The sequence below is a fragment of the Gallinula chloropus genome (genome assembly GCF_964237585.1).
Source record: "Gallinula chloropus genome assembly, chromosome: 24".
In the NCBI taxonomy this organism is placed as follows: domain Eukaryota; kingdom Metazoa; phylum Chordata; class Aves; order Gruiformes; family Rallidae; genus Gallinula; species Gallinula chloropus.
Genome location: NC_140109.1, coordinates 2117052 through 2250462, shown reverse-complemented (window position 1 = coordinate 2250462; position 133411 = coordinate 2117052). Strand labels below are relative to the sequence as shown.

The following is a 133411-nucleotide window of genomic DNA, read 5'->3' as shown; positions in this document are numbered from 1 at the left end:
CCTCTTATGATTTTATTTCCTCTAGGAGGTTTTCTTCTGGCTCTTGCTCAGCGCTCTGGTGCAGTTTTAGTACATCTCTGGCTGGTGATGCTGCCATTTCATCGCAGTTTGAGCTGAAAAGGATTTGCAGGTGGGTGCTGAGGGAGATTTTTTGGGAGTATAGAGACACCCCATGAAATACTGGTTGGGGGGTTCAAAATTCTGGTTTTTCTTAGTAATGACATGGTAAGTAATTAGTAATTTTCTTAGTAATTACATGTGGAGGGTCAACATAAATGTTAGTATTTTTTAACAAGAAGTGGTTTTAAAAATACTTTTTAAACCAGCTGGAAATAAGAAATTAGCAGCTGTTGGTCCTAATGGGTGGGTGATGAGCTTCTCTTGCCTGCCTGGACAAATGGCACTTTCCATTGCTGAGCCCAAGCTCTGCCCAGGGAAACTGGGCCAGGGAGGGCTTGTGTGTGGGCTCTGGGAAGTGCAAGCTCTTTGCTTTTCCATGATGGTGTTTCCACGTGACTAGGAAATGCTGCCACTGTTAGTGCTAAGTAGATCCCTCTGGTGACGATGCCAGTACGTCAAGACCAGAACGAGTCAAGGGGCCCGCTCCTCGCAGCAGGGGGGGGTGTGTGTTGTGTTTTCCAAACCTAAGCAGAAGCATTTTGGCTTTGAGAGTAAAATAACACGCAGGAAAATCTATATGGTGCTGGAAATGTTCCTGCTTGCATTAGATCCTCCTTAGCAATCCAAGCCCGCGCTTGGAATTGTGCCCTGGATTCCCAGACTGGTGCTCAGCGCTGCTCCGTTTCATGCTTGATTCGAGTGTGAGGCATGGAATGCCTGTCGAGCTGGCTGATGGCTATTTTCACTGGAAAACACTAGATGAGCAGAGCATTGAGTCAGTAGCTATTTGTATACATAGTAATTGGCCAGTTGTTAAATGCAAATGACTTGATGCCCCAAGAAGGGAAAAAAGTATAGGAAGAGAAGGAGAAAAAAATATGAAGCATTCATTCTGAGATATCACCAGAGGAAAGGTGATTTGTTTTTTTTAAAACTGGATTCCTGCCAGTCTGGGACTGTCTAAAGTGGAAGACTTTGATTTGATCTCTGTCTACCAGCCTAGTGCTTGGGTCGTTCCCCCATCCCTCTGCAGTTATCAGCTGCCTCTTGCGAATGAGCGTAGTGCTGGTGCTAACCCTTTCATAGGGTCACAGAATGGTTTTGGTTGGAAAAGACCTTCAAGATCATTAAGTCCAACTGTGTCTCCAGTCCTGCTAGGTCTGACACTAGACCAACTTTCCAGCAGAAGAATGGCCCCCTGTACACCACACTTTCCTGTACCTGCCTTTCATGGTGTTTGCTGCTGCTTGTAGAGAACCATGAGGGAAGAGGACCTTGTGCTGTGCTGCTGTGGAGTCTGCCCTGAAGCTGCTGGTGAAATTATCTAGGTTAAGAGGGTGCTACCATTGCCAGCAGGCAAAGGCTTTCCAGCACTTTAAAGAACTAAAGTGCTTCCCATTTGTCTGTTGGCACCCACACGTTCCAAGAGCATGATGGAAGGTGGGGGAAAGAAGAGACTGTCTGTTGAGCTTTGCCTAGAAAGGGAAATGAGGAGAGGAGGTTCTGCTGCATGTGATGCGTAAGGGAAGGAGAAAGACTGATATGCTGCTAAACCAAACCCAGGCACGATCATGGGACAGCAATGAAGGTATGGGGGTCAGTGATGGGGCGGAGGCTGCCCCATCACTGTCATTCAAACAGGAAACGGGAAGTTAAGGGCCCTCACCTCAACCCCAGATTTAATCTGTGGCCTTGAGCCAATCGCTTCACCTTGACCTACCTCTTGCTCCCACTCTTCCTCTTGGGAGGGAGGTTTGACACCTCCTGGCTTCAGAGGTTAAAAGACTTGATGAGTTTCTGGATGAATACGTTCACAGTACCCACTGAAATCCCACCTGGGTGCAGAATTGACCCAACTTGTCTAAATCACCTTTGGAAATCTGCATCTATGGACCCCTTGGTAGTTGGAAAAAGAAAATCATCCTTAGTACCCTGTTTAGGGTCACTCTGGCATGTTAGAGAAAGCACATTTCTTTCTAAACTGAAACAAGCCTCCAGCTTTTGCTGAGGGTGAGTGAGATTTCATTGCTGCCTCAGAGGTAGCCCCACACCTTTGCCTTTGGTGCATCACGCTGGTGGGCTTTATTTCTTCATTTCAGAGAAACAGCCAGTGTCAGGCACCTGATCCGTGTGTTGTGGCTGTTAGAGGCTGGGAAAGGCTGGTAATGGCTGTGGTATGTGAGAGAAAAGAGTATTTAGAGAACAAACAGCTCCTTTGTTTGGAAGTGTCATTCCTGGTATGGTTTACATTAGAGATGACTGTAGGAGGAGGATGGGCCATTGTTAAAGCATGGGGAGTTGCCCTCTGTAGTGAGCAAACCCCACGGAGTGCCTTGCAGCGGGGCTGCCTGGAGTAGCTGGAGCAGGGAGAACAGTTCGGTGCAGGAGAGGAGACAATAATCCTCACCAGGCCAGGGGAGTACGTTTCTGTGCAGCTGACTGGATGTCTGTCAGGGATGAGGTTTATGGTGTGCAGCTTGGGGTTTAGCGTGACAAAAATCCTGGCATAAAGCTTGTGTAGTTTATAGAACACACTGGTTTTGCCTCTTCCCTCAAAGGCTTTGTCCAGAGGTGATTTTGACAAAAAATGGACAGCCCACCATTGTTTGCTCACCACACAGGAGGGTCCAGAGTGATCCCTGCTTCCCTCAGCCTCCCGGCTGTCATCCTGCTCATCCTGTAGAGAAGCCCATAGTCAGCCTTGTTAATATAAAACATCTTGGGGTTTTAGAGTGGGGATTGTACTTCCAGGAAGGTGTTTAATCAAGGGTTTGTTTCCGTTGCATGGAAAAAGTAGTAGCTGGCTGCTGTAGGTGTACTGTGAGCATCCCATTGGCATGAAGGGTCAGAAGGTAGTGACTCCCGTGCTGCTGGGGGCTGGTGGCCATGTGTCGTGCCCTTGGAATGGAAGCGATCATGCTGTGGCTCAGTGGGTCATGTAAGTAGCCTTTCACCTCATTCTTACAGCGCATTTGTGGCCATATAGGATGGCTTCTGACATAACCCCTTCTGTATAGAGAGACAAACATGTGTCTCTCTGTATTGGAATATTTGTGCGTAGTGTTCTTCACTCTCTCTGATGCGCTCAGCATGACTCCTGAAAAATCAGTTGTTCTCACTGGGTGATTGTACCTGGATAAGGATGCAGTGATGCATCTTCACAAACATGAAGAAGAAAGAGGTTAAAGTCCAAGTGGTTTCCTGATTTGTTTATTCAAATGTATTTTTAAGAATAGCAATAAGGAAAACTTCACGTAAGTTGCAGATAAAACTTGATTCTGTTCCAGAACATCAGGCTCCTCTCTCAAGTAGGAGTGATAATAAATACCTCTCCCTTTTTTAAATTATTTTTTCCTAGGAAGCAGTACTCATAACAGCCACCTTCTGGAAGCAACGTGCTGATGTTCTGCGTGTTGAGAGGGGCTGGGGAGTGTACCTCAGCGGTGTCATTTGTCCTTGAGTCGGGCAGCCCCATCTCTGATGCTGGAAAGGAAGCTGGTCCTGTTCCCGAAGTGAGTGCCACCCAAAAATTCGGGTTTGGTTTTGTTTAACGTTTGGGGGTGGGCAGGTAATACTGGCACCTGACCATTAGGACCAAGAATGGTCGTGAATTTGATTCTTCCTCCACGTGTTGCTGGCAGTTGCCACTGAGTTTTAGTCCTTGCCAAAACACAGGCTTGAGCTGCTGACCTAGTTTCAGCTGACCTTAAAAGAAGCAACTTATCTGACCTTCAAGCAATTACATGACTCGGGTAGCTGGCTATCCTGTCTGCTGGCTGCAGAGCTGAGGTGCTCTTGTTATGCTCTGTTCAAGGGCTGCTGGTGGAATTGACTTATTCCCCAGGCCTTCCAGGCTGGCCGATCTCACGGGCGTTATTTTCCTTTCTCATTATCTTATTTATCTTATAAACGAGCTGATACCTGAGCACACAGAGATCTGTACCTGATATCAGCAGTCATAGATCCATTCTTCATTCAGAGCATTGAGGATGTAATGACAGCCGGAGCCATTGTTTTATATTGTTTGTAGCTCCTTGTAAAGAGCAGTGACTCAGAGCAGTTGGTTATTGCCTGCAATAGAGTCTGGGTTGGTGCAGTGCTCTCCCTGCTTGGTGCAAGCCACCCCATCTTCAGCGACATCGTGGAGCCAAGCGCCCCACACCCAGGCAGCGCGGCGGGCCCGGGGCAGGTAAGGCTTGTGGAGGGTGGTACACGACTTGGCGAGGCAGAGGGGAAGCAGAGTGACAGGGAACGTCAGGGAGGAGCTGGGCAGGGTGAAGGCAGCCCAAGGCCAGAGCAGTGAGGGAAAGGGGGAAGGCAAAGTGAGTACATGAGCGGAGCTGGTACTGTGTGCCAGGGTTCAGTCCGGAGAGGAATTCCTGCATCCCCCTTGCTTGTCTCGTGTCACAGCAACCTCACTCTGAGGTCTGTGTGGAGACTGTGCATCACTCAAGTCCTTTATGGCCAGGAGCTCTCACAATTCCACAGGGACTGATGGAAGAGTTATCCCATTGCAGGGATTTTGTGGTTTTGCTAAGCCCAGGACTTGAGATATTTGGGGTGAAAGGGGAGTATTTGCACTTGGAGAGTATTGCAGCTGATTCAGTTACCACGTGTGACTCCGGTGTAGCTTTGCACCCTGTTTATTTCTGGGAGAAGTGATTTACTTCTGAAGAGTTTCATGGTAACTGGGAAAAAGATGTGAGTGGTGCTGGCACAAAATCTGTGTGTGGGGAAATTAAAGACAGTTTTCAGAGGGAAGTGACTGTAACCAGTTACTAGTTGGGACCCCAAAGAACTGGGGGTCAGTGAGCTTGTGTGTAGCCCAGCATTTGTAAAGCATCTGGTCTGTGATGTGGACTCCCTGAGCGAGTAATTTACAGTAAGGACATCAGATAACGAGCGGATGCCGCCGGAAGGATGAGGAGAACACAAAGGGTGATCTAAGAGCTGCGTTGCCTGAAAAATGTGTCTGGAGCTCAGCTTTCCCTCCGGTGATGCAGAGGGGACAGCGCTATCTGCCGGACCCACGGAACAGCGCTGTTGCCTGTCTGGCTTGCACGGCAGGATGGCGTGGCACCGGGCGTGTTGGATCTCCTGCCCGAAACACATGCTTACACACATAGGTACACACAGCACGCAGACGTGTGCTCCCCCTCCACTACCCCTCACCTTGGGATTCCTCCCTGTAGCCTCTCCTTCCCTGTACGGTACTGGGATGGAAACCTACAATTGCCCTAGATTTGTTTTGGGTTTCTTTCTGGTCAGTTGTTTGCTTAAGGCTTGTTAAAACAAATACAAAAAGTAAGCAAGTTGTAACAGAATACCTAGCAGGGGGAAAGTGACAGCTTAGACCCTGCAGCACTGGCAAGGAATTCCCTTTGGAAAACGGTGGCTTTGAGGGAGAAAGTGACTTTTTGCAGATTGAAAGCTCTGCATAACTTCTGCAGCTCTACACAGCACCTTTGAATTTGACCAGGGAGATGTTCTGTGCTGTGAGAAGACAAGAGACTTGTTCTCTCAGTTCTGTCGTGTTGAAGCTGAAAAGCTGTTACTCTCTTCTTCTGTGCCATGTCTAATGTATTACATACGTGCTTGTCATTTTTAGATGGAAGGTGATGAAAGTTGTGCTACTAGGAGCAGAAAGTTGGAAACCCACAGATGGAAGATGCACAGCGTAGCCAAAGACCACAGAAGTTTCTCTCTCACAATGGGGGACTCAGTTCCTCAAGATGCTCTCACCAAACAGCTCCAGCACTAAAACAAGTCTCTTGGAATCCGTTGTCTTTTCTGGACTCCTGTGAGAACAAACCTAAAAGTAGCCCAGAGATGTCTTCTAGGGGACTCCAAAATGAACTTGAAGCTGCGCGCGCCGTGTTTATTGACAGCTGTGAGGAGATTCAGCACTTCAGTCCAGCCAAGGTAAGACAGTCAGGCATTGGGTGTATTTTACTAGCAGTAAGAATTCAGAAATTAAATGAAGGAGTGTGAATGAATCTGTGTGTCAGCCTGATGTGCTAATGGATTTTTATCCGCCGCGAAGGCAAATGAGCTGAGGAGAGGCCCAGGAGCACGGCTCTTAGACTCTGGGTTGGTAAAACAGGGCTTCGGTTACAGCACACAAAGGATAACCTGTGTGCATGTGTGCAATTTGATTTTGTTGGCACCCACTCCCAGAAAACAATACCCCAAAAGTACCTGGACCAACACCAGGGCTTAGCGTTTCCAGGATGTGCACAGTAACACGCTGCTAAACACAGCCTGCGCTAAGGGCCTGGAAAAAGGGGTTTATTTAGTTGCTGACCACAGAGTGTTAGCAACGTGCTGGAATGTGGCTCGGTGCATTTCTTGGATGCAGAGGGGAGCCCTTTCAAGCCAGCCTGTAGAGAGCACCTGCTGCTCAAAGGGATCCCAGTCCCTGCCAGTGCTCTGTGCGCGCGCAGGCTCTGGCTTACACAAGACCACGCTGCGTTTGAGGGAGCATCCCTCTGGCAGGGAGCACCACCACGAGGAGTGGTACCGGTTCACAAACAGCTCAGGCAGTCTGCTTGCCACAGCACGTACTTCTTGTTCACAGAGGGGAGAACTCATTCCTAAGAATTCATGGAAATTCCTAAGAATTCATCCCTGAGACTGTAATACATACAATTCCTAAGAATTGTAGTTACAAGTACAAAGGTACTTTTACTGTGGTTTAGGGCTTGGTTTGGGGAGGGTTTTGTTGGGTTTTTTTTTTAGTGCAGAGAATGAATCACTCAAGTGCTGGACTTCAAGTGATTAACTTCATTGCACTGGCAAACCCAAACCATTCATGCAGCGCTGGGCTTTTAACTCATCCTAAGAACTTAAACTCATGTAACCAAAGTGCAGTTGTGTTCTTCACACTGTACATTTTGACTGGCTTGTGAAAAGAATGTACAAGTTGATGGCTCTTCCTGGCCGGTTCCCAAGATGACTGAGGAAAACATGATTTGCAACATATTTGGCCACAGCTTGACTCCGAGTGAGAAGACAGGTTTCTAAGAATTTTTTCCTATGAATTCTTTCCTAAGAATCATTTCCTAAGAAGGAGTTCTTGTCATTTACAGGCCTGAAAGGAAAACGGTCCTCAGAGCCAAGGATAGAGAGAGGCTTGTGTTGAAACAGCCTGTGTTTTCTCTGGGAGGCAAGGATGGCAAAGGGACTGTGCCTCGTGGTCCTCGGGGAAAGCAGAAACGGGAGAGCAGCTGGTACTACTGGGTCAGGATATTGCCCGTCCAGAAGAGGGACCTTGGAAATGGGGTGGCCTCTTCTGCAGGAAAGAAGCAAGCAAAGCCAAGCCCAGGTAGCAGCAGGAAATCACAACAGCACGCTTGACCTGTGTCCAGTGGCAAGAGGCCCTGCAGCGTGTGGGCGAGGGAGAAGAGGAGCGGTGCTGAGGTACGGCGCGTGGCTGTCGGGAACCAGAGGTGGGGGCTGTGCGGGGGAAGCCTGCTCCATTGCATGGCATGGGGAAACAGCTGGTGGAAAATGATGCAACGCCAATGTAGGCAGGTATTTGGATAGGGAGTGCATGTCAGATAGCACAGCTGCTCAGGCACTTGCATCTTAAAAGTGTTAATGGGGACTTGCCCTCTTGAATTGGGGTGGGGGGAGATGCGCAGCCAGGGCTGGGTGCAGCTGAATGCTGCAGACCTAGTCCCCAGAGCTGGGACTGTGCAGCAGCTGGGAGAGTGGGTCTACGGGTGCAGAGATGTGTAGAGAGTGGTGCTGGAGTCATCCAAAGTGTAGAGCACAGGATGGGAGCCAGGTGCTGGCAGGGCTGTGGAGAATCCATTTCAAACCTTGAGTGTGGAAATGAGAAAACCCAGTGAGCGTTCATCACCCTCCGGGCACCCTGCAAAGGCAGCTAGAGAACTCTTCCTTTGCTGTACGTTTCTGTAGGATGGTTTTTAAAGTGTGTGGGCAGGGATGCCTGCATCTATTAAATTCAGCATTGTTAAATTGGTGTGTGTTATCCTTTGTGGCTTCTCTGCAAACCGTTACTGGTTTCATACCAGTAGGCTGGAGGATGCTCTGTGGGAGCAGCGGTGAGCAAGAGGGAAGGGTCCTTTCTTCCTTTCCCTGTTCTCTCTCCCAGCACTTGCGCATCGGGGGATTGTGCTGCTGGTGTTTGGTTGTCACACAGCTTGGGGGGGCCTTGAGGTCGGAAGGGTTGTTGATCCCAGTGGTGGGAATGTGTTGGCTCCTGGCAGTCAGGAGCGGCTGTGCGAGGAACAAGCTTTGCCCATGTTCAGCTGCGCAGCAAAGAGGGCGTTTGCACTGGAGCGAGCTGATGTGATTGCAGATGGCAAAGGGGGCTGCTGAGATGGCTGTCAGAGGAGGCCAGGCACACAGATTTGTGTCCCCATGCCTGGAGCCTGGCTCGAGGGCCATAAGAGTGAGGGACCACCGGGCACAGGGCGCTGGCGTCTTTATCTCTTTGCCTTGCTGTGCCTGTGCAAAAGGCCCAGCCTTTTTTCCTCCTCTTTCTTTATTCCCCCTGCCCGTGAAGCTTTAACTGGGAGGGTTGCCATAGCAACCCCTGGATGATAAGTTGGGCTGCTTCTTGCAGCATTCAAGATTTCTCACTCTCGACATTCGGATCCCTTCACAGTTTTCCCCTGGAGTGCCAAAATGGCCGAGAGCTTTGTGATGCTGAGCATCCTGCATCCTTTATACCCATCCTCCAGCCTCTTTGCTGGGGCTGTTGGGGCTCTGTTAGGGCAGGAAGGGGCAGCTCTGCCTCCTTGCCTTGGGCGGGCTGTAAAGAATACATCTCTTCACAGCACATCAGGGCTGAAAATTGAAACAGACTTCTGATGCAGGCTGGGCAGTGGTCAGTGCCAGGTCAAAACAGGCACATGGAGATGTTGCTGTGGCTCCCAGATCACAGCAAGAATGAAAGTATCTTATCCTTTCATTCTGAAAACATTCAGTATCCCTGAGTAAGTCCTCTTTTTCTCTCTGTTTGGGTTGGTTTGGGTCTTTTTTAAACCCCCCACCTATTCTGGCAGTTCAATAAGCTGGACTGACTGCTAGTCATCATTTCAAATCACCTTTGGTTTTGTCTGTCATACGTGTAGCATGCTCATAGTGAAGAATAAACTCCTCCAGAGCTGGGAGGAGAGGGTGTGATCTGCATTTTCTTCCCTGGCTTGTGGCTTGTTGTGTGACAATTCTCCCATGTACAGTCTCACCAGAGTTGTTTTTCACCATCCAGACCCCACTGCCCTTCTTCAAGTAGCAGCTATAAAACCAGTCTGGCACAAAGTGTTTGAGGTCTGAGTGACAACTCATTCCTTGTTCAGGATGTTCCTTTGTCGCTGTAATTTACGTTGCTTGGCAGGAGTGTTCTGGGGTTGGAGGAGAAAAGAGCTTCTGTGTCTACCTGGGGCAGCACCAAGGCAGCTGGTGTTAGGAAGCATTGAAGGGTCACTCACTGGCTGCTGACCGAACCAGCCTTGCAGAGCTGCTGCATCCTCTTAATCCTCTCAGCCCCTCTCTCTCCTCCCTGGCAGGATGCTCCGTAATAGATGTAATTAGAGCAGCCGTAGCACAAACAGTACAGCTCTGCTGATCCCTGCTCTGCGTTTTCTGGCTCCCTGAGAACAGATGTGATTTCCACAGGACTTCATGAAACAGGTGGTTGTCAAATGAGATAGCTGGGGACATTGTTCCTGTGTCTATAAAAAACCCACCATGGATGCTCATTGTGGGATGGATTGTTCCAGGAGAGTCAGGAGCCTGTCCTGTGGCTTTGCCTGCCTGTTCTTTCCTTGGGTTGGGAACATAGCAAGGGGCAATGGGAGAAAAGCAAATGGCTTTAATATGGGAGACCGACTCCTTCCATGGTCTCTGGGTATCGTGGCTGCCATTTTGCCTTCCTGTGAGGGAAAGTCAGGTTTTGGCATTTGGATATTCGTGATGGATGGCTTCTGAGGGGGCAGGGGGAGCATGGGAAGTGTGCTGCTGGCATTGGCAGCCACTCATCTGCAAGCTGTTGGTCTCCACAGCCACGCCTGGCTCTGAGATCCGTTACATGGGTGGTTTCTTTGGTTGGTTTGCTGGTGGGGAATGCACAGTGACCCAAAGAGTCGAGGGAGCAGAGAGCGAAACATGCCTGCCAGCATATAGGGACTGCCATGGCTTTGGTTGTCGCTGCCGGAGCACTTCAGTGCTGCAGAGGCTTCAGAGGTCACAGCTGGATGTAGGCTGGAAGAGGGCAGAGTAACCTGTCCAGTCAGTAAAATGAAGCAGGAAAGGAATTGGGAAGATGTCCTTAGCTAGGATTTGCTTGGAGTTTTCACGATAGGCTGTACAGGGTGACATGGAGGCTGTTGCTCTGTGTGTGGTTATTGGCAGATGATGAATATGGCTTGCTGATGCAAACATGATTAGATGATGTCTAGGAAAAGTGCTGGCTGTCTCTCTTCTCTGCCTGCTTTGCTCAAACAGCATCGGGGCCGGGCTGTGTGTGTGTGTCGGGAGGCCCCAGAGCTGTGGTCAGATCGGTGCTGGCTGGGAGTCGGAGTGCAGCTGAAGGGCTGGAAGCTGATGCTTCCCCAGGGCTGTGGCTCTCTCTGGTTTAGATGGGTCTCGCCGTCTGCTGCGCTCTGAGCGTTGGCACTGCAGGCAGCTCACGTGTCCTTCTCTGGTGGGGCTGGGCAGGTTTAATTCAATATATTGTGCTGGTTGTTGAGCTGGCATCGGAGCGGATGCTTTAAAAAGAGGGAGTGCATTTAACCAGCGCTTCATTTGTCCCCTCTCTGTCCACTGTGACCTTCAGAGCTGGAGCAGCCCTTCAGGGCTCAGTGGCCCCGGTCCAAGCAGAGAAAGCCCAGCCTGGCTGCTGGCATTAAACTCCTGGGAATCAGACTGGAACATGAGGAGAGGGGATTTCCCAGTGCTTCCAATGGTGACCTTCAGAGCCGTGCAAACGCTAGTATTAAACTCGTTAAGCAGCGGAGGCCTTTGTGTGACCCCGCATGGATAACTCCCCACCCCACCCCCAGCTCCCCCTTGGCTTTATTTTGGAGACGGGACAAACGACGCTGCTGTCCCCACCTCCGGCTCCTCTCGCCCACCCACCGCGTCCGTGCAGCCGGGAAGGGAAGGTGCCCAAGCGCTGACACCCCCTTGCCCCCGGGGGCTGCCGGTTCGGTGGGTCCAGCATCCCCGGCGGGGACCGCCAGCATCCCCGCTGCCGGGAGGAGCCGGGGCCGGGGGAGGGAGCGAGGCGCCCGCGCATGCCTGCCGCGGGCCGTGCCCCCCGCCCGGGCTAGGCTGGGCTCCGCGCAGACGTTGCCGGCCGCGGCGGGCGGGGAAGCTGCGCCCCCGCGCAACGCTGCGCGGCCCTTCCCGCTCCCCTCCCCACTCCCGGACGGAGAACAAAGGGCCGCCGCCGCCTCCTCCCAGCGCCGGGCCGAGCCACCTCGCTCCCCGCAGCCACCTGCTGCTCCGCGACCCGGCACCGCCCGGCACCTCCCCTGCGCGGAGCGGCGGAGGCGGCGGCCGCGCCCGCCGCGTCGCGGGGAGCTGGGGAGCGGCTGCGGGCTCCGCGGAGCTGTCCGCGGCCGCGGCCCTGTCCGTGGTGCTGCCGGCGGGGAGCCCGGCGCGGAGCCCTCGGAGCCGAGTCAGCCCCCGGCTGCCGCCCGCCCCCGGCTTCCCCCCCGTCGCCGGCGAGAGGCGCGGCCGGCAGCCCGAGGCATCCTGTTGCGCCGGGCCGGCGGCTGGGAAGGGAGAAGCGGCGTTCTCGGAGAGAGCCTCTGCCCGGCGTGAGGCTCGCTCAGGGCTCGGAACAATGGCTGCGCTGCCAAGGCTGGTTTGTGCGTCTTCGGTGGTGTTGGTGGTCTGGGGTAGGTGCCTCCGTTGCGCGTCGTCTCCGTCCAGGTTCTCCGACAGACCTGGGGCTTTGCTTCCCCGCGGGATGCTTCCCTAAACACCCCTTTCCCTAGTAAGGCTCCTCTAACGCTGCCGCCGTGAGGACCAGCCTTGGAAGCGGCTTGTTTACGGGAGGAGAAGGAAGAGCAGCGTTGAGGCAGAGTTAGGGCGAACGCCAGCAGGGTAAACGTGAGCAGAGCAAAGGCGATCCCGCCCAGCAGCCCTGGGGCAGGGAACCCGGGCTTTGCTACACCTGCAAGTTCTGTGCCGTTCCCTGTGTGCTGCTGGCTTGAAATTTGCAGTGTAATTTGGCATTTGGTTGCCTTGGGGAGGATGTGCAAGCCCTGGAGCAGCACCCATCAGCCCTCGCTGTCCGTGCAGGCTGTGTAACCTGGAGTACATCCTTTCACAGCACTTAGGGTCTTTCCTCTGCCCCCCTCCCCCAGAAGGGCTCAGTTCATTCTGCCAGTCCAGCTGCCTTCGATGTGCACGTACACCCACAGCTCTGTGCGTGGGAGCAGATCAGCCTGTATGATTTTCATTTAGCTCGGAGTAAAGCGTGATCCAGGAGCTGCCTCCTTTTCTCCCAGAAAGCTGGTGCTACCCAGGGAGCTGGTAGTACAGGAGAGCTGGCATCTGGCTATTTCCAGGATAAGGCGAGCCGTCGAGAAGAGGGGGTTAACAGTATCTCAGAGGCTGAGGAAAGGGGGTGGGTGGGGGGGGGAGGGAGCAGCCAGCAAAGTCAGCATCTTCAGTGAGCTAGACTAGGCTTTGGAGACAGATTTGGACAGACAGAACCCAGTGTTGTTTAGCTTGGGGGAACAAATGTCAGCAGGGATTTAGTCCGAGATGTCATGCCGAAGAATTCCTTTTCTTGTCAAGTGTTTGGCTTCCCAGGCAACGATTCCTGCCTTGTTTGGGAGAGCAGTTGTGTTACCGTTGCCAGCCTAGGCACAGGGCTGATTGGAAGCGTTTTGGACAGGAATGCATGCACAATCAATAACTCCTCCTGCTGCCAGATTTACTCGAGCCCCTTGGTTCCCAGTGAGACCCAGGAACAGGAAGGGCAGCGAATCCTCCCGGGTTGCTTCCAAGTCGTTGCCATTTTAAACCCTCCAGACCTTTGCACAAAGAGTGAGCTGTTCCTCCCCACTTTCCTCCTCCTCCTGGGCTTTCCCTGGACCAGGCTGTGATTGCTGCTGGAGCAGGAGCGTGCTGGGGAGAGGATGCACAATGCCTCGAAAGTGGCGTTAATTACTATGGGGAAAATTAAAGTTGTGGCAAAGCAGCTGCTGGAGAAGGTGGATCTGCATGAAGTGATCAGCCACTTGTTAATTACCATGAATTATTTATATCTCAGAGAAGGAAGCTTTGGTAAAACTTGACATTTGAGACTTTTCTGTTGTCGGAGGGTGCTGGTGACCAATCTGGGTTTCCACTGGGGATGATGTGATGATAAATGCTGAGATGTGGGTAAGTGATGTCTCTCTAACTCTGGCTTATGTTTCTTCTCTGCTGCTCCTCTTCCCTAGCTGGGTTTTGTTCTGCAGTCTGTGTCGAAGTCCCATCAGAGACAGAGGCTGTCCAAGGAAAGCACATGAAGTTACTCTGCATCTCCTGCATGAAGAGGGAGGAGGTGACAGCCAGCACGGTGGTGGAATGGTTCTACAGACCGGAGGGTGGAAAGGATGAACCTGTATGTATGTTTGGTAGCTGAGCCCTTGTTTCTGTAGGTTTTACTGTGAAACACAGTCCAGGGAACTCATGTGGGAGAAGCCAAAAGGTATTGCTCAGAGTTTGTCCTGCAACAGGATCCCCGGGGAAGACCATGTATGGGAAAGGAGAGATGAACAAACCTGAAACCTTTCTTGCCTCGTTCTTAGCAGACAACTGTTCTCCTTCTGTCTGGCAACTAAAGGGAGGAATGGGATGGGAATTGACTTACAGTGACCTGAGCAATATAATTGCCAGTGGTGACCCAAAGGGTGCCACAGATGTGAGCTGGGGTGGGGAGTTTAAGGACGGGGACCGGAGTCAGGCAGAAGCCTGTGAGAGGTCAGGCCCATGAAAGGCACCCAAGCTCTCCTCTTCTGGTGTAGCCTTTCCACGCTGTCATACTTACCCTGCAGCACCCCCACATCAGCTGAATATCCTGGGGCTTATCAAAAATGACTGTCTTTGCTGTGCCTATTCTGTGGTGCCTTCTTACAACAAGCTTACGTGCCCTGACCGACAGGCAGGAATATCCTGCATGAAGACTGCAGGATCCCAGTTTTTAGCTCCATTGCTCATCTTCTGTGTCACTGTCAACATGTGTGTGTCTGTTTCTGCCTCTGTGATGGAGATAATTCACTTTTCCTGTCTTTTGTAGTCTGAGATTTTGAGGTAAAGGGTGATGGGGTATGAACTGCTGCTGTTCCTAAGTGGTAGCCTGGAATGTACGTGTGTTTGAGCAGAGGATGGTGATGTTCCTTGCATGTGCTGTGCTGCTGTCCGGGTCAGTGATTAACCAGAACACCCTTTTGCCCTTCCTCACACAGATCTACGAGTACAGGAAAACAAACCATGAATTCCCAAGCCGCTTCAGCGGCCGGTTACAGTGGAATGGGAGTAAGGACATGCAGGATGTGTCCATCACCGTGTTAAATGTCACCTTGAACGACTCGGGTATCTACACCTGTAACATCACCCGGGAGTTCGAGTTCGAGATTCACCGACCTCTCTTCACCAGCTCCAGGCTGATCCACCTCACCGTGGTGGAGGAGGGTACGGGGGGCTGGCAGGAAGCGCGTCGTGCCTTGAGTCGCCGTGGGTGTTGTCATCTGGGGACATGGTTTTTCACAGTGTTGCAGGAGAGGGGCGGCTGAGCTGCTGGGTAATTGTGTCTGCCTTGGCCAGCACCAGCTGCTGTGTGGGGTTTGGGAGGAAAGACGTGCGTTGTGCTGGCTGGCTGCTGGCTTTTTTTAGGCTCAGAGCCTTCGTCTGTGAATGTGGGAAGGTAAAACAAACTTGGGTGGGTGGGGGAACAGCTGGGCAGAGGTTTTCTGCTCCCCTCTGACCAGCCAGCTCTAGGATGCTGCAGCGCAGCCTTTGCCAGGGTACCCAGAGCTGCTGCTCCCTCCCAGTGTAGTGGCACCTGAGCATCTCCAGCAAGGTGGGTTAGGAAGGCTGGCAGTTGGAGCTGCTGTTCTCTGCTACCTGCGTGCGAATGATCCGACTGTGTCATTTTCTTAACAGCTGGAGAAGACTTCACCTCGGTCATCTCTGAAATTATGATGTATATTCTGCTGGTCTTCCTCACCTTGTGGCTCCTGATAGAAATGGTCTATTGCTACAGGAAAGTCTCGAAGGCAGAAGAGGCTGCCCAGGAAAACGCGTAAGTGGGAAATCTCTCCAGATGTGAGCTGTTCTGTGAGGGTTCTCCAGATGTCTCGGCCCTGATCAGACTCCAAGAAGAGTGGACTTTGCTATTGTTTGTTTCCATCTGGTGTTTTGCTATGGCTGGAATTGCTGCAGTGTTTGGGAGCACCAAAAGAGGCAGTGCCCTTGCCCAATGGCCCGGGTAGGGAGGGTCACCACAGTGCAGGGTGTTCCAAAGTGGCCTGGTTTGATGAGCTTTCAGAGCTCTCACAGATGGAGCAGCAGAGATGTTACCAAATTTTATACTAGCCCATTCCTACTTTTCTCCATACTTGGCTCAGATAAGGGCGCCCTTCGTACATGGTAGGAGGACTGTATATGTAGGATGTTACAGTAGGGAAGACTCAGTGTCTGCTCCTGACTATGCTGAGGGGAGTTTCCTACTAGGACCATCTTCTACTGGTGTTACTACTGTGTTACCCCAGAGATGCCCTTCAGGGCGCTCAGCATCTCTGAGAGAGTGAGTGGACCCGACCCGTGGTTTTGCTCTGTAGCACTTGAGGTGATGCTCTCCTCCTTCCCTCCAACTACAGGACAGACTATCTTGCGATCCCATCGGAAAACAAGGAAAACTGTGCCGTGCCTGTGGAGGAATAGCAGAGAGGAGCCAGCGGCACGAACGGCACCAAGGTAGGGGACAGGGAAACAGCTCATCACTGGGTATGTCTGTCAGCCTTACTACAGTGGGGGTGTGGGGCTGGAAAGAAGGTGGGCGGGAGACTCCTGGGACCTGGCTGTGCTCCTCTGGAGCTTCCCCAGTGACCTTACAAGCCATGTAGGTGTATCTTTACATGGTGGGTATATGACTTAAACCCCTAACCACACATACCTTCAGGTCACAATGTGATGAACTCCTCCATTGCCTGTTCCTGTGGAGCTGGGAATAGTCACTGTTCCCTGCAGATGGGGAGCTGTGCTCATGGGGGGGAATATCAGGGCACTGTCTCCAAAGGAAGCATCTGCTAGGAAGGACTTTGTGTGCAAGACCGAAATCCAGATTGTTTAACATCTTGTTCACGTCCTGTGCTAATTCTGACACGATCCCTGCTTCAGTGAGGTCAAACACCTCGGGCTCCACGAGGAATTCTGTCGCTTGCAGGGGCTCTGAAGACAGAAGGAGCGCGTGACGCCAGCCAGGTTTGAGGGGAGCTCTGCGCCGTCGGGAGGACACGCGGGGAAGTGTAAATTCTCTTCCATTTGCCTTGGACTCTGTACAGCCTTGACTTTGGCCTCATGACTCCATTCTGAGCTGCCAGCCCATTTGCTAAAGGACTCTTCTTTTGAAGCATGCTGAGCAAAGAGCACAGGGGTGTGGGCAGCACGGCTCCTTCCCTTCCAAGTTTCAGTCCCATCACCACGTTAATGGCTTTGTAAATGTTAAGTGTCATTTTTCAGCTGCTGTCACCACCACCTTTATTTGCTAAAAATGCTAGTTCTCCATTGCAGAGGCAAAGGGTATGTATGTCACATCACTCTGACCTGCGGGACTGGGAACAAGGTAATCTTAGTGTGGTGTTCCACCGTGCATTACAGCCTGAACAGTCTTAACCAGTGATAAATAGGCAGAATGTAATGATTTCATTGTTGCTCCGCACCTTGTGCTGCCCATGAGTGGGCAGAGTAGGATGAGGGCTGTGATGCACTAGAATCATTGAAGATGCGTAGCAGGCAGGATGGGTCCCTGTGCCGTGTTCACACTTGGTTCTGAAGCAGGGAGCTGAGAATAGAGATCCACAAGTACTCCTACTTTGGGAGGAAGTGTGACGTAAGTATAAGAATCCCCTGTCCCCATCCATCGTTCCCACCCCCCCTCTTTCCTTTAGCAAGCGTCAGATTCCTTCATCCCCACTTCCCTCCGGTTGCCTTGCACAGCGGGTTTGCTCCTCAAGCACACAGGGACACGGTGATAGGAATAACCTATGGGGCCACATCCTGCAACAGCGGGCCAGCCAGGGATGTCTCACCCTCCCCAAACCCCAAAGGCAGGCAGCTTGATGCGAGTAGGCAAGCAGAGGAAAAAGGATGTACAGCCCACTCCGGAAGAGGACAGGCAGCTTTGTAAAATGGGAGTACAGTTTGTACCTGCCCTGGCGCTGTAGTGTAGCACCATCTAGGGGGGTAGATAAGAAAACGTTTGTTTTTCCCCAATTGCTCCCTTGTGATGATGGCTTGGCTGGGTTAACAGTCAGCGTTTGCTATCAGTGGTCCCCAGCTGCACAGGAATCGTGCCCTAAGCTCATCATTTCTGATGCAAACTTACTGTTGTGATTGTGGAGGATCAAGCAGAGTGAAGTTTGGTTTCTGGTCTCAAACGTAGATCAGCTGAGCCCAACAATTAGGATTCAGAGGAGCAGAAAGGGCAGAAATGTTGGCTGGGGTGGAGCTGTACCTGAAGGCTGAACGGGGCAAGGTTTGGGGCTTGTTTCCCTATAGCAGGTGTTACATCCCTGCTGCAATGGAGCCTGTACCGCTTGCAACCGTTGATGAACTTTGCTACACTGACCGCTTCTAAGTAGTTACAACGTGCTTGTGAATCAAGGCATGCTTCCCCCCTACGGGATTTCCTCTGCTTTGTTCTGCTGCTTTTTATGTGTTGCTGTAATCACAGGAATTACCCCGTTCCCAAGTCAGGCCCAGGCCAGATTCTGAACTGGCAGATGTTCAAAGTTCCTTTTTTTAGAGTGGGTGTCACCCGTAGTGAAGTGCCACACAGCAGCCTCGCAGCAGGATCGCTCTCCAGCCCAGCACCAAGTCTGGGAACCCCAGCACCTTTTCCAGATGAGGCACGCTGTAGTCTGAGCACCTCTTCCTCACAGCCTAACACACAACAGGGGGAAAGCAGCTCCTCCTCTCACTCAGCTGGATGTCTTCGTTTTCCCTAGGGTGACTTGCCTGGCCTCGGGGCAAGTTTTGGGCATAACCCTAAATGTAAACTCACAGCAACAGAGCAGGGACTAGATCTGTGACTCCAGAGTTTCCATCACTGACCACGGCCTTGACACCCCGCGGGGATTTTTAGGTAAGATCATGGAACTGCTCCCCCCTGCTTCAACTCACCCCCCCATGAGGCAGCGATAACCTTCTGGTGGTGTTAAGTCAGAAAGGGAGTGAACTGAGGACTTCTTGTGAGCTACCTCAGGTGGTAAAGAAGGGACATCCTCTAGTGCTCCTGTACCTTCCTGTACCTTAGGTGCATCGTCTGGAGATGCTGATTTTTTTCCCCCCCGAACAGAGCTTTCACTTTTCCAGTTCCTGCAGACAGATGTCTGGCTGTTGGCCCTGTCGTATTCTAGGCAGGAGGATGGTGTCTAAATTTTGTTCAAGATTCATATAGCAAAAAAACCCCCAAACCCAATCAAAAAAAAAAGGGATTTTTCACAGATGGTGTTAAAGGCAGGCTGTGTCCTGGAAGAGACAGTCCTGGTTGGTCTCTGCAAAGACTCTCTCTGTACTTGGAAATGACAGAAGAGGCTTTAGAACAGGCAGGATAATAAAAAGAACAAAGCACTCACGAGTCACGCTGTTTGTTTGGTAGATTTTTTTAATTTATACCGTACTTCCATTGTACTAGCTACTTTACATGAAGTTTTGGCTGCACAGCCTTTACAGTTCTAGGTTCTAGCAGGTAAGTTTCAGTATCCTTTTACCGCGTGTTTGCGCACAGCGCAAAGTTTATGACAGTTAGACAACTCCTAAAACAAAACCACGGGTCCTCCCCCACCCCACCCCACCCCCAGAGTCCACGTTAGCGCTACAGGCCCATCGGCCTCAGCCAACAGCCCCTCTCCAGATGAAATCCAGGATGGATACCTGTTGGGTACCTGTACGGCACACATCCCGTTCCTTGCTGACGTGAGGGGATCCCCATTAATGTGCAGTTACACGCAGCAGTTGGGGTTGCAGGACCCAGGACCTCAGGTGGGAAGAACACAACGCAAACACGCTCCAGGTTTGTAGCAGCTTTATCCAGCCCTGGAGCACACCATGGGAGATGATGAGGATGGTCACGTCCCGGAGGTGCCACCGCCACACGATGCCAGTCCTGGGCGGTCGCAAGGCTGCGACAGCTCTGCTGCTCCTCCCTTCCCCTGACCTCGTCGGGCCAAGAGCCAGGTTAGTGCTTCCATCTCCATTAAGTGCTGTTGCAAGGGAGGTGGGCTTGCGACAGGGGGGTGAGGGGGGAACAACACACGTGCGGCACAGGCTCCATCCAGCTCTTTGCTGGATAAGGTTGCAGTTTGGCTGGAGCTGCTCTCCCCAATCCTAGTGGTGCCGGGGCGGTTCGGGCCGAAGCTGAGACACCACCGGCTGGCTCTAGAACCCGAGCTGCATGTTGCTGTTATTCCCTAACTTTCCTTGGGAGTTTGGGCTGGGGGAAGGTGGCCGTTCAACGTTAGCAATGGAATTGGCCTAAATGAGTGAGGTAACAGAAACGGCCAGCGGAGAGGTACCTCCCTGAGCCATGTGCAAATATAATTCCTTCAGCAGAAGGAAGTCCTTTTCCCTACTGAAAAAAAATAAACCACATTCACTTGAAGAGCATACAGACGGCGGCAAGGGAAGGCGAGCGGGGGCAGCACCAGGTCAGTCCATCTATGACATTGGGGGGGGTGTGATTGTCCGGCAGCCGAGGGGAGAGGGACAAGCCGTAGGGAGCAAGCACCGCGCGCCTGTGTGGGAGAGGAGCGTGGCGCACCACGCAGCCATGCTGGAGAGCAGCCCATGCTGTCTGGCTAGATGGGGGGGTGAGGGGGGAATCTCGACCGGCAGCTCGATCAAGACACGAGGGGGTTATTTGGCCGGTGTGCACATCTAGAAAAAGAGAGGGGTTATGGCACAGAGAGACACGTTGAGACTGCAGAGCAGAGAGACTGGAGCACACCAGGCAGGGGGAGTGGGACAGAGAGCCAGCACAGTCATGCCTGGGAGCTGACACTGACACCAGTGCTCCGTGGAGCCACTCACCTCAGCTGCTTTGCTTTGACAGTCTCTGTTCCCAGCGCTGCTTTAAGCGAGCCCCTGCCAGGTGTTCTAACCAGTGCTGAAACTGTCTGAAAAGGCCAACCCAGAGTGTGCCAGGAAAGCTATCAGCAGCAGCCAGGCTTGGCAAGAGATCCAGTTGGGAAGATCTCTTTGGAGCCTCGCAGGTAGCGCAGAATGTGCAGACCTGTCCAGAGCTGCCTTGACAAAGGGGACAACAACCACTCCCCCTGAGCCTAGTACTTTAAGCTGTTTGTCCTCTCCTACCTCTGAATTAGGAAGCGGCTCGCTCCCGTCCTGGTTGGGAAAAGCAAAAAGGTAAGGATGTTCTGTGGAGAAGAGGAATTCTCCGCCTGTTTGCCATTGGCTATGACTGAGTCACCAACAAAGCCTTTCCTAGGTCACTGCACCAGGCTAGAGAGCATGGGCACAGCCTCCATGGATCAGTTTTACATGGATGCATGCTTACATGGTTTAATGCTGGATGAACCTCAGGAAGAGTCCCGCATTTTCCCACTCTTGGTAAGTAGCACAGGGAGATCTTTGTCCCTAGGCAGGAGCAAGTCACTCCCCAAAACACCTGCACCAGCCCCCACGCTGCAGCTAATTCCACACAAGCACTGGGGACTGTCTCCACCACTGCTCTAGGGCTGGATGGCGTGGAGAGCCGCAGGCTGCCCTCTCTGTCCATCTCCTCCTTGGGTACCTTGGGATCGCTGAGAGGTGATGGAAATACACGTGTGAGAAGGCAAAGCTACCAGGAAAAGGGAGAGGGTTAAGGCCATGTGACATGCAAGTGCCGTGTTCCCCAAACCCTGTGTGTACACACCCCATGTACACACACATTAGTGCTTCTGGTGTGAGGCAATGTAAAGCATGAGGTTTGCAAGCGTGTCTGTTGCTCAGCCTCAGTGTGTACTGCAGGTGCCTTCCTGCCACACCTTTACATCATCACAGAAATGACCATAGAACATACCCAGAAGGTCCCGAGGACCCAGACCAAAAGTGTATCCAGCCACTATTTGGAAAACAAATGGTACCTCTTTGTGTACAGGTAGGGAAAAGCATGTAAGTAGGCTGCATGGCTTAGTGCTGAGGAGGACAAGTGGGCTACAGCACCTGTCCCCCATCCACACGGCTGCTGTAAGTAGCAGGGGCTCTGATATGAGCACAGATTAAGCATGAGGATACAGCAGATATTGCTGCAGAGGTGGGTTTGGGCTGGGGCTATCAATCCAGCAAAGCATCATGCTCTGACACCTCGCCTTTCAATGCACAATAGAGGCGGGGTGCAGGTCTCCTGGGTACCCCCTTTTATTAGGTGTAAAGCAGCAAGCAGGGTCAGCCTGGTACAGCAGCCCCTAAGCTGAGTGTGAACACATACTCTGTGGCAGCAGCGTAACAAAGGTACGTGCTGAGGGAGAGTGAGTAACCCATGGCTCTTCAGCCTTTGTAGACTTCACGTGCAGGTGCTGCACTAGATACATCTGGCATCCAGTTTATCAGTGTACAACTGCCCCCTGCTCCCCTTGGGCTCATCCCAGACACCGTAGCCCAAGCAGCCCTCTGAAGGGTGGAGATTGGACCAGGCCAGGGTTAGTGAGCATGTTCTGCATTACAAACAAGTCAGATACACCAACTGGCAAACCCAAGCCTGCCATCCCTGCTCCCCCCTCCTGCTGACAGGTAGCATCTTACTTGCCAACTGCTGGCATCTGTTTGCCGGTTTGGCTGGGAAATGCTTCTTGTAAACCTCTCTCTTGTAGCTGTCCAGACTCAGCAATGGAAACCCAGCTGCGTGGCACCTGTGGCACAGGTAAGCACGGCAAGCCAGTGCAGAAGAGAAACCCTGACAGTGGAAGCCAAGCCCTGGCTGCTCAGGGAACTACCACCCCCTGCAGCATCATCCAGGTGGTTCAGCCTGGCTCCTAGAAAGCATTGCTGTAATTCCTTCAGGAACTGTAAGCCTAAACTGATGGGTCCAGAATTGTCTCCAGCTGCAAAAGGAATTAATCTCTCAACTGGAACTGCAGTAAGTCATCTGGGTGATAACACACCGAGGTTGTTTAAGCTCTCACCTTTAGTGCCACTGTGGGTTTTCACCTTAAGAGAAGACGACCCTGCTGTTTTCTCTTTTCATTTACTACTGTGATAATTTAAGAGGCAATGAAAGATAACAAATTCTATCCAACTCCAAGCCAGGCTTGCTGCCAAGGGGCAAAAAGAAAGAAAGTAGCTAGAAATCCAAGAGAAAGAAACCCAAGGCCTCCAGGAGAAACCTCCCTGGGTCTGAGGGGCACTGCGTGCACGAGGTTCTGTTTGGGAACCACCACCCTTACGCTCTGTGTGGAAGGGTTTAACGTACCTGCGAGTCAGGATTTATAGATCAAAGATGGTAAAGTAAAAAGTAATGTGCAGGCAGACCAAGCATTAGCACTTGAGATGGTTCAGGCTGTCTCCACATGGTGGTGTATTAATTTAACAGAGCTTGTGTGATTCTATCTCTAGGGCTAAGCCTAAGGAAGTTGTGTCAGGGGCACATCCCAAACCTAACACGATGGCAGGCTGGAAGAATCCTGCAGCAGGAGGAGGTTTCACAGATGGGCGAATGGATTTCTGGCCTCTGTAACCAGCAAGAGACTGAAATTGGTAAGAAACCAACTCTGATGGCTAGTGTTTATTTTCCACCCTCTTGGACAGGTGGGTTTCTCTGCCTCTTGATGGGTTATGTCCATCTAGGTACAAAACCCTCCCAGGCAGGTGGCAGAGACCCCATGTTCCAGGCTGCTCTCAAAATGTGGCCTTTCACTTTCCTGGCATGGGCAAGGTGGCAAGCACAGGGCTTCCTCTCTGCCTCCTTCCTGGGTGCTTGCAATTAGATTCAAGAAAAGGGCAAGATGGGCAGTGGGGGATTTTTTTCCGAAGCTTAGAGATTGTGGGGGTGACTAATGGGAAAACAGGACTCTTGGCAGGTGTGGCAAGTGACAGACAGCAGGGAATTGGGTCTGCAGAACACCCTTCCCAGGCACTAGCACCTCAGTGTTATTGTACAGTAGCCATTTCAGTGGCCTCCCTGGAAAAAAGTCAAGGGGCAGTACAGTAGTCAGCAGCATTAAATAAAATAAATAGTCATAAATATATGTCACTCTCTAGTTGCCAAGGTGTTATTCCCAATTCTACCTTGCTTTCATACCCTTAAGTGCCTTTTTGACAACCTGTGTTCATCATGCTCCTTCCAATGTGAGTTGTCTTCTGCACGACACGTGTTTAGCACTTGGTCATGAGAAGGGTAGGCAGGTTGGGAGAAACTGGTGAGTTCCTTCTACATGTGGTACCTCCCCTAGCTGGAATGCACAAGACGGAGCCTGTGAGGGTTTTCTTGGACTCTGCTTCGTTACCAGCTGCACGGGTGAGGTTTCTGGTACAGAATACAAAGACTCAGCCTTATGCCCCCTGTTCTTTTCAGGGCCCTTCGGAGCTCGGGAGAAGGGATGAGCTACAACTGCACAGCCTGCACACGAACTCTGTGCTGCTGAATCCTCCTGCCACTCAGAAGGTGGAAAAATCCTGGTGTTGAACAAGGTGGAGGCCTCATGTGTCACCAGATTTCCCTGGCTGGGTAAGATGAGAAAGCTTCTATTACACATTCAAAGGAGCACCCTGTGCCCAGTGGCATTTGGTACACTGCACAGTGCATCTGTGCTGCTCCTCTTCCTCCTCTGGCTGCTAAGAAGGCTCTGGAATTAGCCCCCAGAACAGGCAAAAACGCATAGTGTCTCTTTAATGCAGCCCTCCTTGACCTGCTTATAGAGCAAATGCTTCACTTCTGAAGCTTATGAGAGACAGCAGTCAGACGCCTCACACCGTGGATGCCTCTCTGGATCTATCCCATCCCTGTTTCCTTTTCTGGTCCCCATGACCCTTCCTAACCTCTCCTGGACTTTCCAAGGCCTCACTGCTCTATAGATGCAGCCATGTCAATGTCCAGGCTGTTGCTACATCCATGCAGTCACATAAATATCCCAGGGGAGAAAGAAATTGTTCTTTCTCTCCCTAAGGTTTTCCCATGGGATTTCTAAGACAGGGCAAGGGCTGTACAAGCCAAATGCTCTGGCAGGTCAGGGGCAGGAGGGGAGTTTGCTGAGCAGGTAGCAGGAGCAAATAAATACTACTTTTGGTTTTGTTTTTAAGCTGGGGCACTCCTCCCATCGTGGGAAGTCCCATGGGTAGTAGCCCTTTCAGCACCAGTGTAGGTCTTCAGCACAGGGATGGCTTAACAGCAGGGGCCAAGCACACAGAAAGCAGAGAGCTACAGGAGGTGTGGAAGGGGACACTGTCAAAGCCATGGAGGTGTGCTTTGTCTGCACTGCAGCTCTCCTCCACACACACACCTTGTAGGCAGGCTACCCCCCTCCCCACCCTCTCCTTGGCTAGTAAGCAGCGTATCGGGAACAGGAGGCAGCAAACTAGTGTTTGGAGGAAGCACTTCAGCCCGTTTGCATTCTGTGCTTTGCTCTCTCAACCAGGCTGGCTGGCACGACAGCAAATGGTGTTTCTGCTCCCAGGAGTATGGATGGTGATTGCCAGGGAGGTCCGCGCTCTGCAGCCCTCCAGCTCCTCTCCACGTGTGGGTAATTTTGTAAGGGATTGCCGGTGACTGCCAAAACCTCTCTGCCCTGGAGCCAGCAAGGTAAGGAAGTTGACAGTGTCCCCTTTGCACATACAGATAAATACAGTCAATCGGTGACCTTCATGCGCAGGGAGGGGAGGGGAAGGGGCACTCACTCTGATGCTTCCCTTTGGAACAACAAAAACAAAACAGACAGACAAACAGCCAGGAATATTACAGAAGAGTGGTGCAAGGGCCTGGGGGAGCACACCCAGGTGCACCTCAGTGCTGGGAGAGCACAGCCCTCCCACACACGCACACACCACGCTCCACTGAGACGCTCCATTCCAGCCAGTGTTGGAGGTCAAGCCTTCCTCTCCATACATTAAGCTTTTTTTTTTTCTTCTCTTAAAATCTGTATATAATATATATATTTATATTCTGTATATATATATATTTATATATATATTTATATAGCCTATTTACACATATTGCACACCGTCCTCTGGCCTCCTGCATTCCTGCCTGTTAGTGGAAACGTTTCCGTTTCTCCTCTGGATCTGACCCGAAGTCCCGGGACCCGATGCCGTTCTGAAGATTTATTAGTGAATCCTTCATCTGCAAGACAAGAAATTTCTCCACTGTGATGCTACGCTAGAGGTAAGAGAGCACTGTGGGGTCTCCTTCCTCCACAGAAAGCCTCCGTTACCATAATCACCTGGGTCGTTTGGGAGTGGTGTGTTGGGGCTGGGATGTACAAACAGGCACTGACAGGAGCCCTTGAGCAACCGTTCTCCAAGAGAACAGGGAAGGGGTGAGCAGCTCCCCAGAGGGGAGAGCAGCTTGCATTTACACACTCAGTTCTAAGCACCCCAGGGTACAACCAGCATTTTGGGCAGCGGATACCGATCCCCCGGCTTTGTAATATTTAAGGGCCCAGGCAGAGTGCATCCCCTTCATCAACACAAACTACATGTGAGTCCAGGTCAAAAAAGCTTGCTCTCCAAACTGGGATGCCAGGGGCTAGATGCAAAGTGTCTAACAAAAGGCTTATGGCCCTGTAGAATTCTCTCCTTGGCCTGTGTGGGTGCTTGTATGAGGTGACACAGAAGCTGCAGCGTCCTGCAGACCCCCAGCCCTTGGGACCTGCTGCCCACCACCACGTCAGAAGACAGATCTACAGGAAGAGGGTAGTGGAGGCGACGCACCTGCTGGGCTACAGTGGAAGCAGGTAAGGCTGATGGATTGCAAGAGGGTGGCAGGGAGGACACGGTGACCCTCTAGTCACAGTGCTATCTGGCCATGGGGTCTCACCTGGTCTAGAAGCATCACTGAGGATTTGATGATCTCACGCCACTTCTGTAGCTCCGAGTCGTGATACTTCTGCTGCGACTCCAGTAACTGGGCCCACTCTGTCTGAGACTGGGGTAACCTGTCAGGCAGAACATGAGAGAGTGAATCATAGGAAGCCAAGGGGGGCCTGACTCCCCATGGGCAATAACCCTCATCTCTAATTAATAAATACCCCTGGTCTCTAATTAATAAACAGCCCTGGTCCTGCTAAAGACTGCTCTCCTGGTGGAAGTGGAGAGGCTCTCCTTGCACCACAGCGCACTTCCCTGGCTGTGCAGAGGAAACAGAGCACAAACTCTCCTCTGAGTACAGAGGGGTCTTTCCAAGCCGCTGCCTTCCATGCAGAGCCATCCGAGGAGGTGAGAACCTCATCCCCGAGACTGCAGAGCCTCACCAGCTTCAGCTAACTACCCACTTCACACAAGCAAAGGGGATGCCACCTACAGGTGAGCCCAGGGTTTTGAGAGAGCCTCTAAGGTCCACAGGTAACATGCAAGAAGAGGCAAAGCCAGGGGAGGTGTGACAGTACCTTTCCTGCAGCCGCAAGCCCTGCCACGCCGTGAGCGTCTGCGTAGTGTATTCCAACATCCAGAGTTTGTAGAACAGCATCATATTGAGAATGACCAGCAGCACCAGACTGGAAATAACACAGAAAACAGTGGGTTAACTAGGAGCCCTTCATAGCCCACTGCCTGCCAGCCACACCTGGGAGAACACCCAAGGCTCCGAGAAGGTGTCTGGGGCCCAGGTCCACGCTGTGTGTGAGCAGGAGTTCATTCTCAGGTAAGAGCTGGGTGATCAGAACCCAAAATTCCACCTCGTGGGAGAAATGTGTGAGCAAGGAGGATGGACAGAGAGAAAGACAGGGATTGAGGGGTCAGATAGAGCAAGTTGGATGAGCAGATGAGCTGAATGCAGAGAAAGGGAGGGAAGGGGGAGAGCAGAGAGGTAAAAAAAGAGAGAGACAATACCTGAAACAGATCCTAATGGGAGCAGGGAAGAGAAAAGACGGAGTAGCTGCAGGTTAGAAACAGACTACACGGAACAGGAGAAACTGGGCTGAGGAGAGAGGGCTCACGGACAGTGCAGAAGGTATATGGGGGGAGGGAAGAAAGGCACAATGGGAAGAGAGGCAAGAAAGACAAATACCTGCGTGCCTGCCAAGTAATGGTGGGATTCGCTCAGTTAAAGATGAGCTGTGAGTGGCTCCTGCAGCCGACCCCAAAGCTCACCGGCATGGGACACTGATGGACAATGCCTGGTGCTGCCTACATCTATTCAACCTTTACCCCCTTCTTCACAGGGAACAGCACAGACTGGTGCCTCCACCAGACACTGCAAGGCTCCTCTCACCCCCCAGCCCCACCCATGGGCACTTCCATACCTCCCACCAGCCACACTCCAGGGAACAGGCTCCAAACTAGCACGCTCGTGCCTGTCTCTGAACGGTGCAGCTCTGGGGTTGAAGAATGGCCCACTATCGCCCAGCTCAGTCAGGAGGATGGCAACCAGCCAGGAGAGAACTCTGAAAACACCACGGAGCCTCTCTGACCACTCCTAAGCCAGCCAGGAGAGAGGGTCCTAGAGTTTTTGGGCCTTCCTACCCTGTCTGGCTGCAGAAGATGGCAGGAGCCATCTTCTCATCACTAGGCTGCTTTACAGTGCCTTACCTGTCGTGACAGCACCCGGCTGTGCTGCTGTGAGCTGCTGCAGCCTGCCCATCCCCATTGGGAAAAGGCTGTGCAGGAAGGAGCTCAATTTGGACAGTGACTTCAGGCTGTAAATCTCTGCTTCTGCTCACCTCACTAACAGGTGGGTGGAGCTTAAGTAAAGAATAAGCCCAAATTCTGTGGTTCCTCAGGCTTAATCTTAGGCTTCTGTTTCCCTAAGTACCGGGATGCTCCCTCAGACTGTCCCACATCAGAGCACCTGCCTGGCAACCGTGGCAGCACTCACATCAAAGCTACTGTCAGCCCCAGAGGGTAAATACACCCAGGTTTAGGCAGAAAGGCCTAAGGGACACAAGGGGTCTGCACCCAGCTCGTGCTGAGCACACACACATCCAGCCAAGTCCCAGACCAGCAGCTGCCAGAAAAGGGGCCCAAACCGAAGGTGTTCCTTGCTGCTGACTAATGAAATCATGCCAATCCCTCTTGTTTCATGTGCTTCTACCCTTATTTTGCAGAAATCACCTCTAGACAGCCCAGTTCCCGCCCGAGAGGCTTTCCCTGGACAAAGCTGCCACCCAGGATCAGACCCAGATGGATTCTGCCAGCCCAGATGAAAGGAGCAGCAGACAGACTCCTCATCCTCCTGAGCACGTGATGGCACAGCAACAACCAGAGCCTTGCGTGGCCACCCTCCACGGTAACAGGAATCTGCCAGCAGATTACATGAAATTGCTTACTTTAATTTTAAAATAAGACAGTTTCCAGATGTCTTTGGAAATCTCTCAGCTGAGGAGTCCCCAGAATCAAAGAGATTCACTCTACTTGTGTGAATTTCTTCTGTTTTAAGCAGTGACTCCCCTCTGCTCACACAGCTGGCCCTGCCTGCCTCCCAGGCAGCAGAGCTGACCTGCATTTAGGACTCCCAGAACCACACAGGTCAGCAAAGCCCATGTTTGGTTAAAGCAAGGTCAGGACTGGAGGGAAGGGAGGGACTTTTGATAAAAGACAAGCCAGAACCTACAAGAGGCAGATGGGTGGCCAGCTAGACACTGGTAAAGCTGGGTTAAAGCCAGAGAAAACAGATAATTGGACACTTGGGGGAACTCTTAATTACTTTTCTACCTGTCATTGCTTTCCTCTCCCCTGTGCTGTGAGAAGTTTGGGACCAGAGCTGAATGTAAGGCAGGAAGAAACAGCACTGAAGAGCACGGAACACCAGAAAAAACAAAGGCCCAGAGTCGGTGAAGGGTGAAGGAAAGCAAAAAAAAACCCAATCACTTACACAAAACTGATGACAAGGAGCAGCTTGGAGACACTCTGCAGGTGGAAGCCGCTGGGGTTCTCCTCAGGGATGTGCCGTGTCTGAGTGGAACCTGAGAAGATGGGTGTGTTTAGGCAGGAAATGCTGCCCACTGGCAAATCATTTCTTAAACTCTTTAGAACACGTAGACCCATTATGTCAATTCTATGTGATAGAGACTGAACCAGCAGGCTGAGGAAGGTAATTCTGTCCCTCCTGTAATTCTTTAAAATGTTCAAAACAATCTTTCCTCTTTGAAAAATGGTCAAGGCATCTTGGAAAAGGGTAAACACAATTACTGTCTTCAAAATGGAAGACATAACGTTGAAGAATTATAAATCAGTCATCTTCAAATCAATCCAATGGGCAGTGTGGTAAACAGATTCCTCCTCCCCCCCCAAAAAAATCATGTTAAACCAGCATATTTTTCTTCTACAGCAGATAATAGGTCTTTTCAATTAAGAAAAATGTAATAGATTCATAATTTCTTTATTTGGTAACATCTTGTGTTATTTCTACAGCAAGGTTGGGAGGGAAAAGTAACATAGTACAATTGAAACTCATATATGGTTATTTTTAACCTATATGGTTATTATTTTTAATGACTGCAGTTCGCTACCAAAGTGGAAGAATGACACACAGAGCAGATCTACAAGCAGTTCCACCTAGGTGATGTATTAGGGAATAGTTTTAGTAAACCTGTAGAAGGTATAGACCTAAGAGGGACTGTAAATGCATTCAAGGGTTCATTTGGATGTCAGAATGATCTGGGTAAGCTTACGGAATGACTTAGACTAAAATTTTAAAATAAAACAACCTCAAAATGGTAAAGTTCAATATAGAAAAGGAGGCTTGTGTGAGAACATGACGATTCTGAACGCAGTATGGGGAACTGTTCCTTAGGAAGTGATTGTGTAGAAAAGAAGCAAATGGCCAACAGTATGAGTGGGAGCAAGGGAATAATACTGTTGTTAGAAAAATGAATTTCATAGGAGCACATAGGAAACCATTTACTAAGAATAAATACATTCTCTGGAATATTTTATATTTGCATTGAGAGATGATTTTTGGACAGATTAGACAAGAATAATCAGAGGTTTAGAAAACATGATCTATCAAAAGACTGAAATAAAAGTATGGTTGAACATAAAGGAAAACTAAAAAAGAATGTTAAGCATAGTTGAAGTATGTAAAAAACCGCTGCAGTAAGGAAAAGAACCCAAACAAAGAAAACAAAAACCAAAACACACCCCAAGAAAACCAAAAAAACCCCCCAAACAACCAAAAAAACAAACAACAGAAAAATCCAAAACAAAAAAAACCCAAACAAAACCCAAAAAATCCCAAACAAAAAACAACAACCCAAACAAAAATACCCAAACAGAAAAACTGCAAACAAAAAAAACGAAACCCAAAAAAAAACAAAACAGGAAAAAAACAAAAAAAAACGAACAACCCCCCAAAAAAACCAAACAAAAAAAAGCAAAAAAAGAAAAAAAAACCCGCTAAACGCAAAAAATGAAAAAAAAAAACAAAACCCGCTAAACGCAAAAATGAAAAACGAAAAACCCGCAAAAACGCAAAAAAACGAAAACCCGCTAAACGCAAAAAGAAAAGCCGCTAAACGCAAAAAATGAAAAAGGGAAACCGCTAAACGCAAAAACGAAAAAACCCGCTAAACGCAAAAAAGGGAAAAAACCGCTAAACGAAAAAAAAGAAAAAAACCCCGCTAAACGCAAAAAATAAAAATAAAAAAACCCGCTAAACGCAAAAACAAAAAACCGCTAAACGCAAAAAACGGGAAACCCGCTAAACGCAAAAAAACCGCCGCTAAATGCAAAAAAAAACCGAAAAAACCGCTAAACGCAAAAAAAAAATTAAAAAAAAAACCCGCTAAACGCAAAAAAATAAAAAAAAAAACCCGCTAAACGCAAAACGAAAAAACCCGCTAAACGTAAAAATGAAAAACCCGCTAAACGCAAAAACGAAAAACCCGCTAAATGCAAAAAAAAGAGAAAAACCGCTAAACGCAAAAACGAAAAACCGCTAAACGCAAAAACTAAAAAAAAAAACAAAAACCCGCTAAACGCAAAAAAGAAAAACAAAACCCTCAAAACGAAAACCCGCTAAACGCAAAAAAAATTGGAAAAACCGCTAAACGTAAAAAAGGAAAAAACCGCTAAACGCAAAAAAGGAAAAAAACCGCTAAATGCAAAAAAAAACACCCGCTAAACGGAAAAAATAAAAAGAAAAAACCGCTAAACGCAAAAACGAAAAACCCACAAAACGCAAAAATTAAGAAACCAAAAACCGCAAAGCGCAAAAAATCAAAAACCAAACAGAAAACCAAAAAAATCCCCAAAAAACAAAACCCAAACAACAAAAAAAAACCCAAAAACCCAAAACCAAAACAACAAGAAACAAAAAACTGAAACAAAAAAAAAAAAAACCGAAACAGAAAAAAAACAAAACCCAAAAAAAAGCCAAACAAAAACCTCCTGACAAAAAAAAACCAAAAAAAACCCCAAACAAAAGAACAAACAAACACAAAAAAACCCACCAAGCAATACAAAAAAAGCCCAAAACCCAGGCTGGGGAAGGGGCTGGAGGGCAAATAATCTGAGGAGCAGCTGAGGGAGCTGGGGGTGTTGAGCCTGGAGAAGAGGAGGCTGAGGGGAGACCTTCTCCCCACCTGCCCTGCCAGGAGGGTGCAGAGAGGTGGGCAATGGTCTCTTCAGCCAGGGGACAGGAGATGGGACAAGGGGCAATGGGCTCAAGCTGCACCAGGGCAGGGTCAGATGGGACTTTAGAAAAAAAATGTGTTACTGAAAGAGTTGTCAGGGCTGGATCAGGCTCCCCAGGGAGGGGCTGAGTCACCTTCCCTGGATGTGTTCAAAAAAAGGGTAGATGAGGTGCTTAGGGAGCTGGTTTAGCTCAGGATGGAATTGGTTGGACTCAATGATCTTCAAAGGTCTCTTCCAACCTTGTGATTCTGTGATTCTTGTGAGTGTCACCCCCTTCCCTTTTCTGCCCACCCCCCATCTCACACAGACAATGATCACGCACCCTCCCTGCCCCGGCAAGCCCCGGTCTCTCTTCCCATGAATCCTCCATGAGCTGGTTTTGCTCCAGAGGCACCCAGCTCTCCATCCCCCAGCACCAGGGGTCCTGCCAGTTCCTCACCTGCCACGTGCTTGATTCGATGTGCAACCTCCTCATCCGTGGGGGTGGTGACGGGACTCAGCACCTCCTCCAAGTGTGGCACCCGCAGGTGGGCATGGGCCCGTTTCCTGCGGCGCACGGTCGATTGCTTGCTCACCTTCTCTTTGGGGGATTGTCTGTGGACCTCAGCCAGGTACGTCCTCTCCGTTTTGGTCAGCTCACTCTCTGCACAGACAGCAAGGGAAAGCACTCAACAGAAACAGCACCGGCCTTGCAGCAATGTAGACTTAAGCCCACTAATGGCCCGGCTGCTGAGCCAAACAGGTCGGAGAGGCTCGTGCCAGAAGACACACTACACATCCCTTACACCTCTTGCCAAACTCTGACCCCAGCCTGCCCGTGCTCCTGCCAGAGAGCAGGCTTTGATGACCCGATTAATTCCAGCAGGGGCTGCCAACGCTGTGGGAGTAACTTTGGCTGCCCCCCTTTCGATGCCGCGCCAAGGTCTGAGCCCCAGGAGGCAGGCAGTGGGCATCACACTGTCATACAGCCCGCTTGTAGGGAGAGGCAGGCACAAACTACAGGTGGTGCTCCTGCTTGTGGGTCACTACCACAGCTCCAGCCATTGCCACTCTTACCCAAGTGACGGAAATAATCTTCCAGGCCGCTCCAAAAGTTCTTCTCAATGAAGGATTTCACCAGCCCCCACGGCTGTTTCCTGTAACGTAGCTCTGTGGAAACCCTACAAGAAGGAAAGAGAGTCACTCTCCCAGTTTTGCTTCCTGGAGGTGGTCAATCCACAGCCCTCTGTCAATGTAAACACGGGCCATGAGCATGCACACTGGTAATTCTGGAAAGGTCTCAGCCCTTGGTGCATCTCGAGGAGAAGCATTGCATGAAAAGCCCTTCCACAGGTAGAGGCAGGAAAGCCTCAAGAGAGCTTCCCCCCCTAGGAGGCTTCCCAAGTTCTTTGCACACATGGCAGACAGACATACAGATTACTAACCCATCAGACACAGAAGCCTATAGCTCTGCCTGGTGCCAAACTCCTCTGCTTGTCCCCCTTGGAGGCACAGTCTCTGGGAGCATGTCCTGTGGCTCATCCCACATCATTATGTGTGAGACACCCAGCCCTACAAACCACTGTCTCCCAAAAGGGAGCAAGAAGAGTCCACAAATCCACCCCCTGCACCAGGTCAGCTGTCTCCTCTGGGTCACCACCATAGGCAGCTGCCCCTACAGTCACTCATCAGGACAGCAGTGTTGGGGCTGAGTTCTCCCCAACACACCAACGAACACAGCTCCCACCCAAAGGTGACTTCTGGTTGTCAGTAAAGCTCTTCATCCCACAAGAAGTGTACCTGAGTCGGCTTTTGTTTCTGGCAACACGAGTCAACGTGTAGCGGTTAATGGTGTAGAAATAATCATGGTAGGGGACGTCGTGAGTTAGCACCTCTGCATCTATGACATAGCACTCGCTTTCTTGACTGGCTTTGTACATTGTCTGCATAAAAGACAGCATGCAAGGCAACTATTAGTGTGGTTAGAACACAGCTCTGACAGATCAGCACCTTCACTAGCAGTGAGAGAACGTGCCCGCGCCCAAGCCCCGGCTCTGCAGCCGTCCCATGAAGTGCTCCCCTCTCAAGGAAGGGGTACAGCAGGAAACCAGGCGTTTCACTCAGAGGCCTCCCAAGAGTGTATTTCAAAAGGGACATTCAGTTCCAGCAGCTCAGCCTCCATCTTTTTCTACCAAGAGCTGTAGCTGCATGCAGTGCCTCCTGAGGACCTGTTCTCTGGGTCCTGGGCCAGCGTTGCCTCTTCTCACTAAACTGCCATCTGGTTTGTCAGGGAGCAACACACCCTAAACTCAGGGGTGGCTCTGCTTCCAGCAGAGGTCCTTTCCAGCGTGAAGTCTGCTGCAATTCCCAGCCCCACCAGTTTGTGCTGCTCTCTCCACCCCAAAACAAACCTCACAAAGGGGACAGACAGACACACTGTTGCCTGAGCTCTCTGGCTCACCCTACAGACTATTTCCACTTACCTCTGCAGCAAAGACACAGCCAGCCTGCCTGGGTGGTTGGCCCCAAACTTGGAATAACACAGCCCGTGTTCTTGCTTGCCTGGAAACCTGCTATTCCTTTGCTCACTGCTTTCCTTCCCCCTGTGCAGACTTTGCTTCTGAGCAGCTCACTTCAACCCACCCTTACGAGACACATAATGCTCAGGCAACCCCATCTTTTCTTGGCTCCCTGTTTGGATTCCCTCAAGCTAACTCACAGTATTTACTGAGTATTTATATAGTAGTTAATCTCAGTATTTACTGGACACAGCAGGAGGCTCTTCCTCCCTCACTAGCTCCAGCACCTGGTAGGCACAGAGCTAGCCTGGCTCTCTCCAGGGCATTGCAGATGCTCCCATTTTTTTAACCTGTTTAAACAGGCCATCTAATTCTCCTTGCCAGTAATAAAAAAGCCTGGACATCTCCACCAAGCTGTGACAAGCACTGGCCAGACAGCATCTGACTTTCTCATGCCCTGCTCACAAGTAACACCTGCTGGCCTGACCACAGCTCAAACCCCACCAGCCTGGGTGACACAGTGGTAAGAACATGCTGGCTTCTCTACAGACTCATCTGCTTTTGCTGGGGGATGCGTGGTCCTTCCCTTGCCATGCAATCCAGCACGAGGGTCGGATTAGCTTTTCTTTCCCCACATTTGCAGTGATACTGGGTAGCAAGTTAATACATGGAAAATGTGTAAAGGAAAACAGACAGGGAGACTGCAAACATGCAAAGCAGCATGCCCAAGGCAAGAAAACTAATGGCAGGACTGCTGCTACGAAGCACCAAACCCCTGCTCCCCTTGTGCTTACCTGCGTCTCAGTGACGGTGGCAGTTTTGGGGGCCAGAGGGTTGGTGAGGGTAATGGTATAGAGGATCACTCTGGTCTGATTGCCATTTTCTTCCTTCTTCCAGGGATGGAAGATAATATCTGAAGGCACAAAATAATACTCCATTCAAATAACTGGAGAGGGATCACAGGCCAGTTCCCTAGGGAAAGGCACAGCCATATTACCGTGCTCAGGACAGTATTTCCTCCCCCTTGCAGAGCTTTGCTGAGCTAGAGCCCAACTGAGCCTGAAAGAAAGGTCTCCCATGCTAAATGTTAACAGTTTCCCCCTTCTTTCAAATGCAGGGAGGGGGAGAGGCCAGGGGCGTACCCCTTCCAGCAAACCTATGGTTACAGGGAGGGGAGGGCTATAGCCTGCCAAGGGCCCCTCTGCATTGTCAACTACGCAGTGTCCAGTGTGGGGCTGGAAGAGCTTTTTCCTCACACAGTTAAGCCTTCAACACAGGATCAGGCCTTAACTGGTGTTAAAAAAATAAGGGCCTGCAAGACCTGCTCAGAATATTGTATCTACTCAGAATAATCCCTCTATCACCGGGCAAAGTTACACCTCCAAGGCACATGCCATGGACCACAGCCTCCATCAGCAACCAGGCTTTGCCAGCAGCATCTTACCAGAGAACCGTCGCTGCTCCATGAAGTCCCTCTGGAACTGGGAGTCTGTGAAAAGCAAGTCATACAGCTTGTCCACGCTGAAGTTGAACACTTCATTCACGTACTGCCGACCATTCAGGTCCTCGTAGAAAGCCTGGACTTCCCCTGTGGGGAAACAGAGGCACAAGCCCCAGCTGTGATCCTTCATGCCAGTCTCAGAAACTTTGTCTTCACAGGACCTGGACTATTGGTTTTTGCTTTGTGAAGGAGGGGAACCCAAAGGAGGTGCTTCTAACCCTCTTCCTCCACCCATCCCAGGGCAATAGTCAGGAGGGGTACTTAACTACACCAGTTATTGTAGGGACATCTTCAGAATACCCCACACATTTGCCTTCTACAGCCTGGGATGGGAATTCTTTACATCTTCTGAACTCTTAGAGCCCAGAAAAGGAAGTCAGTATCTGTTGCTCCAGTCCCTCACTGGAAAGGACAGGAGAAGGCTGAAAACACCACCAGTGGACCTGCCCTTCCCTGCATACCTTCATCATGGGTCTCTGAGGAGTCACTGAGCTCAGTGGGAATGTCTTCGTTGTCATTGAAGTCTAGGGAAGGGGAATTCACGGGGCCGATGATCTCGATCTTCTCTCCCATGATATTTGCAATGCCAAGGTCTTTTTCCACGGGACTCTCCGCCACTGCCTCCTCCTCTTCTGGTAGCACTCCATCAAACTGCAGCAAGGGGAGAGCATAATGAGGGCAAGATCCATGCCTGGTAACTGGGAGCTGCCCCTGAGACCTTCACATCTGTGGGACAGTTCTCAAACCTTCAAACATCTGGCCTTGACAGGCACAGGAATTAAACAGCATGGAGAGGAGGGTGGTCACCATGAGGTGTTGGCAAAACACGTGACATACCAGATCACCCCCTCTTGAAGAACCACAGTTTAAGCTTGGGACATGCACACAGCTTCTTGTTTGTTCAGACAAGCTCACAAACAGTACCACTCCTGCTCCCCAACAAGCCCTATATAAGCTCGGGAAATCTGAGGTTGTATCTAAAGAGGGTCTGCTCTGCCATAATGCTGTTAAGACATGCACTGCTCCCTGGGGAACAGCTACAGGCAGAGAAGAAATTATAGCCCCTTTGTCTCCAACACTCCATTTCTTTTCATCTAAAAGTATAGCAAGGAGAACGCCCTGGCTGCTGAGAGTCCTGGTTCGCTGGCTTTCAGTACAGGCGTGCTTCACTCACTACTTCTTGGCCAAGCACTCAGAGACAGCACTGACTCCAGGACTGAGGTGGAAGTGGAGCCACAGGGCCAAGGGTTACCTGGCATAGTCACAGACTGTCACGGACAGTCACCAGATCCCTGAGAAAAGGGCTGCTGTGGGGGTGGAACACTTACTGAGGCTGGCACTTCACTGCTTCCCGTGGATGTCAGCGTGCTGGCAGTGACAGATTTCTTTGGCAGCTGAGGGCTAGCTTCTGGCTTGGCCTCCATGCTGCTTTTTGAGGAGCTGTCGTTGACTTCGTTCTCTTCCACGGGGATTTCTTCACAGTAGCTGAGACGCCACAGAGAACACAGGTTTTTATGTTTACCCCTCTCAGTACAGCTACAACTGGACACACAGAGCAAGTAAGAATACCTCCATGAAGTTTCCAGTCTGCCCGGAAGCAGAAATGGCCCAGTGCAGGGCAGAGCAAGCTTTTTAGATATTACATATTTAGGGGCAAACATCTGGCCAGACCCCAGGATCTCTCACCAGGGACAGCCAGCAGTTTGAGGCATGCAAGATATAGATATATATATGAGGACTGCTGCTCTCCTGAGGCCATCTTTTCTTCATCAAAGGCAGATTTTACTCCTCATCACTCACCCCATTGTGTTGAAGTCATCGTCAGGAGGCACATAGTCTTCATCATCACTGGTCAGACCCAGCTCGTTCCCATAACACTGGTGGACAAAGTGCCAGAGCTCCTTTGGACAGAGAGGCTAAAACAGGGAGCAGAGAACAGCACACGCTTGCACCCGAGGACACCAAAAGATAAGGAACTTTTGGAACTACTCTTGCCAGGACTAACACGTTCCCCCCACCCCAACCTGTGTAAATGAAAGCTGCCTAAAGAACTCCTACTGCAGGGAAGATGATGTAAAACAGTGACAAAGGAAACCATTTCCTGTTGTAGTTTGAAAATCAAAAAGCATTTGTCTCCCCAGATACCTTTGTGAAGAGCTTGTGTATATTTCCAGTTAAAAAGAGAAAACAAGTAACAGGGACTGCTCAGAAAAGCCCAGCTTTTTAGGGATCACTGTACCAGTGGGTTCCAAGGTTCTGAAGGCGTGGGGCAAGAGAACTTGGGGTTTAAGTTTGTGGTACAGGGATGAAAGGGAATGGATTGTTAGCCATGGGAAACACCAATGTCAGAGATTCCTTGGTATCGAGGGATAACAAATCTAGCAAGCTTTTTCCAAGTTGCTGGCTTGAGCTTATTCCCATGGGATAAGGCAGGTAATTTTTATTCTCATTCCCAAAAGTAGTGATCAAAAGCACAGGGAAAAACCCTCTAACTAGAAACTTCTATCCAGAAAAATGTCTTAACTCTGCTTCACAGTTTTCCCACACACAGTCTAACTCACATGTCTTGTCAGGAAAAATGGGTTGGGCTCTTCCCCCACCCCGCTCTGCTGCCAGACACAGATCCTACATTTGGAAGAGCAGCTCTGGAAGTGTTTCCTGCCCCTATCACTCCAGGTCTCGGTTCCCCTTTGCTCTGACCTTGGAACCAAGGGCACTTAAAAGTTGTTAGGAACTCCAAAAGGCCGATCAAATTACAGCAACACAAGCTGCCCGATGCAAAGCGATCCTTCTGAATACTAAATCCTGCCCTGATTTTCAGGACAGGGTATTCTGGGTGCTCGATCACTTAAGCCCCCCAGTATGGCAGGAACTCAACGCTGGCCCATCTCGAAATGCCAGTTCCACCAGTTCACGGGTCTTGGTCCCCCAGTGAGGCCAGAAATACTCAATGGACTGGATACTCGAATCAGACACAGGCTGTACAGGGCCTCTGGCACAGCAGGTGCACGTCCCTGCTCTATTTTTAAATCCAACCTCACCTAGTGCACCCACACCCACCACTGTCCTCCTTTGGTTCTGGCATGGCCAGAGCATGTATACACACACACACTTTCTGTGCTGTCTTGAACTCTACGCTCCAGAAGCACAGACTCACCAAGAGCTTTGCCTGTGCTGAGGGCTATTTCTGATGCATTTTAACTGCTTTCTTCTGGGCTGTTTGGTTTGAATTACAGACCTCAAAAAGCCTTCTTCCTGGGCAGAGCAGAATCCGCTGCATGTGAAAGACTTGTCCGTATGTGGACACGGTTTTGGGTGAAAAGAGAGAACTTCACCTGCAGTTCTGTACCTGCTCTGCCTGAACACATGTGCTTACCATCCCTACACCTTGCTGTGTGAGGCTTCTGCACTTATTCATCACCCCCCTTGCATCCCATCCCAAGGCTGAGGAGCTGTACCTTGTCAAGGAGAGCGTTCTGCCAGAGTCTGAACATCATCATGTACGTCCTGTCTCGAGCCCCAAAGGAAGTAAAAAAGTGCTGAATGGGAAGAGACAGAGAGGTAAGTCAGTTCAGAACAGGTCCACAAACAGGCAAGAAGAAGAATAGACGAGCCTGTTTGGATCACATTCCAGCTACAGGTCATTGAAGGACTGAGCAAGCCACCGAGCACAGCTCAGTCCCTGCGCACAGACTGAAGCTCAGGGCCCCCCAGAGAGGCTGAACACCTCTCACCCGAGGGAGCAGGTCTTGGCACAGCAACAGCTCTGTTAGAGCTGGGCTACTACTTAATCCAAACCTTCTACCCGCCCCCCAAACCCCAGTGACACATGTTCCAGACCCAGCTCAAGGGCAGGGTCCCTGGAAGCTCAGCACCCAGCCCTTGTCCCTCGGGTAGTCCCTCCTAGGCAGCACAAGCATAAAAATCCCACAACACACCTAAATTCTCCTGTCCCTCCCAGCCCCCCAGGCGGAGGCTTCGAGGCTGTACCTTTTCAGTGTCAGTGCAAACTTGGATGGCATTAGGAATGAGCCGTGCTGTTTTTTCCTTGGTCATCGAGCAGATGTCCTTCAAGCGAACAGTCAGCTACCACCAGAGCCACGCAGAAAGGGGAAGGGGGAAAAAGAACACAGGGAAAGAGAGACACTGATGAGCACGACAACGGAAAGGGCGCTTTTAAAGCGGTGCCAGCAAAGGTGCTGCCATAAAGCACACGCTCAGTGTGGCAGTCTGCAGCCTTACCAGTGTCTCCCATCGGAAGATGTTGCTGTAAAAGCAGATCCAGTTTTCAGAGAGGTAGAGGCGGCCCTGCAGGAGAATGTCTCTCTGTAGCGCACATGAGTAATCTGTGGGGAGACAACAACAGAGGGCAATTTAGGAGCACCAAAAACAGAAGACAGGACAGCCTAAAGGTGAGAGTATGCAGCAGCAGCGAGGGAAGCAGCCAGTCCACACAGTTCTGCAGAAGGGCAAAGGCAGAGCCAGAAGGAACGGAGCTGCAGCTGCTATTCTGCCCACTGGTTTAGGATTCCTCCCAAGGGCACGTCACAGACAATCTCTTCCTGACTGATGATCTCGCCTTATCAGCTGGTCATTCCGCAGCATCCTATGTACTATGTCCAGACTTTAATCTGTCTTTTTGCCTCCTTGTGCCATTGTTCATTTCTCTGCCAGTTTAAACATCCTAAACCATTTCTGTTCCTCTCCTAGGACGTGCATCTTCCACCAGTACGAGGCACGGCACGAGGTCCCAGTTATGTAAGATAAAAGAACAGATGCAGTGCACTGGGCAGTCACTAATCAGCCATGAGGCCAAAGCCTAAATGGGCACGGGAAGGGCAGTCGTGTGTGAGCAGGGAGCTCATGGGGGACGGCAGGAAAAAGGGCAGCTCGGTCGTGTGCACACTGAGACCCCTGGACCCCGTGGGGACCCCACGAGGAAAGAGCTCAACACCAACACGCTGCCAGGCTGGGGGAGCACAGTGGAGGAAAGAGTCCTCCCCAAACCACAAGGGGGCAAAGCTGTTGGGTCTCCCTGAAGCAAAACGAATGACACCCATCAGAAACAGCGAGGGGGGTTTCCAGCCATGCATGAGAAGGGCACAACGGGCGTGCTCCTTGGTGGCAATCCCTTTGAAAAAGACAAAGCCACACGTGCTTACACTGGATTTCCTCCCCAACCTAGGGGCCAGCGCTGTGTTGAGGGGCTGCCCTTACCTACGATGAGGCGCTCCGTGTCAGGAAGCTGCTTGAAGAGTTTCCTGAAATCTTCATTCCGTTGTTTGTACGTTGGACTCAACACCTGCAAATAACAGAGCGCCTGTTAAAGAGAGGGGCAGGCGTGAGTACAGAGAAACGGAGCAGGAAAACAGGAACACCTTGGTAAGGAGAAGGGGGGTCAGATGCACTTAAAGCACGAGGCCAGGAGCTCCCATCGCAGCAGACACGCAGATGGGAGGGTTTGGGATTCAGCACATTAGGTGAGAAGAAGAGGAGAACCTGACTTGGAAGAGCAAGTACAGAGTAGAAGGGCTACCCCTGTACCTGCCAGGTACCAAACCAGAACTGTGGCTGCAGAGGGAATCTCTCTTCCCTGCAACCCCAGTCTGCATGAGGTATGACACGCGCCCTGCTTGCAACGCATCCGTGAGCTGCCAACCCCCAGTTCTCCCAGTAACCACACAGCAACGCCAGAATAAAGGTGCTTTAGCACATCTGCAGCCCTGCCAGAGGGACTGGAACGACCCCCGTCACCAGGGGGTCAGGAGTAATGCTGAGCACACAGGTACAGCGAGAGCACGGCTGTGGGGCTCAGGAGAGGCTCTGGCAGGGACACAGCCACGATCTGTGCTTGCTCTGCAGGCCCCTGGCCTCACAGGAGGCGTTGGAGCAAACAGTGCTGCTGGCTGGAGGGAGACCAGGAGCTGCCTTCTCTCTGGAGCTTACTAAACTGTACCATGAGTCTGCCCACGCCAGGCCACCTCCTCCACACCAGCGCTGACAGCTGCTCCTAACAGACAGAACATCTTCTGAAGGCAGACCTGACAGCACAGGCAGGTGCAGGGTCAGGAGACCCCTATCTCCCACCTAACCTATCACGTTCTTTCTCCCACAAATGCAGGGAAAGGCCTGGGCTGCCACCTTCTCCCTCCCTGTCCCCACGTACTCTCAGCAACCCTCTCCTGTCTGTCTCTTCCAGTCACACAGGACAGGTCTCCCAAAGCAGGAAGGTGGGCACACCTCAGAGCTCCCCAGCAAGGGCCCCAAAAATCAAAGGGATTACAGGCAGTGGGTGGGGGTCACAGGGGTGAGAGAAATAGGAAGGTTGTTTAAAATTGTCAAACGCTGCCAAATCAATGGAGGGAACACAGTCAAACCTCTTCCCCTCTCCAAAGCATCCCCTCTTCCTCACACCGATTCATCAAGCTAGAATCAGAGTATTTTACATCACACCAGCCCTTCAGATACTGGCTCCACTCCTGTGGACCCAAAAGAAAGGATCCTGCTTCTGAATAGCGTCTGCTAACCAGCAGGTAACAGAAATATGAATTTTACTTACCAGACTTCTAGCCTGAACACCTGGAAAATACCTTGGCCAGAGATGGGCTCCAGCAAGAGCCCAAGCCCAGGATTTCCTGGGACAAGCAGACAGGGTGGGAAAGGAAGAGGGGACAGAGATTATCATCAGCTCTGAGCTCTGTGTTCAGTGCATTACAGCGACCCAACTTGGCACTGAGGTTTCCATGTGGAGGAGCACTCTCATCCCTTCCCTGTAGCAAGGGATGTTCTGGGCTGTCTAAAACCTGTAGTACAACAGGCACTTCTCCTTAGCACCAGAACTACTGTTAGAGCAGCAAGCAGTTGAGTTTAGAGACACTCACAGCTGGAATTTCATCTGATCCGTGGCTGACAAATCCCTGTGGGAAGCCGGCGAGCCCCTCCAGGTCCCAGGGCAGACATGGCAGTTCTTCATCCAGCACAAGGTCCCAGAGAGCCCCACACTCCACCAAGGAATCCATAGCGTTCCCTCACCCCCTGCACAGCTCCCCGTGTTCTCCGTCCAACTCTGCTTTTCCTGTTCCTGCTGTCACCGCTTCTTGTTTAGATTCAAAGTCGAAAGAGATAGAGCAGCTTGGCAGGAGTTTACGTGCCTTCCCCTCCTTCCCTGCTCACGCTCAGGTCATCTGCCCTTGCGGTCGCTGTGGATCCGAGAGAGGACGTGCCCTCCCAAGGCCTCAAAAAAAGTGGCTCATCAGGGTGAGCGTGCTGGCAGGCAGCCGTGGAGCTCCTGTGCTCAGCCTTGCCAGCTTCTGGCTGGGGACATCCCTTAGAGAAGCACTGTGAAAGCACCCACAGCCTGAGCAGTCCCAGGCGGGTCTGTGCAAGGCATCTGTGACTCCCAGAGCGCCAGAGCTCAGGACTGACACAGCCCGAGCACCAGGACCACAGCGGGCAGCTGAGATTCACAGACCCAGCTCCGCTTTCCAGGACTGAACAGGATGGTGAAGAGCTCAGAGACCCCAGCTGTGTCCCTGCTCTCTGACACCAGAGCAACAGTCACTCCCAGGCCTCCAGCGCCCGCCGCGCGCTCCCCTCCGGCCCCACTCTGCTCCCAGAGGATCTCCGGTCTTTGCTAATGTTTCTCATGGATGGAGCGGGTGGAGAAGACACCGGAATGACTCACACATGCTTTAAGTTACTCTGGCAGGGTAATTCTGTCGGCCAATGCCCTGCAGTAACCCAGGCTCAGCCCTGCTTCCCAGCAGATGTTTCCTGTAATGGAAAGTTGTTGGACAGAGTGTGTGGGGGGAGGCGCAAGGGGAGTAAGGAGAGACCCGTCTAAAGAATATAGCTGTGAGAAGTCAGCCATGGGAGACCCATCTAGCCACTCCCATATGTACCTCTGAGCTCTCTGTCCCCACCAAAAGCCTAACTCTTTCTGGGTTTCATTCATCATTGGGAAATGAAGAGCAAGGGCTTCCTTAGGGGTCCAGCTCATGAAGTCCCCACAGGTGCCAGGAAGGTTGCTCAGGACCCTGGAGCTCCCTGCATTCCTCTGCCCTCAGTCCCCAGCCTCTCCATCTCCCTGCTCCAGCGTGGAAGCGCACCGGTCAGCATTCACACCACCACACCAGTGCTGCTCAGCCATGGTGCTGAGCCCATGGATACAAGTGTACTGATGGAGAACCCTCGTTCTTCCTAACAGACTGGGCACACAGATCTCAGAAAGAAAAAAAACAACCCAAAACCAAAGAGCTGCCAACCAAGCGACCGACCAAGCCTCTGCAAAGCCACGGTGTCATTCCAGGGCCAGTGACTGCAGCTTGCTCACCCACAGGGAGAACCTGCAAGCTCTGTCTGCTCAGGGGCACCACAACAGCATGACCAGTGCCAGGGAGCACCCGGGTCTCTCTGTTTAGCCCTGGTAGAAGCAAGCAGAACATCCATCCCAAGATGAGGGGACAGTAAACAAAATGCCTATTAGCCTGGGAAGGGTGAAGAATTAGGATTTTGGGCATTGCTTCCCTGAGTGGCCTCTTTGCTGGAAAGTGCTCGTGGGATTTCTTCCCAAAAACCCCAAAACCCCCAGGTTGGTTCTGTCTCCACACCCACCCAGCCAGCTCCCTGTGTGGAGATGAATGGCACGAGTGATCGGAAGAGCTGACCCGGAGGTGGAGGCAGCAAACATTAACCCTCCTGCAAACAGAGCGGGACGGGGCAGGGTGGCACTGCCACGGGTGGAGAGAGGAGGGGTGGTGGGGCAAACTGGGAGAGAAGGGTGACTGCCCACGATAAGATCTCCCTGTTCATACACAAACAAATCCTCTGGCAGGAATTTCAAAGCAACTGTTGCTCTAACATGAGACAAGACAGGGAAGTCTGATACTGTAGACACTGAAAAGGTACAGTCTTGCACAGCACCCCTGGCAGAGAACAGGAGAGAGATGGCAAGGGGCCGAGGGAGAAGGGGGAAAGAAAATGTTACCAGATTTGCACAACTGAAGGATTTGCCCTTAACCCTTTAGGGAAGGTTCACATTGCTTCTGGACAGAGCAGGAAAACTGGAAAAGAAGAGAATTCATTCCCTGCTCAGGCTGGAGAGTTCAGACCTCACTGACAGGGGAGGGTGCTTGTTCCACACCTTGCTAGCTCACCACCAGGCCCTGGATTTCTGCAATAAACCCCATCTACATGCCCACTGCTGCTGAGGCAGTCTCAGGCTCAGCTACCATCCATTAGCACGCCATTTCTGGTGGGTTTGGAGTTGATTTTTTTTACATAATTTCTCTCTCTTTGTCTTTATAGGGGACATTTTACTCTTCCCAACAGCGGAGGTTCTCCTCCTCTCTGCTACCTCCGAGCTCTCCAAGACAGTACTGCAAAAGAAAGAAGTAAAGAAAAAAGGCAGCACACCCAGACCAGCAAAGTCTGGTTTCCTTTGGTCCTGGGCTTGCTTGACCTTGTCCCTAACAGGCTGCAAGTGCTGCCCAAAGGGCCCCACAAAGAATGGTCCCCTCATCACCTCCTAACTCCTAGCACACAGGCTTTGGGCGCAGCTTTCCCAAAGGAAAACCAAGGGCTCTCCCCTGTACCTCCTGGCTTTTGGAAGGGTTTATTTTCCAGGCTTTCACCCCTCGTGAGCCAGGCTGAAAGCTGCCCTGTGTGCACAGTGTGTTTGCAGAACTGCAGGTGCAGGGCTCCTGTCCTGCTCCACGCAGACTTTGCTCTCCCAGAGGCGAGAGGGCAGAGCTGGGCTCCTGTTGGTCTTTTCAGGCTTAGCAGGACAACAAACTTTTCTAGTACTATTTAAGAACATCCAAAAGAGACAATTAGTGTCTTTTCAGTGAAGTTTTTCCCCCACCACCACCACTAACCAGTCTGGGGCACGTGGGTGGAGAAGAGGTAGTGATACAGAAAAGCTTCAAGGGGAAAAAACCCAATCAAGCATGGTTGCAGAAGGGAAGGCAGGTGAAGGGAATGTGCATAAACACAAAGGAGAGGAGGGCAGACCTTGGGACCTACACAGTGAACTGGGAGCCTTGTGGGCAGATATAAGTCTCACCTCCTCCCTGGCATCACCTCTAACTTCTCAAGATCATCTTACTCCCTTTTCCAGGAGTACGCGCTGCTGGTTGCCCTGATGATGCCTGTGGTCCACCAGGACAGGGACTACAGCCCGCAGCTTGCAGGAGCGAGCCGTGCTATAGAGCAGCAGTTAGAAGTGCTGAGGAGCGTTACTGGAGGCACAAAGCCTTACTAGAAGGAGAAAGAAAGATCAACTGGGAGGTAAATATGTAGAAAAAAATGCATGACAGACTTGCGAGGCTTGGCACCTCGACTGTAGGCTGACCTCCAGACAGAAACCTGGCCCTCCACCCAAAGCCCAGAGAGAAGAACAACAAAGGAGATAACTTGTACCCCTGGCAGCTCAGTATCTCTAATTTTAATGACCTCTCCTGGGTGACAAATCCCTTCTGCCAACTTGTGGAGTTCCTGACACTCCCATAGCCAGTGTGACCTCATCCTTCATGTCATCAGGGAAGTGAAACACAAATTTCCTACCTTTCCAAGCACATCAGGTCTACACAGGGAATCACATCTCTTGTTCCAAACAAAATTACACAGAACATTAACAATAATTCACCATGAAGATGCACAAGTCCCAAGCAGACGCACACAAGCTGCATCCTGATGGTTAGGTGTAGACAGGTGGAGTCTAAGCCACAGCTGACCAACAAACTTGAGTTTTAGTCCATGAGAATAAAGTTCTTCCAAACCAGAGTCTCCATGTCCACAGCCCCTCACTAAAGTCACAAGGAACACCTCAGGGACTTTCCCCTCAGCCAGCCCAGTGATGGTCTCCTTTCCCATCACGAGGACACGAACATAAAGCCAACCTTATACAGTCTGGTAACGTTTATTCTCAAACTGGTGTCCTTTTCTAAATCTCAACGTGCCCCTGAACCAGTCTGTCCTCTGGAAAGCCAAGCAGCCAAGACCAAGAAAGGCAGGCCTGCCAAACCAGCCCAAGACCTCAGTTCACCCCTTTTCTCCCACTCCTCGATCTGGCAGGGACATCAATCCCAAAAAGCACTGCTAGGATCAAAAGGAGCACACACAAGGTGAGACAAGGTGGTAGCATCTCAAGGGAGAAGTAGAGAAAAAGGAATCTGTGAGAGGGAAAGGGAAGGGTTCCAAGTGGCTATACAGAGCTACAGGGACAAAAAGGCCAGTTAAAAGCAGCAAAAGAAGGAAGTTAATCTTTGAGAACTGGCATTCTGACCACCATGCTCTGGGGACCTTTGAGGACTGTGTGCCCTTTAAGGGAAGCACTGTATTTGTGGTTCGTGTGTGTACAGGGTCTGGCACCTGGGGCTGCTGAACTCACACACAGAACAACGCAGAGGAAAGGAACCTGCAAGGCCCTGGGAAGGGGTGGCCTCCGCTGAATCACTTCTAGAGCGGCTCTCACTGGGGAAAGGAATAGAATAATCAGAATGACCCAAATTCCAGAAAAATCCTTGCTGAACAAGTTGGCAAAGCAAGCAAACTGTACCAAGGAGATGCACTAGCACGATTCTGAGGGCAGTAACGCTGCCAAGTGGGACTGACCGCCTGCCGGGAGCCTGCGGCCCATCCGTATTCCCACTTGCTGCTTTTATCTGGCCAGAATGTCTCTGCTGACTAGAACATGGGTGGGTAATTCTGGTTTTTTTTCTAAAGGAAAATCGTTGAGAGGGAGGGGGGGAACCACAAAAAATGCAGCCAGTGCTTACTCTCCGGATGTACTGTCTCTCATGCTGAAAATATACGGAGGAAAAACAAGAGAACAGAAAGATAAGATAGAGAGGACATGAAAACACAAGAGACCCACAGAAGCAGACCACGGCAAAGCATCATGCAGCAGGATATGGATCTCAGCAGCCACAGTCAGAAGCAGCTCTCGCCCAAGAGCAAAAGTCACCTTCAGCTATGGCCACGGACTCGCGTGTCTGCAGCGGCCTGGTGGGCCCGTCTGCCCACATCGCCTTGAGCTGCCACCTCTCCACCAGTTTGGCCTCCCATGGTTCCTACTTCATTCTTAACTCTACTGCCTTAACTCTACTGTCCTGGTGCTGGTTACACACAGCAAGTACAGAATCCTGCCCCTCATGCCTCTGCCAAATCCAACCATCAGAAGAGTGACTGAGAAGACAAACGCTTTCGCTCTCTCCGGCATCCCTTCCCTCAGGACGCAGTCCTCCCTTGCCAGCTCTGAGCCATTTCCATCTCCTCTTTCTGGAAATGGTCAGGACGCCCCAGTGCCACTGCAAAGCCCCTTTGCACCTTCCCCCCACCCAGGCACCCAGCCCGTATTCACCCAGGGACAAGAGAAACTGGAGTACTTACATTATACCAACTCTGGCTTTTCTGTAAGGACAAAATAAAAGAGAAGCATTAGTTAGCACAGAGATCTTAGGATCCAAAGGAAAGACGGACAGAGAAACTAGGTCCAATCTGGTTTGCATCATTAGTAAAGTGAAAGTGGGATTAAACAGCAGATTTCAGTGGATTTCACAGCGGTCTGGCACAGTTATTTCCAGTTACAGGAACAAAGAACAAATCCAGCAGCACGAGTCCATAACAGGAAAACAATTCGGGGTACCAACGTGTGCATGTCCACATGCACACACGCATGCTGCACTCAGGTTTGCAGAACAGCAGCGCCCACCAGCACCGGCCCAGCCAAGGCAGTCGCTGCCAGCAGCAGCTTCTCAGGGCTTCGCTCCTCCCCAGCTCTGCCTGGGGGTGTGAGAGTCACCCTCAGCCCTCAAAGAACTACCAGGAGGCAGGCACGCAGTTCTAGTCACAAAAGCCACCAGGCAGAACTTCAATTGGTATTTTCATAGGGAGACACACACAGAGCCAGGAACAGTGCCGGAGGACATCGCTAGAAAAGCTAAGCCATAAAAGGAAGGCTGGGTGGAGGGGGTGTCAGAATTTCAGTGCCCAGCGTTCTGCAGCATCTACACATGTGGTTGGGGTTTTTTTGTCCCCTGTGCTGTTCCAGGTGGTCAGAGAGGACAGGCCACATGTTGCACTGGAGCGTACAGAAAAGCGAGCTCAATGTGGAAAGTCACACTCGGCCAGAGGCGAGATCTATCCACAGGGGGAGAGGATGAAACAAGCATCACACCCCAGCGAGGCCTGCTTTCCAGCTTCAGGACTGAGCCCAACGGACAGCAAGTATGGGCATCCCCCATTTGCAGGTGGGTTTACCAGGGGGGCACTGAAGCCTGGGGGCAGCGACAGTGCATCCAGCAGGCACGTTGTGTGTAGCAGCCACACACAGCCGTGCCCACCCCCCTCTCCCAACCAGCAACGCCATGCCTACATTACACCTGGGGGAGCCCAGTCGAATAGACAAGGACAGAAGCAACATTTCCCTGCGTGAGGGTTGGGATTTTTTCCTTTGAAGGCATCTTGCTTCTGACCTTGGAGTGGGAGGATCTTTCCCAGCTTTATACCCAGTCCAGAATATGATGGAAAACATACTGTTCTCCCACCTGTATCAGAGCCTGTGGGAGTATCACTCTGAGAGTTAAGTTCATATTCACAGAAGCACAAACTACCTGTGCTGGGACAGCCCACAACAGGACCAGCGACGTACAGGGTGGTTACCATAGGAAAGCCAACGCAAAACAATGAAATCAGATTGGACCAGAGATTGCTACGCAGATGTGGGACTGCTGACACTGTTCCTTCCCTAGTCCTCCCTGCCTTCGGCTCCCTACACTCCCTATACACCAGTCCAGGGGACAACCTCACAGGCACCTGTATCTCGCTCATGGGGCCAACATTTCTGAAGGATCCTTGGGCACTCCCACCGGTCTCACTGCACTGGTCTCTTAATAAAGAAAAACCATGATATATGCCACAGGCCAAAATACAGAAGTTTGACATTAAGAAGAGGAATACCCCTAAGGTCTTTCCTCAAATCCTGGGAAAGGACATGAACTGAAGGGCTAAATACACCGTATGGCTCATCACCCAGCATTTCACCTCACTGCCATACCCCCGATTCATAAAGGGTCTGGTTGAAGTCATCCTTCTCTGCAAGTAGGACATGGAAAAAGGCCTTATGCAATTCAGTCTAAACTAGGAGAAGGGGAAAAAGAACCAAATCAGGAGAATTAATCTTAATCCACGTACGCACCACCTTGTCCTCAGGAGCACAGGGTCTAAGACAGAGTGATTCTCCTGCAGATTTGTTTTGCCATCTGTCTGCCTTAATGAGCAAAAGGCGGAACTCAAGATGTTTCTGGGGAAAATAAACCATAATCAAACCATAACAGCACAGAGGGAACAGAGGCTCTGCTGTCACTGTGTCTTCTAAATCAGGGTGCGCGTGCTGCGGTGTCAGCACCCTGCAACAGGACCTCATTCCCCTCTGAGCATGAATTACAGTACCTCTTTTTTTTCTTCCTCCCCTCATATTTAAGGATCCCAAACTGCAGCTCCTCCTTTCCTAAGCTCTTCCACACAATTGCACCCACATCTGAGATTCATCCTTTGCCTCCACCATGCAATCTAAACGACAGGAGAACCATTCCACCTCACATTTTGCAAGCAGAATGGGCTGCAGGAAGTCCAAAGAGAAGGGAGACAGAGTCCTCAACTCTATCTTCCATCTTATTTACTTTTTCTTTTTGTAACTCACTGAGAGTCAGAGTACAGGGGGATGTGAACTGTGAAAACCCAGGGATAGAGTAATGGAGAAGAAAAAGAAAGAAAAAGGGGTGAAAAAAAAATATTCTTACTTTGAGCAGGTTAAGTCTGTCATACTGGAAAAAGAAACCATAAGCATTAGAACTGAAAAGAGAAAATAAATAAGTAACAGGGGAATGGAGGTGCACACAGAGGTGGGAGAGATGTCACTGATTCGCAGAGATGATGCTACGGGGGCAGATACCAGAGGTGACGTGGTGGCTGTAACCTGGAAGAACCTAGGAGGAACCAAGGAAGGCAAAAAACCCAGGGCATTCTCTCTGAGCCTTTAATTGACATAGCCTTGCCTCTACATCTTCCTGGGTTAATGATCTCATATTTGCATATATGCTGTGGAAGGTTAGAGCTTCACAGGGCAGATGGGAAGCTGCGGATCACGCCTATGAAGTTCAGCCTGCTGACTTGATGCCATCAGAATTTTCCACCTCTTAACATTACTGGGAGCAGGATCACGACTCACTCCTATGTACTGCTGCTTCCAGGGAAACAGAAACCTTCTGCCAAGTGAATGACATGCCACAGAGCTCTAGAAGCTTTCCTCAGTGTGTGTTACAACTGGGGAAACAAAGGCACAGAAACCCGGGTGAGGGCAGAGCCCTTTCTCCTGACGTAGGTACTTCCAAAATCTATGCTCTTCACCTGCCCACGGCCAAATAACTTGAAGAAACTGATGATATTCATTCCCAAATCCCTCACCCCAGTCCAGAATTTCATGACCTGCTACCTGAAGAGGGATTGCACCACCGAACAGGAGGGGTACATGAGAAGACACAGCCAAACTCTTCTCATCATCGCACACTGGAAGGTCAAGGTGCAACAGTCATAAGCTGCAGTAGGGGAAATTCTACTCAGACAGAAGGAAAAAGCCTGTTCACAACAAGAGCAGTTAAGCACTGGAGCAGGGGCCCGACAAGGCTGTGGGATCTCCAGTCTTGGAGCTTTGCAAAATGTGGCTGGCCAGGACTTTAGACCAACCTGATCTAACCACATCAGCCCTGCCTGGTGCAGGGGCTTGGACCAGAGACCCCCCTGAGATCCCTTCTGACCTAAACTGTTCCACCGTGTCCAAGGTCTACATCAAAACTCCCGTTTTCCCCTAATCTCATATTTATCCTCAGCGTTCATTATTAGCTACAGACCATGGGAAGAATCTGCAGTGTTTGCAACAGAGAGGAAACCCTTTTTATCCTTGGGTAAGAGCAAAAGAGTTAAAAATAGGTATTTCATTGATGGCTGCTAGCAAAAAAGGTGGGGGGGGGTGGTGTTGCTGAGTTCAGAAAGCTGTTCCAGAAGCAGCAGATAAAAGCTTACTGCTGGCACAGACCTGTAGGTGGTTTGGTCCACGTCACACTGATGGACAGCCCAGAAAAAGCAGGCTCCGGAAAAGGTCTCCTACAGATTCATCCAGTGCTTAAAACTCCTGGTGAAGAACTCCCTCTGATGGCAGCACTGCAGCACGACAACTAACACGACAGACAAAAGAGGGCAAGGGACTTCAAGCAGATCTGTCAGCAATTGTATAAACACGGCATCAAACTCATGGGCTCAAGCTGTTTCATTTCATTGGCGAGGCAGGTTGGGAAATCAGACGATCCTTCTTGCTGAGGATGGTGGGGAGAGGAGAAGAGGCTGAGAAGGGAAATTTTAAAACCTTTGTCCTGAAGTTCTTTGTTCCTACCCCCTACCACTTGAACAGACACCATTTGTCAGCTGCATGGGGAGAATCAGGGGGCTTACTGTGCCTGGGATGCCAGGGAAAGCCTCCTCATGCAGCTCAGGGAAGAGATTTCACCTTCATGTGGCTTTAGGCTGGCCCCACGCACAGACTGTGGGTGAGCAGGGCAGGGGGCTCTGACACGGGCTGCTGGCCATGCCTCAAGTCCCCTTTTCCCTCTGTGCTTTGGGTTCCTCACACTGGACTCACCTGAGGCCCATTTCCCTCTCCTCTCTCTGTCTTCAAGCTGTTGGGTTTTTTCCCCCTCTCAGAGAAGTGAGGAGCTGGCGGCAGGGACACCACAGTACCACTACCACATACGCTCTACACAAAGCCCCCTCTCTCCCAGTGTTCTGCCCATCAGTCCCCCTCCTAACAAACCTCTCCACAGCTTAGGCAAAGCCCTGCAGCCCACCAGAGCCTAGCCACGACCCATCCTGACCCACACACTCTGCTCACCAGCAATCCTTTCAGTACTCTGTGACTCCAGACCTGCATCTTCCATAGAGCTTCTTCCACTCCTCACTTGAGGCACTATTCCCACAGTCCTCAGAGTTACCTGAGCTACAGTTACCAAGAAAAAGTCAATCTCTCTAAAAAAATAAAAGACATAAAGAAGCTTCCAGTGGACACCAGCAACCACCCATGGTCAGGCTGGTTATGAAAAGCACTATGACCAAGGAAAATCAGATAAGCCAGCACTGTAGACTTCACTGCTGCCTGAGAACTTGCCTAGAATTAAATCCCAGCCATCATCTGGGAACAGGTCAGGGCATTGATTCTGGGGACTCTTAAGCCATCTGAGCCATCCTGGTTTTAACTTTCCAAGTGTACATGTGGAAATGGCCCCAGCCTGGCACTCTGTCCCATCAGCATCCCATCTGCGCTTCTCATTTTAACGCTCTTCTGAGGGTAGCGGGGAGACATGAGACCGAATCTCAAGTGAGCACATCTCCAATCCAAGCACCCACAGAGGGATCTTCTCTTTATTACCTTCCAGAGCGAGCCCATGAATTCTCACAATTCATTCGGGACAGGTCTGTTCTAACAGGTTTAAGCTGGATTCATTTGAAATCACTGATCTTTAATATTTACATCACACAGGGAAGCCTGCAAGGGCAGCTGAGCTGAGACTGCTGGCTGCAGAGCTCCTGTTCATCACAAGAAGCAGGCAAGAAGTTACAGGGACCGACTCTTGTTCCCGAAAGGTATAAAAAGAAGGGAAAGAGAAGGGGTTGTGGTGTGTTCAGCCTACCAAAGCCAGCAGATTTCTCCCTGGCAAAGACAGCAGCTGGCTTCAAGGGAGAGGGAAAGCAAACCTTAAAATAAAAGGCTACAATTAGTTGGAAGTAATTGAAGGGGTGCGATGAAGGGGCCAGCTCTCACACTGTGTGAGCAAATATTAACGAGATCCCAGTGATGTAAGTGAAACCAGCTTCAGGTCTACAGGCATCGGGCTGAGCTCTCGCTGACATTCTCGCAGCAGCACGAGGAGAATGCCGTGCTGGGGTCACCGCTCAGTACCACGGGGTGGGGCTCTGAGTGATGAGGCAGTTCTACAGTGGGGGGACAGGAGAGAAAAAAGAAGGCTTACTTTGGAGAGGCGCTTGTGTGACTTAATCGGAGAGAAAGCATGCAGGAATGAAAAGAAAGAAATTAAGGAAAGAAGAAAAATTACCTCGCAAATCAAGAGAAGGAAAACCCACAGACCCAACAGAAAGTATTACATCCATCTCCCCTCCCCCAATCCCCACCCCCCTTCCTCGTGAAAGGCACCATGAAGTAAAGGCAAGCTTTGCTGGGGGGAATTGCACTCCCATGGCCTTAAATCACTGCACTTTATGGGCCAGGGCAGCACAACTCCTGCCTGTAATTCCCCCTTGCCAAGGCCCCTGTTGCCCCAGCAGAGCATCCCCCACTGTGGCTGTACACGTAGCATGCCCTGCATCCTGCCCACCCCTTCCATCCACGTGCCTTCCTTTTGGGGACAGACAGCTGGCACCACCACATGCGAGGGTGTCACCCAGCGCTGCCGCCCTGGGCACTGTTTGTAGGTCACTGCGTGCGCAGGAAGCCAGTCTGACCTCAAGGGCAGCCTCAGAGCTGACGGGTCACAGATGACTCACTCCCCTCCTAAAAAACCCTTCGCCCCATCTCTTTCAAACTCACACACTCCCCCCACTATGGCGAGAGACCCCTTGGGCCCAGCGAACACGGGCCAGTGAGTCCCGATTCCTCTGCTGACAGTGACCCCAGGGCTGAGTGGATGAGAACTTCCTGTGTGCATGACACGATCCAGCAACAATCTGGGCAAAGACCTAACAACTCGTTTCACCCAAGCCCTCAAGAGCTCCGCTTGTGACGCGGTGAAGTCATTCAGGCTGAAATATTTCACTTTTAAAACCTGGAGAAACACCTGTGCTCCTGAGAGCCATCTACCTCACAGGACGGACCTGACAGCAGGTGCCTAACCAAAGGTTACTGCTCAGCTCCCAGGGCCTCGCCTGTGGGTCACCCGGTCCTGCTGCTCGCAGAAAATGGAGTCTCCAAAGACAAGGCTGCTCCTGATACAGTTCCAAACCACATTGCCTTCTTTTCCAGGGGAAACACCATCTACCCCAGCCAAGACAAGTCACAGTGTTGCGCTGACAGGAGGCAAGGTGCAGAGGCAAACCGACACTGCGTGATGGGGACCTCACCGCAGGGCAGGGCTCAGGTGAGGCTGGAGCATCACAGGCCCCTCGCAGGGCTGCCCGCACCTTTCTCTGCCCCATGACAAACCCTTCATGATCTGGACAGTAAAAAGGAATGGCAACAGCCAATTTCCAAGGTTTTCCCAAACTCACAGAGCTTCCCAAATAAACAGGGCCTGGCCTGTAAAAAGGTTAGCCTACCAAAGCTGATACGGAAGCTGCAGTGCAACAGGCCATCAGCAACCCACAGACTTGGGTCACTGAGCTGAGCCAGATGGAGTCTGACCCACACAGAGGGCTCCCAGTTAGAATTATCAGAAGTATGGTGGGGACGAAAGAGGAAAGTTAGCCAGAGAAAATAAAAGGGCATGGGGCAAAGGCAGTGTACTGCATGAGGGAGTTTAGAACCCGGGACACGTGCACATCTTCACCCAAGTCATTTGCTCGCTCCTCACCTTGGAATTCTTGGCCCCACTGCGGCCTGACTGAGAGGAACAGCTACGCTGTACACCCTGCTCCGGCGTGGAAGGGGATTTGTCTGACGAGTGGTCTGAGCCTTTTTCCACCATGGCGTCTCCTTGGGAGTCCTGCGGTGTCGGGGACCGGGAGCGTTTGCGCAGGATCGGGGAGCAGGCAGGCGTGCTGCGGTTTGAGTTACTGGCAGTACTGCAGAGAGAGAGAGAGAGGGAAAGGAAGGAAGAAAGTGGGAAAGAGCAGGGTTAATAACCTTCAGGTCACACAGAAAGCAACTGCACCCAGGCCTTGAGGTGGAGCGTTACCCGCAGATTTCCCCACCAGCACAGCGGAAAAATTTGGCTTCCTGAAGCAACACACCCCATGTGTGTTGGACTCATGGTCCCACTAAAATTAGGCTGTAGGCCGTTACCATTTACCAGTGGCAGAGGGAACTACAACGGCTTGCCACCCACTCTTCAATCCATCTGACCACAGATGAACGCCTATGAGAATGAACTCATCCCCTCCCGTCAGCTCTGAGGGTTTAGAAGTTTATGATCTGAGCTTAGAAAACCTAAACTTGCCCTCAAGAACGAGGGAGCCATCAGTGTGTTCCCAAAACAGCTCCACACCATCCCCCCTTTGTTTAATTTTGGGAAGTGTAGTGTAACCGTTCCCCAGCAGGATGCACAGAAACAGAATCGCATCTTTGCGGAAACAGCCCGTTAAAATCATGGGGTGTTGGGAGGGGAGACACGGTGACAGACAACACAGTCATGATTTCCTGTACCAAATCATCCTGTCCCACACCGGTTGAGAGTTGGGCATGGAATTTTTTTTGCTATAACAGAAAAGCTTTAATGGTTTGTTGGTTTTTTTTAATAAAAAAAAGGTTCCCCTTTCAGAGTGGGGAAAACCAAGACCTTTCGGAGTTTACGGGAATTTCCAAAGATTATGGGGAATCTTCTCACCCCGTATCTTCACCAAAGCCCCAACACCTAAATCAAAAAGCCAGTTACACACGTACTTGTACAGAACAGGAAAACTCCCATTTCCTCACTGTTCCTTCTCTTTTGATGCCCCTTCATACTACCAGACCCTTCACAATACTACACACTACATCCATCTTTCCCTACATGGCTGCTTTCCTTGGCGTCTTCTGAGCACTAGAAAGCAGGCCACAGCTGAGCCACAGAAGAGCGGGCAATAGAAAAAGGATGAGGGAACTACAAGTGTAAGGGGATGAATTAAAGCAGCCAGTACAATCAGACTCCTAAGGGCTATAATTTAAGCCCAATTATAGGCAGCAAACTGCAGCTTGCTTCTCACAGTGGGATATACAGTGAGGCAGCTAAAACGGATCCCTCCCTTTCCAAAAAATCCACAGAAGTTGAACACATGCCCGAGGTTTCACTGATTCCCAGATAACAATCTCATCTGCCTCTCACCTCTGAAGAGGCCAAAAGCATTTTACAAATGTTAGTTAGCAGGTAGGTAATGAAATGCTCTCCCTCCAGCAGTTACCAGCCTTAGTTTGGTTTAGTACTGGATGAACTGGTCCCCTGCACTATCCGCTATCCGCTCACTGCTGGTGTTTATGGATGAGGGATGAAACTTGCCCTAAGTGATGTGCAGAAAGCACACTGCAAAGCTGCTGCTGCAAACAAAGCCAAACTCAAAGTTCACAGTCAAATGCCCAGCAAGCTTGTCACTGGCCAGACAGGGGAATGGCATTTCACAGAGACCCCTCCGTGCAGAGGGTCCTACAGGTAACAAACAGGCTCGGGCAAAACCAGTTCACACAACGCTCTGTAAGGAGGAAGAAAGGTGGATTAAACTACACACTCCACTCTGTTTCCTATTTCTACCGAACAGAGTGAGAGTCATACAGATGGGGAATAATAAAATGCTTCTTATCCCAATGCCACCTAAACCTTGACTTAGCTCCAGGATGAAAAACCAATTCCACACCCCCTTAGGCTTGTTCACACCTCACAATGGCACATCTCACAAGCAAAAAACACCCAGAGCATTGTGTCCTCCCTTTCCCCACTGAAGGCAGAGGGATATGATTACTAACTACACCTACAGCACAACTGTAGCAAGATTCAGGCTTTAATCCCTCCAAACCATACTTGAGACAAAAGACTGAGCAAAACATGTTCTGCACATGCAGAAGGTGCACTGTAAATGGTACGAGGACTTGGAAGCATCATCAATCCTTCCGGAGATGGAGATAGGTTTGAATTGCTATTCCTACGGTTAATAACTCCTGGAGTCTGCATGCTCCTGCTTGTGCTGTGTTATCACTTAGCTGGCATCACATCAAATTTCCTAAATCTCCTTCCAGCGTGCTTGAGTCAACATAAACTGCTCTAATTGAGAGGTCCCCAGAAATACAAGGCAAGAAGCTGAGGCTAATGTCTGAGTCACCTGTCACTGCACTAAATTTGTTTGAACAGACTCATTTTTTCTCCTGCCTCTCTATGAAACCAGAGTTCATCATGCACAACCCCCTTCTCATTTTCGTTCACATGGGCCCACACTCACCAGTTTCACTTTGAGCTTCCACTTCAAGCAAGTCTATAAAGACCAAGGCAAATTCAAGGTCCTGCTCGCTTTCAGGTCACGGTTACAAAGGGGCACTGAGTTCTTCCTGCTTCTAAACCCCAAAATAACCAGTTCAAAACCTGACTGTAAACCACTAAAAACGTCAGTGTTCTTACTCAAACTGCTATCAAACGGGAAATGGGGCACATTCTGCCTCCTGTGAACCGCAGCAGAGGTGTCCCCCACCGCATCACCACTCACAGGCACTGGTGAGGCACCCGCGGTTTTCACGCTGAGCACACATGTGTTCCTAAAACTGGCTTTAACACCCCTCAGCAGAGAGTAGCACAACGGTGGAGGCCAACTAACTAATCACCTTACAAAGCTCCTGGGGTGGGTTTTTCATTCAGGGCTGAGTAACCCACACTGCTTCAGCTACATGGGAGCAGCATCAGCGCTCACTAGCTTAAGGCTGGCACACGTGTGTCTTTGTCTGGGCTCAGCTCACACTACCACAGCCATACAGTTTGGTGCCAGCTCCACCGAGCACCATCTCAGGCAGACTCCGCCCTCTGAGTTGGTTTCACAGTCTCTTGGCACCTCTGGGGTGCTTTAAAAACCTAGGTCCTTCCGTCTGCATTGTGTTAGGTGCACGTGGATTATCATCTGCACAAAGATAGGGCAAAAAATAAAAGAAGACAGCTTTGAGGGTGCTGCCTGCTTTAGGCTCTCCCTTCAGCCAAACTCAGGATGTCTCAATCCACCACATACACCCCACTGAGAGCAATGCTGAATGTTTCTTGCCCAAAGGACCCCTTGGGTGTTCACTGCCGTGGGACACAGAGCCTGTTAATTCAGCCTCTCACCCCTACCACACCACAGCAAGGATGGGCACAAACACCCTGAACCTGTGGCTGGGGCCCACTCGCCTTCCCCCCCACCCCCATCCCCTCCCTGAGCCCCTCGAAACTCTCGCTGCGCCGGCTCAGTCCCTGAAGTTTGAATCTGGCCCAAGGCACGGCCATGACGAACGCTTTCTGCAGTTGCCATAGTGACCCAGGCCTGCAATTGAACCAGGAATCAACGCCTGACGTGCCAAAACGGCCTGACCCACTTTGAAATAAAAATAATAGTAATAAATAATGCTTTACAGACCTAATTGACCGGAGCGCATTCAGGGCCTCGCACAGCCCCGCGGTGCAGCCTTTAGTAGATGCAACAGACTAAGTCAGGGACAGAACACAAACAAGCCCACCTAAGCAGCAGCCCCTTGCCCCCAGGAGAAGCCCCGGCTTGGAGGGTACGAAAACACAGATGGCAGAGTACATCGTCTTGGTTTATGTTCACACTGTGCCCAAGAGAAACAGCTCGATTTATGGTTGGAGCAGCAGTAAAAATAACGTGGGCAAGTCTGACGTGGCAAGGAAGAGGCCAAACTCTGCCCAGTCACATGGAGAACGTCTGGAGCAGCGCAGAGAAGAATCACAGAATCACAGAGCTGTAGGGGTTGGAAGGGACCTCAAGAGGTCATCAGGTCCAACCCCTTGCCAAAGCAGGGTTCCTAGTACAGGTCACACAGGTATTCTCTCTCCATCTCACCCCAGACCCTCAGTAAGTGTTTGACCTGAAGAGATCACTGGAAAATAGCCGATGAAGAAGCATGTTTTTGCCATCTGCATCCCATCCCTTTGTGCTGGGATAAAAAAAACACTAGGAAGAGTTCCTCTCTGTCCTGGGGGAAGAAGCAAGCTTTTCTTTAGATGGTGGGAAAAGAACAGGCGTTTGGCATCGCATGGACAAGTACCTGCTCACAGCATGCCCTGGACCTTGCACAAGGTGAGGTGAGACATAGAGAGGCCAAGCTTCCTCCTCCAATAGAATATCTCCTATAAAAACCTGGCCCAGCTAGCAAAGGGAGACTTCAGCAAGCAGTAGCTGTGGGAAAGGCTGCAGGCTGGACTCGGCCTCAAAAGAACTTCCTACAGCAGTGCAAATGCCAGGCTTCATTCTGGAAAGACCTGAGCCCAAACCACCAAAGAACTTAAGCACTTCTTGAACTCTGTCTGTAGACCCGCTGAAGTCCACAGGCTGTGCAAGCAGAGCCTGTGCTTCCATGCTTTCCTCAGCAGCACTGAAGGAGGTCTTCAAGCACAGAAGTCTACTGATGAAGTCTTGAACAGAACAGAAAAATCTACAAGGTCAAAAAGGCACCTCGAGCCTGGCTGTAGTACAAAAAGAGTTAATTCTCCTCAGAAGCAGCCAGCACAGGGGTTAATTAGACGCCTACAGAGATGCTTTTCTGTGATACAGTCTGACATCAGCGGAAAAAGATGAGATTCAGAAACTCATTATGCAGTCTACCCAACAGCAAGCAGATGGAACAACTTTTGGTCACCACCAACCTACACTCACTTCAAATTGATAATCCCAGAATGAAAACCTCCTCGTATCTAACCTTCAAGCAATTCCCTGGGCTTGCCATTGCTCCACAAGTGGGAACAAAACACCATGCTTCTACACCTCCCAGTGAAACAGACAGAAAAGGGAGCATTAGACTGAAAAGCAATGACACCTGAAGGGCTGTGCAGAAGCTGAGTGGTGTTTCATGACAACTGCTTGAACAAGAACAGCAAGAACTGTACACTTCCATGTGTCTTTCGGAACACCTGGGTTCTAACAGAAAAGCCCATCCTCATCAAAGACGTACTGTGATTGTTTTGATGTTTCATAGAACGGTGTCCTCCTCCTGTGACATCCAACAGCATGTTTATGTATTCATGAGATAAAATTAATGCAATTATTATGCTTCAGGGGACTGGCGGGTCCATGGAAGCATGAGGAAGGTGTTTGCCTTCTGCCTATCTACAGCCCTGCACCCACACAGGGTCTGGGAAATGCATCGTTAACAATGCCATTGTCTTTCTCTGGATCATCTGATCCCCGTTACCACTAGAGACCGACTATCGACTTGGAGGGACAAACAGTCTGGTATCTTACAGAAACATCCCTGTGCTGTGCTGGAAACAGACCCTCCACCGCTCCCTTCCTACGTGGAGTCACTGCAAAAATCCTAAGGAAAAGAGAGAAAAATCGAACAAGACAGATCTCTGTGACACCACCCAACAATGTAACAGTCATAATTTGGAAAGGGTCGTTAATGTGCTGAGAGCCCACACACGCTATAACTAAGCCCCTCCATCACCCACAAATCAACACAACTCCCTTTGCTCCGAAAGAAGGACAAACCACACAGAACAAAGTATGACGAATAATACCATGATATCTGGGGAAGCAATAAAGGGGAAATCATGCCAAGTAAGAATTTCACATCCCTCTGAGGCCGAGAGCGTGTCTGCTTCACACACAGCCCCACCACCGTCACCTACCCGCAGGTCACTCGGTCCACAGCCGCGCATCAAAGGCGGAACAGGCAGGGGCTTTGTTTCCTCTCCTGCCCACCACAATGCCAATGGCTCTTGTAACTGACAGCAAGAACTGCAGTATCTGATGCTGTCTTCAAAACCCCAGAACCTGGCACAGAACAACAGAGCTCCCAAGTTGCGTTTAAAATTAAATGCAGCAATGAAGGGCGCTGTGAAGCCATCCCTGATGTGAAGAAAAATTTGAAAACTTGACAGCTCAAAGAATGAAAAATACAAAGAAAATAAATCCAAGCATGTTTATTTTAAACCTCATTACTTCCAAGCTAACCTCAAAATCTCTCAGTGGTTTGGAGACTCTATGATGCTGTCGTGCATCGTTCCAAGCGCATCATCTCAAGAGAGAGTGAGAAGAACCCAACACAGCCCTAAGCAGCTAACAATAAAGACCCCCACTCATTTCTGGGTGAGGTCATAGGTGTGATACAACTACCTCAGGAGGAGCACTTGTGCTCATCCTCTCTGCCCATCTGCTGCTGTAACTTCAGCAAGGCTATGAGCATCCCAGGACTTCACCCCCAGCGCAGGTAGCATCCCGCTGAGCACATCCTGATCTCGCAGCAGGGGCTTTATGCACTGCAGATTAAACATCTAATGAAGCCTCACACCACATCTTATCAGCGACAAAGCGGGGGTGGACAGGGTTATTGTACATCTCAGAAGAAGAAGACAAAGCTGGAGCTTTACATCTTCCCACCCACTCCTGCTGCTCAGCAGCAGCAGCTTTCCTAGTTAATGGATGATGCCACGATCTTCAGAGATGGGATCAAATCCATCTCTTTTGCCCATCTCTTGATGTTTCATCCCTTTACCATTCTGAAAACAACACAACAATTTCACATCCCCATGCCCTGGCATCCTCCACACAGCCCCTCTCCTCTGCTCTCTTTCAGCTTTGTGCAGCTGAAAGTAAAAAGATAGAGAGGTTCAAGGGCCACAGTCGATACTGGGAAGAGTCAGCGGCCCTCAGCGTGTCACACGCAGCGCAGTCCTTTGTCCTGAGGACCTGGTTCAGGCTCCCCCCCGCCCATCATTTGCTTTATCCACCTTTCTGGTTTTCAGTGGCATGGGCAGCTGAGGGCTTCCCCCTGCAGAACGTCGGGCATCCAAAGTTCCTGCACTGCTGCAAAATACACGTCTGAGATTTGAAGTTTTCTTCCACCCTACTGAGCCATAAATCCCGAAGCTCCATCCTAAATCTACCGAGCACTCCTGCAGACATGTGTGACTTCACGAAGCAAGACCACAGAACCCATCCTCCTTACCAAGCCAGTGATTTCCATGAAGCAGGACAATGCTAGTCATTGGTAATCTAAGAAAAAGCCAGTTCTAGCGAACAGGGATCTGTCAGATTCTCCCTGCGCAGCCTCCAGAGCCCAGCCTGGAACAGGCACAAAACAAATCATCCCCCTCCCTGTCACTGCCGATGCATAAACACAGAGAGGAATGCAAAGCTGAACGGAGAGGCATCGGCCTGCATGCTCCCAGACCTTTTCAGAGCCAGGGAGCACATGGGCAAACAAATACAGCGTATTCCTGCAGCAGCCCCAGCTGCCCCTGTGACGCACCGCCAGGCCATCCGACTTCAACCTCCCCCCCCTCTTTCTGCCTCCCTCCACACACACAGATGTTATGAGAGGGGTAACTGCTCCCCTGGGGCTGGCAGATGGGGGAGACAGCGGGTGTGTAAGGAGGAAAATGAGGAGGGTGAGGGGAACGAAAGCTGAGAGGAACAATCAGATTTGCTCATCGGTTGTTTCAAACAATCAGAAAGGCTGCCTTGGCAATCGGGCGGCGGGAGAGGTGGGGCGCGTGCATGGGGGAGGACAAGGAGAGAAAGGAATCAGCCCATGGGAAGGGAAAGCAGCGAAGCATCTCTGCAACATGATGTCACGCTGTCTGCTTTCAAGTCCCCCAAACAGAAAGGAGCAGCGGGAGCAGCAACCAACATGGACTCCAGATTTAATCTGCCTTGAAAGCGTACGTCTCAGGCGGTGGGGCTGCTCGGAGAACCTGTGCTGAGCACAGCACGTACAGCCCTTCGGCTCCGTCTTGCACACACACACACACACACACGTACATGCACGCGCGGGCACACGCATTCGGGGACTGCAGACAGCACACGCGCGCGCAGAGGGGAGAGGAAGGGAGGCAATCAGCAGAAGGAACAGGAGAGTAACACTAACCTGGTAGCCATTAGGGACCGTAGTGCAGCGCGGAGCAGCTAGGAATTCATTCATTCATGCACTTGCGTGTGGTGGGGGGAGAGCGAGGGTGGGCCAGCGCTGAGGTGGGAGGGTACTCACCTCCCACACCATCTCAGAACCCTTCCCGAAGGGAAGAGGGTGTAGGGGGGGGGGGGGGGGGCTCCTCAGGGGCACCCAGAGCCCCCTCGCTCAGCTGCCTCGCGTAGTGCTCGGGCTCCTGCCATGGCCAGCCTCCCTTCTCCCCCCGCCCCGGCCTTTGTGGTTATTGACTGTGCGGCTCAGGCGAGGTCTGCGCGTCTCTCCCCCTCGCTGCCAGCTCTCTCACACACGCACGCGTGCGCATGCACCCAGCCAGCCCGTGGGCTGCTGCCGCTTTACATAATGCAACCCCCTTAATGCCTTCATTATTCATGTCTGCTGTAGGAAAAGGGGGGGAGGGGGAGCTCCTGCCATTTTTCTCCCCAAGGTCCCTTGATTATACCTGCCCGCTCGCAGAGGCTGTTCATGGAGTTTGGCAAAGCCTACAGGTTAGGAGCCTGCTATGGGTTGGGGGAAAACACCCCACTCATCCTCCCCGAGTACACACTGGACCATTCACACTCACAGGAGAAAGTTTTGGAACCCGTGAGCATGTCAATACAAAAGAAGTTGGGAAAATTAAACGCCAATTAACTGGTAAAGTGGATTATCCAAACTGAATTAAACACTGTGAGGACACACTCATTCAGAATTAAGGTGACCTCAACACAGTCGAGATTACTTCATCCAGGAAGCTAATTTGGTTTAATTTTTCATCCTTATCCATGTGTAAACAGGCCTGGGATTTTTAAAGAAAGGTTATCAAGCAAAGTTTACAACTCTACAGCAGTGTTAGTACACAGCCGTTCCTTGGGCAACATACCCACCGCTGCATCCCTGTACATGGGCATCTTTATGGCAGCATAAGGAGGGGGCTTTCTGTCCCTCCCAAGGCCTCCCACAGCACAACACATATTACACAGGCTAATGGATGAAGAAGAGCGGCATCAAACAGTCATCTAGCTTGCAAACTTTCCTTCCAGTACCCAAAATCAGGCCTCATTTGCGCAAGGAAATAGCATGGAACTGATTTGGAGCAGCCCCCTGTACCAACATTCCTGATGTGAGACAAAACGTCCACGTGTGGAAGTCCCCTGGGTCATTTACAGGGCTCTAAATGTGAAATAACTCCAGCACAGATGAGTTTAAAGAGCACCCAGAGAAGCTCCTGTGCCAGAATGGCTACAGCAGTTTAAAAATTTACACCTTACATCAATTCCTCACCAGTCTCTCAGCCTACATTCACATCGCCCACCTTAGGCGTTTCATTTCCCCCAAGCTCCCCATGGTGCCCACTGAGCCAGGCAGGCGACTCTGGAACGTGATGCAGAGCCCCTGAAGTCTGACTGTAGCCAACTTTGAACGCTGCGAATGACCCGCTCAGGGTCTTACTGCTCCCCAGTGACAAGGGAAGGAGCTGTGCCTTAAGTGATGTGCTCATCTCTCTGGCTTCCCAACCTTCTCTTGCGTTCTAACTACTCCGTGGTCAGGATGACCACTTTCTCTTCAGAATCAGACACAGTGTTCAGTGCCAGTGACGTCCCAAAAAAAGCATCTTTCCAAAGGGCTGATAACCCATCATTTTGCTATAATGAAAATCAGGGGGAACAGGCGGTGCTTGGCTCTGAAGAATCAAGGCTCTGCACCAGCAGATTCAGGGTACTGTGCAATTCAAACGCTGCCTGTGATTTTAAACTGGAAACACTGTCACCATGCACCTCTTTAAAAGGAAGAGAGCACAACACTGCCCTCACCTTTTGCACATTGCTCCAAGAACAGACGTAGGCACACGAGTTTGCTGCGTATGTGTCACTAGATTAATAAATGCCATTGCTGCACTAAGAGATCCATCACCCTGATGTCAGTTTCTGTCTGCAGTGCTGCCAGGTACCTAAAACACACCCACTTCCACACCAAACATAAGCTTTGCACACAAAATCTAACTTCTCCAAAGCAAACCTGGGTTTTCTCCCCATAACTCCATTGCTCAGGTTGTGGTCTCTGGAGTTTTTTCTGCCCCTGTGGGAGAAACTTCTGCTGAAAGGAGAAAGTTTCTCTCTCAATTACATGTTTGCAAGTGTTGGATGTTTACAAAGAGCACCACACAAGTCCCTAACAACAGCACAAGAGCTGACAACGTTTGTCACTTCCCATCTGACCTGAGGCTTCAAAGCTGCAAGCCCCCACCAGCACAGAGCTTTCCACCCATGTGGGAACGCACCACCTCTAATGGAAGAAGCTGTAAAGCGATGGAACAACCAGCAATGAAGAGTGAGGGCCAAATCCCACAGCATCTAGCCCTCGCACACACACTGCCCTTCTCACAGACTCTAACTCATTCGAGGCTAGATTATCCATCTGTGGCAAGCAGTATTATCCAAGGTTTTACATCTTCCTAAATACTGCTCTATACCTCAACCAGAACCAGTTCAGGCAAGCCTCATGCCTTGCATTCAACAGGACTTGGAAGAGATACCTGAATGGTCCTGTTTCATTTTACAGCCTTTGAGTCTTTTAGTCTCTTTTCCTCATGGCATTCAAAGACACACAAGGACAGTCAGAAGACGACAGAATTTTTCAGTAGTCACCTAAGAGCTACTCCGACCCAAAGGATCTCACGAAATCCAATGTAAAAGCTACTTCAGATCTGGAACCCCAGAGAACACACAAAGGCTCCAACAAGGTCACGGATTCAATACACGAGTTTAAGACCTACCCGCTCTTCAGAGTGTGGGGAGAAAAGATGAATCAATCAAAAGTTCTGCTTCCAAAAGCACTGCAGGAGCAGCAGCAAAAATGTGAGGCTTCAGAGAAAAGCTTCTTCAGCTTCTCTGGGATGGCGTGCCAAAGGCAAAGCTGTGGGTCATTCGAAGAAAACCACGCGACGCCTCACACGCTCCACAAACCTTATCAGGTCTGCAGAACTCAACCCAGAACTCCCAGCAGGACAAACACTCTTGCTAGATTTCTGGGTCTTTCGCACTGTTCACATCACTATGAAGACAGCTTCTTTGACGGAGACAGTACTTCGGTCATGTAATGCCACGGTGAGAAGAGGATCTTCACAGCCCTTTAGGGAAGCTTTGTTCAAGAGCTGCTCGGTGCATTTTATGTCAGCTGGGTTTACTTCCACATACGTGTCTCAGCCTTTGCCCTGGTGCTGGTGATAAAGTGCTGAGACAAGCACTGGGGTGTTATTTCATGTGTGGAGGCCAGCTTCAGCAAGGCTGGCCTGCTGAGCTATGTTCATGGCACGACATGGTCGCAACACCCCAGCCCAAACACCAGAGAGGCCTACTGAGCCCTACAGAAAGGTGAAAAGCCCTACCTGAGAAGCCCTCCCTCCAAGAACAGCCTACTTCAGAGCATACATTGTCTCTGGCAGGCTCTTCAGCCTCCATGCAGACAGCCAAGCCCTGCCTCACTGCCTGCTGGGCTGGGTGGCATGGCCGGCTCCTGCTCAGCAGTCTCAGGCTGAGCAGTAACACAAGCACACTCATACATATTGCATCTCTCAGGTGAGGGGAAGGGATGCTCTGCCCACGTAATGAAAGCCCAGGGCTGACAATAGATACACATGAGGCAGCCCAGTGCCTGAACATCCAGGCCCACAGAGCAACAAGTGGGCTTGAGACACGCCATACCCAGCTAAAGCCATTTTACCCTCCTGGTAAGCCACACCGGTGATACAGAAACACAGGGCAGGCTTTGGAAGTCTGCTGTCAAAGCACCTGGGAACAGAGAGCACCTGGATTTGAAAACACAGAAGATTTCTCATTCCTCCCTCCCCAGTGAGTCTTTGTCTGGTTTTAATGCCACCCCTTTAGGAAACACAAAGCCATCAAGATGGTTATTCCCCCCAACATCTCTACCTGCCAGAACAGAACCAGGGGATGCTCACACTTTGACAGTATATGCAGCTTTGCCTTCAAAAAGACAGGTCAGAAATGCCCCAAAAGCTCATTTTCCCTGGGGAAACTCAGCACAGCGCTCCTGCCCCACGACCCGCGCCCAGGATTAGCATCAGTGGGTGACTGACACGTCTGGGTGGCAATCAGTATTTTGCACACATTTAATTTTTCTTTGCACCACAGCTAGAACACAGAAGCTGCTTTTCTCTGCTTTAACTGTGAGGGTTTGGGCTCTGCTTTTGAAAGCACAGCATTGTACAGCCTGACTTTTCCAACTGGTCCCATTCGCTAGCTCCTGCTCAGACCACGGACCACCCTTCCAGCCTCCTGAGTACCAAACAGGTGCTACTCTCCAAACCCCACGGTGTTCTCACCCTCTTAAGCAAGAAGGAGCACTGCTCCAACCCTCCCTTCTGCCCCGCTGGAAACAGGCTCCCAGGCAGGTACCAGACCAAGAAACATCTCTTCAGAGCACTCTGAAGTGACAATGGCATTTTCATGGAGCAAGATACAGTGGCTGCTAAGAGCCCAGGGATTCTTACAGCAGTGGGGGATGGAGGAGGCAAGCAATCATGTGCTCAAAGGCATGGGGAGGAAGAGGGGGAGGAGAAGAACAAGGAGAGAGAGAGAACAAAGTGTCAACATCTTAACTGGGACACACAAAGAGCCAGTTCTTACTAAGAACTTAATCCAGGATTAACAGGAGGTCAGCTACCTCTGCAAGGAGACTGCACTAAAAGCAGCTAATTAGCTCTCCTTAATTGCACAAAGGAAACCACACAGAATTAAAGACATTCACAAGCCACAGGTCCCACCTCACCTAGGAAACAGAGTCCTACCTGTTGTCCTCAGCAGCATGCTCAGACAATACCCACGTGGAAAGGCAAAAGAGGAAAGGTGAAAGGATGCTGGGAAAGGGGCTGCAGGGAGCCGGGCTCAGCATCCATAAGCAAAGTGTCTGAGCTGGAGCCTCCATCACATGGGACAACTTCAGCATGGTCAGTATCTTCCTAGACAGCTTCTTCAGCTGTCAGAGCCATGACACATGGAGCTGCCCAAGATCCCTACGGTAACCACAGCTACTGCCTTCATGCACAGCGTTATCCATGAAGATATTCAGTGCAGTTTTAGCCCTCTTTAATGCAGCATGCTCTCTGAAAATGAGGAGGGGAGATAGCATAAGGGGAACCAGTCAATTTTTCTCTGAAGGCCCAAGTCTGCCCCACAGCTTCCAGTCAGCATCCCAACACAGGTGGGCATCGCATCCTGGGTGGGATAAATGGACAGCACAAAGCCAACACATCCTGCATTATGGATGGGTGATGATGGCTCCCTACCTGGAAACGCTGCAGTGGAAAAGGCTGGCTGGGCTGACCTCCCACAAACTCTTCATCTGGAGTTTCTACTCATATATTACAAAGACACACAGCCTTAAGCCTCCTGCCAACTTCCACCTGGTACTAAATCCATCTCATTCTTCCTCTGCAACCTGAAACCTGAATTCCGTGTTCTGTTCCCGCGCGCTGCCGATAAGCTGGTGTGCATTTTACCCCAGAAGCACTCACAGGGCACTGACACGATGTACACAGCAGCCAGCACACTCAGAAATAAAGATTAACGAGCATGTCGATAACACTAACAGACATCTCTGAGATGGAGCTCCAATAAAATAACTCCCGTACTTATCACACAGTTTATAGCCCCGTGCTGAGGGCTGGGCAGTGTGCAGACAGACAGGGCCCTCAGCCCACAGAGCTTATAGCACAAGACTTCAGAGAGGCATGAAGATGCAAAGCTGCACTGGCTTCAAACCCTACTGCAGCCACCTTCAAGCACCGAGGGCTGAGAGCATCCCAGCTGCAAGATCTGCGTGCCCACCTTGAGAGAGGATGATGAAGAGAAAAGTAAAACACCAGGTTGAGCAGGGGGAAGCCACACAAAGAGAAGTAACAATAGGAACTGGAGGTCACCCATTAATTACAGGTCCCCACGGAATCATTACAGTAATTCCCCTATTATCTATGTGCCCTCCTTTTCTTGTCCCTTCAGGACAGGGTTACTGATCACGGCGCTGGACCTTCCCATACACTGAGGAGGCAGCCACCAGAAGACAAGCAGCAGCCAAGCTGCCCCTCATATCTAAGACAGATCACAGAGCTGAGTGTGAGAAAGCCACATCCAGCTCTGCTCCTGCTCACTGGGCAGCAACACACACACACGCTGCCACCCCCCCTCCATGCAAGCTCCACACAAAGAGAGAATTCCCCGACATCTGGATAAAGCTTCAATAGCTGCCACTGGAGACAGCCACACGCACATCAGCTCCTCTGTGCCAGGGGCTGGGCTACACCCGGACTCCTGGTACTGACATGCCCCACTCCTTCCATCTATTCCACAACCGCCATTCCTCTGCTCCCTAATTCCATGCTACACCAAGCTGGGACAGTAGATTTATGAAGAGAAGGAAGAAAAAAAGGGATCTCCTGCACTAGCACCAGCTGGTGCAGGGCCTGATTCTACATCACAGAATACTTACGCCAGCTTCTCCATGCCTCCAGACTGTTCTGACCTGTTTATCCCGACCAAAATCCGCATCCAAAAGCCTCCCCCCAACAAAGCACTACCCCAATCTCTGCCTTCAGACTCCTCCTGAGACACCTCTGATTTTCCATCACAACCCATCCACAGGTGCTGGACTCATCTCCACTCTCACTCTCTTTACCTCGCCTGACCCCTTCCGCCAGGATGGTCTCAGATTCCCCTACTCCTGCAGCACACACTCACCAGCCACACTACACCGCTGCTCAGTCCAGCCTCTATTCCCATGAAGACAGAGCAATGTTCCAGAAGGTTCCTCCTCAACTTCTCACCCTGAATCCTCATCCCTTCCACCCCGACTTAGATATCTCAGCCAAAACCTCCATTCCTCCCTCCCAGCCCTGCACTGCACCAGGGCATCCGTCTTCCTGAGGAACTGCCTGACCTCACCACCACACACACACACAAACACAGAGGAACCTGCATCCAGAGGAAGGAGTGCTCCTGCCTGCCCACCAGACGAAAGATGACGAGCTCAACGACTGCGTCGCCACCTGTTACCGCATCGCGTTTCCTGGGGCGCAGCTGCGTGTCTTCCCCGCTCCTCTGCCCTCCGGTTCTGAAACCACCATTTAAGCTGCAGACAGAAGCAATTCTGTGGGGGGAGAGATCATGAAACCATTCAAGAATCTTACTGCTCCGATGCATTTTATGCCCTCAGAAGTAGTTGACAAAAAGATTCCCCGCTCCGATAACAGCCTGGCATGGCCGGAACAAAGCCGCCTTTGCCACTCGCTGCCCAGCTCTGGCATCTGAACTGGCTGCTGCCCACTAGAAGCAAAGCGCCCACTGTCTCTTTAAGAATGCCCCGCAGCCCACATCACTCATGCTCCGTTAACCCTGGTTGCTCCTCACTCCATTCCACTGCCACATTTCAGGACTTCTCCTCTCCCCCTTGCTCTTACCTACCCGCTCCGCTGCCCCAGCACAGCTTCTCCACGTCACTGCACACCCCTCACACCCCATGCGCTTTTGCTGGGGCACTTGGGCAGAGCTGTGTTAAATATCCCTGTACTCCTCTCCACAAAAACCTCACTGGGGTGGTGAGGCAACAAAGGAGGGGTCCTGTTCAGGAGAAACAGTCACAGGGGAGAAACCAGTGGAAAACCTGAAGTGTAACAGACAGCACAGACCTAAAATTGGCCAAACGGGAAGCTTCAGTGAAGGAGAAGCTCAGGGAAGGTTCTACCACCCTCTATTCAGTATGTGGCTCTGCAGGAGCACTCAGAGGTGATAGAAGGACAAGCCATAGCAGTAGGTACAACACTTGTTTCAGCCTCTCCCTTTCCCAAACTCTGGTCTTCAATACCTGGATACTGTTATTGCTGCTGTCTCTCAACTGACTCCAGTAACTTTCACCAGACTCAAAATACTGCAACCGATAGTTACTGCAGGTGATAAGCGTCGATGAGGATGATGATGGTGATGGCAGCCAGGCATCAAGATGTGCTTTCCAACCAGGGCTGAAATCAGCAGTGTGCAAGGGAGGACTCGAGCCTCCACACAGCAGCTGCTGGATCAACCAAAGGAATACCGCTAACCAGCTCAGCACAGAGAGCAGAGGCACATCCCCCTCCCCAGGGGAATTTCAGTTGGCAAATGTGATTAAGCAAAGGGGATGTTGACCGAGACGCCGCAGAGGTTTGGATGGCGACATGTGGCTCCTTCAGCCCTTGGCTGAGCCCAGCTGCCGAGCAGAACGGCCACGATCCCGCAGAAGCTTTAAGTACGCGAGTGTTTCTGCTTCGTTGGACAGAACTACTGAGACACACAGGGCAAATGGGATGCTTGCAAACCACAGCACACTGCCCAGCACGCCTGCACCCCCCTTGTAGCACCTGTCACACAGAAATACCAAATTGCTTCAGTGAGAGGGAGCACAAGGGGAGAAGGAAGAGGGGAGCGGCGGGTCCCATTCTGCAGAGAAACTGAGGCATGGGCAAGATCACGGTGCAATCAGAGAATGATGGACACAGGCATAAAACTGGCCTCTTAAAGACTCCCAGCTCTGGCAGCCAGGTCCTCACTCCTTATCTGAAGGGACCAAGTAGCTAATCAGCACAAAGCACTCTCAGCTCCACGCTTAGCTTTAAGAATGAAAAAAAGAAAAGCATCCACTAGGTGTTATCTACAGCCTCTTCTTGCCTGAATTTGCTTATTCCTATGCTTCTTCCTCTTGCATACACAAGGAGAAGAACAAGAACTTCTGCAAAAGCCTCGCTGCAGCCTCCTTCATCCCACCCTGAGGGCCTGAGCAAGCAGTGGCTGCAGAATTCCAGAAGGGCTCCAAGCAGTTTGCCCTTCACTTGACATCTGTGAGGCTGCTGAAAGGCTAGAGAGAGAGAAAGAGCGAGCAAGGTGGTTTTACCATCCGGCAAGCAGAAAAGGCAATTTCAGAGCAAGCCATCTGATTAGGATTCAATCAGCTGAAATAATCTGCAGCCCAAGGAGGGATCTGAAGGAGAGATTCTGGGTGTGGGCAGAGCTCTGCAAAGCACAGCACCTGCACGGCACACAGCAAAGAGCCTTTCTGCCTCGGTGCCCTCAGAGAGGTTTCTGTAGGCACATACATCAAGGGCTTCACAATGACTCAGCCGATTTTTCTTCAAATAGTCTCCTTCCACTGTAATCTCATGGGTTTTACTCCTACTTCATACGTATTACTGCTGAAGGTATTAACGCAGCGCAGCAGCACACGGCCCGGGATGGGGCTCCTAACTGCTTGCTAGCCCTTCCCACTGCTGAAAAGCCCAGCTAAATGAGCATGGATCCTGCTGATGATGACTTCACTGTACTACAAAACCATTTACAGAATAAATCCAAGCTGTTCTCCAGATTGCCTCCTGTATCATCATGACATCACTTCCCATATCATCAGGACATCACTTCCCATTGAGGAAAAACAGAAACTGTGCTTTATCTGCAGAGGTTCAGTCAAATTGTTCAGAATACCCTGGATGCCAAGAGAGACGAGCGACCTATTAATTAGCACAGCTTCCTCTTCCTACGGCATCGCCAGCAAACGGGAACGCTGATTCCTAGGATGCGTTTGCTGAATTCCTAAGGAGCACGAGCCTCTTCCTTCCACAACCCTGGAGCCTTATTTATACACATGAGGGTCATCTTCTGTAGCTTTTAGTGGAGGATTATTGGCAGCTCCTTCTTCCTCTGGCATAAAAGAAGAGAGATGCAGACGCAGAAGAATCGATGAAGACAGAGGAGAGGAGAACATTCTCACGCTTCAACCTGCAGCGTGGAGGTTGAGCAGCACAAAACACGTGCCACAGCACGATTATATAACTTCAATGGACCCACTTTGCCAGCCCTCTCCAAAAATTGGAGGAGGAATTGGTTGGGAAATTCATCTTCCAGCTGTGATGCAGCACAAGGACATTCGCTTGCGCAACACACGGTAACTCCGTAAGTTTCCGTGGCATGGATGGGAAACTGAACGCAATTTAAATGTCGTTATTGTTTTACTATGCGATTAAGGAGGTCAGTGCCACAAGCACCCCCCATTCACCACCTTTCTGTACCAGAGGGAGCACAATTTCCACGTGACCACGGGCAGAACACGTGTCTCCATCCTTAGCCTGGGCTGGGCATGGAGAGACGAAGTCGCAGCCTTCCCGCACGCGTAACTGAAACTGCCTAATGTTAATCTGCACTGCTCCCTGACATCAAACAACTTCTAATCTTAGCTCCTCTGTTCCGCAGCCCTACCTAGTTCCCATCCCACCCCCGCGGCTATATAATAGATCCTTCCTTCAGATAAGTAGGGTGTTGGAACACTGAGAGGCTTTTTTTCTCACCCACAGGCACTAGCAGAAGAATGAATTGCAGATTTATTTTTAGGTAGAGCCTTCAGCCCGTATTTTCGCTGTCGGCTCCACGCAGCAGGTTCCGTGGCTCAGGAATATTCCAATCAACAAATGGGCATAAGCAACGTGGAAAGAGCCACAAAGGGGGGAAAATCAGATGAGTGGAGTTATGCTCAGCATCCTGCTTCTGGGACATGGAGTCCAGCTATCAGCTTCCTTCCATCCCCACGAGACTCTTCCATCATTTGATTCTCATTTGTCCAAATCACTGTCCATCCATAGGCTGGATCACACGCTCCCCAGAACTCCTGCCAAAGGGGGAATGCTACCAGTGGATAGCACTGCCGGAGACGTGAGGGAAGGCAAAGCCCACCCACCCTGCAGCTGTAGTTTCTGGCCTTCTGAAATTTAAGGCTGGGGATCCAGCTCATTATTATCCCTGAGGACCTGCAAGGCAGGAGGGACGTAAGACTGGAAGCAAAAGTTCCCCCCCACAAAGCACAGAGAGGCATGCAACGGTTTTAAAAGCTTATGTGACCTGCTAAACCCAGACACCTGACGGGACAAACTGTTGTATAAGAACAATCTCTGCAGGGACCACAGTATCATTTCTGACACCAGGATGTTGTGCTGTAACAGTAGGATGCTGCACTGGTACATCAGGACCTCACACCACGATACAGCAGGCTCAGGTTCTGATGCCATAAAGCTGTGATGGCTGTGCACAGGGATTCTGCTGTAGTGCGGCCACACGATGACGCCGCGGTACGCAGCTATGCTGTGATACGATGCCAGATGGTGATGACATCACTTTGGGGTGGAATTAGGTGGCGTACTGCTAAAAAACATGACATCATATCATGCCAAAGCATGCTTGCACTGAGGCTCGGAGGTAGCCAGAGGTTCCCCGACAGAAAGCACTGTGCTATCTCCTGCGATCTAACAGCACCGAAGGAACAGGCGAAAAACAGAGAAGAGCAAGTCCTCTTCCTGATGTTAGGAGCGGGCTGCGCCTGCTGACAGCATCCTGTCCCTGTGCTGCTGCCCTTCCTGGTACAGAAGAAATCATGTGCCTTTCTGGGGATGGCTCCGTAAGGAAAGCTGTGTTAACCCCGGCAGTGCCACCTCCAGCTGGAGCTGCTGCTTCCACAGCGAGGGCCCAGAGAGCTGTCTGCACGCCGTGCCCTTAACGTGGGGTTTTTTTTCCTCTTTAGAGAAAGATGAGCCCCATGAACCCTTCTCATCACAAATACCAGACCACACAACCTGCGCTGTAGTGCTGAGTCTGACAGGAGCAAAGAGCAGGGAGCTCTGTGTGTGCCACGCTCGGGTCTGTGCTCCTCTGCAGCTGTGCCAGTGGGGCCGGCAGCGACACGGCGCACACGCCTGGGCGAAACGGGGCTGGAAATACTGTCCTTAACTCTCCCGCTGTGCCTGGGCATCACAGCACAGCCAAACAAGTAAAGCTGCCTGTAAACAGCCTAGAGAAGGAAGAGGGTAACTGCTGCAAAGACCCAAAGCGATGTGTGCGAGGCAAGAATCAGAATCTCTGACCCGTTTCTCTCTGGGACGCAGAGGAAGGTGAAGGGGGGAGAGGGTGAGGAGGGAGCCCGAGCAGGGCAGGGCTTTTTCAGGAGAGCTGGTGAGGATCTTCACCCTCTGCAGAGCACCGAGAACCTTTGAGATGGATAAAACTCAGAGGGAAGAGCGTCACCTACTGAAGCACGGCCAGCACTTCATCCAGCACACGAGTAACCCCACACCTCCCACCCATGGGCTCTCTGGGAATCCACCTGCCTTGCCTGCCTTTGCTCTGGAGCCTGACCAAATTAACGGAGTGGCCTTAGTTGTCACAGACACCATGACGGCCCTGGGTCGGCAAAAGCGTTTGGGTGACAGGATTAAAGAAGAACCACCCCTGGCCAGCGCTGCCCAGGGCTGGGTAGGGACTGGCTGCAGCGGGATGCCATGTTATTGCAGATCCACATGAGCGCGGCGTTCCCAACACATGCGTTGCTCTCCCGGTAGTACGCTGAAGCTATTATGCAACTCACCAGCCCAACTGCATGCCACGTAAGGAAAGCAGCAAATCAGTGCAGAGTTGAGCTTTTTAAAAAAAAAAAAATTCAAAAAACAACCAAAAAGAGGAAAAATTATTTAAGGTGTGTTTTTTTTCCCCCAAATGCCAACAGCTACATCATTCATACAGTCTATGCTACGTGCAGACTATGTGCAAGCATAGGAAAAGCTCAGAAGCTCTCAGCTTAATGAAATAAAAGACAAAATTAAAGAAACTAGAAAATGAGATGACCTATCGAGTCATCCCTGGCTGTGGTCTGTCCCCTGGGGCCCAGCACAGGATGCTTCCTAGTGCTGTGCTATGCTGTAGTCCTTTGATTATTTTTTTTTTCCATGCAGGGAGAAAGAAAAATAAATAGTGGCAAAAAATAGAACAACAAATGAAAAATAACTTTGCTGTTTTCTCACGCTTTACAGGTGAGGGTCTGGAGGCACTGAATTCATACCGACACAAGGAGCAGCACGCTTGAGAGGAAGGCTAGCACTTCTGTGCTTACTCCCCTTTTCATTGCAGAGAAGGAGGATTAAGAGAAAGAAACAGGCCCTCCCATTGCTCCTGTCGTCTACTTTGCAATCACAACCCAAATTACAAAGTCATGTTCCACCATTCACTACGGCATGTGATAAAGTTCCAATTAAATCAATTCCATCACAATAATCCAGAGACCATTCATTCCAAGTAAGCAGCCCTGGCATGCTGGAGACTTAAAATAATCTTTATATACTCTGGATTTTCTGTAGGATTTCGCTGGCCAGGTTCATGCTACACACGCTACATCTGTGTCCGTTACAAATATAAATATTTACCTGCCGTATAAAGCACAAACTCGACCAACAAAAACATTTACCTCCAGGCGACTGGGACGCGCGCACAGAGCTTCGCTGACCAACTTTCACCCACGCAACGCTGCCTTTCAATGCCCGCTCGTCCAGACCCCCCGAGAGCCTCCCCCCAAACCGCCCAGGAACCGCCACACCATCACTGACCCCCCGGGGGTACCTTGCAGGATGCCGCCAGCTCCCCCGACTCCCAAACTCTAACAGACCGTCGCAGACAGGCGCCGGCAAGGTGCATCCCCAAAAGCAGCTATTTAAAGGACGAGCTCAGCGGGAGCCATTCCGCGCGCAGAGGATTCCATACGTTTTCCCCACCTTTCTCCAGGAAACAAGGAAAAAAAACAAGAAGAAAGCCCCGCACAGGCTGATTTTCTCTTCTGGGAAGGGGCGCCGAGCGCAGCCCCGGAGGTGCGCGGGAGCTGTGTGCGCGCACACAGGGATGCAAATCCAGGCACAGCGGGAGCCGGGGAAGAGGAGGAGAAAGGGTGGCGGCAGCAGGGAGGAAGATGCAGCCAGCCCGGAGGGAGGCTCACGGCATCGCAGTCCTGATGCAGAGATGCCCGGACGGGAGCGGCCCGGCGTCACGTCCCCCTCCCCGATGACTTCCCCGGCGGCTCGCTCCCAGCCGCAGTGCCCCCAGCAGCCCGCACGGACACATGTCCGTCCTCCCCCTCCTCCTCCTCCCCCGGCCGCGCTGCGGCGGCCCCGGCTTTGCAGCGCAGACACCGGCCAACTTAGCGGAGCGCATCCCCTTCCCCCGCCGCCCCCCCTCTCTCCGCTCCCGGCAGCGCAGCGCTCGCCGCTGCGGCGCGCAGCGGGGCCGGGAAGGAGGAAAGGTTTTTGGGGAGCGGGGTGACCGCATAGCCCCCTCCCTACCCCATCCCTTTCCCCGGCTCTCCGCTTACCAGGCGAGCTTGAACCCTTTCATTAGTACAGTCACGATAATCCGACGCCCGCGTCCTTGTCTGCCCACTGACAGCTCCAGAGGTCCCAGGACATATTGGAGGAGACCCGGCCGGCGAGCGTCCCCCGGGGAGCGCCGAGCCCCATGCGCGGAGCCCCCCGCGGCGGGGCACGGCCGCCTCCCGCCCTCGGCGGCCCCCCGGACCCCCGGCGAGAAGCGCAGGGCTCCGCGCACCAGCAGCGCCAGGGGCCGAGCCGCCCCGCGCTCTGCTGAGCATGTGCGGCGCCGGCAGGACGGCGCGGCGCGCAGCGTGCCATGGCAGCCGGGCGGGCCGGCCCCGCGGGGGCAGCCCCGAGCCCCCGCCCGCCGCCGCAGACACGCTCCGGCCCGGCAACGGCGGGATGCTCCTTCCCCTCCGCTCGGGCCGGGAGATGCGCGTCCCCCACCCAGGTCTTCGGGTCGCGCTTAATGCGCCCCCCGGTCCCGCTGCGTGGACAGCGGGTGCGCCGGCTGGGGAAGGCTCCTCGCACCAGCCTGAGCGCAGGGAGGGGGGGGTAGCACCCCTCATGGGGCAGTTAAGGCTTTATCCTACTCCCTGTACTAACTGCAGAGCAGGGAGAGGGCTCAGCCAGGGCCTGAGCAAAAGGGGGAACAAGTGGCAGCTAGGGCATCACTGCCCTCACTTCCCACAACACACTGCCCTTGCCCTGGGGACTCTTGGATGTAGCTCACAGTATCTATGCACAAACACGCTCTACAGCATCCACAGTCCTAAGGCAAGCAGGGGCTCACTTAGGGATGGTACAGGGGCTCAGCAACTGCAGGGGAAGCAGTCAGGTAGGGGAAAACAACACTCTAGCCCCTTCAAGGTGGTGGGGGTCTCATGCTGTCATGCTTCTTGCACCCAAGGTCAAGGACACACAGCCCCAGGGTTGCAGGGAATGTCTGAGAGGAGCAATATAAAGATTATGTCTGGGAAAGTCACCCCCTCCCTTCCATGCACCTGGCAGGGGATGGTGGGGAGGATACTGGGATACTGGTTCCAAGTCTCCCTTCTGAGCAACAAATCTTTCCATGAGATTTGTCCTCATGGGCCAAGGAAACACTGAGACACCCACAGTGCCTCAGGGAAGCAGTAAACACGTGCTGCTTCTGTATTTTGCTTAATATAGGCACCAGATCTTTTTTCTGATGCTCCCAAATCCTGAACAGATGGACAGAGGCAAAGTTCCAGTCTGAATTCAGCAGGAAGTCACTTTGGTCAGGCTTGGGTCGTTCCAGGGCAGGTGAAATGAAGCAGAACCTTGGCAAGGGCTAAAGTTTCAGCAACCAAGCAAGTAACACTGAAATGGCTTTCCAGGGAGCTAAGTCCTAAAGGAGAACTCAGTGCTAGCTCCCTCCAAACAGCTCCCCAAACACCCTGGGGATGCTGCAACTCTGCTCCCCTGTTCCATTCCATCACCACTGACTGGGGTGCCAGCTGCAGAAGGAAACAGCTCAGGCAAAACTGCATCTGATTAGATGAAATTGCATCTCTGCTCCCTGGGCAAAGGGAGATGATGGGCTGTATCATGCAGGACAGGTCCGTGTAGGGGATTTGAAACACCTGCTTTTGAGAAGTGGGGCACATGCCTTTCCACATGACAAACAGGATGGCAAGACACACACATTCCAATCTCACCCCACACAATGCCAGATTCAGCTCTCATCAGGTCCAGCCTATACTGGGTGCCTGCATTAGACTCAACTTTTCTCCATGAGATGCTTTGCATCTGTGGCCGGCAGGTTGTCAAGGAGGGAAGCAAATCACACTGCTGCAAAATGGGTCAGGAGACCTGCAAGCTTGGCAAATCTGGGACAGGCTAATGCTGCAGCGTCACATGTTTAGAAATCAAAGCTCAGGCAAGAAAGGTATTAAGAGATAAGCAGTCATGTACTTTTTTTTCTTCTTCTTTTTTAACCATGAGGGTTAGGAAATTATCAAAGGAGGCAGATCACTGTGAAGAACTTGTCTGTTAAAGCATCCATCTGGCAGGGACAGCCCCCCCACCCCAATCAGCTGGGATCTGCTCCCCTTGCACAGGAGCCTTGGCAAAGGGACTGTGGGTCACACACCATCTTCAGCAAACCCCAAGCGTGTAGCCCCACTGCTGCTGCTATTTACAGTCTCAGTTTCCCATTCACCTGCCTGGTCCATCTGTGTCAGGTAATGCTGCATGGGCAAGCCCTGTCCTTTTCCTCCATCCCCTGCACATCACCACTCCAAGGGGAAAGAAAAAAGATATTAAAATTTAACTGAAGTCACAAAAGAGCATATGCAGATATGGAGATAGGCTACACACAGCCACCCTGCCCACCTCCACAGCGCTAAGAATACTCAGAAGTCACATGCAAGTTGAATTCCAGATAAATTATCTACCTACTCCATCCCACAAAACAGGAATATGGGAAAATGGGGGGAAGCACAGTCAGACCCATGGCTTGAGAGCCTTCTGGCTCTGCCACAGACCTGTTTAGGAAACAGGTAAGCCCTGTGCTCCTCACCTTTTCACTCATCTGTGGGATGGTACATTGCAAGGAGACACCTGTGGTAATCAATGACAGATTCCTTTGGATTGTGTGAGTGCCAATGGAAGCGACAAAGGATCTTTGATGATGATGTTCTGCATGCAGGAGAGCTTTCCCAAGCCACGGTTTTGGTAAAACTGTTACTTTTCCATACAAGCAGCAAAAAGAATTAGGAAGAAGTAAAAGCATAACCATCAGCTTTCCCTTCACTCCTGCTGAGAAAGGCAGCAGCCTCCCAAGTACAAATGCTTAACTGGAGCATCAGGCTCAGCCACCATCCTTCCTTCCTCACCCACCTCCTTTTCCCTACAGGATGCTGCAGTTGTGCTCTCATGGCCCTCTGCTGACTGCCACCTCGGTGCCCCTATTGAAACCACATCTTTTCCCCTTCTTAAACACACACTCCTCCTCCTCCTCCTCCCCTGGCCTGTCATTTCCTCCTGTATTTCATACACCTCCTCCATCAGCCGTTTCATAACATTTGACTGCCTTCACTTCTTGGTGCTCTGTTTTTAGCTCCCTGTAATCTCAGTCATCACACACACACACCCCAACCCAACATCTTTTTCATTATTTCCTCCCCTGAAACCTGTAAATTGAAGTATTTGCTAATTGCAGCAGAGCTTCAACCAGGAGGGAAAGGGATCACTTTAATTATGAGGTAATTAGGCACAGCATTTGCTGCACACAAGCAGTAAGCAACAGTGAGACAAGCTCCTACCCCTTGCCCTGGCCCTCCCACCCCTTGCCCTGGCCCTCCCACCCCTTGCCCTGGCCCTCCCACCCCTTGCCCTGGCCCTCCCACCCCTTGCCCTGGCCCTCCCACCCAGGAAATACTCTCCCAAACTTCAAAAAAGAATTAGAACAAGCTAATTGGGATCCTGGCCTCCTGCCCGTAGTATTTTGAGCACTTCTGGTCCAGAGCAGGAATGCCATGAACACAGCCTCCCTCGTGGCTTCTGGGTGCTTCCAGAAGCCAGGATGAGGAAGTCAAAACAGTGAACTCGAGTGCTAAAAACAGCAACAGAGCCTGTGTAGGACTCAAACCAGAGATATTGGGAGATTATGAGTAGCAGGGGAAAGAAAAAAAAAGGAGTTAGAACAGAGTACAGATGTTTCCCTGGCCTGTAGCTATGAACTGCCAATGCCACAGGGAACTTAAAGAGTAAGTTAGGGTGCAGTACACAACCAGAGCTGCTTTCCCTCCATCCCCCCAACCTCCAACTGGGATGAAAGAACTCCTAAACACTGTCCTGCCTGCCCTTCTGCATCTTAGAGAACATCTGTGAGAGGCAAGAACATCTGTACACAGTGACAGATGAGGAGGAATCGGGCCTTGGTGTCCTCCTGCATTCCAGTTGGATGGCAAGAGCTGGCAATCTCTACCACAGTGTTTTGCACCCCCCTTGTCAAGGCCTGGATAAAAGCTGGAAGCAGAGGCAACTACAGAGGTCAAGTCACCTGGCAGCATTTAATATCTATCAGTGTTCTGCACTAGGCTGTTGTCTTTCTGCCCTTACCCCATACTTCTCCGTATGTGCTGCTGAATAAAAGCCAAGGAAATAATGCCTGAGCAAAAGCTCTGCAGTACTGTGAAGAGCCCTCTCCTGTGGCTTCCCTCATCCCTGCTCTTACAGCTCAGAAGAGGAACACATTCCCATCAAGGCAGAGCAAGGCAGTCAGGTGTTTGAATATAACCCCCCACATTCCCCCCCCCCAAAAGGTCTGAGGACTTTGCACACATGGACTTGCAGAGCAGGGAACAAGAACCTCTCAGTGTCAGGGGAATGAAAGGCAGTGTGCTGATTTATGGCCCTCATTGCCAGCAGGTGATTGCCTAGAGACTGATTCATGCTTTCCCAGGAAGCACGCTGCCTTCGTGTTGGCCCCATTTATGGTTTTTTTCCCCCTTTTACTCTCTAACAGCTTAACTGCTTTTCCCCTCAGCACTCAGCAAGGAGCAGAGACAAAACACTCAGGGCTCCTGCTTGTCTCAGGGCACGGTGTGAGTGAAGCTGTGAGGTGACACAGCCCCACGTCACAATGCCCAAGCAGACCCCTCCCAACCACGCAAAGAGCAAACAGCTCTCCAGTTCCACCCCCAGCTCTGCAGAGCCTCAGGATGAGGATGAACAATTAATTACCCTGGGATTAAAGCCACAGGCTACAAAAAGTAGTAAGGGCTGGAGCCTTCTGGTTTTCCTGTGTTAAATATGGGACCATTCTTTGGCATGTCAGGATGTGACGGGACTTGAGATACCCGGAAAGGTGCCCCAGCAGAAAGAGGAAGTGACAGCGTAACACAATGGAGAGCAGCCAGGGGAGGAAGTAACATCCTGACACTGCATCCCATGGATGCTTTCTGCATCATCTCAGGCTGAGGAAATACATCTGGTATTCTCCAAAGTTCTGTGCTAGGCCAAGGCCCGGGCAAAAGTTAAGCCAAAGGAGCAGCATCCCTTGGAGGCTCCAAACCAGCCATGAAGGGGCCAACCCAGACTTCCAAACCAGGGTGACATCAGAGTTTCAGCCAAGAACAGGGGGCCTACACATCAGCATGTGCCACAGTGTAAGCCTAACTCAGCCTGCACACAGATATGCTCTGCAGACACATCCCTTGCTGTGATGCCAAAGGCAGGCACATGGGCAGCCAGCTCACACCACAAACCAAACCATTTGCTCTCAAGACATAACCAGTGGCCAGGGCAAAGATCCATTCAGCCATGAGATCTCCCTGTGCTTCCCAGGTCTCTCTGGACCATGCTGAAGCCATGCATGGTGGTGGTGTGCATCTCCCATTTCTCCCTCACAAGCCCATCTGGATCCAGCCAGTCCCATCCCTACAGACTGGCAGTCTTGCAGCGTGCAGGGAAGTGGTGCCTACATCCCAGGAAGAGCAGGCAGCACAGGCATCAGAGAAGCCTCAGGGAACAGGGCAGAAGCATCTCTAAGCACAAAGAGCTTCCTTGCTTGGCACTCCCCCAAGAGCTTTTCCCAAAAAAAAGGAATAAGGCTGCCAAAAGGCACTTCACTCCCACCAGTGCCCAGAGCAGGAGAGCTGCCCCTAAAGCCCCCTTCTGCCTTCATGTTCTTGTACAGCAGCAAAGCAGGCTGCCAGCATGCCAGCTCCCAGACAAACCACCCCTGCTCCTCTCCCACCCAGCCCAAGTTTCTCCTACAGCCCCAACACCTCAAGATGTTCCCAAGTCACAGCAGAAAAGCAACATATAGAGGCCATGGCTGCAACGCCTCTTCCTCCCAGGCCCTGAATCCCAGCATGAACCCCAGCACTAGAACAACTCCCAGCATCAGGGAAAAACGTCAGGAGAAAACATCAAGGCTGAGAAACAAAGTAAGAAGTTGCCAAGCGAAACCACTTACGCACAGTGAGGCCGGCAGCATTTCCATCCTACCTTTGCTGTCGCCATATCAGACGTCTCCATGTTTTCTGCTTGGCCTATCAGCAAACAAGAGCAGTGAAGAAGGGAGGAGAGAGAAAGGGAAAGTCAAAAGAGGATGAAGAGAAGACAAACAACTTGACAGGAGGGTGAGAACAATGAGAAAGTCCTGAGTTTCCTCTCCTGCCCCCAGAAATAGACAGAAAAAGCACGTCAAGCAGAAGGTCCCAACTTTGACTGGAGTCTGACACAAGACCCAAATCATTGCCATTCCCTCCCCTGCTACGCCTCCTCCAATCCCTGCCCCTAACAATCCCCCAAAGGTGTAGTAGGATGCTGAGAGAGCATCCTCCTGCCTTCCTCCTAGAGCTCCTGCAGGGAGCAGGCAGGCATCCTGTCTCCCAGACATGCTTTTTCTGCCTTTTTGCTCTGTGGGAAGGGACAGTGACACAAAACCCCAACCTTTAGGAATGAGAAGAATGCAGGTGGGGTCTGGGCAGTGCAGGGGGGATGAAGGAGTGGTCAGAAAGGAGGAGGGCAGAAGGAAGGAAGGGGCAGCTTTAGAAAGAAGGGACTGAAAGGAGTCAGCCAGCCAGGCAGAGAAGCAACGGTGCACAGTAAGCATACCAGAGACAGAGCATCTAAAGGAGAGATTTACACGTGCAAGAGAAAAACCGCAAGGTGGAGGCCAGTCATCCGCACCCTACTGTGAACACTCACCTCAGAGTAACACTCAGAAGCAGGGGGACCTGACCTAGGCACCGTGTGGTGCACGCTCACAGCTCAGGCTGGAAATACCACATCATCACCTAAGGTAGCGCTTCTCCCAGCATCGGGAGGCATCCGTAGCTGCCGCGGCCCTGCCTGGCCCAGGCTGGCCCTGATTGGCGGAGCCGGGTGACTTCATGCCGCCTCATTCATCACCCAGCTTCTCCCTCGCTGGTCCTGCAGGCTCCTCCTGGCCTACTTTACTACAGTAAATCACTCCAGAGCCTATGAGCTGGCCAGCCCAGGGACTGGTCCTTGTATGCAGCGCCTCGGAGCGCTGTGCCGCTGGCAAACCAGACAGACATGAGCAATCCTGGCTGGGAGGGAGGGAAAAAAAAGACCCACCCCAAAGAACCACACTGCAGAGCTCAAATTAGAAGCCTCTGAGGGCTAGAAGCATCGCTGCTTGAAAGTGCTTATTCATACAACAGCACAGCAACGCTGTGCTCACAGGCACTGCAGTACAGCAGGCTGATACCAGGGGTGCTGGCAAGTAAACCACACTGTGCTGAGTGCTTCACACACACTGAAGGGCAGCTACACAGGCTCTGTGAGCCCATCACCCTGCTGCTCCCTTGCACACAGGCACTGAGGACCCACTGGTCTTTGTTTCTCTCGAGCACATCATGGGGCTGAATTATAGCAGGTGCTGCTATTGTGCAGATGCACAATGCAAGGGGTGCAGGAGGGCCCAGCAGCCCATGGACAAGCAGCACTCGGCACTCCAGCCACCTTTAGACAGGGGCACCAGAACACGGTGCACACAGAGATGCTCCTGCCAAGCCAGGCCCTGCCTCCACACACGGGGAATACATGTTTCCTGGCACGTGTGCCTGTCACAACACGTCCAGGCAGCCACTTGCTTACACATGAGAGCAGGCACCTCCACCATTTCACTCTGCACAAACACCCCAGCCTGATGCTTGCCAGGGACCTGGCACCTCACAGGGACACACACTTTTCAGTCTTGGACCACTGCTGGGGACATAACACAGCTCCACCCCACCTGATCCAGTGGGAAACACAGGAAAAATACTACCCCACTACACAGGTTACACTGGCTAGGAGAAAGATTGTCATCCTTGTTGCACACTAGATGGACCTCCAGATGCCTCCTGTGCTACAATACTTATGGCAGCAGTCCGGAAAGCAAACATAAGATAGGCACCATGTACAGATAGGCAAACAGCAGGCAAACACAGTCTGGACTCCCCAACCCCTCTGACAGAGCCACTCAAGTGCCCACTGCAGGATTACCTATGTAATTACCTATTATTCTTGCTACTGGCAATCACAGCAGCACAGTGGGGGGGGAAAAAACAACCCCCACAGCAGCCTCAGTGAAGGACCCTCAGCAGATCCTAAACCAGAGAACCAGCAAAGCCTGGCTCCACAGCTCAGGAAGAGCTGAATTTCCGTGCTGTGGTCTCCATACAGCAGAGACTGTCTGTAAGAGTTCCAGCAGCCTGCAAGCAGCTTGGGAGCTTAAGAGCAAACAGGAAACATCTCCTGAGGAAGTCCACTTTTTGGAAGGAGACAATCTGACACACATCAGGTCTGGGTGAGAATGTGTAGGAACAGCAATAGCCGTGTCAGCTCGGGGTCTGAGTGTGTAATCGTCCCCAGAGAGGTGTCTGAGGAATTAGAAAGCATCGCTGGCCCTCCAAACAGCCACACAATGTCACAATGCACAGCCCTTAGGGCATCCTCTATAGAGATCCATCACTGCAACTCCAGCATCACACTAACCAGAGAGCCTGCTCACCCCAGATGCACAGTAACCAGAGAATTCACGTTCTGAAGGACCCACCCACAGAGCAGCACCAGGGGGCTCAGGGGGCTCATTCCTTTAAAAAGGGTGCCTGACCTGCGGGCACAGAGTGCAACCTGTTACCTGAGAGGCACCGTTTCAAGCTGTAGCTTGATCCTCCTATGCAGACAAAGTGCCTGCTGGAGTTTGGGGAGCTCTGCAGCCCACCCTGTGCCTTTGAGACATGCCAAACAAAGCCTGTCAGCAGCAGAACTAGCAAAAGGCAGAAGCAAATCAGGAGGCGTTATGAGGAAAGAGAGCTGCTGTGAAGAATGCCAGAATGTAAGGAAGAAATAGTTTAACTCGTGTGCACCTTAGTGGACAGATTCCCCAGGAAAATGTGCCAGGTGAATAAGCTCCTGAATCCTTCCCAGAAAAATCAGCCTTCGGCAGCTCTACAGCCTCTGCTGCCCATCACATGCAATCACAGCGCCTGCAAGCTGGGGCACATATCTCCATTTCCCCAGGAATAAAACCCCAAACCCTCCCTTCTCGCTGCTGCAGCAGCTGGGAAGTCACATGAGACCTCCCTTCCAGAAGGAAAACCGGCATTTCTCAGTCCTGGCATCATGGGAGCTGTAGTCACACTGCACACAGAACAGAGTGCCTGGGAGCTGCTCTGAAGCTGTGCAAGCGCAGCGCTTGTCATGGAATGCAAGCGAGAACTGCCTGGAAGGGACAGCAGAGGACAGCACCACAACAGCAGCTTCAGCTCTCCTGATGGAGGAGAAGGGAGAGAAGCTCCCCTCCCTCAGAAGGGCCAAGAAAAGTAATTCCCTGATAGGGGCGTTGAAGAACAAAGAACACTGCTGTGGAAGGAGGAGGGTCAGCGTCAGAAGGATGGAGAGGCTGGGATGATTCAGACCCCTCCCATTTCTGTCTTGAGCAGGATTATGACAAGAGAGGGCTGCTGCTTTCTCAGTCTTTTGGCTCTTTCTCCTTATTGTATTGCATGTTTCAACTCAGCCTTCCATTTGCTTGACGTGGTGCAATCACCTTCCCCACCCCAGAAAGACTTACTCACTCTAAAAAGGGGCAGGCTGACAGCAGAAAGCTCCATGACTCACAGCACGCTTCTCAGAGGAGCTCCTCCTTGAGTTCAATTTGTCAGGGAATGAAAAGCCATCCTCCAATTTTTACTTTCCTTCGCAAGGAACTTGCGGTGAGAAGGCAATAAGACTTTATTAATTGGGCAGAAATAGGGCCTGATCACCTCCCTTTCAATTTAGGTGAAGATAGTCTGAAATAACCCATGGCCTGACATAAATCACACCACACTACAGACCTCAACAGAGGAAGATTTCCACTCCAGCCAATGCTGAACATCTGGCATGTCAGAGTACTTTAAAGGAATACCCAACAGTCAAGGTGCTGTGGATCCTTTTAACTTAAAAGCATTTCAAGTACACCACACTAAACCTTTATGTGTGATTCCAACAACATTAAGCCTTTGGGCCAGCACTGCCTCAGGCACAATCCATACAGATGCAAAGGTGACACACCAGAGAAGCAAAGCCATCTGTACCCATCTGGACCTGTGGGATGCCTAATGCAACATCCCATCCCAGGCAAAAAGCCCCAAAACCTGCAAGTTCCAATGTTTCAGACAAGTGGGTGAAAGCCAAGTAGAAGAACAGGCACCACAAGATTTTGGTTTTAACAACAAAAACCCCAGAGCAATGACTGCACACCAAGGAGCAGAGGAGGACAGTCCTGGAAGCCTTTATTTCTGAAGCCCAAGGCAGAAGCAAGCAGCTAAAAGCAGGGGATTCAGACAAAGGTCTCAGCACAAGCTTCCAGGGGCAGCAAGGCATTTCAGATGGGGGGAGAAAACCTCCCCACAGCCCAAGCCACTCGCTACCCTTCGCATATTCAAGGGGTCTTCTGGTGGCACTGGTGTTAGTTAGGGCAGAACAGAGGATGGCAGGCTACAGATGGGAATGCAATGCAGAGAGCCCCCATTTTCCCAAAGCTACACTTCACCAGGGATCCCAGAATAAACACCCCTAGTTTTAGGGGACTGATGTCGCACAAAGCAATAGCCTGCTCAAGCTCACAAAGAAGTCTGAGCATTCACACGCCTGAGCCTGAAGATTCTTTTCCAAAGTGAAAAGCACAGATTCTTTTCCAAAAGAGAAAAGAAAACCTTACCATGCTGGAAGCTTTGTTAGACCCACATCCACCAAGCCAGCCCTGGTTACATACAGCATGCCATTTAAACAGGAGGAAGGGGTTAGGGAGAGAGTGTTGGTACTGCGACTGCAGATTTGGGGCAGGGTTCTTAGGAGGGAAAGGAAAACAATCAGCAGAGAAAGCTCAAGGAAAAGTATTAGGTCAAACTTGCAAGAGAACAGGGAAAAAAAAAGCAGAGGGTCTCAAGGACAGACCTTGGGTAGTACCATTACACTGCCTGACCTTGCTATGATGCATGGCACACGCTGCCATCTTATCACCACAAGGCACAACAAACTCCACAGAGGCCAAGGAGGAAAGGGATGGGAAGGAAATCAAGGAGAGGGGAGAAGGGAAAGAACAAAGCAGAAGTCAGCGAGCACTCACACGGTTACAGTCATCTGCAGAAACAGGGGTGTCTGTCCAAGAGCCAACGTGCTCCCCAGCAACCTAAGGAAGCGTCACTTCGGCAGCAAAGGAGCTAAAGGCTGCTGGGTGGAGAGAGGGTGGAATCCCCCCTCGCCTGCACGCTCCCAGCAGGTTGTGGGGACAAGCAGCACGGAGCAGTGACCTCAGGATCCACCGTGGAAAGATGTGGAGCCACCATTGAGACAGGGCTAGGGTGGCTTTTATTGGTGTTACCCTCGTCACGGTGGTTTGGCCCCGGAGGGGAGCAGCAGTGACTAGGCTGCTGAGAAGGCAGAGTGATGGAGAAATCTCCAAAGAGCTCAGTCTGCGCAAGAGGCACTGGTCTCCCTTCTCTGCTCTCAGATTTCTTCCATCACAGGCTATTCAATTTTAAAGGCACAGCTGCTTTTACATCTCTGCCAGCTATGCTGCTCCTATGGGGTAAGGTGCAGGAACCCAACCAAATGTAAGAGGCCTCTGTTAAACAATTCAGTATGTACTTGGCATCACCATGTAACCCCCTCCTCCCTGCCCCATCTTGACTCTCCTTGTTTTGTATTACAGTTCATTTTGCATGCTGGGTGTTTCCCCATTTAGATGGCCAATTACAAAGTGTGAAGATGCCCATGTTTTCCAAAGTTAACAGTGCAGGAGCTCACACAGGCCCAAGATAGAGAGCACTAAGAGAGGGGAAGAGGCCTGATAAAACATTTGCAGGCTGACTGCAAAGCCAGGAACAAGCTGATTTACCAGGGACTTACACAAAGAGCAATCTGCACAACACATAGCAGCTATCTTACAAGAGTAGGAGGAGGTTTCACCAAGCACATCCAAAATAACTTGAAGTCCCAGATCAGATCTAAGTGCCCTTAGATCTGCACTGAGCAGCTGGGTTCTGCAAACAGCTGATGAGTGCAGAGTAACCAAGGGCCTGCAAAGGTCTCTGAAGGGCAGAGGCACACACCTTCAAGCTGAGAGAGTTATTCCTGCATCTTCTTTCACCATCACACCCCAGCTGGAATCTCAGGCGAAGCTGAGGCAGCAGCATCATAGGTCAACACCACTTTCTCCCCCGAAGCTTAGACATGTCAATCAGCATCCCTCAGCACATTCCACTTCCCTAAGCCACCCCTGTGAGCCAGGACTATGCACAGCAACACCAGCTCTGATTTAGACACACACCATGGTCCCAGATTCACAGAAAACTGGAGTTGGGAGAACTAGAAAAGTGTTGGGAAAATAACCCTTCTGTTATGCACCAGTCCTGTCTGTCAGTTTATCAGCTCAGGCAGGTTTTAACCTGCTTCCCGACCCAATACCTCTTCCCACCCAGTCACTGGAGTATTTCTCATCTTTTCTGTGCCCCCTGCACGTCAGACAAGTCACTGTAAGTCAGAAGATTTTGCTCCACCTCACCTCCAAGATTGAAAGGTGAAGCTTGAAACCCTTGAGCTCATCCTAATGATCGAGGCAGGTTAAAGTTGTACCAACTCCAGAGCTACCACCTTGATCAAGTCACACCACATGGGATGGAAGCAAGGAACAATGTACTACTTTTTGAGCTTTTTTTTGCAGCAGGATCACCAAGCACATTCACAACGTGACTCATCAGCACCTCGTGGTTTCCAATGAAATCTCAGTTAGAAGGCTCCCAGCATGAAGGAAGGTGGGTTTCTCTGACAGGGAAACAAAAGAAGCAGTGCCTACACGGTGTTCTTTTTGAGGAAACCCTGCACTGATTACTAGCATCCATCCATTGCTCCAAGTGTTATGAAGGAGTGATCAGAATCCCCAGACCCTTCAAGGTTTGGGCACATAAAATGAAACTGGAAGGCCAATACAAGCCCCTAGATGTGTCCCAGGCAGCTTAAAAAGGCATGCCCACCAGAAGGGATGTGTTCCCCACAGCTGACAGCACAAAGCCTGCTGACAAGGGGCAGGGATGCTTACATGCAGAACTGGAGACCTATGAAAGGGGATGGTTAATTACAGCACATCCCAGCCTCCTACCCACCTCTCTGCCACTTCCCCGCATGCTTCCAGAGAGCTGCTGTGATATCCTGAGAACCACAGTGCTCCCCAAGGACACAGAGCTGATGGGGTGACTAGTGAAGTGCAGGCACCCAGCTGAAGCTTCTGCTCTAGGGAGCAGGAAGGAAGGGCAAGGAGTCTGCCCCCTGCGCCTCAGACAGGCAGAAAGGACATGAAGCCGCCTCTTCGCCGCCTCCTCATGTTCCCCAGCATCACGAGCCGGTGACGCAGCCGTGTGAGGCCTGTCAGACCTCCTCTGCACTCAGCAATATGCCAGGCACGTTGGGCTTATCTCATCTTAACTACGACGAGTCCCACAGCGACAAAGCCGCTCCGGAGATAGAGGAGCCAGGTCTGAGGGCTGGGTTGCCCTGCTGCCACGGGCAGGCTACACCGTGCCTTCTCTTGCCAAGTCACACTCCTGATCCGTAGGAGAGTTCTCACACTGCTGGCTGTCTCAGGGCTAATGGCTTTTGGAAGGGAAGCAAGCAGGTAGCAGGCAGGCAGGTATCAGTTTGCTGTGACAGCTTGGAGCAGAGGGACAAATGTTAAGAATGATTTCTTTTCCACGAGGCTGGGCATTCATGCAATCTATTGCACTGGTTGTTTGCACAATAGCCACCCATGACATGAGCAACCAGACTCCTTTCACACCACCTCTGAAAACTTCCCTAAAGATGATGGATGCCTGATGCATCCATCTGCGAGGGACCAAAGCCACTCAGGGGGTTGACCAGCATTAGAGCCCTTCCTACCTACAGCTAGGACCATTGGAAAGAGCAGTGAGCTGATCCCCCAAATTTTACACTCTCTAGAAGGCAGCAGCTGGCTTATACTTAATCACTGCCTCTAAAACAGCATCCATTCCCTTTTACACCAGTAAGCTTTTCTCCATAGCACAGGAGGCCACGCTGCCTGGGCTGGCACAGCTCAGGTGACAGAGCTGCTGCGCTGTGTTCTTTGCAGCATCATCACATCCAGATGTAAAAACAAGGGTCCTTGGCTCTGTTAGCCCTTACCTTTCCCTTTGAACAACTGACCCAGCATTCAGGGAGAAGTTTTGCTCTCAGTTCTCACTTATCCTCAGCTGCCCCAAGCAGTGGAAGCTTCTGATGCTGTGGAGCAACCTTTGCTGTATCTTCACTTGCAGGGAAGCAGGGACAGAGTATGTCAGTGCCAGCATCTTTGCATTGATGGTAAAGGGACACGGGCTGGGAAGATGCAAGATAAGCAAGCCTTGGGTACATAACTATGGAATTTATCCTGACTTCTTACACCAAGGATGTAGCTTTTAGCACACTAAGCCTGACCTCCTTTCAGATCTTTACACAACTTCCCAGGAGCTCAAGCAGCAGACAGCATCTCTTCAGCTTGCCTGTGCCTGAAGTAGTTCCCCAGTCTCACAAGCTGACTTCTGTGAATTCTGATCCGTTATTTGATAAACTCTTATCAGCTTATGAAAAGAAAAGCAAGCTCTGCAGCCCTGGAACTATCAGAAGAAGTTCCTGTATAGGTTAAGGGTCTAATTTAACTGCAGCCAGGACATAGGACACAAACAGCTTAAAGCTAGTGGCTCTTCCTTATTGCCTCCATTTTGATAAGATCTCTACATAAATCATGGTATGACCTCTTGTAAACTGCCAGTTAGTTCCCCCATTTCCCTGTAGCCCATTGCTTCTGACCCTTGTGTTTCCCATGCTGCTGCCTCTTCACCAGTTTGTCATCTCCTCAGATTGGATCCCAGTCTACGGGATCCAGCTTAACTTGTACCCTTAAATTAAAAGCTGCTCAGCATCCCAAACCTGGTGTCTCAGTGTCACAACAAAGAGCAAGTCCTCAGATCAAGCAGAAACAGGCTTATGGACTTGGATTTCATCTAGATGAAAGCTGAAGGTAATTTGCTCATAACCTTGCCTTGTTAGAGTGATTATGGTGTCTGTTCTTCACACACATCCCACCCAAGTCTCTGGCTGCCTTCATCCCAACCTTACCTGCTCTTTGAATTACTTAAAGTGAAGCTGCTACTCTGAGCACAGTTATTCAGGCACTAAGTAGCTCAGCTCCACCTGTCTTGGTACTTACACAGCTGTGGTGTTTCAGCATCTGACCAGCTCTGACTTAAGTTGCCATTTTTTATGCAAAGTAAAAGAGATGCCCCTTGTTTCACATGTACCAACACAAAACAACTCACCCAGGCAATCAGAGCAGGGGACTGTGCCCTAACTTCACACAAAGCCTGACTCTTCCTGCCATGCCCCACTCACTTCTCCCCTCAGTGGCTCTGTCAATCACAGTTACACCTAAACCAGAACATCTGAATGGGCTCCCTCCCAGCACAAGGAACAAAGCACAACAGACACTTACATGACCTTGCAGAAGGAGAGCTTTTTCCTCAGAGAAGACACACGCAGATGGCAGACCTGCTTCACTGCCGTGCTGCAGGACACCCTCTCAGGGTGTGGGTTCTGGACCATGGCAGCACCTCCACAGACAGAATCACTAGGGAGTACCAAACACACCCTCTGGCAGCAGGGCAGAAGCCTCAGTCTTCACTGAAAGGCCCTGAGGGTTGGAGCGTGGTCCTTGGAAATCCATCACCATCTAACTCGACTGGCAGCACCCTGAGTACTGTATTTTACAGTAAGAGTAGGCAGTGAAGAGAGTGGCTGTGCCAGATTCCAGCCATCCTCAGCTGTGAGCATACTATTCTTCTCTTTGTTTATCCCAGAGTCACCTTAGCCACTCAGCACTCTTGTACTTTTGGCTCAGGGAGCTTCCTTCAGCACTTTCCCAGATGCACGGAGGTTGGTGCAGATCCTCAGTTGCTCTCTGCTCCGATCCTTCCAGCGCTGCACAGGCTCTGTCTGCCTGTGGTACACGAGGCAGGATGCCAAGAGAAGATGCACCTTTCAGCACACAAGGTATCTTCCTCTCCCCTCTTCTGCTGTACCCTGCTCAGCTTGTCACAGCTTCCAGGATGGATGACGCCTTGGGGAGGCACAGTTTTGGGGTGGTTTGGTTGGTTTAAGAGCTGCTGTACAGCAGTGAATTGGTCAAGTGAACAGAACTGCAGTAGGACTGTAACAGACACACAACTCCTGGCCTGTGGGAGAAGAGCCTTTTAGTAGTGGTCAGAAATACCACCACAAGAACAGCAAGACAGGCTCTCCTGATTCCATTTCCAGGAGCCCAGCAGAGTCAAGATAGCTCAGAAACCACCTTCAGTGCTGCTGATAAGAACAGTGAATAGGAAGCTCAAGGGTCCCGTTAGCCTTCTAATTCATACTGAGCTTTGCACCCTACAAGAAACTCAAACCATGCTTGAGTTATTTCTTGGTTAAACTTCACCTCCAGAAATCCCTCATCTGAGCATGCTTAACCCATGGAAACCCAGATCAATGGTCTAACCACATGCATCACAGAGGAAGCCCAGTTACAACCTAAGTTCCCATCTGCTCTGCTGCCAGATTCTTTCTCTCCTGGTTGCAAACACCACTCCCTGATAGTCAATTATGCCAGGATGGCTCCACAGCACCAGAGACCTGATAATTGGCACAAAACATACAGAGAAGGCTGGCTACAGCTCCCAAGTGCTACGTCTGAGCCAAACTCCCTTGGGATATTAATTAGCTCCTCAGGGTCAGGATGTTCTCTCAAGCGACTCAATTCCTCGGATGCCTCATCAGCTGCTGCTCAGTTCTTGCTCAATCCACTGCCCTTTGACATCACAGCCAAGAACCAAGTTCAGTGAGCTTTTGCCCTATTACACTGTTGGTAAGGAAGACCTCTGAGCTCAGAGATGGCTTATGTGGAGTCACTGAACAGACCCACATCTGCTACACAGCAGCACAAAGGAAGCGGTTCCCAAATCTTGGCACATGCTTCCCACAGGCTCTCTCTAACCTACACCACAAGTATAACACAATTCCACTGTGCAACAGTGACAAAATCAAGGGGATTTCAGAAACCAAAGCCCAGGTATAACGCTGTACCCAGGGACATGAGCAGGGAAAGAGAGCTGCAGGAGTTGGTCCAGGGTAGAAAGGTGGTAGTAGCCAAGAGCTCGCTTTACGCACAGTAAAAGTCAAGCAGAATCAGGCTCAAAAGATAAACTACAAGATACAGCAGAACTCTTAACCATGTGGCTCTGAGCAAAGCAACAACAATAAATCACACACAGAAATAAGCGTTTTTCAACAGCTTTTGTGCCAGTGCTGCAATTCAAAGAGGTCATTAATCAGCCCTGAAGTACAACCACCTGAAGTTACTCCTGCAGCTTCAGAGCAGTTCTCCCACAGCTGCTACACAGGGGCTCCAGGTACCACAGGACCACAGCACATCAGAAGCTGAACACAACAGCTAAGCCCAGTATTGCCTTTGCTGAGGGCAAGGGCCACATATGACACTTCACTTGTGTATTTGAGCTGTTAATGATCAATGCACAGCAAGCCTGGTGAAGCTAACAACACCAGCTAGTGTTGGGGAACCAGCCTCAAGAGAAAAACACAGGCTGCCTCAGGAGTTCTGGGATGTTTGTCCTACAAGTTCTACTCAAGTGGATGAACGACACATCTTTTGAGACATTGATAAGACTGATGTAAAATCACTTGAACAACTCTCGAGCGATATGGGGGGAAAGGAGGACCTCAGCCAGCCCAGGCCATGTAATCCCACTGAGTGGTTCCAGGAGTTCCTCCTGTCCAGCCATCACCAGCCTTACCTGTCCTCACGCATATGAGGGCTCAAGAATCGGGAGGAGTCATCATCGTGGCTGCTCTGCTGGCTGCTCTGCTGGCTGCTGCAAGAGACAACAGGGAAACAGGAGCCATTAGACAGATTCGCTTGCACCCCAGTGAAACACTCTAGTTTAGAGCCAGGACAAGAAAAACACAGAGCTCACACTTCATACTTGGGGTGCAAAGAGAAAGCAGCAGGAGACACTGAGTTCATGTCTGATTTGAAGCCTCTTAACCTCACCCAGGGAGGCTTTCCTCAGAGCTCTCCAAACCACAGCACACGCCGCCTGTACAGCGTGTCCATCACTCCGTCCCAGAGCAGTGCTGCACAACAGAACCATTCCAACACCAGGCTGCTGCACACCCCTGGCAGCAGCAGAGGTCCCACGCAGAACTTGTGCTGGGAGATGTGTGCCGAGCCCACAAGATGTCACTCTCCCTCTGCACATACACACTCCGGAGCCGATCACTGTTTGCCCTGCACATCTACTGAACAGAGCTGGCCTTACACCCTCCTGGCAGCCACCACCCGCCCAGGGACTCACAAGGGATCCAGCTCCTCCTTTCTATAGTTTCACTTATTCACAAGAGCTTTTCTTCTGATTCTACCTTCAGGTGACAGCCTGCAGCACAGAGAGTGGATGTTCTGGGCCAGCTTTAACCTGTTCTGCTTGGGTATCACCGGCTATGAAGTCCTGGCGACACAGCTTGGGCACCAGCTGGGTGCTGGGGCACAGGGTGCACTTGCCCAAGCACACAGGCTGTGTTGAAAACACTGTGGCTTCACTGCTGGCAGCACTTAAGCTGCTGAAATGAAACTAGTTCAGATACACACACCTGCAGTCACAGCTACTGCACTCTGCACATCACACAGCCCAGAGACAACTGCAGTATCAAGAGACCAAACTCATCATTCTGAAAAGCAGCAACCCTCAGTCAGCAACATCTGGTTTTGGGGGAAAGCACCGTACCAGAACACAGCAACAGGACCTTTCTGTGAGGTCTGCTTGGTCGGTTGGGGTTTGGTTTTTTTACCCACCCTTGATCTATTGAACCACTGTGAAGATCCCATCTCTTGGACAAAAACACTTGCTTCTGCTGTGCAGGAAACACTCCCTAACTTCTCCCTCTTGAAATTCAGTTCTGAAAAACACTAGTGAGTATCTTGCCTTCCCTAGGTGTGCTCTGGACTTGCATGAAGGAGTTACAGCTGTTCTTACCTACACCTGCTTACCTTTACAGCTCAGCTAACAAAAGGATATGTCAAATGGTGGTAAGTGTATTGATTTGAATAAATTAACTCCCATGAAAAAAAGATTTCTCTTACCACCACAGAACATTAACAGAGAAGAATAGCTGAAAAGCTTTCTTCAAAATGTTTTCTTCATACTTCCAAGGAGTGACAACATACAGCCAAGCAAGCACAGGAAAAACAAGAACCATTAGTTACCTCAGTGGCGGATAACATCACACTGATACTAAACAGCATTTATTCAGCATATCTGTAAGGATTTCCAGCATGTGCCCTGCACAGGAGCCACAGACACACATCCTATGTGGGACCACCAGTCCCACAGAGCCCCCTTTGCTTCTTCCCCCATTGCGTGCTGCAGAGTTTCAGCATCACAGCCAGGACAGGTAAGCATTTTCCCAAGAGCCTCTCAGCAAGGGGGCAGATTTCATTTCCTGCTCCTACACCCACATACTTAGTCATACTTAAGCATCTCCCTGTAGAAAGGATAATCAGAGAATAAGAACCCTGTACTGGCTTCAAGCTGTAAATCAACAGCTGGGGTAAGCTGTTTAGGTACCCTACAAAGGCAAAAAAACCCCTCACCAATCTTTTCTGTACTTCTGAGCTTAATTATGGCCCAGCCAACTGGTTTGCAGAGAGCACAGAAGGAACCGCATTTTCTCTCCTAATTCAAAGGAATTTGCACCCTTTTGATATGGTAAAGGGCAGCAGGGGCTATTCCTATAAATACTTGTATCATAAGTAAACCTCCCACAAAGCTCTGACATTCCTGTTCAGATCAAGCAGATACCAAGAGAGAACCCTGGACATATCCCACTCCAACAACACATACCCCATCCCAAGAACAGCCCTTGCAGTGCTGGCCAACCCCTGTCAAAGTTCACAGGATGAACCTCAGACCTCTCTGTGCTCACCCACGAATCATTAAGTTCAGAAAGTCCTTCAAGTCAAGGTTTAATATTCCATGGAGTGCAGATGTTGTGACACGCTGTGATACACCACCTCACCCCCTTGGCACCACAGACCACAAGATCACAAGCAACTGGGACCAGGAGAAATTCCTTTTCACCTACTTGCTGCTGACATGAGCTCTGTTTCACTGCAACACATGGCACATCGAAGCCTCGCAAAAGCCTGTGAGCTTTTCACACAAAGAAAGTAATTCCAACACTGAATATTAGATGGTGCAGCTGTTACATTCCCTAAACCCAAGAGAAGAAATGCAGAGCCTGCTGCTGTACTACAGCAGTCTCCCAGTCCCTACTGCAAGCCCAGAAGCAAGCTGGAGAGGGATGTTTCCATAGGCATCTATCAATTTAAGGCTTATACCCTGTGGTTTTTCCTCAGTTCTCATGTAAATTTACATGACTCATTGCATTTCTCCCTACTTTAGGAAATGATTAAGAGTTTTACACACAGGTTGACCGTGCCTTTTAACAATTAACAGTGGGAGTGTGCTCCCACCGTCCCTCCATCTCACTGCTCCCAGTTTGCCCAGGCAGCCACACTACAAAGGCACATTCCTCTACTGACTGAAAGCCAGGCATTCTGATCACACCCCACTGGGAATCTGGAGATGAAAATAACCCATTTTGCACTATTGGCAAGAATCCCATACACTGAAGTATAACACTAAGTTTAGCAGTGGGGGGTGGTCTCCATTTTTTTCAGCAGCAGTGTATCCTGACAGGTGTCTAAAGAAAAACAGATCCCCAAATGCCTTCAAAAATCAAACCTGCATGCAGTGTTCTGTTTCATATCTTAACTGTATCAGCTCTGTTCCCAGTTCGGCTTCCCCAACATATCAGAAGTCCCAAACACCACTGTTCCACAGACCAAATGCATTCCCAAGAATGCTCATTCTGTTACCTTCCTTCTTCACCATCGTCTGTCATTTGTTACAAGTCTTAAATAGCTTTAGACTTCATGACACACATATACTTAGGTGAACGCTCAGGAGGTAGGTAGACAAGAGAACCACACTTACCAACCACTCCAGAAGCAAATGGGAACAGACTGCAGGTACTAAAAAGAGCCAAGACTTGCTTTTGTGGTATTTAAAGATTTCTATCCCACTTCTTCTTGGGAAGCTACAAGCTATAAACTAGATTGTGCTATTCTTATCCTCCAGCCCTTTTTGCTTTTAATAAGATTCATTTCACTCAGATTTCATTACCTGAATGATTGCACAGAGCCAAGACACCGTTTTATGCATGAATAGGCTTTTAAAGCTAAGCAGATCTTCTAGATACTCATCCAGATCCTACAAAGTTCAGACAGGTCAATGTTTGCACACTAGGAACCTTCTGGGACCTTGTACCCTCCAGGCAGGGGTGTTAGGTCCACCACAGTTTTATATCTACAGGCATATTTGGCAGATTTTTTAATTCAGAGGGAATTTTTAACAGTGATGGATAAGTGGGGCAAAGAAAGAAAAAAGGAAAGAAAAGGCTGCATCCTGGAAGATTGAATCAGTTAATGAGTGTGGAGAATTATTCATGAAGATCCATGGCTTTCAGAAGGCTATTGCTATCCACAGCTATGAGTGAAGTGCTCGTGTCTGAACCCAGATGAATATTTTGTATTCATTTTGCTTAATTAACCCCTGTATTCATAAGGCTTTGGGTTCAATATTAAGCCCTTGAAAAAGGTGAAGAGACAATCGCCTGTCGGGTATGCTCCGAAGACCCATATTCTTCAATGGCTTTCAGCAACTGCAGCAACAGTTTTTAGTACTAAAAGCTACTATTTGGGTCCTTTGCAGATACATTCAGAGTTGAGAGCCAGAATCTGACTGAATTTGGAGGATTCATCTTCTTGCCTTGCTGGAAAGGGTTACAAGGGGCAGGATGGGCAAGTCCCCTCCTCTTGGGGTATTCATTTCACAAATGAAAACATCGACCTTCCCACTGTTAAGGCAAGGCCCTTCCTCAGCAATGAGCAACAGAGATCTTGAATTTCAAAGCACAATCCAGTGGAAAACCACCATGGTAATGAACAGGATTAATTGTTAAACCCCACAGCGCTGTGCGAGATGTGAAACTCAGACGGTCCAATGGAAAATATCTCCTGACGAGGTAAGATCAACACCACTTGAGTTCCAGGCTGGTTCTGAATTGGTCAATGTTTGATACTCCCGCCGTGTGACTGGTCATCTAAACCACACAAATAGTGAAAGGCAAATATTTGAAAAGAAAACCACAAACTATTGCAAAAAGGCAGTAAGGTTCAGCCAAAAACAACAACAGAGATGGTAGGATTCCCAGGCACTTGGCACACATGACTATAAACAAGTGACAAAAGCCTCTGTCACAGCAAACAGAACATCAGGACTCTTCAGAAGAGAGGTACATGCATCAATATTAAACAATCAGCTCACTGGAAGCACAAATTCATCTCATTTCAACTAGCAGGTTCAAAAAAACATTTACATGAATAGGCTTCATTTGTGCACTCTCACACCTCAGATTAGAAGAGATAAGCACAAGCTTCCATTTACATGGCAAGGATTTTCCTAACCTACCAAGAGCAGCAAAGGGCTGCTTGCTGCAGCTATCTCTGGGGGGGGAAAAGCCTCAAACTCTCCCATTCTCCCTTTGCAGATGCAAACACCAGCTGAATACCCAACTATGTATTCAAATCCCAAATTCAACTCACAGGATATTCGTACATCACACTGATTTCTGGAGGAAAACGAAGCAAAGTTTAATATGGTTTGGAAGACTGACAAAGGGAGAGACATTCCAAACACTTGGGACACATTAAAAACAAAATAATTCCTGCCAAAGCACATCCCTATAGTTCAAAACACACCATGTTTAACATTTGTCCTCCTGAAAACCTCAACTAACTCCAACTCCAAGCAGAACAGAGAAGTGGAACCCATTTACCTCTTCCATTAGAAATCCCTACAGGGGCTGCCAGTCCCTTGCAAAGGATTTCAGCAAAACCCAAGAGTGAAAGTGCACCAGCAATCCCACTGCTCTGGCTACTTTCTGCAGCAGCTGGCTGTTATTTCTAACAAAGGAGAAGCTCTAGTTCCTCTCCTCTGTACCCAAGAACCGAAACATGGAAGTTCATGAAGCCAGAGAAACTGAGAACTGCAAAATTCACAGAATTACTCGTTCTGCAGCTTCTGGGAATTGTAGGGCACTAAGTGAACGAAACCTTAGTGCCCCAGACCTTTCTAGTCTTTCATTTACCACAAGCAGCACAGGGCTTTAAAAGCCTCATCAGATCCTTTGCCCAATAGCAGTAAATACCATCACTACTACTACTGAAACACAGGAGTCACCTTGGATCACGTTTTCATAGTGACAGGCTCCACAGCCTTTGCTCTTGCGAAAAATAAAACCCCAAAAGCCACACTTAGTAGTTACTATGGGGAGTAAGCCACATCAATAACTCAGGCTCTCATGAGAGCTTTTTCTTCTAGGAAACACCACAATACTTATCCTACTTATGGAAGGAAGAAAAAGGTAAATGAAGTATTCATTCATTTATTCCCAGAAACATTCAGGGAGAACACCAGTTCTGTTCAGGAAAGCAACAGCATCGTGAAGCACTTGACACTAAAGACCCATTTATTTCCCTAAGATAATTCAAACTATATAAAACACTTATTTGTAACTAATTCAGGTGCATTAAGTCAGCAGCTCACTCAAGTGGTGTACCTCACTAGGGTGACAGAGTTTCAGGAACGAGCTCTCCAGGAAAATAAAGATGTTTTACCTCATTCTGCCAGGGAACATGAACAGCAGCAGTCACAGAGCACATCACTGAACAGCACTGAAGACTCTCCTCCTGCCAGTTGTTTCCTACCATCAGATAAGCTGTCAAGATTTTTGTCTGCAAAACCTCTATGGTTGTGTGCCCAGCAGCTGAAGTGACCTCCACCCATCTCCTCAGAGCATATGCTTTTCTAAGATAAGATGCTGTGCGAGGTTTCTAGCATACTTTGTTTTCAGCATCATGTATCAGGGGCATTTCAGGACACCAGTGAGCTTTCTCTTTTAGCTGGACCTGTCAGTTAGCACTTCAGAGTCAGCATTTCTAGCTGAAGACCAGACTGAGTACATCCACCTTGAGAAATGTCTAGATCTACAGCACAATGCAATTCCTTGCTGATCCAGCAGAATCCACAAGCTGTACATTCTCTGGAGCATCAACATTTTGCACTTCCTTAACTAGCCTGGATGTTACCATTGCCCCAATTTATCTTGCAAGTGTTAGCAGAAGACAAGTCAGGTGATCTTGGAAAGCTCAAGGGAAATGGGAGGTCTGCAGGCACCAGGATAACAGTTTCCAAGACCTCCTACAAGAAAAAATTCAACTAGGAATGAGAAGTGAAAGATGATTCAAACCTTTTACCATCCTCGGCATTCCAGCTTGTTTCTTCCCACAGTAGGGAAGCACAGTCAAACTACAACTAGCATGATCCTTCCCAGCATGAATGCCCCACAGAACACTGCTCACAAATGATCTACCATCCGACTATCCGGTACATACAGTCGCTGAGCGTTCAGACAGGACCCCAAGTCAGACAATGATTCACTCTCAGCTTCTGACAGTGGTGGCTGGAACCTCAGGTTCTCATTCCAATGCTGATCTTGGGCCAAAAGGGGACCAATCCTTTAAGCAGGAGCTATCTACCCTCTCAGCAGTTCTTTCCATAGGTATCAAAAATCCCCTGTGGCTCCAGAGGTGACTAGCAAGGGTGGCTTTAAGCAAATAATAAATTAAAACATGTAGCCACATGGGTAATACACATTCCTTACACATGTAACATGCTCACAGACTGCATCTAGTACCCTGTGACGGGAGAAACAGCATCATGCCCTGATAAAACAGTCTGTGCATTTGTGTGCAGGCTTCATACTTTAAAGCTCTATGCAGGTACATGACTTCCCTCATCACCTGGGTAGCAAGTGATGGATGAGGAGCATAGGTAAGAAGCTGTCTGCATCCCTGGTGAAAATCATCCTCTCTTGCTTGCGAAAGGTAGAGAGGGACTGTTTACAATGACATGTACTGACAGAAGAGGAATGAATGGCTTTAAGCTGAAGGAGGGCTGATTTAGAGGAGATCCTTCCTGGGGAGGATGCTGAGGCCCTGGCACTAAGTGCCCAAAAGAGCTGGGGCTGCCCCTGGGTCTCTGGCAGAGTCCAAGGCCAGGTTGGATGGGGCTTTGAGCACCCTGGGCTGTTGTGGGGGGTGTCCCTGACCATGGTGGGGGTGGCACCAGGGGGGAAAACTATGAGGTCCCTTCTCACCCACAGCTGTCTGGGGCTCTCTGAACTGTAGAGGCCCCCAGAGCACCACACTTGTAGTTTGAATCATCCTGATTTGTGCAAGGTCAGATTACAGGGAAACTCCTCACCTGAAAAATTTCTTCCTGCTCTTTTATGCCAGCTGTAATGTTTAATGCAAGAAGTAAATAACCAGTCTCCTGCTCTCCCAGCCATCTGACAGTTTTTAGACATCCAGCAGATAATGAGACCTCAAAATTACCCAGGCTGTTTAACCACTGATACAGAACATTTTGTATGCTAGAGTTTCCTGATGAAAAAAAAAGCAGGCAGCCTCCAGACCCCAAGCATTACACAGACAGCATTTCAAGTCCTAAAAGCATTTGTTTATTCACTTGGATGCTTACTGTATGCTAATGGTCACAACGCTATTGCTCTTGCTCAGGGGCATGCAAGCAGCACATGCATCACTAGAATAAATCAGCTGGTGCACAGTTTGCTCTCAACTACCAGCTTTCCCCAGAAAACCCTGACACAAACAGGAAAATACCTGGCCACATAACAGTGGAGGAGTGCAATTAGGCAGCTGGACAGGCCAAGCATCACCATAGCTCAACCCTTAGACTACTACAATCACCACATCTAGGTGAAAATCAGTACCAGCTCTCTACCAAGGGATGGTTTTGTTAGTGCTACCTTTTCAAGAGGTATTATCCAGTCCTCAGTGGCATGTGTTTATTGATTAATCTTCCCAACACTTGCTGACAGGACCTCACACAAAGAGTTACCACGTAATCAGTGCAGATATTAGAAAAAAAGGCTGCCCTAAACACTCAGGCAACACAGCCACCTCAGCCACTCTAGGGTGTTGGGTGCACAAACCCTAAGAGAAGTTCCCAGGTTTTTGTGGAATTACACCACCATCAGGCATAATCCCACACGTAGGTTGCATGGGCTTCCCAAAACAGTGGAGGAAGTCTGTCTACACTATAAGCCTTTAGAGTGTTCTGTGTGTTTCAGGCTACCAGGAAAGGTAGATTGCTCCTCTCTCTGCAGACCAAGCTGTACTGCATGCTGTGTAGTACTGCCCCAGCAGAAGGGTACCTAACACCCAGCTCCCCCTTAGCATGGCCACATGGTAACTCCCCGGGCATCGCTTTTCCTGTGTTGACAAGATCCTGGAGGTGTTGGAAAATTACTTTTCCCCTTTTTGAGCCAAAGGGCTGAGTAACTTTCAAGTCTGGAAAGCAGCCAGGACCTGAACCCAGACATCTTGACATGTAGACCCACCTATTAGTCACAAGGTCACTTCTCTCCTCAGCAAGACCACATCAACCACTCCAGGCAACTGGTGATGCCAGAGTCCCAAGGAGAAGCACGCTGAGACTTCCTGGGGAGCAGCAGATCCTGACTACTGTGGGCAGGCTGCTCCTGGAAGCAGGGAAGGGAAGGCGACCAGAAAACATACCTGCTCTCACTGTATTCCTTCTTCTTCCTCAGCCGCAGCCACTTCCGAAGGAGGAAGCGCTTGCGCCGTGGGGATGCACTGGGTGTGGAGCAGTTGGACCATGGGGTATCCTCATCACTGGAAGGGGTGATTTCAATGGATGGGAGCTGCAGGTATTCCTTGCTGGAGGAAGGAGAATCCTGGTACTTGCTGGCCTCCAGGCTCTGCTCCTGCACATTCTTCATCCGCCTCATCTTGAAGCGCTTCCTGCGCAGGGTTGGGGTGGACGAACTGGACCAGGCACGGCCACCCTCCACCACCTCCTGCTCTGGGACTTGCAGTGCTGGGAGCTGCAGCGTTTCTGTCATATTGGCAGCTGGCATCGGATGCCCTTTCTCCTGCTCCCACCCCCAGGCACACTCTTGGTTTAAAGCACACTTAAAACCACAGCCTTCCTTCCCTCCTCCCTCTGCCAGTCCAGCACTGCCTCCCTCCCTCCCTCTCAAGCAGGAAGCCTCATTTTCTCCACACGCTTTCGTTCACCAAGCAGCAGGGTGGTGAAGGGATGTTCAGGACACAGACAACACAGGGGAAGCCAGCTTCAAGTTTCTTTTCTCCTTCTCCTCTCTACAAAACAAGACCCCTGCCCTGCCTGGTCTCCCTCAAAGCAGCACCTTTAGCACCAACACCAAGGTTGCCAGCAACAGCTTGGCTCACTTCTGGCTTCCAAACCACCACCCCACCAGCCCCCTTTTGCCTTTTGTCCTTCCTGCCTAGGGGTGATTGGGCAAAAGTCTCCCGGGGCCGTGCTAGGAAACTCGGCTGTGGTCTTCTCACAGGACGAAGAAGGGATGGAGTGGAGCGGCGTGGAGCTGCGAGGAGGTCAGAAAGAGAAAGAGAGGGAGGGAGGGAAGCAACAATGCTAGATAAAAATCGGGGAAAAGGAGGAGGAGCAGCAGCAAGTTCTTTTTCTGTAGCGGGCAAGACATACACAGGCAGCTGCTGCGAGCAGAGCTGCACTCTTAATCCCCAGAGGCTGGGTTTATATTACCAAATACGCTGCTGCCACAAATCAGTTGAATGAAAAAAGGGTGAGAAGGGACAATGGCCTGCAGAAGGAGCCAATTGGACAGGCTTTCCTTGTCCCACCTTCCCACTCAGCAGCCCAGTGCATGGAGGGGGGTGGGAACGAACTGGAACTTTCAGCCTCCTTTAGCGACTCGGTTGTTTTTACAGCCCCGTTTGTCCGCACACAGAGAAGGGAGTCAGGGGACGCTGGGGCAGGGACTGGGGGGAGCTAAAAAGGCAGTGGCAGCAAGCAGCACCTCGGCTGGGAGGGTACAGGGGCTTGTGGCTCAGCTTCACCTGAGTGAAAGCTGATAAAAGTTCTCACAGGGCAATGCTGCTTCCAAAATGACAGTGGATGATGGATGGTCTCAGGTCCAGGACCCAAACAAAGACACCACATGAAGACAATTAGAGACGCAGAACAGATTTCAGACCAGGAGAAAGACACACACTTCATGGGAGAGTTCCTGGGCCTTTAAAACACTAAGGAAGCTCCACCAAGGGTCAAGCACTGCGAGGGTGAGCAACTTCAGAAGAAGCCTTGCGAAATGCTGGCAGTGAAGCTCACTCAGGGAGAACAGTGTGACATCAAGATCCCCCAAGTTTCACAGAATGCTCCCGGATGAAGCTGTATTCCCAGGTGGAAAACTAACACAGAGCTTACATTCTCTAAGGGAGGGACCACAATTCAGCTGTGGGACTTAAGCATGCTGTCAGGGGAAAAAATATGTCTCTAGGGTCAGCCTGACACAGCTTTAGTTTACATTGTTCAACAGCTTGAACCTTAAAAAAAATATTAGTTTCGGGTTAGAAAATATTTGTCAACCCAAATCAAAATAGTTTCTTACACAGACTTCCTCAGCTTTGTTTGAAAATAAACTTCACAAGAACTTTGAACACCAGAACTGCCACCTAGGACACAGATAACGAAACGTGTCAAAAAAGGAATCTTTGTAACAGCAGGAACAAGGGGAAGGAAGCAATATTTCAATAATTTTTTAAGTGCTCAACTTTGCTATACTGTCCTTTGTGCTCTGCTTACCCTGTAAATGAACAGTTTGAGCAAATATTCAACCTCTGGAGCTGCTGGCACACTGGTGTGTCTGCATCAGGTGCACCCACAAAGTCCGAATGCCTTCTGCAAATACCCACTCCAAGAGCCACATGAAGCAGGTTTATTTTATAGTCCAAGAACTGAAAAACTACAGATTAGACAAAACACCAATAATATTCTGGAATTGTACAAGCAGCCACACACCCCCTGCCTCTCAAGGGCTGACACCTTTGCCACCTCCTCTGCAATGTGGAAAAAACCTGAACACATGTACTTCAGCCTCCTCTCCCTGGGATTTCTACAATGTCACCGCACATTCAGAAGCCTCCTGTATGTAACATATTGCTGGCTACTTGTTAACACAGAAAAATTAACTTTCTTCTCCTTCCCCTGGCATCTGGCAAATGAATCCCCAGATTATCATTCCTGATTCTTAACCAGGGGCGAGTGCATGCAACCTTAAGGGAGTAGTAACCCTTTGGAGTCTGAAAAGGTGTTTCTCCATTTATTGATGCCCTGTGGAACATTATGAACTACACAAAATTCTCACTTAATTGTAGAGGAGCAAATAAGGGGCAGAGTTTGTACTTCTGCATGCTTTTTCTTTTAGTAGAAAGTTGCACAGTGGACACTGCAAACCCTCAAAAGCCCCACAGATGTTGTCCAATTAATCAAGAGTCTCATACTGCAGTGCTCCGGATATTAGTAGCATTGAGAAATCACTGGCAAGGAAAGACTGGCCCTTTCACCAGTCCTTGTGTTGCTGTGGCCGTGCCAGTACAGTTTCTTCACCCTTCACTCAAATACTAATGGAATTCACTTCAGCAACATGGGAGGGAACCTTTCCCACCCCCTTCACACACAAAACAATAATTCCCTGAGGCTGGGCCATGAGAGTCCTTCCACTTAGGACAGGGTACATATGGATGGGGACTATCCCTTTAACTCCAAGTGCTTCACCGATTAGTAATCGACACTTATTTACACTCCAACATTCTCAGGGCATTTTTATTCCGGAGAAAGGATGCTGCCCACCCGTCCCATGCTCCTAGAAAGAAGAGAAGCCTTGTACTAAGAGAGACAGCTCCAACACCTGTCCCATGAAGTGAAAAATACCAGCCATGCCCACACACTATTTCCATCCAAATCACAACTGCACAGTTTCACTGCTTCCAGGAGAGCCCAAGTGCTGGTAGATACTTGGTTAACAAGGATTAAACTGCAGTTTACTTGATTCCCGTAGTTTAACAATCCACCTAATGACAGATTCATTAGAGCAGCAAACAGTTACCAGTGCTTGAAGCTGATCAAAAATCTCTACTCAAGCATTTTGGGTTTTCTGGTGCCCTCAGGGCTTATGAATTAAAGCAGAGGACAGAAAGGTCCTCCAGAAAATCAAGCAGCCTTTCTGTGGGTGAAGAACATCAGTGCCAGCCCACATTCTTGCCATAATAGCTTTACCAAGTTTAAGGGACAGCACATTGTCATCCCCTGTAGAAGACTAGAGAGTAGGACAGCGTATTTTCAGGGCTCTTTAAGCAAGCTATTTATTAACTAACCCCAGTTATTTTTTCAATACAGGAAAGACATACAGCTTAAGACGACTGATGTAGTCATTCAGACGCACAATCCCCAGTGACAGCAGCTGGTGGGTTGGGCAGGGAGACTGGTTTGCTCCAAGTGAGAAAGTGCAGTAATCTGTGCCTTCCCAGTCCAGCTCCCCCGTCCCACAGTGCCCACAACCCCTGCTAGGTCAAAACCCCAACTTGCAAGTTCCAAAGCTCAGGTGTTTCTTCTATCCCCCCCATGAGAAGAGAATTTAGTGAGAGACCAGCACATTTTTCCACATTTACTTTTTCATTCCGACTGTCTCCTGCAAACACAGTCCCAGTGTCTCAGGAACCAGAGCTTTTCCTCATGCCACAGCCTGAGCCATGCTGCAGCCTTCACCTACTAAATTACCATGAGGCCTCTCTGGCTCAGACACACACACAAGGAGCACACAGTGCCCGTCAGGCCCTGCCTGGGCGCACCCCACCGATCTGTCCCTTTCAGCCCCACGCTGCCACCAGCAGTTGCTGCTGTCTGAACACGCACAGTCCAGCTTTATTTTGGATTTGTGATACCAGATGCCTGTGTGTGTTGTTCTCTGAAACCCAAGGACTCTGTTACAAGACAGATGACACCCATTTCACAGGCTGAAGGGTGAGAAATACCCGCCAGAGGCTGGATACCTCCTCAGAGCGCTATGAAGCAAGATGGAGTAGGCACTCCTGTGACCTATGCTCAATTCTTCCCTGTTCAGTACACCAGGCTTCCTCAGGATTGCCCACAATCTCTTCTTCCACTTGCAGCCCAGTTCAGAAGAGTCTTGCACATTGTTTACCACCCACAAATGCCGATTACTTGGGTTAAGCACCATTTCAGCACCTCTTCTTCATCTCCTGAAGTCCAGACTGTGAAGGAACACAAATGATTTTTACCCCCAAGGAGCTGGGACGTCCCTTCCACACCACCTGGCTAAAACACAGAGTTCCATTACAGACTCAATAAAAATAATAGAAGTGCTTTCCATCAAGGCTCCTGTCAGTAAGAAATCAGTATTTAGATGAACAAACTGCACAGGCCTCTAGCATACGACTTGTACACACATACCTGTGCTCAAAGAACAGCCCACATACATGCCAAGTACCTTCCAAGAAGCTACCCCTTCCAAAAAACAGCAGTAACTCTCAACAGTAATACAGGTAACCACATCGGACAGGTTACAACAGGTTTACCCACACTGTATCTAATCTCTCCTAGCAGGAGCAAAATGACTCATGGGACATATCCTGTGTTATGTATTAGTTGCTGGCCATTTTAGCAGTTTTTTTGAGAGGCTGATTGCAAGCAGGCTTTCTGCTCAGAGGTTAAATTGTGTTTATTTCTGCAGTAAATATGTCAGCAATAACTACTAAAGACTTCAGTCTGAATTCTTACTAGCAGAGTACCACACAAACTACACACTTCAACTTTGGCCTCGTGCTGCAGCAAACCCCAGATTCTCCAGATACCATCCAGAATTCCAGAAATTGCCATACACACATAGATTCAGATACCACAGCATATCACTTCCTTCCTCAGCACGAGGACTACACTTTCACAGTTAATATCTTTAGGTAGTGCTCTTCCTCCAAATTGAAGGAGACAGTTCAGCTAAATATAGCAAGCAGAACAAATTAAATCAGTGTCATGACTGGGCAATAATAATCCATCAGAAGATGGCAACAGGGCAAAGGTCTGGAGCCTTTTCCACAGTCAGAGTTTTCTTTGCCATTTAGAACTGAAGTGAATTATTTGGCACTGCCTGTTTACACTGCACAAGGATTCCAAAGGGAAGCTCATTTCTTGTCAGAGATCTGATGAGAGGATTTAGGGCAGATCAGTCAAATTCCACCTCTCACAAAGCATCGCTTGGCATTCGGTTTGCACTATGTACAGCATTGAAGGGGGCTCTGACCAAATCCCTTCAAATTCCTCTACCTGCACAGGACTTACCTAACGGGTCACTGCCCACAGCACACACCATTAACCACAGGAGTACAAAAGAACAGCACATTCTTCCCTGTCGAGCCCAAATGCCTGGTTCACCAGCTCAGGGGTCAGTCAAGTCTGCTGTGTTTAACCCAGACCTGCACACAGCAGCAGGCACACCAGCACTCCAAAAACCTTCATTCAGCTATTTGGGAAGATAAAGCCCATTGTCTATAGAGGTGCAAAGCTCAACTCCCAAAACTGGGTATACCTACATTTTATTTGTTTGCAAAACAGCTTCCAAGAACTTAACTCTTTCCCCCCTTCAGTTTAGCCACCAAAAATTACCAACAGTTAAAGTTCCTGCACAGCGCTTGGAATTTGAATAATTGCAGCTTCCCCTTTCCTCCAGCACTGAAAATCAGCACCCTGCTGACCATTCTGAAAAGCACAGTATCTGCATGAATGTGTGAGCAAACTTCCACAGGTAAAAAGCCCCCCTCCTCTGATGGAGAGAGTGCAGACCAAAGTAGGTGTTACAAGTTGAAAGGAGAACAAATCAGTTGACGTTAAGAAGTATTTTGGCTTGTCCTACAAGAACAACAAGGTTTTGCTATTTGTTTCCATTCTGTGCCTGGACAAAAGAAACCCTCAACCCAAAAGCCTTTCAAACAAAACTGTAAGAAAAGGAACCAAGTTTAGTTACAGAACACCTGGCAGTGCAGGGGTTGAGACTCCCCAGATCATTTTTCTCCTCATTCAAGGAAGATGTGGCCAATGACTTGCACAAAAAGCAGTCATTCTGGGAAAGCACAGCTTGACCTAGTCAGAAGAATTCAGGATCCGAAGTCCTACAATAGTTGCCCTTCCTGTAAGTAGGGGTTATGTAGGTCTGCTTCCCACCTGGGCCTTTGTTTTAGAAAAACACCAAATGCTTTACCAAGCACTCTATTGTCCTTCCTAGACTGGCCTGGCTCAAATTAAAGTTGCTGTCTGGCTAAGAGCAGTGATTCCCAGCTCGTGACTTGCCCCTGTTCACATGCCTGACACAGAAAACATGGGAATGTAGTACTGAGCCTAAACAGAGTGAGTGATAGTGTTACCTGTAGATCATTATTTTGGGCCAACAGCACAGTTGGAAGGAGAACAGTGAGTGTTTCTGCTTTCTGTCTTATATTTAGGACAATTAAAACCCATCATGAAACAACTGTCACCTTCCTCCTTTTCTCTTTACAGATTAGGAAGAGGAAGAACATTTTTGTCCTACAAAAACACTGGGGAAAAAGTTGCTCAGAAAAAGATTTTCTTGAGCCTTATCCTGCACAAGACCAAATAGAAGTTATCAAAGCTAGCTCTGAACACCCAAGAGCTGATAAGATGATGGAAAGACAGAAAAGGTTCTTTCCTATAATCAATAAGCTCATTTTATAATGAGCATACACAGAAATTGCTTTATAAATACAGTTTCTGTCCATCATCCCAGCCACCCAACACCTGCAGCAGCAAGCCTGATGGAGCCCATTCCTTCAATTAGACAAATGCCCGAGGACAACTGTCATTTTTCCTCATGATCTCTGAGGGAAAGCCATTTGGAAAATGTTTCCCAGACAGTTGAAAACTGTCTCCTCCAGCTGGCTTTGCCATTCACACTTCTAATCCTGCACTTGCTATTATGGAAATGAAGCCAGCCAAGGGCATTTCTTCCCCCCCCAGCACATACTCAAGGTACTTGTATAAAACAGACACAAGTAACATGTGAAATGCATCCAGGCTATAAACCCCATGCCCATGTTCCTTTTGTTTGTGTACCAGCACAGGTAAGATGGCACATGCAGAACACCTGCAGCAGCAGCAGGTAGTGATTACAGAAGTGAGTGTGGAAGAGTCCTACGCATTGAGATCACACACAGTGTCACTGAGTCAACACCATGTTTATGATGTACAAGGAGAATGTGTTGAGTAGGCCCCTCAGACATCAGTTTTACCTGAGTATGCACAGACAGCTGTGAAACAACTGATCAACACCTCCACAGTGCACTAAGGCATGTAGCAGATCCTGTGCATCTTAGACAGTCACTACAGCTGTTACCCAGACATGACAGACACCACGCTCCTGGTTCCATCTTCGCAGCAGCAATCCCTCACTACACTTTCATTTGCCAGGACTAGCCATGCCTTTGGTGCAATGCAGTATGTTATGTGGCTACAACAGGCTGTAAATAGGCCAAAAATACACACACAATTCCCAGTGCCACAGGGCCTCTCACTGACTAGTTCCAAACAGTTGCTGAGGATCATCAGTCCAGTGGTCATCTTTTGATGGAATTGCTGGCAACTGTGATATAACCCAGTGGCTCTGAGCTGTCTGCCTCCCATGTTTCCCCTCCACATCACCCTTATTACGCTCCTGTGAGACTCTTGGGGAAAACAAGGTCAAAAACTCTGCAGAAGCACTGGACCAAGGTCGGAGTCAAGTGCTTTGGGGTAAGATTACACTAACAATGTTTGGCCTGTGCTCTATCTCATCTAATCTATTCCTGGAGTGACAAACACCAGTAATGACCACAGACCACATGAAATTTTCCCTCCTTCACTTGCCTTTCCTATTAAGAGAGCCCAGAGCAGCAGACAGGTGGCGCTTCCTCAGCTGTTCTGCAGTAACGCTGAACAATCATCACTTATTTTTATACCAAGATTCCTACCTGTCATGTGTTAGGTTCGAGCAGCACTAGGAGCATTGATCTGTGTGATCTGAGGGAAGGGCTTGCACCCACACATCACCTTTCCCTCTTAAGTAGTCTCTCAACAGCTCTCACAGGATTGCAACCAGCACCAGTCTTCTGCAAGCAGAATTACCTGAAGGATGCTCTATTTTTTCTTAAGCCAGGGACATGGGGCATGAGCTACTTAGACTGCTGTTGAGCCTAGATATCAAGGTTCCTGGGATGTAAGCCTGCTTGTCTCTTGTCCTTTAGAGAACACCATGTCACATTTTGACTCAATTTCCTCACAGATAAAACTGAGATTAAAATAGCTGCCTGATATGTTCGAACTGTGCACATTTAATAAGCACATAAGTCACATGGTCATCTCCAAAAGACAGTCAAAACGCAGTCTGGGAGATTTAGGGGTTATCTGAGCTACAAGAGCTGAAAACTCCACTTCCCATCACCAAGAAAAACTGCAATATAAAGTAAGCATTCATTTCAAGGTGGCAGATAAGAAAATTAGCTTATTACATGTCCTTCCTGATCAAAGCTAAAGCACATGTTGGAATCCAGCTGCTTGCAAACTGGGAAGCCTGTTTTGCTGAAGATAACTCCTGAGTATGACAACCTTAGTCTTTCTCTATGGAACCTGGGCAGGGGGTGTCACTGCTCCTTGCTGAGCTTGACCTTACAGTTAACATCTCCAGCTGTATATTCCTGCACAATGCCAGTTTCTCTCCTATCATGTGTGAACTGTGTAGCTCAGAAGTTGGGAGCGACAGAAAGATCTTCTCAAACACCATCTACTTGACTAATGCACTCTGCTCGTTTCCTACTTCTCATTTACAGCCCCTGCCAAATTCCATAGCTACTGCTGCTTGCTTACTCTGATCTCCAGTGAGTTCCAGAATGCAAGGACATGTATTTATATACAAAGTCCTCCTTAAGCTCAGGATTGCAGTGGGATACTCCTGGGTGCAGTGCTGCCTACATGAAAAGGAGAAAACTAGTAGCCAAAAAAAATGAAGACACAAGCTGCTTGGTACAGGGGCTACACACTTTCTCCTTCATCCATCTACACAGGATTGCTCTCTGTCACCTAACTGTACTTTAGAAAAGATACCATCTTTCCCTGTGCTTTAGCATGTGGTTGGACTCAATCTCAAAGGTCTTTTCCAACCTAGTGACTCTGTGATTTAATTCACATTTTACAAGACCGCCCGGCCCTCTGAACTGTGGTTTCAGTGGAGCCTCAGGTACCTCGGACACATCCTGAATTCCCACCATGAGACGCGTTTCACACTGGGTCCGGGCTCCACTCCTGCGGATGCTCTGAAGACCTTCACCAGCGGGGCCCTGCTGCTCTCTGGTGGCAGAGAGCCCCAAGGCACCTTAACAGCCAGCGAACAGTCAGCTTTTAAACCGCTCCTTGCCTCCAGACACTGTTAGATACAAGTACGTGGGAATTACTCTGAATGCAACACTGGAAGTGCTTCAAGTCATTACCTGCCCCTGAACGTTGCCAGACACTTTCACATCTCAGTATTCCTCTTGAAGAGCCCATCAATTCCTCACGCACCCTCAAACCCATCTGTTTCACCCCAAGAAATCCCCCAACTCATAGCAGAAAGCCCTGGGGTGCAGCAGAGTCTAAGACAAGCCAGACACCACCCAGAAGCCACAGAACATCTTTCTCCAAGAGCTCCAGTTACAGAGCCATTGTATTCACCCACTTTGGGACCTGCATTTGAGCTCCTAAGTGCTTGTATTAAAGCTAGAAAGCATTTCTTCCAGCATCCAGTGTGTTCTTCCTATCAGAAGCCTCAAAGCTCATTCAGAGACTAAGGATCTCCACATGGTTCTCTCACTTCAGAGCACAAGGTATTCTGTTAGCACATCAGGTGCACTTACAGAGGAAAAAAGGTTATGAGGAGGCACTAGCAGAACAAGGACCCAGTTGGCATCAGAAGAGGAGATGCATTCAGGCAAGTATCCCAGCTCAAGCTGAAATTGTCTGTTTTTCTAGTTATTCTGAGAAAAATCTTCAGAAAGCCATCTTTTCCTGGGCAGACAGTCTAGAGAAGCTGCAGGACCTAGCTGGGTGCAGATAAGTTTTGCTAGCCAGGTGTGCAAGACATGGTAGATCACATGTGCTGAGGAACAAATTAATCCCTGGTATAAATCAAAGTCAAAAGAAATTACACCAGGGAAGATTTTGTTCCAGATTTTATCCTCTTTCCCTGCAACCTTAAAGAATTAAAATTATTTCTTCTTTTTCCCCAAAAACTGAACTCTGCAGAGGCCAAGCAGTAAGCTTCATTATACTTCTTTCCCCTTATTAAGCTTTTTCTATTTCAAGACAGGAACAAAAAAAACCACACACCACAAAAAATCTATCAGTTCTAATCCAAAACAGGGGCAAGAAAAGGTGTCAAAGCAGCTTTAGAAGTACAGTTGCTCTTTCCTTCATAGCTAGTAAGAAGAGACATGAGAACTATTAGAAGAACAAAGATGAGCACATCAGCACTTCAGCCTTCAGTACCTGCACCCCGACTAGTTGAATAATCCTGAGCTAATCACTGCAACAGAATCGGATCTCTCTCAAGTGTGGCATCTCCCATTTCACCCAGTCCATTGAGTTCAGAAATCAAAGGCTCTTCTCTCAGAGCAGGCTGCTCCTGGATGTTAAAGTATTCAGTGCTGATTATTTTAGAAGCATGTTTAAAGCAGGAGGGATAGAGGGCTGAGGGAGGTGTGGGGATGCATGGATGGAAAGCACCCTCCTAAGACATTTCTAATTTCAACTATTTGCCTTAAAAGATGGGTTTCGTGGCTTGGGGGTTAGTTTCTACACAACACCACACTGTACATTTTAAACACTGATGTAACTTACAAGCAGAATGCCACTGGCATCAAATTCCAGGTGTGTACCAAGGGAAGGGGGAAGCAGCCAATTCCAGCAAACCTCTGTGACCACATCCAGACCAGAACTGGGAAGGCTGAGATGAAATCCTGAAGCACAAGTTTCGTTCGCAAAGTTCTGACTCTTACTTACAAAATTATTCAGCCCAGACTCAGCATCTGAGTCAATAACCTCTGCAGGAATGAATACTTAGTTCCTCACAGCAGCTTTTCATCACTTATAAATATATCTGCCATTCATTCTTGCCCGCATGCAATTTCACTCCCACTTCTTCCCAGCCAACCAGTATTACAGAGGAGAAAACAATGACACTATGGTTTTTTTTTTTAATTATTTTTCAGAGCCTCATCAGTTTGCCTCTGGCTAAACGGCACAATGACACCTTTATCAAGTTGTAACAAAAAAAGCCCAGATTAAACGAAAAACCAAGAGCCCTGGTACGCAGAAGCGCAGTGAAGCGTGAGATAAAAGTCTGTCTTCAATACCCTGGAATGTGGCAATTACCTACTCTAGATGAATCAGTGTCCCTGATGTGAACAACATCTAGTAATTAAATCTAAGGCACAGAACGAACTTAAGTGTCTGATTTGGATCTAAAATAACCAATGGGCTTTACAATTAAGCAGAGGTTAAGAGCTACAGTAACAGTATTCAACTGTCTGCTGCCCAGCAGAGTTCCTGAGGAGTTCCCAGAGTAAAGCTTTTTATTTAAGTAGAAAGGAACAAAGGCAAATCTCTTTCCATCTTTTTGGGACAGAGTGTGGGAAGATTTGTTCATCTTCTCCCTCTTCCACTACAACTCCACCTGCCTCCAACAAGAACGACCCTAAGTTTCATCTCTGACCCAAGAGCTTGGTCCTGTTGCATCTCTGACCTTCATTAGAGAGGTATGACATCATCTCTGAGGTAGTATCAGTGTGGTTTTAAGTTATCCTTCGCATCCTATGCATGTTGCAAGGCAGCTTGTATGCATCCAGCAGTATGTAGGCCACTACATAGAGTTAGCAAGAGTCCCAGGGAAAATCTGTGAATAGTCAGTTGAGCTTTTGTCTCCAGTGCAGTGCAGTAATTAATACTTCCACCAGCTTTTGTATGCAAATACCTACACAAAGAGCCTATGCCCGAGATGAAATCCATCCCCCACTTACATCGAGCACTTAATAATGAGGCAGAAGCCCAGACAGATGGATGAGCAGGCTGAGTCTCTCCCCCTCAAGAAGTGAGGATTCAACAGCATCTGCTGAAGACATCCAGAAGGTTTCTGTCACACAAATAAAAATAATCATCATCTGTCAGTCTGAAATCACTTGGGCAATCTCACACACATGAAGAATTGGGGTTCTCAGCTCTAGAAAAATCAATCCTTCTCCAGAGAAGCTGCATCAAAACTCCCAGCATACAAGTCAGCACAATGCTGGGAGCAGGGAACATCTATCTCCTGGCTGGTGCTTCCCATGTAAAACCACAGACTACTGCAGTCATTAGATATTTTCTTGAGTGAGCATGGTAGGAATGCCCTTTCCCAGCAGGTGCTCACACAAGCCAGCAGCTTGCTGAGGCATTTCAGTGAGCACAGGCAGCCACTGAGGCTGCAGCAGCTGCTGCGCAGACAGGAAGGAAGCTGAGGGGCTGGCAGATGGGTCTCAGGCCTGCAGACACACTGATGGGCAGATTCCATCCCATCCTCACATGGTGCTTCTGCTTAGAAGCGACTTCTCTGCAAGTCTTGGTTTTAGTTCAGAAGGTAGCAAGGTGAATTGCAGAACGCTTTGGGCTGGAAGGGACCTCGAAGATCATCTAGCACCAACCCCCTGCCAGGGGCAGGGACCCCTTCACCAGACCAGGCTGCCCTGAGAAGAGATTGTCTTACACTAGAGACACAGCTCGTCAGAAAGGACCCTAATCCCACAGGCCCTTTTTTCAGGCTGACCAGGTGTATGAAAACCAATATATGCCTGAAAGGGGGTTCCTCCCCCCAGAGAATTAGCAGTTGGACTGCCACAGGTATTCAGGTTATAGGCACACTCCTTCACACTCAAAGACACAAAACACAGGAGCAAGAAGGGAGCTGAAGCTCACAGTGTGAAGCAACAGCTGTCAGTAGCCTAAGCAGCAGAGATGCACAGGAACATTAAGGTGAGCCCTTGCTGGGACACACTGCCCCAGCCAAGAAAAGGGAAGCGACAAGAACACAAAGAGCTCTGGCTCTCTAACAGAAGGCTCAAGGCCCACGCTTTCAAAAGGCACCCATCATTTTCCTTCAGGCATTTCTGCAACACAGTAGCTGTTGATACACCTCCAGACACTCCCGGCACTTCAGCCAAGCTCACAAAACTTACCAGTCTGCCCTCTATTTCTTAGCCACGAGCAGAGCCTTCACCCTCCTCTCAGGATCCCACTGAGATACAGTTCCAAGCCGCTGAACTGACAGACTTACCCAGGGCCAAGTTTCTTCGGAAACCTCTTGGCACCTTTTCATTCTCTAGGATTCTTCAGAGGATCTTTCCAGATCGAAGCCACGGGATGGGATCCAGAACTCACTACCAGCAACACCACCTCCCAACTGGATCGGAGCAAGTGAAACATCTCTGGGAGGGCAGCGGAACGCGGGCTCAAGGACACGCCTATGCTTGACCATTTGTCTTACGTGACAAAGAGAGATCCGCAGTTCAACACGCAATATCCTCCTCCTCCAGTCGCCTCCAATTGAAATTCCAATAGCTGGCCAGGGAACAGGGCTGTTACAGGAGGGAGCGTTCCAGGGAGCTTAAAATCTGCATTCACATCTTCCCAAAAATGACGTGTCTCTGGGTTTTTTTAACCAGCTCTAGTCTAGATTTTTTTTCCCATCACCCCACCAGACACGGAGCCCCAGACTGGGCTCTGCTGTTTCCACTACAGTCATTTCCTGATCTCTGCTCCCAACACAAATAAGCTCCGCTTCCTGGTTCTCCTGAAATTATACAATGCTGTTGATGTTGGCTTTCATGTGATTTGTAGTGAGTATTTTACTTCCTTCCTCCCACAAATATTGGTGGTTTAAAGCAAAAACTGTTTTTCCTCTAGATATACAAATGGTTCATTTAAATAATTATTTTTAACATATTTTACAACAACTTCTTTGCATATTAAAGCCCAAAAGCTTGTATATCTACAGGACTTACTACTACCCTTACAAAAGATTCACTAACACTGAATGAAATTACATTACACCATGTATTTTATCTCAGATGTCTTTACGGCTACACATAGCGTAACACAAGTAAGTTTAACTCCTCAAGTTTCCCTTTTGAGCTGAACCTTGGAGTTTAAGCTTAAAGTTAGGCAGTCCCTTGGGCTTTTACCCACCACATTTGACATAAGCTGGAATAACCAATAGGGCAGTGAACGGTACCATCATGTGTTCTGAGGATACAGCCCTACTTGGGGCTTACCAAGAACCAGTTCTTAGTCGCTTAAAGATACCATGAGCCTTCCCTTCTCAGATGTTGCCATAGAAACCTCAAATTATGTCTATAGGGGAACAGCAAAAAGGTTTCCTAAGGTATGGATGAAATAGCTCCATGGAAACAAGCCCTGACTGCCGGAGGAGATGAAGGGAGGGGGTTTGTGTGGGAAGATGCTGAGATGATCATCTAAATATGTAAAACAAGAGCCATGCAAACCAGGCAAGCTGTCATTCAAGTACCTGCCTGCTTCATGACTGGCATTGAGACCTAATTGCGTAAGAGTTCCTGGCATACTTGAGAACAGGTGTTGGCACCAATTCCAGTTCCTACAGGCACTGGAATCATAGAAGCATTTGTCTATGTGGTTCCAATACACCATACTACTTCTAAACCCAGTCCAGTGCAACCTGGCATAATTAAAGATGATCCAAGCCAAGAAGTGTTAGGAGAGGTGTGTAAATTCACACACCTCCCCCAACTATCCTCTCCCTTAGAGGTCTGGAAACTTGAAAGAAAAAGATGCAGAGATTTCTAGTAATTTTCACCCCACTGATCTACCAATGTCACCAGCTCAGCCTCTTGGAAACAAAGGTGTTTGTTCTTCAAGGCAGTATTACTGTTGGACCGTGCTCTTGTCACTGGGGCCAACAGTCAGCTGCCCTGAACATCTAAAACCCTGGTGCCATTACCCTGAGTTCCCTCTGTAACACTCAGAGGTAAACATAGGCTGTTATCTCACAGTGCAATAAGCATTTCAGTAAATCAGAAGCCTAGAGCAAATGAGTCAAAGCTGATCCTTAATCAACACATGCTAGGCCACTAACATCAGCCAAGTTATTTAACACTCTTCACTTGAAACTATCCCAGCACCTGATGATCTGCACTCTCCATTCCCTGGCTGCAAAGCAAGAACCTTACCTCAGCCAATAGCCAATCCATTAAGCATTGGTAAGGGTAAGGGATGGGAAGCTAACAGATACGGGAGTGTCTCAAATCACTGCAGGAAGAAAAGGAGCTTTTCCAGCATCTGGCTGCTGTGTCACTGATCTAAACATCTCATGCAGAGCTACAACAGGTACAGAGCTGGAGGAAGTTGTAGGCTTGGGATTTTTCTCAGCTCCCACCGCTCTGTTTTGCTCTTCCCTTCTCCCTCTGATTGTGTTGACCTGAAAAGAACTTTGTATTCAAGCATTGCTTGGAAACTCACACTGATACATTCAGCTGCAGCTCACAGCCTGAAACTTGGGCATATCATGAAGCCACACACAATCACTGCTCAAGGATAGACAGAGCTCTATCAGAAGCTCTTTTTCATTAATGTGAGACAACAGTCATCTCTATCAAGACCAGGGTTCCAAGGCACACAACACCCTACTCTGCCCCTAGCTTCCCAAATCCTGCCTTACCCTGCAGCTCTCAGACTTCTCTGGCCTGCTTGTTTTCACATTCCCCACAGCACCTGCCAGAACCTAGGCTGAGGAAGCTCTTTTCCTGCCTCTCTCTCAGCAAATCCAGTTTTCTAAGCCATTTCCCAGCCCTTATTTACAGCTGGAGAATTCGTCTCTCCCCACTGCAGTATGGTAAATCAAACCTATGGGGAGGGAAAAAAGGCATCACAATCTCAAAAGGTAAATTTCAGGTCGCTGAAGCAGAGCCACCAGAACTCCAGTGTGATGTGACCTGGTCTCTTGGATCTCTTCATAAGCACATGGTAAAAGCCAGTTCTGAGCTCCAAAGCCAAGCTTTGTGTGGAAGACTGGCATTTTTACAGCAAGAACTAGGCACAAAGTTTATGATTTGAAGTCATTAATTTCTGGAGCCTTCGGTTAATTCTGGATTTTAATAAAGAGTCGGTGAAGTGAACAGGAACAAATACGTAGCTCAAGAAAACCAATTTGAAGTAAACACCTTACAAATAACAGTATGCTGTGTGCAGCTTCAATAGACACCTGTACTCCTCTAATAACCACTCTTTCACATCTCAGAAGCACAAACAAGCCTTGCTTATCTTGGACTGCCGATCACATGGCTACATGGATTGTATAAATAGGCATAAAAGATACCAGTGAAGTACAGCCTGGAGCTGAAAAACATTCTCAGTTCTCAGGCTATTGTGATTCTCTCCTTAACACAATTAACACAACTCAAACGTCTTTTACAACTTTAAGCTGTGAGCATCTTCCAAATTCTTCCCTCAGAGCTCTTTTTCCCCAGCACAAGCAGCTGGAAAGTAGTCTTTCTCCAAAGCCTAGATCAGAAACACTATGAAAACAGATAGTTTATTTGTTTCCCTAACAGTTTCCTTTCCAGGAAGAAACTAAGGTGCATCAAAATATTGATGTTTTACTCCTAGACCAAATGCCCTGCCTTTTATTTGTTCTACTCCCAAGCTATCATTTAACTGCCTGCATTACCTTCTCTCCCTTTCTCTCCTCAGATCACTCCCTCACATCCGTTTCTGTGTGATACTCATGCATTAACTTTCCTCTTTCATCACTCAGGGTACAGAAGCTGAGCTTCCCTCCCCTTTCAGTAAGGGCCTTCTGCTTTTTTTCATGGGAACACCCCTTAATCCGGAACACAGAGTAGGTGTAGGAATTCCTGACTTCCTTTGCTCCTCAGATAAGAGCCCCAGTGAAGCAGAACAATCAGCCCAATTTAGCCCCCAAAAAGAAACACATTGTCTCAGGAATGCTGCTTACAATCCAAGGGTGCTAAAGAAAGGAACAACACAGTAAGGATTAGCGAGTTATTCAGAGCTCCACTAGAACACACACAGATGGCACACAGACAGTCAAATGCTACACATACATTTTATGACATTTTGGAAGCAGCACATTTGGGTTTGAATACACCAAGCTGTTACTCGGAGCAGCTTACTTGCCATCAACAAAACCCCACCCCATTTATTTTCATATTTCAACATATGCAGCACATCTCTTTAAGCATGCTCATAGTAAAACTATTAACATGGATTTGCTATGTTGCTGTGATTAGTTTTCTCCCTCTTAAGTCAGGAGGAAGCTGGAAACCGAAGAGGGGGAAAAAAGCAATACATAAACCCATGAAAAGGAAACCTAAAGGATCAACCCCCTTCAGAAACTCTTCTAACACCCAGCTCATGGAAACAGTCATTGAAGTGACCTTCACATGCTTCTGCCAAGTCGTCCAAGCTCTTACAGAAGCAGTTTCAAGTCTTACAGCTGCCACAGCAGCAAGGGAAGGACACAGAGAAGGGACCTTGTGTTGCTGAAAACCCAGAAGCACCTACTCTAAAGGCATAGCTGAGATTTGTGCAGAATCATCTGCCCAGTCGCCAGCACCCATCTTCAGAAGGGGATATACCCCAGGGCACATGGACTCCCACATTGCTGCTATAAACCCCAGGCTCCCCCAAGCTAGCCTCAGCCCTCTTTCAGGGTTCAGGTGCAGGTATCAGTCCCCATTACTCCTACACACCCAATAGTCCCTTTAGTAACAAATTCCATACTCTAATAGAGGGCAAGAGAACACCCTCTCTTGTGGGCAGGGCTCAGAGGCTTTGGCCCTGAGCAATGCCTCGGTTTCTCTTCGCCCTTCAGGAGGAGGGGATGTCTCCAGACAGTGAAGGGCACTAGTAAGCAGATCATTTCTGCAATAATTACACTTGACATTTAAATTATAGCCCAGAATAATTTCACTTAGGCCTTCACTGAGTAACAGGAAGAAAAAAACATCAATAAACATCACCAGAGAACGACAGGCTGACATCAGAGCAGTGTTAGAGTCCTTATACTAGTGCACTTTGTAAAAGACTGATGGGAAGTGGGGGGTGAGCTACAACACAAGCCTGAAACCCCTTCTGGCAGGACCTGATTGCATCAGACAGATTAAAACAGCCACTGCACAATCTCATAGTGCCAAGTGTGTAAAAACCAAGCTGCCTTCAGACACTAACCAGAGCAACAGTCACTGTGCCCCATTTGGATAAGGAGTGAATTTCAAGGACCTGGGATTGGAGCCACAGTGCTCAATGATATCAGCTTTAGGAAAAGGGACTTAATATGTTTTTGACATCCAAAAGGTCTCTCTTCTTGCTCATTAACAGTGCTGAGATTCACAGCCACACTTAACCCTTCTCCATAGTTACAGAACTGAGACTACTCAGTAACATTTAAACAGAGATACCACAAGCCATCTCCTCCTCACATCCAGCTTTAAAAGGTTTGTTTGCTATTAACATGTCAACAAGTCAAATAAGAGAAGATAGTCAACTGGTACTTTAAGACACAGCCCACTGCTCTTTTCCAGCTTTACTGATTGACACATCAGACAGTTACCTTTGTACCCTGGGGTCTTGTTAAAATTAAATGAGGAGCTTTTCTCAGACTCCCAAGGTAGCCCAGAGCCTCTGTACATACTAGTCACATTTTTTTCCCCTTTCTCTTCCTTGTGACACAAGAGGGAAGCCAGTCTTCATACAGTTAGACTGCTCCACTCCTAAATTAGATCCCCCTTCTCTATGTACCCTAGATACCCAAAGCTTTCTCTGGCAAAGGCAAGGAAGAGCAGATGCTCAGTGTGGATAAGACTGAAGACAACCACAGATCAGGCAGCCAATTCTGGAGTTTGAAAAAAAAAAAACCCCAACCAGCCCAGCACAGGAAGCTGGCCAGCTTTGCCACCAAACAGAAAATGCAGCAGAACCAAAGCATTTGGCTACAAATATTCCCTCAGCCTGATGGACTTGTTTCCAGTCTACTGATTGAATCTTGCCAACCACTCATAAGGCTTCAAAGTGTAAGTGTGAAATACTAGTTAGTTACTGGGTACCTTAAAGGCAGGAAGTGCTAAATATCAGAAAGGAAAAGAAAATTGGTAGGAGAAAGAAATAACTGGGCAGAGAGGAAATTCATCAGTTAGGCTGGAATAGAAGAGCTTGTATGTGCACTTCTTGGGTGGATGACAGCTGCTGTGACTCACACGAAACATCACACAGTCAGGGCTGGTTCAAGAGGTCTCCAGAGTGTGGAGCAAGGAATAACGGGATGAAAATGAACTGGGACAACTGTGTGGATGCTCCAGTCGTAACACACCTGAACTTGAGGGTGAAAAGGTAGCCAAGGGGTGTGGGTTGAAGCACAAGTAAGAATTAAGACTCTCTTGTAAAACTGGTGTCCAGATAGTCCAGATACAGGGTGTGATTTCCAGCCTGCTGATGGGAAACTGATTGTCCTTAGTAGGATCATGCAAGTACAATAGTGGATTGTGCTCTTCAACTTACACATGACAGAGTCCATCAAATTGGTTTTATAGCCAAAGTTTACTCAGTGGTGTATCTGCAGATGCTATGGGAGCAGTACTCCTTTTGAAATGCAGATCCTCTTTTAGAACTTGCAAACATTTGCCTAACAGATCTGCATCTGTAGATGACAACATAGCAGCACCTGTGTACTGACCAGGAACCCAGGGCTTGGAGTAATTCAGACTGAGCAGGTTAATCTAAGACAGACAAATGCCACATGTGGCTCTCCAGATGTCTTTCTAGCTTCAGGATAAAGCCATGTCTCATTCCATGTGTGAGCAGCCCCTCATGGAAAGCCAGTTCTCTAGTACATACAAATTCTCTGCCAGTGAACACCACAAGCTGAATGATCATGAATTGTTCAGGTAGAAAGAGAACATTAACCCAAGAGTGCTCTCTCCTGGGGCTCAGGCCTCAGCCAACTAGTTGGTCATCAGCTGGACCCTGCAGTTTCACCCCAAACACAGCCACACACCAGAGCTGCTCCTTGATTAATCTTTTATCTCAACACAGATTACCCATTAATGCTTGCAGTTATTTTGTTTTCTCCTCTCTCCCTGCCACAGAGTTAATTAAAAAAAGACAAGTGAGTTCCAGGACTGAGCTTTACCCAGGGTGTCATCAAATGACTAATATACTTTGGGACCCACGAGCGTGGCAGTCCCTCCCGAGCCCCCGCTGCAAGGCTCACGTGAGAGCTGCTTGGAACAAATGCCTTGGTAAGGAAGAACTGGAATAGAAGAAACATGTGGCTCTAGTGCAGTACCCAGCCAGGCATGGGTACTGTCTATGACCTAGTTAGAAATGGAAATGTGCAAGAGCAAGCAGCAGCAATCTCGCCCTCCATCAGCACTGCAGCCTCCACCAGCACACAGAGCCTCCAGCTTCATCTCCCTGCCCAGCTGTGCCCCATCCTACCAAGATCAAAGATCCCTCCGAATGGCACAAGCAGTTTTGGGTCCCAGGCAGCTGGTTAGTTTGGTGGTAGGCAAGGCAGGCAGGGGGGAAGGAGCATCCCCCTTCCCTGCACAGGCTCTGTTATACATTTTGTGCAGCTAACTTGGAAGCCAAGCCTGTCAGATCAGGTAAGCTGGTCTGGTCTGGATGCATCCCCTCCTTGCTTTAGGGGGCAGGAGGGCAGCAAGGCTCCACAGCTTGTGGGGGTCTGCCCTTTCTACCGCGTCATGTGTCACAGCAATGACTGTCACACCACAGGGACCCACAACAGCTTGTTCTTTTAAATTAGCTTCTCTTAGAAGACAAAAGGCAGTCATAATTAATCTCTGCACAGCATTTCCAATCCCACTTCCTTCCATTATGGTATGCATAGGATACCAGTAGCACGGTACCATCCGTTTGTCTGACAAGGAAGCAGTGGTGGAAAACACACAGAGCAACCTGGGTGTGTGTCATGGAGTACCTAACACACCACACACACCAGGCAGCTGCAAGGCAAGAACCTCACAGTCCATCCTCATCTCTTCTTATTTCCACCCTATTTTACGAGTAGGGCAAAATGTGCTACAGTCAGATCTGAAACACACTCCATCCCTTCCCCCTAAGCATTTACTTGGGAGCAGCAGATGCATGGCCAGAACTACAGCATCTTCTACCCCTTGAAGTCACTTCATTTTAAACTATTTTTGAAAGCCGAGCATCATCATCCTTACAAAAAGCCCAATCCCTCCATGTCCATCCTGACAAACATCTAAAGGAGGAAGGGTGGGTGGGGAAAAAAAGATGCAGAAAGGTGTGAGCATGTGTGAAGAGTGCTGGAAATAGTATGGAGCTGATAACAGAAATAAAAGTGTGGATCAACAGGAACTACATAGGCTGCAGAACAGCACAGCTGAAAAGCATGACACCTATTCTTGGCTTACAGACAGGAGACACCACACAGGGCACCACCCACACCTCGACAATCTTGTGGTGGTAGAATGCCCTGTTTTGGCTAAAGCATCTATCTTCAGCCCCTAAAAAGGCACTGAAAGCAGTGTTAGAGTAGCACCCCACAGGAACAGGGGGTTATTTACTAATCCACAGTGCTGTGGGTAAGGCTGACGAGCAACAGAACCAACAGCAGAATAATTCTCTGAAGGGCAACATCAGCAGGCACTGCCACAGGCAGCAGGGATACTTGTTTTGTTTCACAGCCAGCTTTCAAGCCATATCTCAGCCAGACACAGGAACAGCATCGAAGTCTCAGAGTATTCGAAGTGAAGTACATCAGTCCGGGACACGTGAGGTCTTGGGAGCAGTTACTGGTGTAGCAAAAGAGACTGTCTCTGGCAGGACCTCCTCTAAGCAGTCTTGGGGAAGGCAGAAAAAAGGGAGATGTAGTGCTGGTGCAGAAGCAGTAACAAGTCCAGTCTGCCAGTTTTGGTGTTCATCTGGTTCCTGTCACAACTACACAGTGTTTCTCTACTTGTGCTATATTTATCACCGCAACAGTCTTCTCCAGTAACACTGGCCTCCTCTTTGGCAGAGGCCAGCACAGCTTACACTCCTTGAACAGCATTTAGACACCCATGCCACCTAAACCAACCCCAGCACACCCATAAAACCACTGACCTCAAATGCCCTTCGCAGTGTGGCTCCAGAAGCCTGCACAGGAGCAGGGATGAGACCCACGCCTCCAGGCTCCCTGATGTTAGCTCTGACCAACCTGTCATTATATCTTCAAATAGAAGTTCAAAATACAGATCCTACTGTTCATCTGCCATCCCAGAGCTGCAGGCTTGCGCCTGCCTTCCCTGAATAGCTGCAGGCACACCCAAGGCCTTCGGTATCAAGGACACTGGTAGTGTCTCCCTTGACAATTTGCACACACAAAATACAATGACATTCACTGTATGTAGCGCCCAAGAAGCTGCTGCTGGCTGCACATCTCATCCTGTTTAGCTTATGTATCATTTGACTTCATCTCCTACATGGAAACAACTTATTTCAGAGGCTACAAGACCCAAACATCTTTAACCTCACCCTCCCTGCACCTGCATCCCCAGTAGAGACTTACTAGAACATGGAAGCACAGGAGAGTTAAATATCTGCATTTAATTACCATAAAAGCTTACTGCAGTATGCAACTCTGCCACCTGAGTGCTCTGTGCTTCCAGAGCAGATTACTAATAAACCTGTGGGCTGCAGTCCCTTGTGCAGAGGACCTTGGGACAGGCACAACGTGCACACAGCAGGGGAGCATCAGTAGGCAGTATCAGGAGAATATATGCACAGGTCACAAGTTCAGGTGACAGCAGCATGCATGACGAGCGTGTCAACAGGCACAAGAGGGCTGGCAGCGTGCTCTGCAGCACACAATAAAGCATTTCACACCACTGACGCACTGAAGTCACGTGCTGAACGCGGGTGTGCCAGGCAGGCAAACACACCTTGCCAAAGACAGTGCCACATCCAACACTTGATCCAAAACTACAACATGCTATGAAAGCTCATCTAAAGATGATTGTATTCTTCAGGTCGAGTAAGATGATGTTTCATCCCTCCTCTTCCACCATGCCTTTTTCCTCTGCTGTCTCACGCTGCTGCTCATTCCCAGTTTAAGATTCTTCCTTAACAAAGAGTCCAGAACTCCAGCACCTCAGCCTTTACAGCATGTGTCAAACTTGGCTCAAAGGAAAAGCTTGGCCTTAGAAGTCTGTTGGCAAAACAACAATGGAGTGCCAATAGACATAATTAAGACATTTACAAGCCATTCATGTAACTCAAGAGCATCAGATACTTTAGCAATAGTAAATAGTAGCTCTACACAGAATTGAACAAGTTCTCCAGCTCGCTGCTTAAATTCACCCTTGATACAGGCACTTTACAGCCCAGCTGCAAGCATCATATTTCCCAGCCAGTCAACTATAAATTCTTTTATAAAATGGAACCTTCACAGACAGTTTAACCAGACACACAACAAGCCTATTCCCTGTCAGGTGCTCCACTTCTCTTGCTTCATTTTCTTCCTGGGGAATTGTTTCCTCCACAATTCAGAATCTTTTCAAGACACAAGTAACTGGAATGCCACGTTTCCTGCCCTTGGGCAGCTTGCACAGCCTTTCCAGAAATACCTCCTCCCTCTAGAAATCACTTGTTATACTTGGTGCATATTCCAGCTCATACTGATCACTGAGGTCAAAACACAGTCCTGCTTCTCCACTGAAACAGAAGCCTTTTTTCCTTTGTGAAACTTAAATAAAAGCCACTCCAAGCCAACAGTAAGGCACAGCATGTGGTGTGTGCAGGTGTGTGATTTGAAGGCTGTACATCCCCAAGAAGTTTTTTACCTCTGCAAGGTTCTACTCCCCACCACTGCCAGACACACACACACTTTTACACCACAGCCCAGACCTTCTGTTTCCTCCCAGCCCACTGATCTATGCTACCAACATTCCCTAAGCACTCATTTCATAGCTGGGACACAGGATAGCTCCAATGACACATGGAACTGACTGCTGTCCCCCAAACAAGAGGATTATCCCTCTCCTATAGCAAGAGCCATCTCTACATGGGGAAATTCCAGACATCTCTTCAGCCTCCGTGGATTGTTACAAGTACCTAGGAAATGTTAATTACAGCTATTCTTTGCACTTCAGTAGCATGCATTCTCAGCTGCTGGTTGGTAGATGAAAGCCAGGGGCTCTGTTAAGAGACACTCCAGACACATGGCATTACCTGAGGTGTTCCTCCAAGGAACCTCTACAGCATGCCCCCATGGCACACACCACACTGTCAAGAGCTTCATTAGCTGGTGCTGTAATTGTTCTCCCTAACACTCTCTACTCTAGGAGCCATTGATCTCTGACTTCCCACCAAGGAATTAATAACTGGCCACAAAGTTAAGTGACAAACACATGCATTCACAAATGAAAACTGAGGCTATGAAGTGTTAAGAGACCATGTTCTTTCCAGGATAGGTCAAGGACTGAAGTATTTACCACCCTGCTTTCACAGTTAGGGAGAAAAAAGGCAACAGGAGCTTCAAGCCTTAAACCTTCCATTTCCCAAGAACCTGAGCTCATCTTGTCAGTAATATTCACCCAATAAAATATTTTGCAAAAGGAAAAAGCAAGAACCATTCAGAGGTCATCTAATCCAGATAAAGCAAGATGCAGATCACAGTCGCTCTTTATTATGCAGAAAGTCACATCACTCTGCAATAAATCTTCCTTAACATTTACCCAATTGTTTCAGAAAAGGTCAAAAGCAGACAACTGTGGCAGCACCTCATCTCTCCATATTGACTTCCAACTTTTTCCCCGTTTGCTCAAGCATGTTTCCATAAAATATGCACACAGGAGCGATGGATTGTATATCACATGATTAATTTCTCTAATAACAAAGTGTTGCAAGACACAGATCAGCTTTGGCCACAAGTCAATGTCATTCCAGCTTACACACATGAGATTGCTGTAGGCAGCAGGATACTCCACAGCTGGGGAAGAGGGGAAAGGGGACAGAGGGGATGCTTCCTAGACCCTAAATCAAGCTTTTACCTGTTGGTTTGGTTTTGCTTTCAGAGTTTGCCATTCCTACCAGGATTCCAGCAGCTTATGAAGTTGGGGATTCCTGTGTTCACTCTCTGCACATAAACACATGGGGCTATTACTTCATTAGTGTTCTTTGCCAAACACACAGAGGACCATTCACCAACAACCAAGACGAACCATGTCATCTTCCACAACCTAATGAGGCTTCAGAAAAGGATCACTAACACTAAGATTAGGCAGGTATGGATTTTGAGCTGGGCATATTCACAGAATAATCCATGTGAGGCCAAACCACTTGCCTAGCTCAGCCCACCCTCCAGCCAGGGATTTTGGGCACCTCCATTCCTTGACTGCGTCAAGTGATGCCTCCTGTCAAACACGTGTGTGTATGTATAGATTATATAAGAAACCCAGCAGCCCTGTTCAAGTTATTCTAAAGGCACAGAGACAGCTAGTTACAGAGTGTGCTCAGACCAGTATGAATTTGTTGCAGCAGCTTCTCTGACAACTCAGACGGTGCAGCCTCACTAACCTGCTGCATTCAGTAGCCTGTGAACTCACATTTAGCATGCTATTTCCAAGGCAATTGCTGAGACAATGCAAGCTAGGAATACATGTTGACAGTGTCAAAAGCTTTTCAGGAAAAAAAATACTTAAGAGATTAGAGGGGAAAAAAAACCCCACAGAATTGAAATAACAGAACAAAACAGCTTTTTGTAAAAAAAGAAAGTGTTTTGCAGTATCTGGGGGTCTGCAAACCATTAAGTACACAGTTATCTGAACGTAGCATCCTTGCCATGTGAAAACACACATGCCTTTTAATCTTAAATGGGGTGTAGTATTTTAATACTGTGACTCAAAGGACCCGGCTCAAAAGCATTTAAATCTTGTAAAACGAAGCAGGAGTACCAGAATTGCTTATCCCTCCAGAAATACGAACAGCTCTTCCCCATCACAGCCTTTCCCACAGTCCATGTTAATAGCTTTACTATTTATTGACTTGCTGTAACTTCAACGCTTCAGATCGGCAACCCAGCAGAGCCCCCTCGGAGCCCTCCCGGGCAGGATGGTGCCCCCACAGCCCTGCACCTCTCCTTCCACACCCAGACCCCAGCACCACCACACACCCGCCCGGCTCCCTGCAGCCCACGAGCACCCAGTGCCCAGGGTGCTGCCCCGGAGCCCCAGCTGGAATGGGTACGCCGGTCAGGCTGTCTTACCTGGCTCTGCTCGCAGGGGCTCTCAGTCCTCAGCCAGCATCTCACCGCAGCGTGCCAGGGTCAGACAGCACCCCGCCGAGCCAAGCAGGCAGGATCCCATTCCAGGGAGAGGCGGGATGTGGGGGCTGGAGGCGGGGACCCTTCAGCACAAGCTGGACGCCGGCTCCGGGGATGCAGGGTCAATTGGGCAGCGGGGAAAGAGAACTGAGAGCTGAGCTGCTCCACTCCTCCTCTCCTCCCTAGCACATCTCACCAAGTGCACACGCTGCCTGCACAGAGCTGTGCGCCTTGTTAACCCTCTTCTGGCTGCCGGGCAGTAAAGGCAGGAGCTCTCTCAAGGGGTTTCCCTTTCCCCGTGCCTTCCAGTCCATCCTCCCTCGGAGCCAGTCCCGGAGAAAGCCCTCTTCCACATCAGGTGGGATGTCACAACGTCATCTAAAGAGAGAGATATTTAAAAGGGATGATAAGAACACTGCCAAACAAACAACGCCCCAAGAGAAGAGCTGCAGATGTGGAAGGTGCAAACAAAAGGTCTGCCACACACAGAGGGTGCCCAGGCTGCCTGAATCCCCCGTTGTTACCAAACACAGGACTGCAGGCGGAAGGGAAGTGCCTGATCTTACAGTGGAATGGCTTGAATATTTACATTTCCACCATTTACAGAGGGATTTAGAGGCTTTATGCATCTGCCCCCACCATCTGCAGCAAGCACGCAGTTGTTTGGGAGTTTCAGCATTTATTGGTTCCCAGAATCAGGGATGTTAAAGCACTGATTTTATATACCTGGCAGAAAGAGCAGAGAGATGAGCAAGAGCAGGTTAATGGGTAATCAGGTTTGCTCTAGCATTAAACCCTCAGCGAGCAGAGGGTAGCACTCCTCTGCCAAAACAAGCTCACAGCTCTGAGGCGATCCTTCCCTGATCACCATTACTTTGCTTTTGCACATTGTCTTAATTCAGTGACCACAGACCACATTTTCCTTCCTTAAGAGCACACCCCAGGGATTCGGACAACAGCTTCTCATTGACTGTAGTGTGGCCTGAGACTCGTATCTGGGCTACTTTCAGGACAGTTCAACACAGCACTGGAGTTCCAGGTCTGAAATAGATCCTGTCCTGGGGCTGAGGAATCTCAGGGGAGGCACTGACTTGTACAACACAGAGAAAGCTGGTGGGCTCTTTTAGTAGGTTGATATGCCCAATCCTAACCAAAGATTAACAACAACACACTTCCTGCAAGACATTTACTCAGTACCAAACACAACAGATGGACTGTGGTCAGAGAAATTAAGTGTAGCTTCAAGCATGTGGTGTAGACAGCAGATTACCAAAAATTTCCACAAAACATCCATTCAAACCATCACCAACACCCTTCCCATCCCCCAGGACAGTCCAGGTCAGGGCTTTTCCTACACTTTTTGTTCTCAAAGCAAACTTCAGGCTTCCTATCACAGCTTTAAGTCAGACACCAGTAAAATCCAGTGTTTGTTCCTGAATACCTCTGAGGGCACATGACTGGGTGCAATCACATTTCACAGGGATGTGGACAGACTGTATCCAAAAAGCAAGTAGTCTAGAGAACCACCTTATCTTAGTGTAATGGAGTGTTGCAGCAGCCAGACAAAAACCACAGTCGGGGGCTAAAGGTTTGTCTACCCTGCAGTACAGATAACCTGGGTATCTCAGATAGCAGATGTCACTTCA

The 133411-nt window shown here is 49.7% G+C and overlaps 2 protein-coding genes across 8 annotated transcripts; one reads left to right on the top strand and one right to left on the bottom strand.

Annotated features, from left to right (window-relative positions):
• Positions 1 to 11929: 11929 nt before the first annotated feature.
• Positions 11930 to 16038, top strand: SCN3B (sodium voltage-gated channel beta subunit 3; the record flags this gene model as incomplete). Its single annotated transcript, XM_084274975.1, has 5 exons — positions 11930 to 11996; positions 13554 to 13717; positions 14562 to 14787; positions 15259 to 15397; positions 15975 to 16038. The coding sequence occupies exons 1-5, from the start codon at positions 11942 to 11944 to the stop codon at positions 16036 to 16038; spliced, it is 648 nt and encodes a 215-aa protein (XP_084131101.1). The 5' UTR covers positions 11930 to 11941.
• Positions 16039 to 25224: 9186 nt separating this feature from the next.
• GRAMD1B (GRAM domain containing 1B) lies at positions 25225 to 105377 on the bottom strand (the record flags this gene model as incomplete). Of its 7 annotated transcripts, XM_084275056.1 has the most annotated exons (22): positions 25225 to 25648; positions 26345 to 26462; positions 26913 to 27020; positions 29336 to 29426; positions 32537 to 32740; positions 33154 to 33257; positions 33877 to 34019; positions 35390 to 35508; positions 36040 to 36183; positions 36558 to 36747; positions 37425 to 37581; positions 37897 to 38012; positions 39555 to 39635; positions 40087 to 40182; positions 40339 to 40442; positions 41314 to 41398; positions 47874 to 47897; positions 48487 to 48507; positions 50898 to 50921; positions 55704 to 55938; positions 96029 to 96106; positions 105016 to 105377. In XM_084275056.1, 22 exons carry the CDS (start codon positions 105375 to 105377, stop codon positions 25559 to 25561), a joined length of 2694 nt encoding a protein of 897 aa, XP_084131182.1. In that variant the 3' UTR covers positions 25225 to 25558. The 7 variants fall into 7 exon arrangements, with proteins under 7 accessions (XP_084131182.1, XP_084131185.1, XP_084131184.1 ...); XM_084275059.1 differs by lacking the exon at positions 47874 to 47897 and having other exon boundaries at positions 55728 to 55938; XM_084275058.1 differs by lacking the exon at positions 50898 to 50921 and having other exon boundaries at positions 55728 to 55938.
• Between the last annotated feature and the right edge of the window lie 28034 nt (positions 105378 to 133411).